Source organism: Triticum aestivum, chromosome 7D, assembly GCF_018294505.1.
Source record: "Triticum aestivum cultivar Chinese Spring chromosome 7D, IWGSC CS RefSeq v2.1, whole genome shotgun sequence".
Lineage (NCBI taxonomy): Eukaryota > Viridiplantae > Streptophyta > Magnoliopsida > Poales > Poaceae > Triticum > Triticum aestivum.
The window spans coordinates 5,756,098-5,900,276 of record NC_057814.1 but is presented as its reverse complement, the minus strand read 5'-3'; the positions used below and the strand labels follow the sequence as shown (position 1 = coordinate 5,900,276).

The window sequence follows — 144,179 nt, the reverse complement described above, 5'->3', positions numbered from 1 at the left end:
AAACGCAAATTCTAGGGAAGCAACAAGAACGTCGGGTAACAGATTTCATCTGTCACCCGCATAAATAATTTTCAGCAATAGATCTCATCTACTACCTAATTATATTATGCAATACCCATACATCTCCATGTATTCTAGATCGAAACCTGCATCTACGCATAGCACGGCTCTTGATGCCACTGTAGGGGAACGCGACAGAAAACAAAAAATTTCCGACCTACGCACCAGCCCAGGACCACTATGGAGACTGCATACATGGTTTGATCTTTTTCGTTACCGACTCGTAGCGCAGCGGGAAGTAGAGTCGATGACGATCGGCGGTGCAGATCCCCGCAGCTAGGATTTACAACCTCCCAACCGCGAGGATGTATACCCTCATCTGCTCCTCAGACAGCCCTCCGGGAGGCGGTCGAACAGCCCCCCGGACGGTGTCGCGGACAGCCCTTCGGGAGGACCTTCGAAACTCGAACGGTCACTCGGACAGCCCTTCGGGAGGACCTTCGAAACTCGGACGGTCACACGGACAGCCCTTCGGGAGGCACTCACGAACTAAGACCGAAACTACGATCTCTCTACAGAGTTGCACACATACGGTGTCATCTATCCGGCAGGGCTTCGCCGTCCAGAACTAGTTCCTGCCGGAACCCAGACAGCCTTACGGCTCTACGAAACTCTTTTCGTGGGAGGGAGAGAAGAAGCCAGATAATGCATGGCATGTGTATGAGAGCAAGGGATGAGTGTGGAGGGCTGCCCCTCCACCTCTATTTATAGGAAATCCCAAGGGGGTAGGGTAGTTTCACAAAAAACCCAAAATGCACATGAATGAAGTCCTTCCACAAGGACCTAGGAGTGAAACCAAGGAACAAGAGGGTCCCCAAGGGGGGATACCCCATGTGGCCGGCCACACCCCCATGAGGGGCCCAAAAAATGGCTCCTATCCATCCATGTCATCCCCAAGATCTTTTGGAGCAAAGCCCCAAAAGGTGGCTTTCCATAAAGTAACCATAAAGCTGATTTTCACTATTCACGACGACATTTTTCAGCGTCTGATCGAACTGAAAATATTTATGTGGGCTAAGAACATTTCCAGTACCCACTAAAATGATTTTCAACGCGTTCCGAAACAATTCCGGTTTTAGTGATTTTCATCTGCGAAACGCATCTGAAGTGGCTCCGGCAGCTCCGGAACATTTCCGGTTTTTATCTCAGAAAATTCCAAAAAGCTTCCAGAATGATTCTGGCATCCTCCAAGAATTATCAGGCATGTGCCGAAACCAATTTGACTTAATGGTGTATCCCGAAACAACTTTTCGGTATCATCGAAACTTATCCGATGACCTCTCTCTGCGGTACGATTCCGCTGTCCGAAACTTTTCGGTGTCCGAAACTTTTTCGGTGATTTTCTCTCAGACTCCCTGTCTAGTATTCAGCAGATAGATGACCCTTAAGCGTGTGACCCTATAGGTTCGGTGAAGTATAGACATGACCCGGAACCCCTTCCGATCAATGATCAACATCGGAGCCGTGGACACCCATATTGACCCCTATACCCACACGAATAAATATTCGAGTGAACCTCCAGTTGCCGTGTGCTATTCCTGTTGCTTCGCGATATGTTACAAATACCCGAGGTGAGACATGTTGGCATTCCCGTGGATCAACAACTTGTCCACTATGCTAGTTACCTCGTTACCGGTATTGTTCTCTTTTCTCGTTATCGTGTTCCGGCATCCCCGTGATCAAATCACAAAGTGTCTGGCCAGACGATGATGGATACCGTAACACCGAGAGGGCCCAGAGATATCTCTCCATCGTCGGAGGAGCAAATCCCAATCTTGAGCTATCAAGTTACTTGACACACTTTTCCATGAACCCGTAAGCCGCCGTAATAGCCACCCATTTACGGATGACGTTTAACAAACCCCAAAGTTCATGAAGCAAGCATGAAGAAACTCGATACTCTCATGGTCTAAGGAATCATGCAAACGTTAACCATCTCTGTGTTATGTACCAATAAACTTGTGACGAATGTATCTCATAGCATAACATCAATTCGGGTCGATTCAACACAAATGTCCTTCCTGACATTGTGCCCTCAAAGTTGCTTGGCATAGACATGCCCATGATTGGGAAAACATAATCATCATGCAACACTTGAGCTAGTCTTAGAGGCATGACTAGGAATACATTTTATCGTTTATTATTCCACACGTGCATATGGGTTCTCCCCAGAGCCTTTATGGATATACGGGCTCGGGAACCACAGCAGTTATAGCATGGAACATAAACATAATTATGAACAGGGAGATAATCAATAACATTTAGTATTGCCTCTAGGGCATATCTCCTACATTGGAGATGGATGCGGTCGAGCAAAACGGCACCTGGGAGCTCGCTGACCTCCCTCGTGGTCACCGCGCAATCACCCTTAAGTGGGTGTTCAAGCTGAAGAGGGATGGAGCCGGCGCCATCATCAAGCACAAGGCTCGCTTGGTGTGTTGGAAATATGCCCTAGAGGCAATAATAAATTGGTTATTATTATATTTCCTTGTTCATGATAATCGTTTATTATCCATGCTAGAATTGTATTGATAGGAAACTCAGATACATGTGTGGATACATAGACAACACCATGTCCCTAGTAAGCCTGTAGTTGACTAGCTCGTTGATCAATAGATAGTTACGGTTTCCTGACCATGGACATTGGATGTCGTTGATAACGGGATCACATCATTACGAGAATGATGTGATGGACAAGACCCAATCCTAAGCCTAGCACAAGATCGTGTAGTTCGTTTGCTCAAAGCTTTTCTAATGTCAAGTGTCATTTCCTTAGACCATGAGATTGTGCAACTCCCGGATACCGTAGGAATGCTTTGGGTGTACCAAACGTCACAACGTAACTGGGTGGCTATAAAGGTGCACTACAGGTATCTCCGAAAGTGTCTGTTGGGTTGGCACGAATCGAGACTGGGATTTGTCACTCCGTGTAAACGGAGAGGTATCTCTGGGCCCACTCGGTAGGACATCATCATAATGTGCACAATGTGATCAAGGAGTTGATCACGGGATGATGTGAGTTACGGAACGAGTAAAGAGACTTGCCGGTAACGAGATTGAACAAGGTATCGGGATACCGACGATCGAATCTCGGGCAAGTAACATACCGGTAGACAAAGGGAATTGTATACGGGATTGATTGAATCCCCGACATCGTGGTTCATCCGATGAGATCATCGTGGAACATGTGGGAGCCAACATGGGTATCCAGATCCCACTGGTGGTTATCGACCGGAGAACGTCTCGGTCATGTCTGCATGGTTCCCGAACCCGTAGGGTCTACACACTTAAGGTTCGATGACGCTAGGGTTATAGGGAATAGATATACGTGGTTACCGAATGTTGTTTGGAGTCCCGGATGAGATCCCGGACGTCACGAGGAGTTCCGGAATGGTCCGGAGGTAAAGATTTATATATGGGAAGTCCTGTTTTGGTCACCGGAAAAGTTTCGGGTGATATCGGTAATGTACCGGGACCACCGGGAGGGTCCAGGGGGTCCACCAAGTGGGGCCACCAGCCCCAGAAGGCTGCGTGGGCCAAGTGTGGGAGGGGACCAGCCCCAGGTGGGCTAGTGCGCCGCCCCCCCCCCCCCACCAAGGCCCAAGGCGCATGGGAGAGTGGGAGGGGGCAAACCCTAGGTCCAGATGGGCCTTAAGGCCCACCCTAGTGGCGCCCCCTCTCCTCCCCTTGGCCTCCACCCTAGATGGGTTCTAGGCTGCCGCACCTCTTGGGGTGGAAACCCTAGAGGGGGCGCAGCCCCCTCCCCTCCCCCTATATATAGTTGAGGTCTAGGGGCTGCACAATATACGAAGTTCTCCTTCTCTTGGCGCAGCTCTACTCCTCTTCCTCCTCCTCTCCCGCGGTGCTTGGCGAAGCCCTGCAGGATTGCCACGCTCCTCCACCACCACCACGCCGTCGTGCTGCTGCTGGACGGAGTCTTCCCCAACCTCTCCCTCTCTCCTTGCTGGGTCAAGGTGTGGGAGACGTCACCGGGCTGCACGTGTGTTGAACGCGGAGGCACCGTTCTTCGGTGCTTAGATCGGAATCAACCGCGATCTGAATCGCTACGAGTACGACTCCCTCATCCGCGTTCTTGCAACGCTTCCGCATCGCGATCTAAAATGGTATGTAGATGCACTCCCCTATCCCCTCGTTGCTAGTATACTCCATAGATGGATCTTGGTGAGCGTAGGAAAATTTTAAAATTATGCTACGATCTCCAACAGTGGCATCATGAGCCAAGCCTATGCGTAGTTACTATGCACGAGTAGAACACAAAGCAGTTGTGGGCGTTGATGTTGCCAATTCTTCTTGCCGCTACTAGTCGTATCTTGTTTCGGCGGTATTGTGGGATGAAGCGGCCCGGACCGACCTTACATGTATGCTTACGTGAGACAGGTTCCACCGACTGACATGCACTAGTTGCATAAGGTGGCTAGCGGGTGTCTGTCTCTCCTACTTTAGTCGGAACGGATTCGATGAAAAGGGTCCTTATGAAGGGTAAATAGAAATTGGCAAATCACGTTGTGGTTTTACGTAGGTAAGAAACGTTCTTGCTAGAAACCTATTCAAGCCACGTAAAAACTTGCAACAACAATTAGAGGACGTCTAACTTGTTTTTGCAGCATGTGCTATGTGATGTGATAGGGCCAGAAGATGTGATGAATGATATATGTGATGTATGAGATTGATCATATTCTTGTAATAGGAATCACGACTTGCATGTCGATGAGTATGACAACCGGCAGGAGCCATAGGAGTTGTCTTTATTATTTTGTATGACCTGTGTGTCATTGAATAACGCCATGTAAATTACTTTACTTTATTGCTAAACGTGTTAGCCATAGAAGTAGAAGTAATCGTTGGCGTGACAACTTCATGAAGACACAATGATGGAGATCATGATGATGGAGATCATGGTGTCATGCCGGTGACGAAGATGATCATGGTGCCCCGAAGATGGAGATCAAAGGAGCAAATGATATTGGCCATATCATGTCACTATTTGATTGCATGTGATGTTTATCATGTTTTGCATCTTATTTGCTTAGAACGACGGTAGTAAGTAAGATGATCCCTTATAATAATTTCAAGAAAGTGTTCACCCTAACTGTGCACCGTTGCGAAGGTTCGTTGTTTCAAAGCACCACGTGATGATCGGGTGTGATAGATTCTAACGTTCGCATACAACGGGTGTTGACGAGCCTAGCATGTACAGACATGGCCTCGGAACACACTCAATACACTTAGGTTGACTTGACGAGCCTAGCATGTATAGACATTACCTCGGAACACGGAGGACCAAAAAGGTCGAGCATGAGTCGTATAGAAGATACGATCAACATGGAGATGTTCACCGATCTTGACTAGTCCGTCTCACGTGATGATCGGACACGGCCTAGTTAACTCGGATCATGTTTCACTTAGATGACTAGAGGGATGTCTATCTGAGTGGGAGTTCATTGAGTAATTTGATTAGATGAACTTAATTATCATGAACTTAGTCTAAAATCTTTACACTATGTCTTGTAGATCAAATGGCCCATGTTGTCCTCAACTTCAACGCGTTCCTAGAGAAAACCAAGCTGAAAGATGATGGCAGTAATTATACGGACTGGGTCCGGAACCTGAGGACCATCCTCATAGCTGCCAAGAAAGATTATGTCCTAGAAGCACCGCTAGGTGAAGCACCAATCCCAGAGAACCAAGACATTATGAACGCTTGGCAATCACGTGCTGATGATTACTCCCTCGTTCAGTGCGGCATGCTTTACAGCTTAGAACCGGGTCTCCAAAAGCGTTTTGAGAAACATGGAGCATATGAGATGTTCGAGGAGCTGAAACTGGTTTTTCAAGCTCATGCCCGGGTCGAGAGATATGAAGTCTCCGACAAGTTCTTCAGCTGTAAAATGGAGGAAAACAGTTCTGTTAGTGAGCACATACTTAGAATGTCTGGGTTGCACAACCGCTTGTCTCAGCTGGGAGTTAATCTCCCGGATGACGCGGTCATTGACAGAATCCTTCAGTCGCTTCCACCAAGCTACAAGAGCTTTGTGATGAACTTCAATATGCAAGGGATGGAAAAGACCATTCCTGAGGTATATTCGATGCTGAAATCAGCGGAGGTGGAGGTCAGAAAGGAACATCAAGTGTTGATGGTGAATAAAACAACTAAGTTCAAGAAGGGCAAGGGTAAGAAGAACTTCAAGAAGGACGGCAAGGGAGTTGCCGCGCCCGATAAGCCAGTTGCCGGGAAGAAGCCAAGGAATGGACCCAAGCCCGAGACTGAGTGTTTTTATTGCAAGGGAAGTGGTCACTGGAAGCGGAACTGCCCCAAATACTTAGCGGACAAGAAGGCCGGCAACACCAAAGGTATATGTGATATACATGTAATAGATGTGTACCTTACCAGTACTCGTAGTAGCTCCTGGGTATTTGATACCGGTGCAGTTGCTCATATTTGTAACTCAAAACAGGAACTACGGAATAAATGGAGACTGGCAAAGGACGAGGTGACGATGCGCGTCGGGAATGGTTCCAAGGTCGATGTGATCGCCGTCGGCACGCTACCTCTGCATCTACCCACGGGATTAGTTTTAAACCTCAATAATTGTTATTTAGTGCCAGCTTTGAGCATGAACATTGTATCTGGATCTCGTTTAATTCGAGATGGCTACTCATTAAATCCGAGAATAATGGTTGTTCTATTTATTTGAGAGATATGTTTTATGGTCATGCCCCGCTGGTCAATGGTTTATTCTTGATGAATCTCGAACGTGATGTTACACATATTCATAGTGTGAATACCAAAAGATGTAAAGTTGATAACGATAGTCCCACATACTTGTGGCACTGCCGCCTTGGTCACATTGGTGTCAAGCGCATGAAGAAGCTCCATGCAGATGGACTTTTGGAGTCTCTTGATTACGAATCATTTGACACGTGCGAACCATGCCTCATGGGTAAGATGACCAAGACTCCGTTCTCCGGAACAATGGAGCGAGCAACCAACTTATTGGAAATCATACATACCGATGTGTGCGGTCCAATGAGTGTTGAGGCTCGCGGAGGATATCGTTATGTTCTCACTCTCACTGATGACTTAAGTAGATATGGGTATGTCTACCTAATGAAACACAAGTCTGAAACCTTTGAAAAGTTCAAGGAATTTTAGAGTGAGGTTGAGAATCAACGTGACAGGAAAATAAAATTCTTACGCTCTGATACCACTGTTGGGGATCGTAGCAGAATTTTAAAATTTTCCTACACTCACCAAGATCCATCTATGGAGTATACTAGCAACGAGGGGAAAGGAGTGCATCTACATACCCTTGTAGATCGCGAGCGGAAGCGTTCCAATGAACGAGGTTGACGGAGTCGTACTCGCCGTGATTCAAATCACCGATGACCGAGTGCCGAACGGACGGCACCTCCGCGTTCAACACACGTACGGTGCAGCGACGTCTCCTCCTTCTTGATCCAGCAAGGGGGAAGGAGAGGTTGATGGAGATCCGGCAGCACGACGGCGTGGTGGTGGATGTAGCGGGATCTCGGCAGGGCTTCGCCGAGCTTCTGCGAGAGGGAGAGGTGTTGCAGGGGAGGAGGGAGGCGCCCAAGGCTGTTGTGTTGCTGCCCTCCCTCCCCCCCTTTATATAGGCCCCCTGGGAGGGGGGCGCCGGCCAAGTCCCATCTAGATGGGGGGCGGCGGCCAAGGGGGGAGACTTCCCCCCAAGGCAAGTGGGGCGCCCCCCCACCCTAGGGTTTCCAACCCTAGGCGCAGGGGGGAGGCACATGGGGGGCGCCCCAGCCCACTAAGGGCAGGTTCCCTTCCCACTTCAGCCCATGGGGCCCTCCGGGACAGGTGGCCCCACCCGGTGGACCCCCGGGACCCTTCCAGAGGTCTCGGTACAATACCGATAACCCCCGAAACTTTCCTGGTGGCCGAAACTGGACTTCCTATATATAATTCTTCACCTCCGGACCATTCCGGAACTCCTCGTGACGTCCGGGATCTCATCCGGGACTCCGAACAACTTTTGGGTTTCCGCATACACATATCTCTACAACCCTAGCGTCACCGAACCTTAAGTGTGTAGACCCTACGGGTTCGGGAGACATGCAGACATGACCGAGACGCCTCTCCGGTCAATAACCAACAGCGGGATCTGGATACCCATGTTGGCTCCCACATGTTCCACGATGATCTCATCGGATGAACCACGATGTCGAGGATTCAAGCAATCCCGTATGCAATTCCCTTTGTCAATCGGTATGTTACTTGCCCGAGATTCGATCGTCGGTATCCCAATACCTTGTTCAATCTCGTTACCGGCAAGTCTCTTTACTCGTACCGCAATGCATGATCCCGTGACTAACGCCTTAGTCACATTGAGCTCATTATGATGATGCATTACCGAGTGGGCCCAGAGATACCTCTCCGTCATACGGAGTGACAAATCCCAGTCTCGATCCGTGCCAACCCAACAGATACTTTCGGAGATACCCGTAGTGCACCTTTATAGTCACCCAGTTACGTTGTGACGTTTGGCACACCCAAAGCACTCCTACGGTATCCGGGAGTTGCACGATCTCATGGTCAAGATACTTGACATTGGAAAAGCTCTAGCAAACGAAACTACACGATCTTTTATGCTATGCTTAGGATTGGGTCTTGTCCATCACATCATTAGATGTGATCCCGTTATCAATGACATCCAATGTCCATAGTCAGGAAACCATGACTATCTGTTGATCAACGAGCTAGTCAACTAGAGGCTTACTAGGGACACGTTGTGGTCTATGTATTCACACATGCATTACGATTTTCGGATAACACAATTATAGCATGAACAATAGACAATTACCATGATCAAAGAAATACAATAATAACCATTTATTATTGCCTCTAGGGCATATTTCCAACAGATCCACATACCCTCCATTCACATTACCATCCGCGTCCGTCTTCTTCTTAAAGATCCATTTGTGTCTATCCGTGACAGTGGTAGCAGAAATTCAAAATTTTCAACCAATTTCTATTTGATCATGGTGTTGTCTATGCGTAGAAAATTTTAAAATTTCTCATCATGAGCTAGGTCTATGCGTAGTTTCTATGCACGAGTAGAACACAAAGCAGTTGTGGGCGTAGATGTTGCCAATTCTTCTTGCCGCTACTAGTCTTATCTTGTTTCGGCGGCATTGTGGGATGAAGCGGCCCGGACCGACCTTACACGTACGCTTACGTGAGACAGGTTCCACCGACTGACATGCACTAGTTGCATAAGGTGGCTAGCGGGTGCCTGTCTCTCCCACTTTAGTCGGAACGGATTCGATGAAAAGGGTCCTTATGAAGGGTAAATAGAAATTGGCATATCATGTTGTGGTCTTACGTAGGTAAGAAACGTTCTTGCTAGAAACCTATACAAGCCACGTAAAAACTTGCAACAACAATTAGAGGACGTCTAACTTGTTTTTGCAGCATGTGCTATGTGATGTGATATGGCCAGTACATGTGATGAATGATATATGTGATGTATGAGATTGATCATATTCTTGTAATAGGAATCACGACTTGCATGTCGATGAGTATGACAACCGGCAGGAGCCATAGGAGTTGTCTTTATTTTTTGTATGACCTGCGTGTCATTGAATAACGCCATGTAAATTACTTTACTTTATTGCTAAGCGCGTTAGCCATAGAAGTAGAAGTAATCGTTGGCGTGACAACTTCATGAAGACACAATGATGGAGATCATGATGATGGAGATCATGGTGTCATGCCGGTGACAAAGATGATCATGGTGCCCCGAAGATGGAGATCAAAGGAGCAAAATGATTTTGGCCATATCATGTCACTATTTGATTGCATGTGATGTTTATCATGTTTACATCTTATTTGCTTAGAACGACGGTAGCATAAATAAGATGATCCCTCACTAAAAATTTCAAGAGACGTGTTCCCCCTAACTGTGCACCGTTGCGAAGGTTCGTTGTTTCGAAGCACCACGTGATGATCGGGTGTGATAGATTCTAACGTTCGAATACAACGGGTGTTGACGAGCCTAGCATGTACAGACATGGCCTCGAAACACATGCGAAACACTTAGGTTGACTTGACGAGCCTAGCATGTACAGACATGGCCTCGGAACACAAGAGACCGAAAGGTCGAACATGAGTCGTATAGTAGATACGATCAACATGGAGATGTTCACCGATGATAACTAGTCCGTCTCACGTGATGATCGGACACGGCCTAGTTTGACTCGGATCATGTATCACTTAGATGACTAGAGGGATGTCTATCTGAGTGGGAGTTCATTAATCAGATGAACTTAATTATCATGAACATAGTCAAAAGGTCTTTGCAAATTATGTCATACGCTTTAGTTCTACTGGTTAAGATATGTTCCTAGAGAAAAATTTAGTTGAAAGTTGGTAGTAGCAATTATGCGGACTGGGTCCGTAAACTGAGGATTGTCCTCATTGCTGCACAGAAGGCTTATGTCCTTAATGCACCGATCGGTGTGCTGAACCTCAGCGTCGTCTGTAGATGTTGCGAAACATCTGACATACACGTTTTGATGACTACGTGATAGTTCAGTGAGTAATGCTAACGGTTTAGAATTGTGGCACCAAAGACGGTTTTTGAAACGTCGCAGAACATATGAGATGTTCCGAAGACTGAAATTGGGATTACAGACTAGTGCCCACGTCAAGAGGTATGAGACCTCTGACAAGTTTCTTAAGCCTGCAAACTAAAGGAGAAAAGCTCAATCGTTGAGCATGTGCTCAGATTGTCTGAGTACTACAATCACTTGAATCGAGTGGGAGTTAATCTTCCAGATGAGATAGTGATGGTTCTCCATAGTCACTGCCACCAAGCTATTAGAGCTTCGTGATGAACTATAACATATCAGGGATAGATGATCCTTGAGCAACTCGCGATGTTTGACACCGCGAAAGTAGAAATCAAGAAGGAGCATCAATTGTTGATGGTTAGTAAAACCACTAGTTTCTAGAAGGGCAAGGGCAAAAGGGATACTTCATGAAACAGCAAATCATTTGCTGCTCTAGTGAAGAATCCCAAGGTTGAACCCAAACCCGAGACTAAGTGCTTCTGTAATGAGGGGAACGGTCACTGAAGCAGTACTATCCTAGATACTTGGTAGATGAGAAGGCAGGCAAGGTCGACAGAAGTATATTGGATATACGTTATATGAATGTGTACTTTACTAGTACTCCTAGCAGCACCAGGGTATTAGATACCGGTTCGGTTGCTAAGTGTTAGTAACTCGAAATAAAAGCTGCGGAATAAACGGAGACTAGCTAAAGGTGAGATGACGATATGTGTTGGAAGTGTTTCCAAGGTTGATGTGATCAAGCATCGCATGCTCCCTCTACCATCGAGATTTGGTGTTTGCGTTGAACATGATTCGATTATGTTTATCGCAATATGGTTATTCATTTAAGGAGAATAATGGTTACTCTGTTTATTTGAATAATACCTTCAATGGTCTTGCACCTAAAATGAATCTTGATCGTAGTGATACACATGTTCGTGCCAAAAGATATAAAATAGTAATGATAGTTCCACATACTTGTGGCACTGCCATTTGAGTCATATTGGTATAGAACGCATGAAGAAGCTCCATGTAGATGGATCTTTGGACTCGGTCGTTTTTGAAAAGATTGAGACATGCGAACCATGTCTATTGGTATATATGCATGAAGAAAATCCATGCAGATGGATCGTTTGGACTCACTTGATTTTGAATCACTTGAGACATGCAAATCATACCACATGGGAAAAATGACTGAAAAGCCTCGTTTTCAGTAAGATGGAACAAGAGAGCAACTTGTTGGATGTAATACATTTTGATGTGTGCAGTCCAATGAGTGTTGAGGCATGCAGTGGATATCGTTAAGTTCTAACTTCACAGATGATTTGAGTAGATGCTGGGTGTATTTACTTGATGAAACACAAGTCTGAATTATTGAAAGGTTCAAGTAATTTCAGAGTGAAGTTGAAGATCGTCGTGACAAGAGGATAAAATGTCTATGATATGATCATAGAGATATCTGAGTTACGAGTTTGGCACACAATTAAGACATAGTGGAAAGTGTTTCACAATTAATACCGCCTGGAACACCACAGTGTGATGGTTTGTCCGAACATCATAACTGCACCCTATTGGATATGGTGCATAACATGATGTCTCTTATCAAATTACAACTATCGTTTATGGGTTAGGCATTAGAGACAACCGCATTCACTTTAAAAGGGCACCACACAATTCCGTTGAGACGACACCGTTTAGAGAAACCTAAGTTGTCGTTTCTTAAAAGTTTGGGGCTGCGATGCTTATGTGGAAAAAGTTTCAGGATGATAAGCTAGAACCCAAAGCGGATAAATGGATCTTCATAAGAATGCCCAAAATCAGTTGGGTATACCTCCTATTTCAGATCTGGAAGCAAAAGTAATTGCTTCTAGAAACGGATCCTTTCTCGAGGAAAAGTTTCTCTCGAAAGAATTGAGTGGGAGGATGGTGGAAACTTGATAAGGTTATTGAACCATAACTTCAACTAGTGTGTAGCAGGGCACAGGAAGTTGTTCCTGTGGCACCTACACCAATTGAAGTGGAAGCTTATGATAGTAATCATGAAACTTCGAATCAAGTCACTACCAAACCTCGTAGGACGACGAGGATGCGTACTACTTCAGAGTAATGCGTGATCCTGTCTTGGAAGTCATGTTGCTAGACAACAATGAACCTACGAGCTATGGAGAAGCGATGGTGGGCCCATATTCCGATAAATGGTTAAAAGCCATGAAATCCGAGATAAATGGATCTTTAAGAAGAAGACGGACGTGGACGGTAATGTTACCATCTATTAAGCTCGACTTGTGGCTAAGAGTATTTCCACAAGTTCAAGGAGTTGACTATGATGAGATTTTCTCATCCGTAGCGATGCTTAAGTCCGTCGGAATCATGTTAGGATTAGCTGCATTTATGAAATCTGGCAGATGGATGTCAAAGCAAGTTTCCTTACCAGTTTTCGTAAGGAAAGGTTGTATGTGATACAATCAGAAAGGTTTTGTCGATCCTAAGGATGCTAAAAGGTATGCTAGCTCCAGCGATCCTTCCATGGACTAGAGCAAGCATCTTGGAGTCAGAATATACGCTTTGATGGAGTGATCAAAGTTTTTGGGTTTATACAAAGTTTGTTAGAAACTTGTATTTACAATAAAGTGAGTGGGAGCACTACAACATTTCTGATAAGTATATGTGTATGACATATTGTTGATCCGAAATGATGTAGAATTTCTGGAAAGCATAAAGGGTTGTTTGAAAGGAGTTTTTCAAAGGAAGACCTGGATAAAGCTGCTTACATATTGGGCATCAAGATCCATAGAGATAGATCAAGACGCCCGATGATACTTTCAAAGAACGCACATCTTGACATGATTTTGAAAGAGTTCAAAATAGATCAGCAAAGAAGGAGTTCTTGGCTGTGTTACAAGGTGTGAGTATTGAGTAAGACTCAAGACCTGACCACAGCAGAAGAGAGAGAAAGGACGAAGGTCGTCCCCTATGCTTTAGACGTAGGCTCTATAGTATGCTATGCTGTGTACCGCACATGAAGTGTGCCTTGCCATGAGTTGGTCAAGGGGTACAATAGTGATCCGGGAATGGATCACATGACAGCGGTCGAACTTATCCTTAGTATCTAGTGGACTAAGGAATTTTCTCGATTATGGAGGTGAAAAGGAGTTCGTCGTAAAGGGTTATGTCGATGCGAACTTTGACACTAATCCGGATGGCTTTGAGTAGTAAACCGGATTCGTATAGTAGAGCAGTTATTTGAAATGGCTCCAAATAGCGCGTGGTAGCATCCACAAGATGACATAGATATTCGTAAAGCACACACGGATCTGAAAGGTTCAGACCCGTTGACTAATAACCTCTCTCACAAGCATAACATGATCAAACCAGAACTCACTGAGTGTTAATCACATGGTGATGTGAACTAGATTGTTGACTCTAGTAAACTCTTTGGATGTTGGTCACATGGTGATGTGACCTGTGAGTGTTAATCACATGGTGATGTGAACTAGATTATTGACTCTAGTGCAAGTGGGAGACTGTTGGAAATATGCCCTAGAGGCAATAATAAATTGGTTATTATTATATTTCCTTGTTCATGATAATCGTTTATTATCCATGTTAGAATTGTATTGATAGGAAACTCAGATACATGTGTCGATACATAGACAACACCATGTCCCTAGTAAGCCTCTAGTTGACTAGCTCGTTGATCAATAGATGGTTACGGTTTCCTGACCATGGACATTGGATGTCGTTGATAACGGGATCACATCATTAGGAGAATGATGTGATGGACAAGACCCAATCCTAAGCCTAGCACAAGATCGTGTAGTTCGTTTGCTCAAAGCTTTTCTAATGTCAAGTGTCATTTCCTTAGACCATGAGATTGTGCAACTCCCGGATACCGTAGGAATGCTTTGGGTGTACCAAACGTCACAACGTAACTGGGTGGCTATAAAGGTGCACTACAGGTATCTTCGAAAGTGTCTGTTGGGTTGGCACGAATCGAGACTGGGATTTGTCACTCCGTGTAAACGGAGAGGTATCTCTAGGCCCACTCGATAGGACATCATCATAATGTGCACAATGTGATCAAGGAGTTGATCACGGGATGATGTGAGTTACGGAACGAGTAAAGAGACTTGCCGGTAACGAGATTGAACAAGGTATCGGGATACCGACGATCGAATCTCGGGCAAGTAACATACCGGTAGACAAAGGGAATTGTATACGGGATTGATTGAATCCCCGACATCGTGGTTCATCCGATGAGATCATCGTGGAAAATGTGGGAGCCAACATGGGTATCCAGATCCCGCTATTGGTTATTGACCGGAGAACGTCTCGGTCATGTCTGCATGGTTCCCGAACCCGTAGGGTCTACACACTTAAGGTTCGATGACGCTAGGGTTATAGGGAATAGATATATGTGGTTACCGAATGTTGTTCGGAGTCCCGGATGAGATCCCGGACGTCACGAGGAGTTCCGGAATGGTCCGGAGGTAAAGATTTATATATGGGAAGTCCTGTTTTGGTCACCGGAAAAGTTTCGGGTGATATCGGTAATGTACCGGGACCACCGGGAGGGTCCAGGGGGTCCACCAAGTGGGGCCACCAGCCCCAGAAGGCTGCGTGGGCCAAGTGTGGGAGGGGACCAGCCCCAGGTGGGCTGGTGCGCCGCCCCCCCCCCCACCAAGGCCCAAGGCGCATGGGAGAGTGGGAGGGGGCAAACCCTAGGTCCAGATGGGCCTTAAGGCCCACCCTAGTGGCGCCCCCCCCCCTCTCCGCCCCTTGGCCGCCACCCTAGATGGGTTCTAGGCTGCCGCACCTCTTGGGGTGGAAACCCTAGAGGGGGCGCAGCCCCCTCCCCTCCCCCTATATATAGTTGAGGTCTAGGGGTTGCACAATATACGAAGTTCTCCTTCTCTTGGCGCAGCTCTACTCCTCTTCCTCCTCCTCTCCCGCGGTGCTTGGCGAAGCCCTGCAGGATTGCCACGCTCCTCCACCACCACCACGCCGTCGTGCTGCTGCTGGACGGAGTCTTCCCCAACCTCTCCCTCTCTCCTTGCTGGATCAAGGCGTGGGAGACGTCACCGGGCTGCACGTGTGTTGAACGCGGAGGCACCGTTCTTCGGTGCTTAGATCGGAATCAACCGCGATCTGAATCGCTACGAGTACGACTCCCTCATCCGCGTTCTTGCAACGCTTCCGCATCGCGATCTACAATGGTATGTAGATGCACTCCCCTTCCCCTCGTTGCTAGATTACTCCATAGATTGATCTTGGTGATGCGTAGAAAATTTTGAATTTCTGCTACGTTCCCCAACATGGTGGCCCGAGGCTTCTTGCAACAGGAAGGAGTCGACTTCGACGACGTTTTCGCTCCCGTGGCACGGATGGAGTCCGTGCGACTTCTCCTCGCGCTGGCTGCCCAGGCGGGCTGGCATGTCCATCACATGGATGTCAAGTCGGCATTCCTCAACGGCGACTTGAAGGAGGAAGTCTACGTGCATCAGCCACCGGGATTTGCGATCCCTGGCCAGGAGGGCAAGGTACTCCGCCTGCGCAAGGCTCTCTATGGCCTACGGCAGGCACCTAGGGCGTGGAACGCCAAGCTGGACTCCACGCTAAAGAAGATGGGCTTCGAGCAAAGCCCGCATGAGGCGGCCGTCTACCGACGGGGCAGTGGAGGAAACGCCCTGGTGGTGGGCGTCTATGTTGACGACTTGGTGATTACCGGCACCAAAGATGCAGAGGTGGCAGCGTTCAAGGAAGACATGAAGGCCACCTTCCAGATGAGTGATCTGGGGCTCCTCTCCTTCTATCTTGGGATTGAGGTGCACCAGGATCACTCCGGGATCGCGCTTCGACAGTCCGCCTACGCCAAGCGCATCGTTGAGCTAGCTGGGCTCACCGACTGTCACCCAACTCTCACTCCGATGGAGGAGAGGCTGAAACTGAGCCGCGACAGCAAGGCGGAGGAAGTGGATGCTACGCAGTACCGACGCCTTGTGGGGAGCCTTCGCTACCTCGCCCACACACGGCCGGACTTGGCATTCTCCGTCGGCTATGTCAGTCGGTTCATGGAGCGACCGACGTCGGAACACCAGCAGGCAGTGAAGAGGATCGTCCGCTACGTAGCAGGGACCCTCGACCGCGGCCTCCACTACCCTAGGTGTCCGGGGGCGGCACACTTCGTCGGGTACAGCGACAGCGATCACGTCGGCGACATCGACACCAACAAGAGCACGAGCGGGATCCTCTTCTTCCTCGGCAAGTGTCTCGTGAGCTGGCAATCAGTCAAGCAGCAGGTGGTGGCCCTGTCCAGCTGTGAGGCTGAGTACATAGCGGCCTCCACCGCCTGCACTCGGGCGCTCTGGCTCGCTCGACTGCTTGGTGATCTTCTTGTTCAAGACACCAGAACGGTGCAGCTCCTGGTGGACAGCAAGTCCGCCCTGGCCCTGGCAAAGAACCCCGTTTTCCACGAACGGAGCAAGCACATCCGATTGAGGTACCACTTCATCCGCAGCTGTGTGGAAGAAGGGAGCATCGAGGCGAGCTACATCAACACCACGGACCAGCTCGCAGACCTGCTCACCAAGCCTCTTGGGAGGATCAAGTTCCTCGAACTCTGCTCCAGGATCGGGATGATTCAACCCTCCCACAAAACGACGTACAAGACTTAGGGGGAGAATGATGGATAAGTCTATGTACTAAGGTCTTTGTGGGGCTGCAGCACATGGTCCTTTGGCTGCAGCACATGGTCCTCGTGGCAGTTAGGATAGAATCCCTAGCCATCAAGGACTGGCAGTTAGGATAGCATCTCAGACTAGCATCTTAGACTGGCATCTTAGCAGCATCTTAGACTAGCATCTTAGCATATGCTTGGCTGGCTAGCAGCCTATAAGTATGTATCCCCAACTCCTGAGGTTGGCATGGCATTGTGTGAGAAATAAACCAACGAAAATTGTCCCAACTCTCCTAGTGTCATCCACAACTATGAAATGCTCAGGCTGAAAGGTCTAACATGCTTCAAGGAGATGATCTCTGTTTCTTTCTTTCAACCAGTTAATGAGAAATACACGGGCTTTGTTATGCATGATCTCCTTCATGATCTGGCAGAATCACTCTCTAAAGAAGACTACTTCAGATTGGATGATGATAAGGTGACAGACATACCATACACAGTTCGACATATATCTGTTCGTGTTGATAGTCTGAAGCAACACAAGCAAAGTATCTGCAACCTGCATAATTTACGCACTATAATCTGCATAGACCCCCTGATGGATGATGTAAGTGACCTTTTCAACCAGATAGTACAGAATTTGAAGAAGTTGCGCATACTATATTTGTCATCTTACAGCAGCAGTAAGTTGCCAGAATCTGTTGGTGAGTTGAAGCACCTTCGGTATTTGAACATCATCAGAACACTGATTTCTGAACTGCCAAGATCACTGTGTACTCTTTACCACTTGCAGTTCCTTCTGTTTAATGACAAAGTTGAGAGTTTGCCTGAAAAATTCTGCAATTTAAGGAAGTTACGAAAACTTGAACGGAATGGGGATGCCATATACACGTCAAGCAGCAGAGAACTACCTCAAATTCCTTACATTGGCAAACTAACTTCGCTTCAAAATTTTGAGAAATTTTCGGTGCAAAAGAAAAAGTAGTCCCGCTTCGATACAACCCCCCACACAAAACGTATAAAGGGCAATATGGACTTTTGACATGGAATACCCACTTGTACTTGTATACGCTCTGCATACCCCTGACTGGGCTGGCCCAAGAAGGTGGCCGCATTAGCGCTCGCACATACGGCAGCGATATGATCGCTAAAAAAATAATTGAGTGACCTCGCATAGATTCGAACACTGAACCTACACCTTAGGAGGTGCACCTACTAACCAGTCAACCTATGAGACATTCGTGACTAAAAAGGAGCGTACAGCTTTAAGAACTAACTACAACACAGAATCCGGGCAGTTTTTGGATTTTATATCTTATCTTGGAAATTATGAATAATTTTTTAAAAGCGAGTAATATTTGAAAATCCAGCAATTATTTTAACAACTCTAACAAATTTGAAAATATTTTTTCTTAAAACCTTGCCTTTTTTGACAGGAACCATTTTCAAAATCCTAAATATTTTATGAAAAAATGCGGACATTTTTGGACATTTTAGAGAAGAAAACTTGTTAATGGGAACATTTAGGAAATTCTGAACAATTTTTCAAAAGCGCGAACATTTTAAGTAATTCCCAAACATTTTTTTAGTTTTGAGAAAACTTTGAAAACAGGAACATTTTTAACATTCTGAACAGTTTACATAAAACAATAACCTTTTTCTGAAATTCTCGTATATTTTTGGAAGTTACAAAAAAATATGAAAGCACGAGTATTTTCTAAAAAACTCAAACATTTTGGGAAACCGCAAACACTTTTTAAAAAACCTGATTTTTTTTACAAGTTCCAAACATTACGGGAAAACATAAAAATTATTAGAGTTTTGAGAAAAATATTGTAAACAACAGGAATTTTAACATTCAGAACAATTTCTAGAAAGCAAAAAACATTTTTTGAAAATCCTGTACATTTTTTGAATTTATAAAAACAATTGAAAATGCATTTTTTAAAATGCTGAATAAAATTTTAAAACCATGAACCAATTTTGAATTTTCCAAAAAAAATTGAAAGCACAAACATTTGTGAAAAAGGTAAATAAATTTGAAAAGAAAACAAGAAATGGAAAAGGAAACATGAATCAATGAAAAAGTCATAAGGGTCGATATGAGAGCATGTGTTTCGACATCGTCAGATAACCTCAATTTTTTCGTGAGCTTATATGACCAGTTATTTGAGTTTTCGACATTTTTTGCATTTTCTGGAGTTTTCTGAGTGAACAATGCCCGATAAATGGCCAACATGACACGACTTGCATACGATGTCAGAAATTCGTTCAAATCTGACATGGATGACTACCATGAGCATGCCCACGTGCTGGCAAAAGTTAGGTCATTTCATGCATGTCCAAATATGAAAATGCTGGCAAATTGGAAAAAGTGTTCACATCTTCACCATGTGCATGCCCACCAGTTAAACAAAGTTGATGCCCTTTTTTGAATGTCCACAAAAATACCATGTTCAACCTAGGTGTCCAAATAGGCGAGAAGGCTCCGTTGAGAGCACGTTGTTTCTCAACATCCGTTAAATGACCTCATTTTTTTCATTGACTTGTATGACCAAATCAAGGCACCATGCCAAGTTGTTTTGGTTTTCTACAAATTTTACAATCTCTGGAGTTTCCTTAGTAAAAAAAGGGCGATAAATGGACGGATGTGACGCAACTTGCATATAGTGTTGGAAATAATTCAAACCTGGCATGGATGCCTACCATGAGCATGCCCACCTGCTTGTAAAAGTTGGGGTCATTTCATGCATGTCCGAAAATAGACCATATTCAATGGAGGTGCTCGGGTAGTCCAGAAGGGTCCGTATGAGAGCATGTTTTTTTCAACGTCTTCAAACGACTCCAATTTTTCCACATAAGCTTAAATGACCAATCCAAGGCACCATGCCAAGTTGTTTAAGATTTTAATAATTATTGCACTTTTTGAAGTTTTCTCGATGAAAAATAGCTGATACATGTTCAGACGTGACGCAACTTGCGTATAGTGTCAAAATTCGTTCAAACCATGGGCATGCCCGCGTACTGGCAATAGTTGGATCATTTCATCATGTCCAAAAAATACACCACCTTCAATGGGGGTTGTTCGGGTAGGCGAGATGGGTCCATATGAAAGCTCGTTTTTATCGGCATCATGAAATGACCCAAAAATTTCCATGAGTTTATATAACCAATTCAAGGCACCATGCCAAGTTGTTTGAGTTTTTTCTTTTGCAATTTATGGAGTTTTCTCGATGAAAAAGGAAAGGAAGTTCTTGAAAAAAAAATGTTCAAAATGTTAGTTCTGAAGTTTGCACGCTCCTCATATTTCTTTAAAAGTGTTCAAAATGTTGCTCAGAAAAATGTTCTTAACATTTTGAACTAACATATTTCCTTACTTTTTTTGAAATGTTCATGCTTGTAAAAAATGTTATTCTATTTTATTTGAAAAATGTTCATGCTTTTATGAAAATTTGCTTTTTCAAAATGTGTTCAAGTGGTTAAAAAAAGTTGGATTATGCAACATTATTCGATTTTTAAAAGTTCATTCAGAATTTCCTTGGTGTTACACCCTCCATTCAGGTTTATTGGGTCCGAAAGCCACTAAAACTTGTGTACCAATGTTTACTAGGCTGCTGCATAGCTTATCAAAAAAAATTAGGCTGCTGCATTTAAGCACGTCACTTTATTCCCTCGTCTCTCCACGAAGCTAATGCATGGGTCTCCTTGATTGGATCAGGCAGTAGCCATCGCATGCACAGGTTAGTTAATAGGCCTAATTAATAGCGGCGATTAGCTGAGATTTATTTCCGATTTCCTCTGTGCGTTTTTCGTGGTCTTCCCGTTTCGGCTGATGGGCCCAATAAATCCGGTCGAAAGGATTCTTAAATTTGCACACTCCTAATTATTAACAAAAACTAGTCAGAGCAATTGGTGAGCGACTCCTCTTCGTATGTAAGAGGTATGCAGTTCGATTCTTAGCAGGGGCGGTTTATTTAGTGAATTTTTACATCTCGCGTCGCCCTCCCCTGCAGCCTTCATCAATGGGCCGGCCCAGCCCAGCCCATCCGAGGGTGTCTCCCACGCCATATATGTTCGGGACGTATTTCAAAAAAAGACCATCCTACCCTTTATTATGTATTGATGTGTTTAGGTGGGTTGTACCGAAGAAGAAGTGTTTTTTCATTTGTTTACTTCAAATTTATAGCCGGCCATAAAGTCTTCGCTCCAGGATCCAGCAACCTGTTACAAGGTTGAGTACTCCAGGCTGGCTCATCGTACAGTTCAACTCTGTCTCCTACTTCACCAGCCGGTTCTGATCCCCTTGGATAGTCCTCCCGCTTTGCTGATTGGCTTATTCATTGCCCTCTCGCACTCTACCACCTACTGCCCTCTGGTGCCACAATCACTGATGGTGGTTTTTCTAGTTGTGTTGTTAGTTATGTTCTTCTTCAGGCTTTTATCCATTAACTGGACAATTGCCCAAAGTAGTGTCTAATATGCATCTGGTCATTACTGTCCTGTTCTGCTAGAGTCTGCTGGAGTATATTGTATTTTTGGTTTGTACTGGATTGCAATCGTTATCTCTTGTGCGCTGTCACATCACATCCCATGTAACTGAAGATCTCTTTTATCATTCACTTCCGTTATGAGTACTAGTTATGTATTTGCAATACTTTGGTTTCATACCTGGCAGGCATAGTTTGCCATGTGCCATGACCATTTTTCTTGCATGATGAAACTTTTCTTGCTCCAGCAAGCCTGCGGCTTCAGATCTGCAGGGCATGTGCTCTAGAAGGTCTTTTTAGTTGCTCCTTCCCTGCTCTGTTTGTTTACCTCATGAAGTATGAATGAGCAGTTGCATATATAGATAGAAAGCCTGCTGCTTCAGATCTACAGATTTATGTTTTTGACTGAGGCACGTCTGAATTAATGCTGACCGGCGAAAAGGTAAGAAGAGGTTCATACTGATACTGTTGATGCCCCCATTTGCTTCAGTAGCGACTGGCTGGCTGGGTAAGGGGTATGCCTACTCTGTTTATTCATCGCATGTATTCTGAACAAGCACCTTAATTTTATAGATATGGTTGTCTCATCTATATAGGTCGACGGTTTGGAAAGGCCTGTGTTATGTGATACTCCCTCCGTCCGGAAATACTTGTCGGAGAAATGAATGTACCTAGATGTATTTTGGTTCTAGATACATCCATTTTGGCGACAAGTATTTCCGGACGGAGGGAGTACATGATCACCAGTTTATGGCATGGCTGTTGGTCTGCTGTTTTCCCTTTTATGAGTGAGTGCTCTGTTTTGCTGGTGCTATCATTGAAATGTGTACACGAATAATGCGGACATGGTGCGTTAATGCTATCAAGACTGCAAGGTAATCTCGAATTACCTGGAGAATGAATGCTCTGTTCCTGTTGGAAGAAGAGGTGTACAGGAGCATGAGTTGTTAGCCTAATTAGGCGCTTCGTTACGGTCCGGAAGGCACTGACTGTGCTGGGATTACTCGCTAATACGGACAATTTTGATGGTATCTCAGTTTGAAGAAGTTGCAGCCTAGCCCATTTTTGGCGTGCTGAGCTTGAATATTTTCAATTTCATAAATAGTTTTTAAATTTGTATACATTATTCCAAATCTGTTAACATCTTATCTCAAAAACATTTTATTGATATAATTTATTTTTCAAATTTGTGAATATTTTACAATTTTATTGAAATGAATGCATTTTTTAAAATTCAAGAACATTTTTAAAATTCGTTTTTAAAAAAATCATAAAAATAGAATTTGTGAACTTTTTTCAAATTAATTAATATTTTGAAAAAATACACAAACATTTTCCAATTCTATAACATTCTAAAAATTCATCCACATCTTTAAATTAACGATTCTAATATATGAACTTTCTAAATCTATTAATAACCATTAGTTCGCAAATCTGTTATGGTTATGGTTGCTGCTATAACGTGGGTTTACAAATTTCTCAAGAGTACTACTAGTGCTTCCACTGCCTTGATAAGCCCAGTTGATGAGTTGGCGATGGTTGACATAGATGAAGAGCAAAAAAAACTAATGGGAATTTGGAATCTAGTCCAAAAGAAGAAAATGTCGACATCAACATAGGCGATAATAGTGTAAGGTGCTCAGAGAATGTAGATAATCCATTGGATGCAAAGGCACAGTTTGCTAGTTTTGATGAACAACCGGTTTATATTCATGATATTTATGGTCCAAGAAATTGGGATAATCTTGATAATAAACCAGGAGATGATGCAAGAAGACAATTAACAATGGAAAGGAACATGATACAAAATGGGTAGTTTATTTAGAAGACGTTGAGAAAGTTTGCTTCTGTTATAAGAACTTCAAGTTGAGCACTAGCAGGAGTCTGAGGTCCTTAGCACATGATGGATTAGGACATTGGATGCATATTGGTGAGAATCTTAGAGAACATGAACATATGAGGTTTAGACTATGAAAAGAGGAAACTATTGCTAAGGAATTGCAGCATCAAATAACAAAGAAGAAAGAACGTGACAGTCAAGTTTTGTTAAGAATAATAGCCATTGTGAAATATCACACAACTGGCTTTCCGAGGAAACAATGAGCATCCTCACAAGGATGATAATGGTAATTTCTTAGCTTGTGTTGAGATGGTTGCATAATTTGACTTTGGTAATGCGAGAACACCTTAGACGTATTCATAAAAAAATAAATTCATTATCATTATCTCAGTCATAAAATTCCGAATGAGTTGATATCCCTTTTGGCTTCTCACATCACAAGTTCTACCATAAAGGTTGTTAAAGAGGCCAAGTATTTTTCTCAGGTATCCCGGATTGTGCCCCTGATGTCAGTCATCAATAACAAATGACTTTATTAGTTTGATGTGTTAATTTGCCTGATGGCAGATGAGTACTTTCTGGGTTCTTGAAGGTGGATGACACTTTTGCCTTAGGGATTTTTAAAGTACTTCTTGAATCTATGGAGTCCTTTGGCCTAAATATTAAAGATATAAGGGGTCAAAGCTATGAAAATGGTTCTAATATGAAAGGTAACGAGGAGTATAATGTAGGTAACTTGATATGAATCGAACAACATCATATATGCCATGTGCTTGCCATAGTCTCAAGCTCACTCCTTGTAATATGGCAATATCATGTGAGTAAGTTGTTTTATTTTGGAATTGTTGGTCAGGATGAGGCCACGTCCTTAATGGGTATCGGATCCATACCCTGCACCTGTTAGCTCAACGATGACCCATTATGGCGGCTTCCACGTGTCGGTGGTGTCGTTGTTGAGCTGTTCACCCACGGTGAAAATCACTTCCACGGCGCGTCATTTTCTGTCATGGAAGAGCACACTTTCATGATAGAAAATAGTGTTTTATCGTGGAGTGATCTATCACATCACATATATGACCATCTTGATTCTGTCATAAAAATGTCATGCATGTACATCGTTGCGAACCTACTATGACAAACACGTATTATCAGAAAGAAGTCCACATAGCCCCCCAAGGTTCCAAAAGACGATCACACAACCCCCTGAGCTTTAAAACCGGGTATTTGACCCCCTGGAGTTTATATATGTGTCTTTTTTTTGTTGTAGTGAAGGCTTCACCAATAAGCTCGGAGGATTATCGAATTGGGCAGATTTGAGGCCATCTTCATTCCTTCACATTTGTGGTTGTGGCTGGGGAGTGAGTGGCGGATCCAAGCTCTACCATCGCCGTCCTAGCATGTTTTAGGGTACGCAAGCTGGCTTAAAGCATCATGGTCCTCCTTCTGCCACCGCATCAACCTCGGCTACGGAAGCTGAAATTGAGATATGCAACGCCATGGTTTAACCTCCAAGGAGCTGGTTTAGGTGCCGAGTTGGATTAGACATCACAGGTTTTACATGCATAGAAGATGGTGGCAATCAGTCCTTGTGCTTGATATATAGGAACCATTTGCGTTCTTGGTGTGGTGCCTGGGGTGCTATTTGCAGAAGAGAAGGACCAGGTTGAAATTTCCTTTTCTTTCAGAGTCCTTTTTGCAATGTTGTAACAACTTCTGGGACTCTGAAAGTCCAGTCTTTGTTAATGAGAAGATGAGAGACTAACTTTAGTTAAATTATTATTAACAATAATGAGGACAAAAGATCCCATGCACAGCCCCCTTCAACGCCCCCTCCCTCGAGCTGCTAATTGATCTTGAGAGGAGGGCTCACCAATCACAATAATTCTGCTACAGCACCCGAATCATCAGCACTAGTAGTGCACAACAGTCTGCTACAGCACCGGAATCCACACATATCTTGGCCGGTCGAAAAGCTATCCGATTCTCTCACTTTTTCCCCACTCCTATCTCGCCGCCGCCGCCGCCGTCGCCGTCGCCGCCGACGCCGAGCAGCGCAGGTTGCGGCTACCTGTCTTTCGTTTCGCCTAGGTGCCGACGTCGTCCCTTCCTCTTCCCCCCTTTGCTTGCCACTCAACACAGCCACCTCGCAGCAGTGCGCTGGAGTCAACCAAGCCTTCTGCTTCTGCTTCTGCAATGGGGATGGTGCTCTGGTGTGGTGCCTAGGCCTATGCAAAGGTATCCCCTCATCTCTGACAACAGTAACAGTAAGAGATGTGTTCCTGCTCTGTGCAGGCAGCGACTTGGTTTCCTCTCTGCTCCCTATACACATTAATAGATTATATTTCCGAAGAACCATCTGTGCATCTTCTTTAATGTGCCGAAATTGCTTGGTGATATCACACATACAGGGCTAAATCTCCAGCAGGTACACATTTCCTTACTACCAATTTCTGCAACCCTGTCTGCCTGTCTCAAGCAAACTTACTTTTACCATTATCTAGTTCTGAATGCGGGACCAAAGTGTGCTGGAGCGTATACTCAACGGAGACGAGGAGCCCAAGGATCTGCCATTAGCACTCTTACAGGACATCACCAATGATTTCTGTGAGGAGAACAAAATCGGCCAGGGTGGATTTGGAGAGGTCTACAAGGTACAGTTTACCATTCACAAACTACTTACAGATCTCAGAGCCCACTAAAACACCGCCGGTTTGATTAAAAAAGCAAAACTCTTGGTATTGTAATAAGGGTGAGCATCACTGACGCACTCACCAACAGGGCGTACTCCAGAACGGGGCTCTTGTTGCTGTGAAGAGGATCCATATAAACGTAAACACAGTTGATGACAAGCTTTTTCGCCGTGAGTTTAATAGCCTCTGGAAGGCTAATAATCATCAAAATGTAGTCCGGTTTCTTGGCTTCTGTTCTAATATGTATCAGACGAGAATAGCGGAGGCTGGGTCCGATGATTTTAAATTGGTCAACGTCAGAGAAAGATTGCTCTGTTTCGAGTACATCAGCAATGGAAGCCTTGATAAGCATATTACTGGTACGATCCTATTGCATTTGATGCAGCTCTTCTCTTCTTTGCCTTATTGCCTTGACTAGTGATGAGTTTTCAAGTCATCACCACCAGTTTGGTATAGGCTTGAATTAAAATTGTTCTATCATTGCTCAGTATGTAGATTAACGAAACTCCTCACCTTCTTATGTATATATTCTTCTACAGATGAACTAAGGGGACTTCAATGGGAAAAACGCTATGACATAATCACCGGAATTTGCAATGGTCTGCGTCATCTCGAGGAGAAAGAAATTATTCATATGGACCTTAAACCGGCTAACATATTACTAGATGATCATATGGTTCCAAAAATTACCGATTTTGGTTTGTCAAGACCAAATGAAAATTCACATACTATGGGTCCACGTTTTGGAACACGGTAAGATATGCATCACAAGAGCCACCACTAGATAATTGACATTTCTCCATCATACAGCTCTACATTTACTTTGTTCATTTATTGCAGAGGATATGTCGCTCCGGAATATGACAACGCTGGCAAAACTTCTGTCAAGTCTGACATATATAGTTTTGGTGCCATAATCATTGAATTAGTAACAGGGTTTATGGGCATCCCTGATAAAAACAATGTATGGCTGATTTCTCTCACTTATTAGAACGAGGATGATGTTTTACATGCATCTTTTAATTGATCGCACTTCAATATGGATACTATCCTACTGAATTACATATCTAATTGAAACAACATGTTTATGGATATATATTATGCATGGATGGATTTATTTTTTCAGTTCTGGTAAAGTGACACACTTTGTTTGGACGATACACACACCATGAGGCTAATATATGGCTTTGAACTAAAAAAATTGCCATACACACCATGACATGAACATATAGTTTGGACTATAAGATTCTGGAATTTTCACAAAAAGTTAACGTTTTCTAAATGTAGGTACTTCGAAGATGGAGACACAGGTGGAGTAAGTCACCGACGTTGCTACAATACCAGCAACTAACTAGATGCATGGAAATAGCAGTACGCTGCAGGCAACAAGAACCGGAAGCTAGACCTTCCATAATGGATATAATTAACTATTTGAGTAAATCTGAAAGTACGGATGTGCACACTGGCCAGGTGAGCTAGCTAGTTTAAGATACCTTGTAATCAAACTGCAGTTGAGATGAGAGAGCTAATTAAGTGTAAAACAGCCAACTAACATTGTGTTTATTTGGTTCTAGATTCAAATACATTGGTTAGCTAATCATAAACCTTCTAGGTTAGCATAATCCAGGATGTGGTCCTGCGTGGTGGTTTTTTCCTTTGATTTTCAGGCGAGAATGTAAACTAAGAACTTTACCGTGGTGTGCGTGGGCATTGTATGGGTTCTTGTCCCATTTAAAATTTGCCTTAAATAATGATACGCAGATCTCCTGCGTGTTCGAGAAAAAAAAATAGTATAAACGCAGAAATTTAGTTTAAGTACATTTAGAACGTTTTTCTTTGTAATGAAACTGTTTCATTAAGAAGTTGAGATCAGAGAACTAATGAATTTTGAGTCAGTTATTCAACTCTAAGGTTTTGTTACTTTGGTTCTAGATTCAAATACATAGGTTAGCTAATCTTAACCCGCTAGGTTAGCATAATCCCAGATTTGTGTTTGAAAACTATCCTAGTAGCCTAAATTATCTATGCATCCTTTCTGAAAATAGTGCACTTTCTGATAATGCATGTCTCTCTTTTCTCGCAGCAAAGCACTTATATGGATGATGACATGCTTGGTATTGAACCGCTCGAGCTACATTTTACATTGGACGATAACAAGGAGATGTCATGCTCAGTTAATCTAACCAACAGGACAAAGGCCTGTTTTGCCTACAACATTGAAAGACCAAGCCAGCAGTACACGACACGGCCAGGGAAAGGCATTATGCCACCAGGATGCAACGAGCATCTTGTTCAGATAACAGTGCAGGCGCAGCGACAGGATAGGGCACCACAAGTTACACAGAATGGTGACAAGTTCATCATCCAGAGCACAAAAGTGAGTAATCTTAGAGATGAGGATATCACTGAACATATATTCCATGAAGAGGCCGGTAAAATGGTTGATGAGGTGAATTTGATGGTCAAATATGAGCCTGTTAGTCGACAAGACCCCAGTTTGCCAGCCGAGGCAGTCTCCCTCATGGTGAGCTTCATCAAATAATCTCAATGTACATAGCACCATTACTGAAATAATTTTATTATTCAATGTTATTACTTCGTTGTTTATGGTGCCAGGACATCAATTCCAGCATCTATAAAGACGGCGTGCAAGGACAATGTCACAAAGAACTAGATAGCCGTGATTTCCACCTACCAGAAGAATTTTCACAGAGTCAACCTACGAACATGACTTACCTACTGAGAGTCAGCGACCGAGCCGTGGATGTCACAAGGGGGGCCATGGGCAGCCTACTCCACAAGCTGGGCGAGCTCATCAAGGAGGACTTCAATCTGGAGGCAAGCGTCAAAAAAGATGTCCAGTCACTCTCGGAAGAGCTGGTGACGATGCAGCTCGTACTCCGCAAGGTGTCAGAGGTGCAGCGGGGCAACCTCGATGACCTGGTCAAGCGTTGGGCCAGCAATGTCAGGGAGATGTCATATGACCTAGAGGATTTTGTTGACGGCTTCTTGGTGCAAAGCCAGCCTGAATCTAGTACAAGTGGCTTCAGGGAACTCACACACGAGATATGCTTCCACTTAGAGAAGGGCAAGAGTCACCATACAATAGGCAACTTGATCAAAGACAAAAGCAAACAAGTCCAAGATGCGGCCAAAAAGTGTAAAGAGTATAAGGTCGACAATGTGGTACCTAATGCATCTGCCAAAGCTGCCATTGATGAGCTTCGGATTTTGGCTATGTATGAAGATAAAGAACAGCTCGTTGGCATCAATAGGCCAAGAGATGAGCTAATAAGGCTATTTGAGGAGGATGGCGATGTATCAAAGGAAAATCTCAAGATAGTCTCCATTGTTGGATTGGGAGAATTGGGCAAGACCACACTTGCCAAGGCAGTATATGACGAGCTTAAAGCCCAATACGATCTTAAAACTTTTGTTTTGGTTGGTCAGAATCCTGATGTGAAGAAAGTTTTGGGAAATATCCTCCGTAAACTAGTAAGAAATTTCAATGTAGAGAACTTGGAGGCGGAGGATCTCATTGAAGAACTACAAGAATTGCTCGAGGATAAGAGGTGCACAAACCCTCCCCCCCCCCCCCCCCCCCCCCCCCCCCGGCACACACATCAACCCATGGTGATGGGAGTACATAAGCAAACTACATTAATTAAATAACTCAAATTCAATATTTTCTTGATTACTTCGCATGCGCTTCTACTTTGTCCTAATTTGCATGCATATATGGTTGTGGCAGCCACTAATCCTACTAAATTTACTAAGATTCGCCACTCCCTTGTTTCTTAACCGTGTGGCACATTTTTGCAGATACTTCATAGTAATTGATGATATATGGGATTCTACAGCATGGGGTCGTATTGCTTATGCTTTTCCAAGAAACAGTTGTGGCAGTAGAGTGATAACAACAACAAGGATTGAACGTGTTGCTCGTGACTGTTGCAAAGTTGAATGCAAAAATGTTTATAGGATGAAACCACTCGGTGAAGTAGACTCAAGAACACTATTTCTTAGAAGAACATTTGGTTCCGAAAAAGATTGCCCCGATACACACAGAAAAGAAGAGATTTTAGTTGATATTCTAAAAAAATGTGGTGGTATGCCACTTGCTATTAATAGTATTGCAAGCCTTCTAGCTGGTGAACCAGAGTCAACCTGGGAGTATGTATGGAAATCCTTGGGTGCTCTGACTGAAGGAGATAATCTTGAAAACATGAAGCAAATATTGGATCTTAGCTACATACATCTTCCTGATCATCTGAAGGCATGTCTACTTTATATTTGTATGTATCCAGAGGATCGCGAGATAGACAAAACTGAATTGTTGAGGAAATGGGTAGCCGAAGGTTTCGTGCACGTGAGTACAAATGGTCTTCTGGACGCAGTGGATGTTGCAGAAAAGTACTTCAAAGAGCTCATCAACATGTGTATGATCCAGCCTTGGAGGATAAGCTACAACAATGAAGTGTTGTCTTGCAGAGTACATGATATAATTCTTGATATGATGAGATCCAAGTCAAGTAAAGAGAATTTTATTCATGTGATTGATGGTTCTAAGGTTGAGATGGGGGAGATCCGCCGAGTCTCAGTCCACTACAATGATAAAAAGGATACAACAATTTTGGAAACAATCAACAAAGGGTCACTATCACATGTTCGGTCAGTCTTACTTTGCCGGAGCTCACTTTTGCCTTATTTTCTGGATTTCAAGTATGTCAGAGTGCTACACCTTGAACATAAGTATTCTTTGAACAACTACCTGGACCTCACAGGTATCAGTGGGCTGTTCCTTCTAAGGTATTTAAAGGTTAGTTGTGATATTTTTTCTAGATGTGAGTTGAAGCTACCTAATAAAATTGAGGAGCTACAGCAATTGGAGACAATAGATATACGTGTAGGTAAACTGAGAGAATATCCATCAGATATTGTCAGTTTGCCCCAGTTGTCGCATCTCAGTTCGATGGGAACAATGCTGCCTGACGGGATCGACAGGTTGAAGTCCTTGTGCACCCTACAAGGTGTAGATATGTTTAAAAGCTCGGTAGAGAATATCAAGGGGCTCAGCAAGCTGACCAACTTGAGGGAACTTGGGATCTCTTGGAATGGGAGTAGTGAATCGGTGGAAGAGAGCACCATGGATGCCCTGGACTCTTCTATCCGCAAGCTTTCTGCCAACCTCAGGATCTTCACTTTCAAAGGAGGATTTGCTTACAAACCAGATGTCCCAGGATGGATTACCAGACCACCATTCCATCGGGACTCTCATCTTCGGGAGCTCAATCTGGGGGGCTGCAGGTTTCAAAGGTGCCCCGAGTGGATTGGTGAGCTCCACGGCCTCTACAAGTTGGGCATTGTGGTGAGGGAGGTGGCTGATGGTGTCAGTATTGTTGCACGGCTGCCTTCACTTGCCCACTTCTATTTGATTGTTTCTGGTATGGGTGAAGAAGAAAAGGAAGAAAGTGTAGTCATCCCTGGCACTGGCAGCGGGGCATTCCGAGCACTCAAGCAGATGCTCTTCAACTGTCCAAAGGTGTCACTGAACTTTGAAGCTGGGGCTATGCCCAAGCTAGAGAAGCTTTCCTTGCGGTTCCGTCACAACATGGCTCCTCAGTTCCTACCGGTTGGCATCCAGCACTTGCCCGCTGGCACCCTTAAACAAATCTGGTTACATGTGTACAGCAATCAAACACAAAACAAAACATCTGTGAGGCACCTGTTGGAGGGAGCATTTAAGCAGCATCATCCAAGTGCCGACATCACCGTTGACTTCATTTAAGATGATGGACATGCTGAGGGTAATCTCTGCTTCATTATATTTTTCGCTTCTAGTTTGTACTTATAATTAATTCATGCCACCTCTAACTTACTTGAGAATCATATTCATATATAGTTATTTACCTACCTAGCTATTGCTCAAGTCGTCCCTATTATCTGTCTATATGCAGTATGTATTTTGTAGCTTAATGGTGCAGACTACAAAAGGCTTAATTGATGTGGTTGTTACTTAGTGTATTTCTATATTGATACAAGCAAACACGGCCTGCCCCTTTCACTGATGTGGATGAAATATATGATGTCCTGCACACAAATGCTCTTCTGGCTCGAGTGGCGAGCTACAACAATACTATTAGAACAAATGCCATGATATGTGCGAGTATGCCACCATGAAGCAAAAAGTGAGTGTCATCAAGCAGAATATGCAAAATATTAGAGCAAAAAACAGATCCAAATTAACTTTTGCACATTAATTGTCACTATATATATTTTCTTTCTTTCCTAGCCTGTGGAAGCAGAAGCACAACGGGATCAATCGAATCAATCCATCTTCTCCCTTCCTTCCTTCCTTCCAGTGAAGAAGACGAGAATTACAATACAATGCAATACACAGAGCGTTAAGCTTTCCGTGTCACCCTGATTGCCTGTTTTCGCCGGCAACCCAGTCAGCCTCATGGTTCAGAGTCAGCACCAGATTTTTCCTTCTCCTCACTGAGGCCTTGGACTGGAAAAACCCTGTGTTGGCATCCCATATTTTAGCCAGTTAATCCTCGATCGCTGTCTTGCATGTGAACTCTGCAAGGCAGCAATACCCAGCAGGTTCAGTGAAATGTTATCCATTTTACGCAAGGCAAGGCAAGTAGCCACTCTCTCTTTTGCTAGTGTTGTCACTGAAATGTCTATGAATAATCTGGGCATGGTGGCTTGTCCGGGGAACAATTGTTCATGCAAAATCTGGCTCTAGGACTCACTCGAGGCACGTGTTGTTAATACTATAAAAAGTGCAGCTAATCTTGGTAGGGGGCGAGATACCAGGACCTGAAGAATGCTCTGTTGTCCCAAAATTTGTTACAGTGTCGCGCATTAGCTGTTAGCCTAATCCGGGGGTGCTTCGTTACAGTCTGAAAAACACTTATGCTATCTTTGTGTGGCTGGATGATTTCCCTGGCTCTGTACATCCTCTGTATCCAGCGACGGTGAATTCCTCTACTGCTTCAGAACCAGTAATAGGATTTTTCTTTTGCTGCTTTGAGAGCTTTCTGCTCGTTGGTAGTCTTGTTTGTTGTCTGCTGCTGACCCTGAGTATTTGCTTGCTGCACAGGTTGAGTTTGCATGTCAGACAATGGAGAGCCCCACTCTGCTGAAGTTGACAAGGTGCGCTGTCGCTGAACTTGTAAAGGTGCAACAAGTAGAGGAGGCTGCGGAGCTGCTGGAAGTTACCTTGCGGTTGTTATCCACTCTGATGGTTGATCCACTGATTAATTTGTTGGCGGGAAGTGTGGAGGGAATCCCCACGACGACAGGCCTCCGCGTCTGCGTGACTGCGTCTGACCAGACTGATTGAACTGCGGGAAGCAGTTGTTGTGGCGTGCAGCGTGGCATTTACGTGACGTGTAATGTTTGTGAGCAACAAGTTCGAGTGTTCAATTCTGATGTTCTTAGCTTACTCTAGTTACTACTATTGGATGAGCCTTTGAGCCCATGATGTCACTCAGTCCGTTTATGGGGTATTGCATAAAATGACACACTTTTGATTGGTTTGGCAAAATGACATACCCTTGGGTCGTTTCACTGAGAGACTGACACAAGGAGTGCCATTTTTTGTGTGTCAAAGTGCTCACAAACAAAAGTGTTTATTTTTTACAAAAATTTTTGGTCTGTTTACGTTTTAGCTGTTCAACTCTGTTACTGAGCCTTCTGAATATGGTTTTTTTTTCTGTACTTCAAATTCTGCAAGTCCCCATAACGCCCTTTATTTCTTGGTGTTAACCCTTTGGTGGCCTAGCTTGATTCTACTAATCACTGATTGGCCTAGCTTGATTTGTTAATTACCATGTGCATATCCAAGACACGCAGAACACACCACGATAACGAAAGAAAGTAGCACCAGTCCTTGAACAATATTTCTCGTGTACTTGGCCATTTTTTTTGAACACGTGTACTTGGCCATTGAGAACCGGATGTATTGTGTTGTAACTGGTATCCTTATAAGTGGAACCGATGATTGTACGACTATCAAATGCTTGCTCCATGGTTCATATCGATATGAAAAGATTGTTGGCGTTAACGTCCAATTGTACTTTTGCTTCTAAAGATGCATGGCCGATACTTATCTTAAAAAAGTGTCGCCTTATCATAATGTCAAGTTTAGTGCCACCTCCAAATATTCATCGCTCATATAGATATCCAGTTTAAAGGTAGCTAAAATGCTGCTTGAAAATATTATGTTTAATGATTGGTTAGTGAATTAATATGAGTGCATATTTAGTTCATTCTCCTTTTATGTTTGTTCTTATATACCGTACTTATCTGTGTGTGAAAGAGAGGTGAATTTAAAATTTGTCAAGATTGGTTGGTTAACCTTGTTACCTTGGCCTTCTCCGTCATGCATTCTGCCACCGTAGCAAATGTCAACCATCCATTGGGCCTCTATGAGACTTATGAGTGTTTTGGTAATGTATAGCCCACAAAACTAAGTCGGGCTCAGTGAGCATATTCCATGTGGTGGGCCATAGAGGCGAGCAACCAATATTGCCATACCATACGTAAAAAAGGGCTGTGCAGCACCGCGGCTCTCATATAGTTGAAAATACAAATCAACAACATACTATACCTCCATCTTGGCGTTTTGATAGTTTCGATGACTTTCTTATTCTGGACAATATCGATGAACAACATAATACAGCCTTCTCCTACCATGCATCATCATAGTCGGTGTTTTGTCGACGCGACAATGAGAAGTAGGTTGTTGATGACCACTGGTGATTTGCATGACCATGTCGAAGTGATGGTACTGCTAGTTAGAAGGAATCAAACCTTATTTTTCTCTTGGGAGACCAACATGCTCTATTGTCAATTTTTGGCGCACATGTCTACCCTTATGTGTTACATCTCCAAGAAAGATTGTCCCAAAATATGATGAAACTAGATAAAAATTAAGGGAAGAAACTACGTGGAAAGGCCTTACTTCTTTTTACAATAGTTCCAAATTTTAAATTTCATTGAAGAATTTGAAGGGATGAAACTAGAGGAAGGACAACAAAGCTTATTGGGCATATAAACTTGGAAGGGACGGAATATATATACTTTAGCACTTACTACTTGTAAATTATTTATACTCTAGCGCGATATTTATATGAGTAGTGTACAGCATTGACGTGCCACGATCTCTAGCCAACCAAAGCCCTCCATATAAGCAGGCCTAAATCCCCCAAACTAACTCCCCTGGCTCTCTCTTCCTTACCCCTCGTACACCGCCACCACATTAGGGCAGTGTTCATGGGCTATCACTCTGCCGTCATACTAACTGAAGTGTGATTTCCCACAAAATATGTGCTAATGCACATGACATCAAGAATGGTAGTCACGTTATGTTTTAACAGTGGTACACCTTTGCAGGGTTAAATGTATTTGAATATCCATGTCCGTGGTTATGGATGACTTATAGATTTTTAACTTGATCATAGAACAGCTAGCTTCAATAAATAATAATAAAAACTGTCAACTTAGGCATGAGTGGCAAGGATATACTTCCTCGCGGGTGATGCGAGGGAGAATTCATGGCGTGTTGTTCTGTTTTGATTGGGTAGAATTCTCATATGTGGGCGCAGCTTGATCAGGCGGCCACCCGTCGAGGTGAACCTGTGGGGTTATATTTCACATCGATTAGTATAGTCGGTTCTTATATGATCTCTCACCTCCCTAAAGTTGGTACAAAGTTGAGACACTTATTTTGGGACGGAGGGGGTATTCATTTGTTAAAGTTGACTCTTCGGAGTAGTTACTGAAAATGTTGTTGCAGATTCTTTTGTGGTTTGTGTTATGATATTTACAAATTTAACTTGCATAGTGTGTATATTGCGACGTGCATGTTGTGTTGGTGGGTGTCCCAGGATTGATATTATGCGGACAATAGAAGAGCTGTGAGCTTTGCATAGTGTCTGTCCTAGGGCGCTACATGTTTTCGCTGTTAAAGGTGGCTGGAATTGAACATGAAATGGAGTGATGCTGATCGATAGTAGGATTAAATGTTATCCTTGAATAGGTTGCCATGTAGCTCCTCAAGAACCTCTCAATAATCCTTCTGGATGCCTGAGCTGGCCCGCGTGAAAACAAGCACAGCCCCAATAAAGAAAATAAATCAATTAGGATTAGGGGGCAATGGCCCCCCTCCTTCTCAAGAACTGTGTTGACACCGGATTTTTGCATGGATAAAAACACAATTAAGATGGCCTCAAATGAGAAAGGTTTCAACATGAAGGTTTTTGTCTTGTCGAAACAGATGATTTTCATATCAAAATTGTTTTAATCTGAAGTCGTATACAAAAGTTAGAGCCAAAATAGTCCATTGCAATAGCAACAGAGTTTCAGGACGGCCGAAGGATCGGGCTAAGGCCAGACGAAATCCCGGATGAGTACTCAGAGAAGAATTACATCTGGTTAAGGCTGAACATCTGGGTTTTGGTACACGGATGATCTGGGCAATTGTCCGACCATGAAATTCTTTCTATTTTTTCTCTGCCGTAGAAGTCAGAAAACAAGTGAAAACACCCCTAAGATAGCCTCGAATCAAAAAACATTCAACACGAAGGTTGTTTTTCCCCATTGTTAGCTGAAACACCTTGTATTAGTTGAAGAATAGAAAATGTGCTATTGTTCACCAACAATTTTCTTTTATTAACGAGCTAGCTAGAATAGGTTAATAGAATAATAGAAGGTCTTTCACCCCGCAAAAAAAAAATATATCCTTTTGAACAATAATTTTTTCATTTTTTGAGCTGAACAATATTTTGTCTTGCCAGACTAGAACGATATTGTTCACTAACAATAACGCAAAAAAAAAACCTGGTCTCCATCACTGTCGTCCACAGCCTCTCACCGGTCCGGCGCACGGCCACGGGCACGCCTACCTACCTGAGAGGCTCTGTCTGACACATCCCCTCCCCTTTAGGCTCCGGCGACCCACAAGCGACCGGCAACCGGCGGCGGGCGTCCCTCTCACTCCTAGTACCAGGTGATAAGATCCATCTCTCCCTCACCCACCTTATCCCTGTCTCTGTGCCGCTTAGTCCCATCCACCTTCTCCGGTTGGTTGCTTGGTCGCTGCCCCACGCACAAGCCAAATCGGTTTGCGGCTAAACACTTCCTTAATTAGCTGCCCCCAGCTATCTCTTGTTTGTTTGGGTTAACAGGGGAGTGGAGTAGGAGCAGCAACTTCATAATCCTAATGCTGGACCAGGACGAGGGCCAGATGAGGATCGTCTTGAAGGAATTACGATATATTGATTTCCCATGGTGGGCTTGAGTGCTTGACTTACAGGCAGGTTTTCCTCTTTTCTCTCTGTACGTGTACGGGGCATACAGTGATTAAGTGGGCAAAGCTGGAAAGCACATGAAGTGTGCGTCCATTAAGTAGGGTGGGTCGTGCAAGTGACAGTAATTAAGTCGGTAAAGCAGGAAAAGACATGAAAATGCCCCTCCATTAAGTGGGGTCCTGCTTAATTAAGTGGTGGGTAAATCAGGTTAATAGAATCGTGAATTTGGTTGGCTTATTCAAAGCTTCCTGGAACCATCCTGCTGCCCCAAAACCAGTTAGTGACATTCCTACTTGCATTAGTTTTATGTCTCTTTCTTGGTATTAATTCGCCTTTGATCATTTATAATTGTGCGTGCTAGCAAAGTTGACCATGACTCCTCAGAGTCGAAATCAGGATAGACTGTGCTCCTTATTTCTTGAGTAAAATGCACCCGTGGTCATTGAACTTATCGCGTACGCTCACTTTGGTCACTGTATTTAAGAATACGATCAATACGATCACTATATACATGTTGAGATGATTATACGGTCACTGCCAGATCGTATAGCCCTGTATTCCATTTATTTGACTGGTCAAACAATCCACAAGACACCATGTCAGCTCGTTTTCTCTCCCCAAACCTCGCACTTATGTGGCAGTACGCAAACCAGCTGCACCTATCCCGCCTACTCCCTGATTGGAGGAAGTAATCCTTTTATATCGTCTAGGTATTCACGTGACAGCCATTAGACTCTACGGCCGGTCGAGGCGGCCGCTGGCACCGTTCCGTACATGGCCGACTGATCCTCACCGGGCGCAAGGCGATGATGCGTGTGGGCGGCGCCGGCGGTGGCATCGGGCGAGGTGCCGGCTGTTTTGGAGATGGACGTGCACGCAGCAGCCCGTCAAGTCGGCTAGGCTACGGCGAACGATGACACGCAGGTAAACACAACAGCCGGCCAAGCTGCGACTGATGATGTCATGGATGTGCACACGGGCGCGGAGGTGGATGCGCACGCAAACGTCGTGGACGCAGAAGTAAACGCAGCAGCCAGCCATGCTACGGTGAACGACGACATGGAGATGCACGCAAAGGCAGAGGTGGACGCGCACGTGGCGGACGAAGACATGGAGGTGCATGCAAACGACGACATGCAAATGCACGCACATAAAGTCGTAAACGCACCAGCCGGCCATGCTACGGCAGACGACGAACTGGACATCGACCCCTCATATTTACTGATAAAGGGTTTTCCCCCGCTTTATATTATAAAGCACCCACCGAATCACAAGTTCAACGATACAAAAGAAAGGAAGAAAAAAAACCATAAACGACAAAGATACAAGATACCAAAGGAGCCACTAACCAGACTCGAATGCACCAAGCACAAGCTTGAACATCGAAGCCCTTGGCGAAAAGGAGCCAACACACGCCGCGACTAAGCCGAGGTAGATCCCGCTGCAGGAGGATTGTCACGCTCCGTCATCCCCCTTGAGCAAGGCCATCCGGTCCGCCATCCGTCTCTACCTCCGAAGAGAGCCCCCTGCCCTCTAGTCCTGGATCGGAGGACACTACGCCGTCGACAGGCAGAGTCGCTCACCCCTGAGCTCGCATGACCAGGACCAACAGGTTGCCGGGAGGGGACGACAAGCACGACTACTGCACCAGGCAGCCGCACCGCCGAGCATCGCCAACGCCGCGCGCCAGCGCCAACTTCAACCGCAAGTGCCCGAGCATGGACACCACTGACGATATCCGGCAGCCACCTCCCGTGCCAAAGCCTCGACCACCACTCCGCTGCTCCAAGGTGGTGTCTTCAAGAAGAAAAACTACGCCTGAGCGCCGTCACCACCCAATCCGGAGATTTGGGGCTTTCACCCGGGACGAGGAAGGGAGGGAAAGGGGGGGATTGCGAAGCCGCCTTCAAGAAGGGGAACAACGCCGGAGTGCCGCCGGCATCGTGGCCGCAGCGAACAGCCAAGGGGTTTCCCCAATCCATCCCCCGGAGAGGAAGCACCATCGCCAGATCTGCTCCAAGGGAAAACGGGGAAGCCCCAGGAGCCAGCCACGCTCACCGCCAATCCGCCGCCCACGCGGCCAGAAGCGGCGCTCCCGGCATCTGCATCAGCCACCCGCCGAAGGGGGGCCGACGCGCTCCACTAGTGGCCGCCGCCACCACTCCAGGCGCAATCGCGCGGAACCGAGCACCACCGAGCCCAACGCGCTGCCGCCAGGCACCGGCCCCGCCACCGCCGCCCGCCGCAGCGCCATCACACCCTCGGCCAGCGCCACGCCGCCGCCCGCTGACCCCGACCCGCGTCGGCCCTAGCAAGCAGGGGAAGGAAGGCCCCGCCGCCGCCAAGGCTGACCGGGCTTCGCCCGTCAGCGCGAGCCGGCGGCGGCGAGGGAGGAGTCGAGGTGGAGGAGGGCCTGCGACCGGCGGCTAGGGTTTCCCCTCCGCATCGCTCGCAGGAGCGACCGAGAAGGGAGGGGAAGGGGAAGGTCTGCTTGTTATGTTTATTCACCCCTCATATTGAGGCCGACATAGACCTGAGTAAGTGCGGTTTGCTACATGATGATCATTGCATGGTTAAAGATGATCTTTAAATTTTATTTGTACATATTTTTTTTCAAAGTTTGCATTATTTCTCTTATTTTGCATGCATAGATCGGGTTAACAAGAGAAAGAGGGGTTGGTACAACGTCGACGGCCAGTGCTCTATATACACATGATATATTCAGAAAAGGTCGCACGGGTCGTCTGAAAAATGGCTGTCACGCAAAAAAATTTACCCCAATGGCTGTCACGTGAATGCCTGAACGATATAAAAAGATTACTTCCTCCAGTCAGCCATTAGATGAGATAAGTGCTGCTGGTTAGCGTGGTCGAGTACAGAGTTTTCACTGGTAGAAAAAAGCCCTTTAGTCCCGGTTCGCAATAGCCTTTAGTCCCGGCTGTGCAACCGGGACTAAATATGCGCGCAACCGGGACTAAATATGCGCGACTAAAGACCCCCTCCCCCCTTAGTCGCGCCTCTTACGGACCGCGACTAAAGGCTTTAGTCCCGGTTCTTGTGGCTGACCGGGACTAAAGGCCCGTCCACGTGGGCGCCCGTGGTCCGTCGGGGCGGAGGACCTTTAGTCCCGGTTCTCGTGGCCAACCGGGACTAAAGGGCTCCTCCGCAGGTTTAGGGTTTTAGCCCCCCAAAACCTGGTTTCTTTTTAGTTTGGAGTGTTTTATTTCTTTTATATTATATTTTATGTTTTATTTTAATTTTGATAAAGTTTCAGTACACATATTTTACGCTACTATATACATGCATATGAAATTTCAAACAAGAAGAATTCAAGAGGAATATATAATATATATTCAATCTCGGGTGACCATATACAACTTCGAACAAGTTTCCATACACAATTAGGATGGATAACCATATACAACTTCGTACAAGTTTCAATCTCGGGTATGCATATAAATTTCTTCGTCCTCGGTATAGTGTTCTCCTTTAGGATTGATGACTTCCCTCATGAAAAATCCTGCTAATTCTTCTTGAATTGGTCGGAAGCGCGCTTCTGGACTAAGCCTCCTCCGTAAGTTATCCGTCGCGTTCCGCACGCTATCCGATGCCTTCCGCTCAGAGGTGTGTCTCCGGATGTTCTCACAAACATAGTATCCACATAGATTGGTCCCCGGTGGCTGCTTATCCACATTAACTAACCTTCTGAAATCTAGCTCATGTTTGAATTCACCGACAATTTCTTCTGAGAACCGTCTCCAAACCCTACAGGGCAAAGAAAATTAAATGAACAAGGGAGTTATTAGTTACTTGATATTAGGAAATGAACGAAAGAGACCGATCGATATAGAGCTCAAATGATTGAAAATAATTACTTTTGCAACATTTTTCTCATGTCGGCCCAACGCTTTGGATCCGAATCCATAGAGTCCATGATTAGAACTCTGGAGGTGTGAAGTTCAATATTTAGCAGAATCCAGTGGAACCCGCGGACACGTTACATGCACAGTCATGCATAACTCATCGATTAGACATACCATGCATGGAGTAAACAAAAGAGAATGGGCACAAGAGAGAAACAGTCACCCAAAATGGTAAGGAAATAGAATATGACTTTTGAGTTGATGCTTTCTAAGAAACTTGTACAAGTCTTTCTCCACGTCTTCGGGGTGATGTTGTAACACATGTCCATTAACGATATGTGGGTCAATGAACCCAACATCATGGATGTTTCTTATTTTGCATTCCCAAATCTTCAATCTGCATAATAGCGTACGCAACAATATAGTTAGGACAATATATATATATATATATATATATATATATATATATATATATATATATATATAGTGCAGGCAATGAAGAACGAGATGAGGTAGAAATAAATCACTTACAGAACGTAGCAACTCAGCATAGATTTGTCGAGGTCGCGCAGATTGAACAGCTGGAACAATTCACTCATATGAACTTCTACAGAGTACCGTTTGGTGTGATGCTCATCTGTAACATCCGCATAAATATATTCTTTGTCGGCCCATGTTATGAATTGCTTGTACCAACGTAGCAGATTTCGCATTTGTGGTGGTAGACTCTTTTCCCGCGCAGGCTCGACGAGAGGCCCATTCCGCACATATTGTAATGCTATCTCACATACTGGCGCATCCTCAAGGCCTAAGAAGGCACGAAGAGTCAAACCCATCTCGGACGCTTGTTTCATGGCACCCGCTACAGTCAATCCAAGTGCTGCCGCAGCTGCTATGATCTCGGGGTCCTCTTCCGGACCGGCTTTCACTATGAGCGGGGGGATCGATTGTTTCTTCTGCATCCCGAGCTGGTCAACTTGTTTCCCGCTTTTTTTACTTTCTTCTTTCTCCTCCTTCAATATTTTTGCTTGCCTACGAAGTTCATGTCCATAGTCGTCAGGCATATTCAGCTCGGCTTGGGACGGTGTCGTTAAAAAATCCTTAGCCCACTTCTTTTGCTTCTCAGTGAATACTTGCTTGGGCTCAGGCTCTTTTTTCGCCTTCATATCCGCCTTCCATTTCTCATAATCAGCAGACGCGGCCAATTTGGTTTCAGCTTCACTAAGTTCCCCAGGCCTTGGGAGGAGAGGCTTCAGTGATGGCTCCGGTACCCTTGTGGTCTTAGGTACATAAGGGTCCGGGTTAATAGTCCAGGAGCGGGTTTCCTTGCTGTCCGCCTGCTTCTGCTTCTTCGCCGGAGGTGGATTGGGGGGCGTCGTACCCGCCGGAGGAGGATTGGGGGGCGTCGTACCCGCCGGAGGTTGTGGATCGGGGGACGGCGTCGAATGGCGTGAAGGAGGTGTAGGTGAACCACCACGACCACCACGACCGCCACCACCGCCACCACCACCACCACCACCATCGGAGGGGGGTGGACTTGCTAGCCTTGGCGCCTCGCCTGGAAACACTATGTACTTCTTTTTCCATAGAATGAACTGGCGCTTGACATCTCCAAGTCTTCTCTCCCCTTCGGGTGTAGGTTTGTCAATCTCCAGGTCCTCAAACCCTTGGACTATGTCTTCCACCGTGACACGAGCATAGCCATATGCAATGGGGTTGTTGTGGTGGAGTGCTCTACGTGTACAGGGTAAAGCACTGCCGCTAGCTACCTTCGTGGAAACGTTCCCCACGGGATAATGCAGATCACATTCTTTCATCTCCTTTACATCATCCACGGGGTAGTGAGGCTCCGGTGCACGAATCTCGATCATCGGTGCACTAGCACCAGGCAGGGCATCCGTGGAAGCCACGCTGCTTCTCCGCTGCTGGCTTCCGCGATCCGCTTCATGATCTTCATGCGGCCCTGCAGCCGATTTTTCTTTCACTAGTTCATGCACGGTCTGCTTCAACTCATGGAGTTCCGATGCAAACTTCGTCATAAGATCTGCATCCCGGTCCGTCTTTCTCTTACGGCTTCTGTAACAGTACGGGTCATTGTCCTGAGAAAACCCTACTTTCCACGGAACTTTGCCTTTGCCTCGTACACGTCCTCCGTGTTCATCATTCCCGAGGGCTGTTGTCAGTGCGTCTTTCTCTCTGTTGAACTTGATCAAGCCCTCTTGAGCTTGGGTCATTGCGTCAATAAGGGCTTGGGTGGGAGCAAACTGTCTCTGCCGGTGAACACACACCCCTGTCTCCGGGTCTAGCGATCCCCCATGCCCGTACCACCAGCTTTTGGCCCTTGGGTCCCATCCCTCTGTACCTAGAGGGATTCCTCGCACCCTCAGGTCCTCCTCCATCTTCTGCCACCTAGGCTCCGAAAGGCGGTATCCTCCTGGCCCCATAATATGATGGAACTTTTCTTACTCGCATTATCCTTATTTTTTTCGATATTTCCTTGAAATGCTCCGATTGCTTTTGCCTCACAAATTCTGGCCAATCATCTTTCAGTTTCTCATGTTGTCCATTGAAATCCGGAGTCTTGCCCTTGTTGACATAGTCACGGGTTAAATTTTTCTTGAAGTTCTGGAATGCTTCGCCCACCTTCTGAAGAGCGAACTCTTTAACTAGCCTCCTCCTCTGACGTCCACCCGGAACCTCGTTACCGAATTCATCGACTTTGTTGTATTCCGGAGGTAGAACGAAATGTTCCATAAGCTTTCTCCAGCAATCCTTTTTCGTTCTCTTGTCGACAAAACTGAAACCAAGACGTGCCTTCTTTGGCTCCTTCCATTCCTGGACGGTGATCGGGACGTTGTCTCTAACAACGACTCCGCATTGGTTGATAAACTTTGAGGTGTGCTGTAGGGGCTTGCCGGTTTCACTGACAAACTCAATGGCATATGTTTCTCCTGTTTTCATCGCCTTGGATTTGCCACGCTTTGTCGTACTCGATCCGGAGGGCTAAAAAAAGAAAGAGAGTCGCGCGCGTTAATACATATGTATTCACATTTCAGTAAGTTTGTATCACGAGAGATTCAATGTATATATATACCTCGTCGGAGGTGGTTGCTACTTGCAATTCGAGATCGTCGGTTGTTGACGGTTGACCTCCGTCGACAATGTCCGTTCCTTCACCTTCTTGATCATCGACAATCTCTGTTCCACCGTCAAGGTTCAGATAAGAAGAGACTACATCCTCTTGTTGCTCATATTCTGAGCCCGGCACATAAGGAATCTCGTTGTTGATGATGCCCATTAAATAACGTTCAGCCTCCGGATCCCTAAGCGGCTCGGCTCTATCGTCTGCCATATGTCACTCCTGCATGTAGTAAAAATTCTTTAAGTATAAAGGAATTAAAAAATAAGATTAAGGGGACATAGAGGAGGAGGAATTAAAAAATAAGATTCTTTAAGTAAAAATTCTTTTTTTCTTCTTCTTCCTTTCTTCTTCCTCTTTCTTCTTTCTTTCTTCTTCTTCCTTTCTTCTTCCTCTTTCTTCTTCTTCCTTTCTTCTTCTTCCTTTTTCCTTTCTTCTTCTTTCTTTCTTCTTCTTCCTTTCTTCTTCTTCCTTTCTTCTTCTTCCTTTTTCTTTTTCTTTCTTTCTTCTTCTTCCTTTCTTCTTCTTTTTTTTTTCTTCCTTTTTCTTTCTTCTTTCTTTTGGTTTTCATTTGGTTTTCATTTTTTTCTTCTTCCTTTTTCTTTCTTGTTTTTTCTTCTTCCTTTTTCTTCTTTCTTTTTTTCTTCTTCCTTTGTTTTTCTTCTTCCTTTGTTTTTCTTGTTTTTTCTTCTTCCTTTTTCTTTCTTCTTTCTTTTTTTATTCTTCCTTTTTTTCTTCTTTCTTTCTTCCTTTTTTTTTCTTCTTTCTTTTTTCTTCTTCCTTTGTTTTTCTTCTTCCTTTGTTTTCTTCTTCCTTTTTTTTCTTCCTCCTTTGTTTTTCTTCTTTCTTTTTTTCTTCTTCCTTTTTCTTCTTTCTTTCTTCTTTCTTTTTTCTTCTTCCTTTTTTTTCTTCTTTCTTTTTTCTTCTTCCTTTGTTTTTTCTTCTGTTTGTTTTTCTTGTGTTTTCTTTTGTTTTCTTTTTCTTTCTTTTTCCTTTTTCTTTTTCTTGTGTTTGTTTTTTTGTTTTCTTTTGTTTTTTTCTTCTTCCTTTGTTTTTCTTTTGTTTTTTGTTTTCTTTTGTTTTTTTCTTCTGTTTGTTTTTCTTGTGTTTTCCTTTTTTTTCTTCTTTCTTTTTTTCTTCTTCCTTTGTTTTTCTTCTGTTGTTTTCTTCCTTTTCTTTTTTTTCTTCCTTTTTCCTTTTTTCTTTCTTTTTGTTGTTTTTCTTTTGTTTTCTTCTTCCTTCTTTCTTCTTCTTCCTTTTCCTTTTTCTTTCTTCTTCTTCTTCCTTTTTCTTCTTCCTTCTTCTTCTTCTGCCAGCGCGCGGAGGACGGCAGGCAGGGCCAGCGGGCGGCGGGCAAGGGCCGGCGCAGGGCACGGGCGGCGGGCAAGGGCAGGGCACGGGCGGAGGCGGCGCTCACTAGGGACGGGGGGGGCGGCGCGCAGGGCTTCGGCGTCGGCGTCGGCGTCGGGGCAGGGCTTCGGCGTCGGCGTCGGCATCGGGGGGCAGGGGTTCGGCGTCGATCGGCGTCGGGGCAGCGCTTCGGCGTCGAGAAAGAGGAGAATGGGAAGTGGCGAAACTGCTAAGTGCAGTATTTATAGACGAACCTTTAGTCGCGGTTGGGGAGGCGGACCGCGACTAAAGGTACCCTTTAGTCGCGGTTGGTGTGGCCAGCCGCGACTAAAGGGTACCTTTAGTCGCGGTCCACCTCCCCAACCGGGACTAAAGGGTTTTGGCGCCGCTTTCGTTCCCGCGCAGAAAGACCCTTCAGTCGCGGTTGGGGACAACAACCGCGACTAAAGGGTACCCTTTAGTCACGGTCCGCCTCCCCAACCGGGACTAAAGGGTCTGTGCTGGAACTGGCGCGGTGCGGTGGGATGTTTAGTCCCACCTCGCTAGCCGAGAGGCTTCGACAGTGGTTTATAAGCGCGGCTGCGCTCACCACTTCGAGCTCCTCTCAAATGCAGGCTTACGGGCCTATTCTGTCACTATGTGCCTGTGGGCCTACTGGGCCTTCTACGGGCCTGAATCCTGGCCCATTAATGGGTTTCTAGTCGTATTCAGGCCGTGGTGGCCCAGTAGGTGGCATATTTTTTATTTTTGCCTGTTTTTTGTTTTCTTTTTTGCTTTATTTATTTTGTTTTATTTCTACTTACAACAAAAAACTTATTTATTTTATTTTATTTTGTTTCTAATTACTTATTTATTTTACTTTATGATAATTATTTTTGCTATTAAAGTTTCTAATTACTTATTTATTTATGTTATTAAAATTTATTTTATTTTGTTTGTACTTATATATTTTATTAAAGTTTATATTATTTTGTTTCTAATTCATTTTAAAATCTTAAAAATACAATTATATATAAAAAAATCAGAAAATAAAACTAATTCATTTTAAATTCTTGTTTTTCTTCTGTTTTTCTCTTCTGTTTTTTTCTTCTGTTTGTTTCTTCCTTTTTCTTGTTTTTCTTCTTTTTTTCTTCCTTTTTTCTTCTATTTTTTCTTCTGTTTTTTTCTTATGTTTTTCTTCGGTTTGTTTTTTTCTTCTGTTTTTCCCTTTTTTTCTGTTTTTTTCTTCTTTTTTTTCTTCCTTTTTCCTTCTTTCTTCTTCTTCCTTTTTCCTTTTAAAATCAGAAAAATAAAACTAATTCATTTTAAAATCTAAAAAATACAATTATATATCAAAAAAATCAGAAAAATAAAACTAATTCATTTTACAATCCCTTGAAGGTTTGACAAAAGGTTTGATACATCATTCAGTTCATCGACCAAATACAAAGTTTGGTACAATAAATTATTACACATTAATTCTTCCCTTGTGTCCGTGCTTGCTTACGATTGTGCCGTATCCATGGAGCATCCTCATCATTTAACTTAATGCTTGGGTCAGTGTTCACTTTGAAGGGTGGAATTTCACCAAACATATTATAATCTTCTGACATGTCTGTCTTGTCCTCCACTCCCACGATGTTTCTTTTCCCTGAAAGAACAATGTGGCCCTTTGGATCATCGCATGATGTACTGATCGTTTTCTTATCTTTCCGTTTCCTCGGTTTGCTACTCATGTCCATCAAATAAAAAACCTGAGCGACATCTTTGGCAAGGACGAATGGTTCGTCAAGGTAACCAAGATTGTTGAAATCCACCATTGTCATTCCGTATTGCTCGTCCACCTTTACCCCACCTCCTGTTAGCTTGAACCATTTGCACCGGAACAAAGGGACCTTAAAGGAGGGTCCATAGTCAAGTTCCCATATCTCCTCTATGTAACCATAATATGTGACCTTTTGCCCATTCTCGGTTGCTGCATCAAAGCGGACACCACTGTTTTGGTTGGTGCTCTTTTATCTTGGGCGATGGTGTAAAATGTATTCCCATTTATCTCGTACCCTTGGAAAGTCGTTATAGTCGAAGATGGTTTCTTGGCCAACATGTACAGCTGATCTCCAACATCATTGTCATTCATTAAATGTTTTCGCAACCAACTGCCGAAAGTCTCCATGTGGGCCTTTCTAATCCAGGATTCAGGCTTCCCCGGGTTGTCCGAGCGTAAAATATTCTTGTGTTGCTCGAAGTACGGAGCCACCAAGCTGGAATTTTGCAGAACTGTGTGGTGTGCTTCAGTCATAGAATGACCGTCCATACATATCGTGGATTCCCTTCCGATCTTGCCTTTTCCACTTAGTCTCCCCTCGTGCCGCGATTGAGGAATACCAATCGGCTTAAGGTCAGGAACATAGTCAATACAGAACTCAATTACCTCCTCATTTCCATAGCCCTTGACGATGCTTCCTTCTGGCCTAGCACGGTTACGAACATATTTCTTTAATACTCCCATGAACCTCTCAAAGGGGAACATATTGTGTAGAAATACAGGACCGAGAATGGAAATCTCTTCGACTAGGTGGACCAGGAGGTGCGTCATAATATCGAAGAAGGATGGTGGGAACACCAACTCGAAACTGACAAGGCATTGGACCACATCGTTCTGTAACCGTGGTAGATCTTCTGGATTGATTACCTTCTGAGAGATTGCATTGAGGAATGCACATAGCTTCACAATGGCTACTCGAACATTTTCCGGTAGGAGCCCCCTCAAAGCAATCGGAAGCAATTGCGTCATAATCACGTGGCAGTCGTGAGACTTCAGGTTTTGGAACTTTTTCTCCGCCATGTTTATTATTCCCTTTATATTCGACGAGAAGCCAGACGGGACCTTCATACTGCTCAGGCATTCAAAAAAATGACCTTCTCTTCTTTGGTAAGAGCGTAGCTGGCACGACCTTGAAACCATTCCGGATGCCGGTCATCTGGGTCTTTCAAAAGTTGCTGGTCCTGCCGTGCTTCCTTTGTATCATTTGTCTTCCCATACACGCCCAAGAAGCTTAGCAGGTTCACGCAAATATTCTTCGTAACATGCATCACGTCGATTGCAGAGCGGACATCTAGGACTTTCCAATATTCTAGCTCCCAAAATATAGATTTCTTCTTCCACATGGGTGCGTGCCCGTCAACTCCCCGCGGAACTGATTGTCCGCCAGGACCCTTTCCAAAGATGACTTTCAAATCCTTGACCATATCAAATATCTCAGCACCAGTACGTTCCGCAGGCTTCGGCCGGTGATCTGCCTTGCCGTTGAAATGCTTGCCTTTCTTTCTTACGTTATGATTTCGGGGAAGAAATCGACGATGACCCAGGTACACGTTCTTCTTACAATTAACCAAACGTACACTTTCAGTCTCATGTAAGCAGTGCGTGCATGCATTGTATCCCTTATTTGTCTGTCCCGAAAGGTTACTGAGAGCAGGCCAATCGTTGATGGTTACAAAAAGCAACGCTCGTAGGTCAAATTCCTCTCCTTTGTGCTCATCCCAGACACGTACACCAGGTCTGGCCCACAACTGTAAAAGTTCTTCAACTAATGGCCTTAGGTACACATCGATGTCGTTGCCGGGTTGCTTAGGGCCTTGGATGAGAATTGGCATCATAATGAACTTCCGCTTCATGCACAACCAAGGAGGAAGGTTGTAGATGCATAGAGTCATGGGCCAGGTGCTATGGCTGGAGCTCTGCTCGCCAAAAGGATTAATGCCATCAGTATTTAGACCAAATCTTATGTTCCTTGCGTCAGCTGCAAAATCTTTGAACACTCTGTCGATCTTTCTCCATTGCGTTCCATCAGCGGTGTGTCTCAACTCCCCGACGGACTTACAGTCCTCTTTGTGCCATCGCAACGACTTGGCATGCTTTTTGTTCTTGAACAGACGTTTCAACCGTGGTATTATAGGAGCATACCACATCACCTTGGCGGGAACCCTCTTCCTGGGTTTCTCGCCCTCAACATCGTCATCAGGGTCATCGCCTCTGATCTTATAACGCAATGCATTGCATACAGGGCATTCATTCAAATTCTCGTATTCACCGCGGTAGAGGATGCAGTCGTTAATGCATGCATGTATCTTCAGAACCTCTAAACCTAGAGGGCAGACAACCTTCTTTGCTTCGTACGTACTGGCGGGCAACTCGTTATTCTTCGGAAACATATTCTTCAACATTTTCAGCAAATTTTCAAATGATGAGTCACCTACACCTTCCTGTGCCTTCCATTTTAGCAAATCCAGTGTGCAGCCCAGCTTTTTCAGACTATTATCGCATCCTGGATACAACGACTTTTTGTGATCCTCTAACATGCGATCCAAATTCTCCCTCTCCTTGTCAGTTTCGCAGCGTCTCCGTGCATCAGCAATGGTCCGACCAAGATCATCAGCGGGCTCATCATGTGCCTCTTCTTCACCTTCACCTAACCCTTCCCCACCTTCAGCATCATCCTCCATGAAAGTATCACCGAAATGATCATGATAGTTGTCATCGATATCATCCCCTTCTTCATCTTCTTCCATTCTAACCCCTCTTTCTCCATGCTTGGTCCAACAATTATAGCTTGGCATGAAACCGTGCCGAAGCAGGTGCATGTGAACGTCTCTTGAGGAGGAGTAACCCTTCTGATTCTTACAGACAGCACATGGACAGATAATAAAACCTTGCTGCTTGTTCGCATTTGCCAATACGAGGAAATCTTTCAAACCCGTAGTGAACTCGCCGGAGAGTCGGGGACCGTACATCCATTGCCGATTCATCTGCATTATTATTATATAAAGTATATAATTAACCATCATGCATTTGTTAAACTAACTAGCTAGAAATAATACAAATTAAACAATGAACTACACACATGCATATTTTATCAATGACACATGAAAGGTTCAAGTTGCTAACCGCGATCGCGGAGGAAAAATAAATGAGAAAGCTCAAGTGTGGCTCGGACACTTCATATCATGTTTGTTTCAGGCTCTCGGGCATTTCATCAAACACCTTGTGTGCATAGGAGGAACCAAAAGCAAACCCACCACCCCCTTCTGAAAATTGTGAAGTGAGCTGAGTGAAGTGAAGTGAGCTAAGTCCTATATATAGGGATGGGCCTTTAGTCCCGGTTGGCCTGGCCAACCGGGACTAAAGCCCCTCCCGTCCGCCAGCTGTCGACCGAGCGCGCTGGGCCCAGATAGTTGGTCGCGGGTCTCCTCCCGAACCGCGACTAAAGACCCCTTTGGTCGCGGTTCGATTGTTTTGGGGACTAATGGGGGCGTATGGAAGCCTCTTTTTCTACCAGTGTTTATTTTCCCTCTACCTCTTTTCGTCCACCCACTGACAGATGGCCCCGCATAGATAGAGGGAGAAAACAAGCTGGCGAGGTGCCATGTGGTTGTTTGACCAGTCAAATAGATGGCATACAGAGATATATAATTTGATAGTGACCGTATAATCACCTCAACACGTATATAGTGACCGTATTGATCGTATTCTGAAGTACAGTGACCAAAGTGAACATACGCGACTAGTTCAATGACCACCAGTGCATTTTACTCTTATTTCTTTATACAGAATAGGTAGGATAGTACCAACCTTTGGTTAGAAATCATTTAGCTGATTGTCATACTAATGCTAATTTGGTTAATCAGACCCCCCACCTTTGGGAAACCGTATGAACTGTTACTGTATGATGAAGCGGTCGATGTATCTCCAGAGGCATGGCAGTCTGAAGAAGGGAAAATCAGATAGGTAGGTGGTTCAGGCTGAGGCACAGGATACGGATAGCTCACCTGTCCGCCTATGCTAGTTAGTAGTTAAGAAAATTCATTGATTCTTTCCTAGGTTGTTATATCAGTGATGACTTGTACTCCCTCCGTTTCTAAATATAAGTCTTTTTAGAGGTTTCAAATGGACTACAACATATAGATGTATATAGACATATTTTAGAGTGTAGATTCACTCGTTTTGCTCCGTATGTAGTCCCTTGTTGAAATCTCTAAAAAGACTTATATTTGGGAACGGAGGGAGTATATTGCATCAGCTAGAAACTTGCCACTTCCTTTGTGGCAGACATAGAAGCAGGCGCTCTGTCAAATTCTGCACACTTTTATAGTAGTTCAGAAGCTATTCGGATGTACAATATCCCTTCCTTTTGAATATGTAATCTATGGATCAATTTGAAGGAGATCATATTACCTTTCCCTGCAGGTTGAAGATCAACAGGGTCATATGTTATTTTTGGTCATATCTTTCACATTTGTGAGGATGGTTCATGGAGATGAGCCGGTGATGGTGCTGGAGACAAAAAAGAAGTTTTTCATGGTCTAATACCATGTCCACCACACCACCACCATGATGATAGTTCTCCACTCTCGCATGCATCGTAAGGAGAAGAATCTTATATCATATATTTACTAATTGGAGGCACCAAACGAGGCTCCACGTTAATCCTGGAAACTAAGAAAATTTGTCCATCCAATCTCCAGATTACGTATCTAGAGCCGTCGGATGAGAAACATAAGGAGTCCTCCCTGTTTGTTCCACCTAATTAAGCCATGGGCTGAAGGAAAAAAACATCCATCTGTTTTCAACGTAAGGAGTCCTCCCTGTTTGTTCCACCTAATTAAGCAACAGGCTGAACGAAAAAAAACATCCATCTGTTTCTTCGGTAATCTCACGTAGAACACAATTCTCATCTTCCCTGGCTCCCTGCGTTGTAGAAGAGCCTACCTAGGGTTTCAGTATCATTGATCATCTGCGCCTGATCTAGCAATCTTTGGCGAGGCCCTCACGAGAAACAATTTATAAGTGCTCACAAACTTCTCCAACGAAACTGACCTTGGGGGGGGGGGGGGGGGGGGGGGGGGTTCATTGATGAGTGGGCAGTGGAGCTGGGAGGATGCCGGAGGTACAGTTCGTGTGCTGGGTTCATCCCGGAGGCGGATGCTCCAGCTTCTCCGCCTCAGCTTCTCTCTTGGCAAACTCATCTGACAGCATATGTAAGTATACCTAATTCTTGGCCGTCTTCGTCTTCTCTTGAGTTACTGACTCCAAGCAGGAAGAACGGATTTTCTTGCTCCATCCAGTCAGTTACCCGTATATTTATCTAATTCTTGGCTATCCCCACTTCTTTCCCCAAGCGTATTGGCTATTCAAAGGTAGCTCTCACTGCCATGGCTGAAGCTGTAGGGTGTGGTGGAGGCGCTCCAGCCCTAAGCCACTAATGCAGCTCTGACAACTCCTTCCCTTGGGATTAACCTCACGTCATCCTACAAGATGTGTAGAAATACTGAATTCATCTTTTGGATGATTGATTCCTCATGTGCGTAGCTAGGTTGATCAATTTTTTAGTACAGGTTGGTGTAGTTCTTTCGAACTATCCATGCACACAAAGGCATGTTAGTCCTGAGGCATGTCGTTTTCTTCAAGTAATTGCGTTGTGAACAAGGAAATTATAGTGTGCACTGACAGAACAAAATAGTTCAGTTTGGTATTTTTTTTCTCTACATGCTCTTGCAAGTGCTGCCTCCTCCCTTAAGTTGACTTGGTGGTACGGTATCCGAGATATGTTCTGTACATATATATGGTGATGGGAGTAAAGTGGCGGAATTCAGTAGTCAACAATTACTAGCAGAGTACTGGCCTGTTATCAGTTCAGCAACATGTGTAGTGGACATTCATACTAACAAGTAGTATCATGATTTCTTTTTGTTCAACATATACCATATTATTAGTATCATGTAGTTACATTTTTTTCATCAAGGTACAGGCTTCGTGCATGTGTTAAACTTATTTTCAAGCTAATTGAATTTTGTCCAGTTGACCAATTTTACGAATCAAAGTTCCATCTCTGTTATGTTATGTGATTTCTTTGATTTCCTTTTAGGCCTGAGCACTTCTTCTATGTAGAGATCCAATTGGTTTGTGACAAAGGTAAGTTTTTTGCTTTTATAGTTAACGACTATTTATTTAGTATTACTTCTACCTAAACTTCAGGTGATTTCCACACACAAAAAAATGGAACAAAAAAGCTAATCTTGGATATGTATACCTCCTCTCCCTATTTCCCCATGATTGGATCGAAATATAAAAAATAGAAAGCAAAAAAACCCACTCAGCGGCCATGCTGCTCATCATCATAAGAAGAGAAGACTCGGCATGTTCCTCCCGAGGACTTATCCCCATCGTACGAATCGTGCTTCTACAACACCAAGTTCTTGCTGTATGAAATGCAACACTACCTGGACTCAATGTGCTCAGCTCTTACTGAAGACACATTGTCCTTATGTAAGCGATCAAAGCTTGAGAGGCGTTCCCCCAAACAGAAGGAAATCATTGGATCAAAATAAAAGACCTAAGTTGTGGGAAAAGAATAGCAAATTATTCCCCGTGCTATCTACTCTTCTCCTTTGTACCTATCCCAATTACTCCCCTGGAATTTCATATTTTTATTGGATACTAGATGTAATCCAGATTTCTTAGTGTCTCTATAAAAATTTAGTTATTTTCTGTTCAATTAACACGAGTTTTCAGTTAACAATATTTCATATGATATTCCTCAACATTGTGGTGTCCAATTTTGATTAAATGAAGATCTTGGTCTTAACCGATTCAAAGGATTCAGACATAAGTGTTGCTTCATTTTCCATTTGTACAACGGAGTGTGTGCGCACTAATCACACACAAACTATATTCAAATATTTCAGAACTTCTCAGCGTATTTTTCCCAGTCCATATTCGTGGTAATTCTTAGTGCATGATGCACCATCATACCCAATGGATGTTGTTTTTGTTTTGTATATGCCAATATTTTGGTAGTTCACATTTTAGAACTATTTTTAAGTTTTTCTTCCAAATAGATATACTAATGAACTTAATACCTATACTTTATGTTTGTAGTATAGTACATAATGAACCTGCCGTCTACTCTTACTTGATTGATTATTCTGGGATTTGTAAGAATGATGTTCATATTATCGTCGTGCATCCAATTTTTTTTACCACACATATCATAGTCGTGTAGTAACCACTTTGTGTAACCACTTAAATCATGGGTCATATTTATTCCACAAACATTGCAGCCGTGAAATGTATCAACTAAGAAGTCGTTATAATCATACTATTTTTGGGGTTTTCCTTTTCGATGGAAATTTACCCTTTGTTTGTAGCGTCGAAGGTAAATTGTCTTATTGATGCTTCTAACATTATAGTTCGTATTATTTAATTAGAATGTACTGCATGTTATTTCCATTTAGTTCAATTTTTATTGTCTGTGTGAACTGCCTATTAGCCACTCTTTTCACTTAAGCTATTAATTTCATCACTACCACTTCTTGTCAATAGATTTTCCACAATTAAAATACTCACAAGACAAGGAATTAAATTAAGGAATATGTTTCTCCTTTTCTATATGGCAAATAAGATTACAAGGATTTCAAAATAGCCTTTGATACAATACTAATGTACAATAGAGTAATTAAACAGATGTTTGTTTTGTAAATTCTAGACCGTGCTGGTGCACGGGTTGACGACTAGTGTGATTCTAACTCGTGAAGCTTCAGGGGTAACAAACTGGTTGTTCCTATTTAGTCGCAGAATGATGTTGTATTTGCAGAGTCCTCTACAGCTGATCTGATTGCATAGAGTTATGTATCGGCTGCTGAAGGTTTTGATACAAAATGCTCCATTGTGTGATATGTCATAACCTGAAAGATGCATCTGGCCTACTTTTGGTACTTTAATTATCGATTATTGGTCACTAGTTTGTTTATTCACAAGTCCACTCCCACCTCCCTTGTCCTTGCCTACTTGGTGGGTTCATTCCTTCTCGCAGAAACTCAGAATGATGGATTCCTGCAATCGGACACTGTCCCTGCTTAGTTTATGCTACCATTTAACGATAACGTTAACAATTGTGTGATATATGATATCAGGAAAGATCCATCTAGCCTAATTTATTTACTTTAATTATCAATCAGTGAGCTGTGTCCACGTTGGTTACTGGTTAGTTTATTATCGATCAGTGAGCTAGACCTTAAAAGATAGGCAAGTTGTTGGATCGGATCTAGTATTGCCTTGTCGACCTGCTGTCGTGTGATTCCTGTTTCTCATTCTATTAGTTCCTACTATCTGCCTCTCCTGCAACCTTGCTGCATCGCTGCGTGGGCTCCTACAATGTTGCTTCTCACTTCTTCATCTGTGTAAGCCCACCACTATTCTCGTCTGTTTTCCTCTAATAAACGTTGCAGGCTTCTGTCTATTATCTTTGTAGTTGCAACAGGCTAGTTTATCTCGTGATTTCCCACTCACACAGGTTTTCATCCATTCTATACTCACTGTTGTTTCTACCTCCCATCTAGAAGCACTTTTATCCCTCGATTATCATTTATTCATGTCGTTTTCCACGCTCAAAATAGTATTCTTGGTTTTTGCCATTGTCTACAGATCTGCCAGCGGGTTTCTTTTTTGTTTTGTTTTAATCTCTGTTGCAGTTGGCTAATTTATATCGTGATTTCCAACTTCAACAGGCTTTGATCCATCCCTTTGCCCAGAAACAATTCCAGCGCTCTATGGATCAAACTTGTTCAGGCCGTTCTATGATTGGTATCTTTATGGATCAAATATATTCTCCTAGTTTCGTCTAGAAACACCACTTATACTCTCTTCCAGCCTAGTGAAACCCACCTTCTAACAGGAAAAATCTGCTTGGTTTCGCATAGTTTGTCTTTCTGCACCCAAGATCTGTGCATCCACAAAGCAAACACAACCCCCTCCGAAGGCATATACGCAAAAAAAACTGCAATACCGATGACAGAAGTGGCATTAGCTATAGCTGGCTTAAGATTAGCTGCATCGCCGGTTTTGAAGAAGCTCCTTGCTTATTCTTCAACGTACCTTGGAGTGGACATGATGCGTGAGCTCCATGAACTGGAGACCACAATCATGCCCCAACTCGAGCTGGTGATTAAAGCAGCAAACAAGGGAAACCACAGGCCCAAGTTGGACAAATGGCTTCAGGAACTCAAAGAAGCCTTCTACATGGCTGAAGAATTGCTGGAAGAGCATGAGTACAACCTTCTCAAGCGCCAAGCAAAGGGGAAGGATTCTTTGCCGCCCAATGCCTCCACCATCAGCAGTGCCGTAGCTAGGATTAGCCAACGCCCCGGGCCAGCCCTTATGGCTACAGTAATATAGTAGCTACAGTGCACTACTTTTGCTACAGTCTCCAAAGAGTTTCACTGCCACGCCCCGGGCCACAGCCAGGGCAGCCTGGGGCCTGGCTACGCCCCTGACCATCAGCAGCACTTTTATGAAGCCTCTGCGTGCTGCATCAAGCAGGCTGTCCAATCTGAGCTCTGAGAACAGAAAGCTACTTCGGCAGCTGCATGAACTGAAGGCTACCCTGGCGAAAGCCAAGGAGTTCCGTGAACTACTCTGCTTACCAGCCAGCTATAATGCAGAGAGCCCCACCATACCATCAGTTGATGTTCTTGAGGCCACATCACTACAACCTATGAAAGTGATTGGTCGTGACAAGGATAGCGATCATATAATTGACCGCCTTACCAAGATAACTGCTACTACTGAGTCTGAGTCTAGTACAGCTATGTACTCGGGTTTGGCCATTGTTGGAGTTGGAGGCATAGGAAAGTCCACATTAGCACAACTTGTTTACAATGACAAGAGGGTAAAAGAATATTTTGATGTGACAATGTGGGTAAGCATCTCACGCAAACTTGATGTCCGCCGTCATACACGGGAGATCATCGAGTCTGTCTCTCAAGGGGAATGCCCACACATTGGTAGCCTTGATACTCTGCAGCACAACTTGGCAAACATACTGCAAGAATCAAAGAAATTTCTACTCGTGTTGGATGATGTTTGGTTTGAACCTGGCAGTGAGGGGGAATGGGACCAACTATTAGCTCCTCTAGTTTCGCAACAGATGGGAAGCAAAATTTTGGTAACTTCTCGAAGGAATACATTTCCAGCTGCTCTTTGCTGTGAAGTGTGTCCTCTGGAAAACACGGAAGATGCTCAGTTCTTGGCACTCTTCAAACACTACGCATTCTCTGGACCAAAAATCATAGATCTGCAGTTGCGCGAAAGGCTTGAAGATTTTGCAGAGAAGGTTGCTAAAAGACTTGGACAATCTCCTCTGGCGGCAAAAGTTGTGGGTTCCCAGTTGAAAGGGAAAACATGTACCACTGCATGGAAGGAAGCTCTAAATATGAAGATTAACAAATTAAGTGAGCCCATGAGAGCTCTATTATGGAGCTATGAGAAGTTAGATCCATGTTTGCAGAGGTGCTACCTATATTGTAGCTTGTTTCCAAAAGGTCACAAGTATGTTACTGATGAGTTGGTTCTTCTTTGGATGGCAGAGGGCCTTATTGATTCGTACAACCAAAACAAGAGTGTGGAAGATGTCGGGAGGGACTGCTTCAAGGAGATGATATCTGTTTCCTTCTTTCAACCAGTTAATGAGAAATATCATGTTATGCATGATCTCCTTCATGATCTTGCAGAATCACTCTCCAAAGGGAACCGCTTCAGATTGGAAGATCATAAGGTGACAGATGTACCATCCAGTGTTCGACATCTATCTGTTCGTGTTGATAGTATAATGCAACACAAGCAAAGTATCTGCAAGCTACATCATTTACGCACTATTATCTGCATAGACCCCCTAATGGATGATGTAGTTGACCTTTTTAACCAGATACTACAGAATTTGAAGAAGTTGCGCGTACTATATTTGTCATCTTACAGTGGTAGTAAGTTGCCAGAATCTGTTGGTGAGTTGAAGCACTTTCGGTATTTGAATATCATCAGAACATTGATTTCTGAATTGCCAAGATCTCTGTGTACTCTTTACCACTTGCAGTTACTTCTGTTCAATCACAAAGTCGAGAGTTTGCCAGAGAAACTCTGCAATTTAAAGAAGTTACGACATCTTGAATATCGTCAGGATCTATATTACATGCCCAAGAAAGCACTGCCTCAAGTTCCTAACATCGGCAAGCTAACTTCTCTTCAACAATTTGAAGAATTTTCTGTGCAAAATAAAATGGGTTATGGGTTGCTACAGCTAAGGGACATGAACCAGATCCGTGGAAGTTTAAGTGTCACAAATCTTGAGAATGCCACTGGGAAGGATCAAGCCTTGAAATCAAAGTTGTATCAGAAAGTTCATCTTCGCAGCTTGCAACTTGTCTGGAGTTGCAAGGATGACACAAACTTTGATCATATCTTACATTTGGAGATTCTAGAAGGCATGATGCCACCGCCTCAACTTGGGGCCCTTAGTATTCACGGTTACAAATCTTCAAAATATCCAGGCTGGTTACTTGATGGTTCATATTTTGAGAATTTGGAATCCTTAAGCTTTGTTGATTGCAGCATGGTAGAAAGCCTACCATACAATACTGGACTATTTGGAAATTGCTCTTCTCTTGCCCTCCGCAATGTGCCAAACCTGCAGATGTTACCTTGTCTTCCACTAGGCCTTAAAATATTAGTAGTAGAGAAATGCCCACCGCTTATATTTATCTCCAACGATGGGCTGGGATATCTTGATCAGAGAGAGAATATCATGAGGACAGACCACTTGGCATCACAACTTGGTTTAATCTGGGGGGTGGGTTCAGGACCATATATTAGGAATGCGTTCTCATCTGAACATTCAGTTCTGTAGCAGCTGATGATATTAATGCATGCTGATGTTTCACATGTTCAGAACCTTGAAAGTGCTCTAGAAAGAGACAAAGATGAAGTGTTGGTAAAAGAGGATATCATCAAGGCATGGATATACTGTCATGAGCGGAGGATGAGGCTCATGCATGGAAGGAGCATTGGGCCGCTGCTGAATCCACCATCAGGACTTCATGAACTTACTTTTTCTTCATGCTATATTACAGATGGAGATTTAGCTGTTTGCCTTGATGGCCTGGCTTCACTGGAAAAACTGTTCTTAGCAGAGATTATGACTTTAACTACACTTCCTTCAGAAGAGGTCTTCCAACGTTTGGCAAAACTTGACCGCTTGGACATCAAACATTGCTGGTATCTCAGGTCATTAGGGGGCTTACGAGCTGCTACCTCTCTTTCATGTCTCATATTGAGTTACTGCCCTTCTTTAGAGTTGGCACATGGAGCAGAATGCTTGCCATTATGCCTTCAGAGATTAAGTATAACCGGTTGCGTGCTTGCAGCTGACTTCCTCTGCGCTGACTGGCAGCACATGGATCGTATTTTCATATCCTACTGTAGAAGCACTGCATGCTTGTCTGTTGGTAATCTCACCTCCGTTGAATCACTCTACCTGTATTACTTGCCAGATCTATGTACACTCGAAGGATTGTCTTCCTTGCAACTTAAAGATGTACATTTGATTGACATTCCGAAACTCACCCCCGAGTGTATCTCACAGTTTCGAGTCCAGGACACACTCTATGTTAGCAGTTCTGTTATACTCAACAAAATGCTTGCGGCTGAAGATTTCACAATTCCACCATACCTCTGTTTTGAAGGATGCAAGGAACCGTTCATTTCATTAGAAGAATCTGCATATATCACTTTTGTCAAGATCCTGTGCTTCTTTAATTGCCAAATGATTTCCCTGCCAACAACTCTGAAGTGCTTCTCCAATCTGAAGGATCTACATACCTCTAACTGCCCTAACATATCATCTTTACCAGATTTGCCATCCTCCCTCCAGCGCATTTTCTTAATGGGTTGTAGTGAGCTCTTGAAGGAGAGTTGCTGACCACCTGATGGAGAAAGTTGGCCAAAGATCGCGCATATCCGCATTAAGGAAATTAGTTCAAGCGTGATTTAGATTTCCACCTACAAATAAATGGAAAGGTAAATTAGCTTTCCTCGACCACCTTTGCACTCTCAATAGATATATATCCTTTTGTAATGTGCATTTTGTTAATATTTTTTTATCTTTAAAATACTCCATTTATTTCCAAGTTCCATTCATTTGTTTACTTGAAATCAATAGCAGGCCCAAGATGTGTGCCCTCCTGCAAGAACCTGTTATGGGGTGGAGTTCCTTATGCTGGCTCATCTTACAGTTGAACTATGTTTCCTACTTCATCGGCTGGTGCTGATCGGTCCTCCTTCTTGGCCAATTGCCTCATGATGACGAGGTGCATTGGCCTTAAGAGTTGGAAGCTACTCTGGCAAGGCTGGTAATTATGCAACACGGGCACCAGTTTATTATGTATGTCAATTTATCATGACTGATGCGTGCACTTTAATGTATTCATCCTCCAGCAGATAACTGTTGTTTAGCTGTTTTCTGTTTGTATGAGAGGCAAGTAGCGGTATCCGTCTGTTTTGCTGGTGCTACCACTGAAATGCATCACTGTATGTTTTGCAAGTAGCGGTACCATGACTGAACAACGGAGCCTCCATCACTTGCTCTCAACATTTGCTCCAGCTTGTTGCTTAGCTCTGATACTACTTCTCAAGTTTTGTATGTCTTGTCATCCCGGAGTTTGTTACGACGCTGCGTACGTGTTGTTGGCCTAATTGGGAGGTTCTCTGTATATCTCTCTCTTTCTCTCTTGTTAGCCCAATGGCACGACTTGACTGAAATGCACTTACTTTGTATCCAGCGGCTGTGCCGGTCGAGTCCAATGGCTAAGTTGTGTGTGTGTGTTTTTTTCTAGAGAAAAGGCATACAACCGGCTTTATAAATAAAGTCATAAGTTGTGTTTTCTGCTCAAAAAAGAAGCAGGAGAAATGGAGCCTGCCAACTGTTCATATTGATGGTGCTATCTTGATGGTATGAAGTGATGACCCTCACTTGACTGCCTGATCGAGGGGTGTTCTAATTAGGAAGCATAAGAGCATCTCAAATAGAATATGTAGATGCAAAAATACCTAACTTTTGCATCTCCGAGGCCCAAAACCCGTCTCCAACAGACGTTGTAGATGCAATTTTTTTTTTACATCTCCACCTCCCGGAGATGTAAAATACTACACCTCGCAAAGCAAATTTGCATCTCTGGGTGCAGGAAATGTTAAACGGCCGCCAGCGCGCCAACCGCTGTTCATTTCATTCCCCCACCCCTTTCTTCTTCCTCCCACCGCCTTGCCGCAGCCCCGCGACAGATCTGCAATCTCCTACACCCCCGTCACCAATTCTGCCGCGTTTCGACCGCTGCCCGCAATCGGATGCCACGAATCGGTCGAGTTTCCACCCGCCACCGCCCCGTGATTCGGCCGCTGTCTGCCGCTCGATTCTACTCCATCGCCGTCTTGGCTGTCCCCGCAACCTCCGCCGCCGCATCCGCTATCGGCTCAACCTCCCCACGCACCACCGCCGTCGGCAACAACCATTGCGTCGCCGTCTCTGTTGTCGTAGAAGCCTCCGTTGTCGGCTCAACCTCCCCCGCACCGCCGTTGCCAACAACCATTGCGTCGCCGTCTCTGTTGTCACAGCAGACTCCGTTGTCGGCTCAACCACCCCCGCACCACCATCGCCAACAACCAATGCGTCGTCGTCTGTGCTGTCACCGCAGCCTCCACGGTCACCTCGGCTGTTGGCTCAACCTACACTGCACCGCCATCGCCAACAACCATTGTGTCGCCGCCTTCGCTGTCGTAGTAGCCTCCGCCGCCGCCACCGTTGTCGGCTCAACCTCCCCCGCACCGCAATCGCTAACAACCACTGCTCGCCATCTCTGCTGTCGCCGCAGCCTCTGTCGTTGCCTCCGCTGTCGGCTCAACCTCCCCTGCACCGTTGTCTCCGCAACCTCCGCTGTCGGCTCAACCTCCCCTGCACCGTTGTCTCCGCAGCCTCCGATGTCGGCTCAACCTCCCCCACACCGCCGTCACCAACAACCACTGCATCACTGTCTCCGCTGTCGGCTCAACCTACTCGCACCGTCATCGCCAACAACCACTACATCACCGTCTTCTCTCTCACCGCAGCCTCTACCGTCGCCTCAACCTGCCCCGCACCACCATTCCCAACAACCACAGCGTCGCCAACAACCTCCTGCATCCTTGCACCTCCTAGATCTCCACCGCAGAGGGTATTCCATCTACTGGCCCACACCGCCCCCCTTGCCCCACTCCGTTGCAGCTGGCGACCTCTCGTACCCTGTTGTCAATGTTGTACTTTAGTTGCAACGTCGCCGGTAGCTTCTCCACCAACACATAGCCGAGTCAGTGGTAATCAATCGATTCCCTTGTTTAATTTCAGCAATCACCATGTTTCAATATTCATGTTCATGTTTAATTTCAGCAATTGATTCCCTTGTTTAATTTCAGAAATCACCATGTTTGGATGTTCACATCTAAAATTAAGACAGCCTATAGTCAATGTTCATGTCTGGATCTGTTCGGTTTGCTTCTGATGCTAATGGTATTATGCAGCAGTCACTAGTTAATTTTATTTTTGATGTGTTAACTAGCATGTATACTGACGACAGATTCATGACCGTGCTATATACTGATGATATATTCTTAATGAAGTCTGCTAAAGTTAGTTTTGACCATATTTTCAAAGATGACCCATATGTTCGGATGAACTGAACTAAGCTTTGCCTTTGACTTGTTTTGATCATTTTCTGGTTGTCTTGGTGAACATGGAGACACTTAAAATGCTTTAGTTGGATTCTGGAGTGAGCTCGCTGCCCTGCTCCTTAGTGAAAGACATACTACCTCCGTCTAGGTGAATAAATCATTCACGTAGTTCTAGATCATCGATTTGAGGAACTAAATATGTGATATATGTCATGAAAAGTATATCACTAGATTTCTACACGGATGTAGTTTCTAAATATATATTTTTGTCACATATAATACATATTTAGATAGTTAAATCGTCGACCTAGAACTACGTGAATGACTTATTCACCGAGATGGAGGTAGTACCATTCTTCCAAAAGAATCAAGAATTGGACGTAAAGTGGATAACCTACTTGGTATCCCCTTTTCCTATGGTCTAAACACATGCAGAAACTGATTGACATCTTATGAGATTAGTTACCGAGTCCAACTTGCAAATTGTACTTTCACCAAGGGAGTTTTACTTGTCAGATAGATAATTTAACATCGGTGTTGAAGAATCATCGGATGAAATAGATTAGAGCATTGTGGTTTTGGTCCTTGCAGGTGGCCAGTAGGAAATTCATCATTCAGAACAATTCTGGCTGAAGTACGGGTGGAAGCTTTTTGCTAGTGTGGTTGTTTGCATGCAGCTGCAATTTTAGTTATGGTTTTAGTACGTAGTAGTTTAGGAGCACACAGTCAAAATGCTTTATTATAGTTTATGGTTGTTGTCTTTTTTCCATACTAATTCAGGGCACAACCAAAGTGTACTTGGTTGGTTATGGTACAAAACATTGGACACGGATACAATATTTTTTATACTTTGCATGTGCTTTGTGAAGATTGTATGATAGCTGCATTGACAATATTTTAGGTTGAAATTATCTCCCTGCTAAAATGCTGTCTATGTCATGGTGAAGCCATGGGGAAGAACACACAATTCAACATATGAGTGATTATTTTTGGAAGTCAGTAGTATGCTTGCACAAGAAAGGAACGAACTTAGGTAAACCTATTTTCTCTCTCGTTGATTCTTCTTCTGACCAAAGGGGACACACTATCTGTCCTGAATATTGGAGTGGAAAGACTGTAAGCAACTATAAATTCTTCTGAGGATTTTGACAATTCTCATAGTGGCATCGAGTTTGGAACCAAGACATCTTCTTCTCGCTGCAATAATTAGAAGCACATCGTGCCTAGTCCACTTTATGTACAGCCACCCTCCCCAATCTTCAGCTCCAACGCTCTACTTTCATCTCTTCATTAACCTGAACTACTCCCCCATAACTACACATGAAGCAACTGGCCAAATACAGAGATTGCTTCCCCCAATTTTACTCAAAAAAGTTGAGGATGCAACCGTGGTCCAAACATCCAGTACTCTGGTCCACTTCTAGTCTACTTCGAGAACATTGGCATGCCTCTGGCCAGGATGTACTGCTACCAATGAAGAGTGGCTGTTCGTGGTGGTACCAGGAGGATGTGCAATGGGCTTCTTTGATGACGTGGGAGGGTGAAAGGGTAGCTGCGAGGACCAGGAGTCGATCGTAGTTTCTCAAGGACGGGAGTTGCCCTATCTGCATCAAACTGCTGTTGTAGTGCTGGTAAATGGCCCATGTCGTCGTATACCTAACACTCTAACAGAAGAAAATGGAGCGGGGGGGGGGGGGGGGGGGGGCAGGGCCGGTCCTGATATTTTGGGGGCCCGGGGCGAAACTATAATTTGGGGCCCTTAAAATAAACACTATAAGAATATATGATCACATAAGTGCACAAATCCGACAGGGCATGTATATTGGTGAATATGGGTTCACTCACAACTCTTGTGAATAGTTAATTTGAAAAAATACTAGTCATATAAAAAAAATTAACAGATTATACATAGGTATTAAGTTTCACAAGGAAATTACATTCTAAGCAAAAATGCCAAAGTCGAAGTTATATTGAAAAATATTTTTTTGATGAATAGTAAGGCCCGATTGTATTTTCTTCTCTAAGAATACCACTGGTCCCATTTCTTCACATAGCTTCACAAGTGAGTAGAATGGTCGACCAAGTTTTATACCGCCAAATTTCAGAATGTTTTGAATTTTTCTAGTATTTAAAAAAAAATTATTAGTTATACGGGTGTAGATGGAACCATGTTCATCTTTGTATTTTCAAAAAGCAGCATTCATATCAAATAATTGATACATATTACCTTCAAAATTTCATCTAACAATCATCAATAAAATTCACTACTTATGATTGAGTCGATGGCACCTCTCAGTAATTCTATCAAGTTAACCACACTTTGTTTTCTTTTTCCTCTTTTTATCAAATGCATATATTCTAGGAGTAGGCGACATTATGACACACAGATCAAAAGAAATAAATTACATCAAAGCTTGAACACCGCAAAGCTATGCATCAAGCATGCATTCCAATATAAAATACTTAATTAGCAATATAGATATGGGAAATAGGTAATATTACCTCGGATCATTGGGGTCGGTGTCCATGATCATTAGCAATATATATTGATGTCTGATGGAAGGAGCTCGGCGACCTGCATCACTGTGTGTGCGTCAGTCGCGTGAAGAGCGGAACAGATCCGGTGGAGTTCGTTGACGTGGCAAGTCGTGAACTTCGTCAGCACTGCCTGCCCTACCATGGTCGTCGTCCCCTTGGAGTCTAGCATGAATGCCGCTCCCGCGTCCGCCCCACCACCGGCTTGCGGTTGTCGCCGGCGCCGACGTAGGAGGAGAAAGCTGCGACGGCGAGACCAGGCTGCCCATGGTTTGTTCTGCGATGACCAAAGGAGATCGGGGAATAGATTGAATAAGGAAAGTCATAGCGATGAGAAGGAAACCCACTAATCTGGCTAGGGCAAGGCAACCAGGCTAAGCATTTTTAGTTTGAGAGAAGCGTACAGGCTAACAGATCAAATCCCAACTATCAGCGGCTTCGTCCGCAGTCTTCCTAGGCCATGGCCTACGTGGATAGTACCTGGGTGGGGGCCCCTATACATGGGGGGCCCGGGGCGGCCGCCCCCTCTGCCCCCCCTCAGGGCCGGCCCTGGGGGGGGGGGGGGCAGCGTCCCGAGTAGGCCATGGCGTGGGCGCGGAGCAGGCAGGCCGTACCGTCATGCCCGCCGAGCAGAACCACTCGGAGGCTGAGGTCGGACGACGGCGCAGACGGATATGAAAGCGCCATGGCCGCCGTCTGACGTGCTCGCCCTCCCCCTTCCCTTATGTTTACGGGAGGGAGAGGAAGTTGCGGGCGCCGTGGTGCGAGGAAGGCGAGGAGAGAGGTCAGCACTCGGAGGCCGAGGTCGGACGACGGCGCCTACGGATCTGCGAGCGCCATGGCCGCCGTCTGATGCGCTCGCCCTCCCTCTTCTCTTTCCTTCCCTTCTGTTGATGGGAGGGAGGAGGTTTCGGGCGCCGTGGTGCGAGGAAGACAAGGAGAGAGGTCTGCGGTGGCAAGGTCCGAGGGGCGTCGGTGGCGGCAATGTGGCTGCGGTGGCGAGGTCGGGGAGAGGGCTGAGCGAGCGGAGGTGTGTGTGGGGCCGCGAGGTCTGGGAGAGGGCTGGACGAGGGGAGGTGGCCCGCCTGCAGCCCCCACGCTGCCTAGCGACCGGTGGAGCGACGGGGGAGCACCGCCATCGAGCGCCTCTAGGGTAAGTGCGGGTCGGATGCGGGGGGAAGGGGGCGCGACCGCGCAAGGGGAGGAAGCAGCTAGGTTTTCAATCGCTGCTGCTTCGTTTTTATAGGGGTACGTGAAATGTCCAAAATACCCTCGACGGCCATCCAGTTTTACAGGCAGTTGTATGAATACTTCTACACTAAGTAACGCACAGACCACGCTCGCAGGCACAGCGGCTGACAGGCGCGGCCCACCAGGGATGGACCCACACGTCAGCGAGGCAGCAAAGTAATTCTGGAGTAAGAAAAGCCAGTAAGAAAAACCGAATGAAAGCAACTATTCGTTGTAGCAGTGTCGCCTCTTGATCCGACGGTCGATATCATCTGAGGGCGTGATCGGACGGTCCAGAATGCATCAAAACACTGATCCAACGGCCAGGAGCGCCGAGTGGTGAGGAGGCTGGGTGGCTCCTGCTATGCTTGTTTCTGGATAGCGTCATTTATTTGGTTGTTCGAATTTGGGGCCTGTTTATTATGAGGTTAAATTAAAACCCAGGGTTTCTTCTGAAAAGAATCAATCGCGCGGCTCACCCAGCCTCTCCTCGCACTTGGTCACTGACATATGGGCCACCGGCATGCTGGCATGCCACATGGCAGGGTGTACGCCCGAATACGAAAGGAGGCACCGTATTTGCATGACCGAACAAGTTGTAGCACCAGTTTCGTGTATTTTGCAAGTTTAGGTACCAAATTGATCGTAATGGACAAGTTAAGGCACCTAGAGTGCATTTAACTCTTCCAGTTTACTTATGTATTGTTATCTCTGTGTTTGCATATTTTGGATACCTTTTCCTCTGTATAATTAAATATGTTTGCGCATCATTCCAGTCAAACTTACTACTTACTTGTTCCCCTTCTCTTTATTTTGTCCTGCTCCTTCCAATTCCCAATTTTTTTTTTAAATCCAATTCCCAATATTAATAGTCACTTGGGTGCTCTGACTCGGTATTCATTATTTGCCGGTACTTCGTCATCTGCCTTGCCTTTCCACTAACTCATATAGGATTTAATCAATCTTGGTCACATGGAATTGTATTACTGCATGCTACATATCCTAATTGTTACCACTTACCAGTTAAGTAAATAAAAATTGATTTTTTTGAAAGCAACCAACCGGTTAAGAGTATATATAAAATTGACCATTCCCTGGTATGTTTATTTATCTCATTAACTATGAATGAGCAAATTGATTTTATACATATGGCTTGTGTTATCTATATAGTAGGCCTGGTTGGCCTGTGTGGATGTGAGCACCATTTTATGGCAGTTTGCCATGCGAGAAATTAACAATTTTCTAATGAGTACATGATGCGTGCACTTGATTAGTCCTAGGTAGCTACAAGATAACTGTTTGTTGGGGGGGGGGGGGGGGGGGGGGGGGGGGGGGGGATGTCCGAAAGCTCGGGTCGGATAATGGCATCGTGGAAAGTTCTGTATTCTGCTTCGGTACAACCCCTAAATACATCAACAGAGGAGATCTCTCCATACCCCTTCATAACAAAGGGTACAATGGTCTTTCTTAAAAATATGTCGCCCGTGCTCTAAAAATAGAGACGCCCCAAAAAAGTCATGTGCCTACTAGGCATTGAAGTCGAGACCTCTAGTTGTTGTGAGCACATTGATAGCCACTTGTAACAAAACAACTTTCATGACACATATGTAGCGCCGTTTCCCATCAAATAAAATCAAAGTACTTAGTAGATCAAACCGGCAGTGTAGGAACGGGCAGGACACTATAAAAAATCGACTGAGGAGATGTTGTAATTAAAGCGTTTTTTCAATTTTTGAAATATTTAGTGAAAACACGAACATTTTTTAAAATACAAAATGTTTTTCAATATTTTCACTTATTTTGAGAACTCGAACAGTTTTCAAATATGAGAACATTTTTATAAAAAAATTCAAAAAACTCTGATTTTCCAAACTTGCAGACATTGTTTTCCCAAATTGTGAACATTTTTCTAAAAGTGGAAATATTTTTTCAAAAAAATAATAACTTTTAAAATGTGTAAACATTTTCTTGAAAACGTGAACAATTTCTAAAATTTTCAAACAGTTTTTAAAAAATGCGAACACTTTTTCAAATTTGGGCGCACTATTTGAAAACACAAACATTTCTTCAAATTTGCGACATTTTTTACAAAATTACGAACATTTTTTGAAACATTTTTTATTTTCTAGGACCTTAGCATTTTTTCTATATTTTTTACATTTTTCTTCGCTTTTTCGTTAATTTACCTTTCTCCTTTTTTAATTCTATTATTCTTTTTTAAACCTGTTAAAAAATTAGAATACCAGAAAATGCTCTTGTTTTCAAATATTATTTATGATTTAAAAAAATGCTCTGGAATTAATGTTCCCGTTATGACTTTTTTGTTCACAAACTTAAGTAATTTTTGTGTTTCATAAAAAGGTATGTGTTTTGGAATTTCGTTCAAAATTTTCATCAGTTTTTGGGAATTTGTTAACAATTTTGGGTAAAGTGTTCAAGCTTGTAACATTTTCATACACAATTTGAAATTGCAAACTTGTTGGCAAATTTTATGAAATGGTGAGGACATAAAAAAATGTTCATGTTGATTCATAATGAAGGAAGTTGCAAATAATATAGGCATTCAAATAAAAAAAACTACATGCCCACTGATGCACCAGTCTAGTCTACTCGGGCACACTTCTCTCAACTGATATTTTTTTGGACTATATATAAATGACCCCTAACTTCTTGAAGCAACCTGGCACATGCATATGAGGCATCCATGCTAGGTTTGAATGGTTTTTCACACTATGTGCACGTTGCGACATCTCTTACCATTTATCGGTCCCTTTTCACCGAGAAAACTCCAGAAAATGTAAATCTTGTCAAAAATCCAAAAAACTTGGCATGGTGCCTTGAATTGGTCATAGAAGCTTCTTGTTCTACGAGTGATTTTCTCACTCATGGAATTCACCGGGGTCGCTCCTCCGTCCTTCCATTTATCTCTCGTTCATTCTCGGTAGATCATGCTAATAATGTGTTGTAGAGTAAAACGAGAGACAATAGCAAAGACAAATAATGAGAATTATGTGTGATCTTTATTGATAGTCCATATATTTATAGTGTTATTACAACAGATGCAAAGAAACAGGTGCCTGCTCGGGAAGGGGTGTGGCCAAGTGGCGGCAGTTGCCAAGTTAGCAACCGTTTGACGGTTTCTTAAGCACGGATTAACCATTGATTAAGTTAACCAAAACAAAAACCACCCTGGGGAAATTTAACCGATTTGCTAGATTTCAGGGGCATAAAAAACCGGTTTCAAAGTTGAGAGGGTTTGTGATGCCAACGGCCACGTTTGAGGGGTACTTTTCTTCAGAGACAAAACACAGACACGATTCGATGATTGGGCTGTTCCTTGGAAAAAAAAACGATCATTGGGCCTGGCCCAGTACACCACGCTCGCGCGCACCGGCCACCCTCGATCCTCGCCTTCTCCGGCGTCTCCGCCGCAAATCGGCACCGGCGGCAACTCCTCTCTCTTGACTCTTGTGCGGCCCCCGAACGCCCACCGACCTCCGCCTGTGCCCTCAGTCACTGCAGCCACACCCACACTGCCTACTGCCAACTGCCAACTGGAGCAGCGCCACCATGAGGGAGGCTCCCGAGACGGCGGTGGTTGGGATGCGGGCCTCGCCAGTCCTCATGGCGGGCGGCCCCCGTCGGCTGCGGCGCCTGGGGCGCACGGCCACCGCGTGAGCCGAACTGTTCCCCACACCGAACAAGGCGTGATTTTCCCCCCTTGTACATCTCGTCTCCTTCAATTTTTCTGAAGGCAGCCAACTTAATTTAATTCAGAATGGCCTTTTGATTCTCCACAATCGGTGCGAAGCTCTGACCAGTGTGCCATAGCATTAATTTAATTCTGAATCTGAATTGCCTGCTGATCATCATTCATTGAATTTCCGTCTCTTCTTTCCTTGTTCGTTCCATGTGTGTGCAACGAACCCATTACTTCCTACCATGCTTGTACAATTATTTGCCCATGGATTGCAGACTTGCAATTTGAAGCAAGCAAGAGAGCCATGGGGCTCATTTTTTGTTTGACCAGTGAGGAGCTCCAGTTGAGCTTCCCGGATGCAACAAGCTTTTTTTGTCCAGTGATTGTTTCGGAAGAAAAAGGAAACGAATCATTCGTTCATTTGCTTAGTGAAAAGTTCAGTCTATTGTTTGGGCTTCTGGGACCTACGTTGCACGGATACTTAGATACGTATCGGATACGCGATACGGGGATACGCCCGATACGCTAATTTTCTGAAAACATGGATACGGCGATACGTTTATATGTAGATATTACATATATTAATTATTAAAAATATTGAAAACAAAATAGAGCTTCCACTAGTAGAAAAATGGTCAAATGTGAAGCATATCAGTGCCGGTTTGATTTTGAGCCGGCACTAATGTGTCCATTAGTGCCGGTTCCAACGGCTAGCCGGCCGCTCTCATTAATACCGGTTCGTGGGGAACCTTTAGCACCGGTTCGTGCCACGAACCGTTACTAAAGAGAGTGGTGGCAGGATGTTGTCAGTCTGGGGCCCCTCCAGCAACTTTAGTACCGGTTCGTGGCACGAACCGGTACTAAAGGTCGACGTACATAAACCCTTCGTCCACCCGAACTCGCTCTGTTCTTCCCCTTTCCCCTCTCCTCCTCTGCTCTTCCCCTCTCTTCCTCGAGCTCATCACACATTTTGCCCAAAATTTGTCAAGATTTGGAGGCCCCCATCCATTCAAATGATCACAAAGGTTAGCAACTTTGTCCTTTCATCTCTCATTGCTAGATAGCTCTTGCAATGCTTTGTACAGTGATTAATTTGTGAGTTTAGTAATTTGGGAGGAATTATATGTGCTAGTATTTGATTTATATGCAATTTGAGGTCAAAAATAACACTTAGTTTGCATATGTAGGTGTGGTTTACTTAGTGCCTTCTAGATCTCCGTCGTAACCACCGTCGATCGCTCGCACCGTCCCGTCACCGGCACCACCTTGTGGTGAGGCTCTTGTTCATGAATGTTTTACATTATCAAATTGATGTTTGTGTGATTTGGATATATAGTTACTCGTATAATTATCTTACCCGTACGTTGTTTGTTATACATAGTGCCATGGTTTTGATATCCGTCCCCGTCGGCCCTCATCCTTGTTATGATTCGGATGTGGTATATTCTCTTTTAAAACTAGTTGTTGCATTTCGTGTTTATGACAAATTATGCCCATCAAGTTGACATAGATATTTTTATCTAGGAGGTATGTGAACCGGAAATTCCAACCGACCCTATTGTCGAGAGGTTAAATTTAGTTGAAAGAGAAAACGAGTATTTGAAAGAAAAATTAAAAAGAATTAAGGGGGAGAAGATGGAATTGGAGTTGCATGTTGCCAATGTCGTCGATGATCACAAGATCAAGATGGAGAAAATGTGGTTGAAGATTAGAAAGATTAGAAAATATGCCATTGATAGTGTGGCTTGGTATCATTATGCTGTTGGATCAATTGTTACCTTAATTGTGATCTTGATCGCATTTGTTGTTGCATTTAAATTCTTTAGCTAGAGAGTTATTTGTATGTTGCATTTAATTAAGTGTTGTATATGAACTTTATGTTTGAACTTGTATTAATTTGGTCTATTCGGTGTTGTGTAATGAAGATGAGCCGGCAATGGATGTATGATGACCGATGCTCTCCCGAGTTCATTAATGGTGTGCATACTTTTCTGCTTGCCGCTGAGGCAAACAAGCGGGCGGATGGTTTTATGCCTTGTCCATGTGCTGGCTGTAAGAATGGTCACAATTACTCTACGTCAAGAACCATTCACATCCACCTATTTGAGTCCGGTTTCATGCCCCACTATAATGTTTGGACCAAGCACGGAGAAAGAGGGGTTATGATGGAAGAATGAAGAAAAAGAGGACGACGACAGCTATCCTGGCCATGGATTCCCTGAATACGATGATACAATAATGGGGGAAGAAGCTGAGGCAGCATTGCGGGAAAAAGCTAAAGAAGAGGCATCAGATGAGCCCGCTGATGATCTAGGTCGGGCCATTGCCGATGGAAAGAGAAACTACGCAAGTGATTTGGAGAAGAAGAAGTTGCAGCACATGTTAGAGGATCACAAGAAATTGTTGTACCCGAATTACGAAGTTGACAAAAAAAAGTTGGGCACCACACTGGAATTGCTGCAATGGAAGGCAGAGAATGGTGTATCTGACAAGAGATTTGGAAAGTTGCTGGTAATGATAAAGAATATGCTTCTAAAGGACAAGGAATTGCCCGAGAGTACGTATGAAGCAAAGAAGGTTGTCTGCCCTCTAGGGTTAGAGGTGCAGAAGATACATGCATGCCCTAATCAGAAATGTTATAGAAATTTTAGAAATGTTATAGAAATATTAGTTATATAATCAAAAATATTAGAAATTTTAGAATTAGTTTTAGTTAGATGAATTAGATTAATGTCAAATTGTTAGAATTTGCATATATATAGAATTTTAGTTATCACAACAGAGAGAACGACGAGCTTACGCGCGCCCTGGAAAATCCTTAACACCCGGGAAGAACACGAGGCAAGGGCGTTATTCCCTGGTGTGAGGGCTTTTCGGAATGGAACGCCGACTACAGGTCCCGTGCAAGAAAGAAGATGGAGGAGAAGAAGAAGAGGAAGCTAGAGGAGGAGCAGAGGAAGCATGACGCAGAACGCCTTCAAGGCCTAGAAGTAAAGCACGCGGACTTGGCACTCAAATTCCAGCAGCAGCAGCAGCAGATCGACTCACTTAGCCAGGAAAGGGGGTCTCAGCAGCGGCAGCAGCAAGCGGATGATCGTCCAGCATTGGATAGCACCGTCCCATCCATGCCGAGAAGCAGCGTTGGTTCCGCCCCGGGCGACACACTGCTGGATACATACCCTGTGGATGACATCATAGAGAACACTAACTGTGAGCTACACTCCAAAATGAAGAACATATCCATGAAGGTGGCGGATGGCGTTGCTTTTTACAATTACCCCCGAAGCAACCTTCTATTGCACCCCGATTCCAGAGGGCTATGCTCGTGCATATTCGGGGCTACAGCTTGACATTCCTGGAGGTGAAGACGAGCGCACACTGGGAGAGGCCATACATCGTATCATCCTATGGAGAAAGGATTGCATCATCTTTCGAAGTCCACCGACACCGCGTCGTCTGCCGACTCCTCCTTGAAGTCCGCCACCAAGTCAGCAGACTCCCGCTCCTCCAAGTCCACGAACGCGTGAGCCGACTCCTCCTCGAAGTCCGCCACCTCCTCCAAGTCCCCGAACGCGTGAGCAGACTCCTGCTTCAAGTCCGGCACAGCGTCAGGCCACTCCTCCGGTTTCAAGTCCGACACCGTGTCAGGCCACACCTCCTGTTTCAAGTCCGGCATAGCGTCAGGCCACTCCTCCTGCTCCAACTCAGCCACGTCAGCCGTCTCCGCCGCCTCAGCAATCGCAGAAGAGACACGCCGCAGTTATGGTGCGTAGCGGTACGAGTCGAGGTAGTTCAGGAAGTACAGGCGGAGACAAGCGATATAAATATGGTCCAAGCCTCGCTCCTCTTCCTCAGAGGCCTTACGACATGACCGAGGAGCAAAACGCAGCCATAGTGCAGGCCCAAGTGGACGCCCATTTTGCACCGAAACCGGCACCGCCGCCAAGGGAGAAAGTGCCTGAGGAAAAGATTGACCACTTCATCGTATGGCTAGAGCACCAGCTCCCAAGCCTGTTGACTCAGACTATGAGCGCCAAATCAGGAAGTCACATCGAGCACGACTACAGAAGGAAGCGAGCTCGAGCTCGAGCCAACAAGCAGCGGGAAAAAATTTTAGGAAAACCGTTCCCCAGCTGGGAGAACAGGCGGTGCAATCGACCCCCCCCCCCCCCCCCCCCCGCTTGTTGTGCCAACAACACATGAGAGGAGTACGCGTGCCCAATATTATTGTGGGCAAACCGTTAACGTTCCCCAGCTGGGCGATGTGGTAATAACGGAGGAGCATATAATGCAGGCTGAAATGCTCAAGATCTCTGTTGGACAACTCCTCAAAATCGAGCCCATGTCTCCGCTTAGAGAGGAGGAAATAAAACAGAAATATGTCCGGGGCCAACCTTTGGTCGAGCCAGACAAGGTCAAGAACCTCCCAACGAGAATGTATGAATTGCATCAATGGTACATGAACATTATCAAGATTTCCAATCGAGAGTCCCTCATGGTGAATGTCAAGGAGGAGCATTACTTCCATGAGAAAGCTCTGTCCATTGAGTATTCAGAACTATTTCAGTTATACAATCAAGACGCACTCGACAAATCTATCGTCAGTTGCTATTGTCTGTAAGTGATTTCTTTCTGTAATTTAAGTCTCAAGCTAGCTGTAGTGATTATTTTGATCAATCATTACATGTAATTATCCTCACTATATATTCTTTTGTGTGGTATTATATGTAAAATGAAGATGTATGAAATGAAAAAATCTGGACGCTATGGCATTGGGTTCATTGACCCAAATACCATTAATGAGTACACATGGAATCTTCCAACTTCTCGAGATAGTTTAGAGGAAAGCATGCTGGAGTTCTTAAAGCGCCTCAATACCAGTGAAGATATACTACTTCCTTACAACTTCCTGTGAGTCACACTGTCTTGTACTATAAATTCTGTTTTTGCTTACTAGCTAGCTAGATATTAATAATTAAGTGTATAGGGTTTACGGTAGTTGATTAGTGTTATGCACATGCCCGCTTAATTAAGACATGCAAACGTGTGCGCATGCAGTTTCCACTGGATCTGGTTAGACATTAAAGTTGACAAACGAACAGTTGAAGTACTGGACTCACTACTGAAAGAAGAAAAAGACTACACCATCGTGAAGGGGATAGTCAACAGGTAATTTCAATCATTATTAACTATATCTCGGCCTATTTAGATCGTCATTTCCTGATATGAACTATTTAATAACCCCTTTATTAATTTTCTTTGCCGGAGGGCAGGGTTTGGGAAAAGTTCATCAAGGTGACTCCAGGCAAATGGGCAAAAAAGTTGTTTTGGTATCGACCAAAGGTAATTAATTAAGTAGTACTAGCTAGCTACCATCTCTTTAATTCTTGTTTCAATACCATTAATTAATTATCATGCTTGATTAATCATTATCTGATTCAATTTCCTTCTCGTAAAGGCCCTGAAGCAGGCACCGGGGAATGATCTGTGTGCATTCTACGTTTGCGAGAACATTCACATGATGGCGTCCGAAAGGAGCAGATCTCAAAGACAGGACTGGGTACGTTTGTCAGAATACTATTCACACCATTATCAATATCTAGTCACACAACTAATACACATGCATATTGATCACCTTCTTAACAGTTCAGAGAGGTGCGGGAGCAGCTCCTACCAGCGGAGCGCATACTAGAACTTCAAGAGTAAATAGCGGGATTTTTGCTCGACCAGGTCATAGATCCCAAAGGAGAATACTATTACCCGCTACCGTCCCATGAACCACTTGTCATCGTGCTCCGAAGGCACCAAGGCAATATGTAGGAGAAATTGTATATGTATATACATGTGTATGTGTGAATAATTAATGGTGTTGGTTGTGAGACATTCGATGATATATATGCATAACGTGTACAATTTGTAGATCGTAAAATACCAGCAAACAAAAAAGAATTAAATGGAAAACACAAAATTAATGGAAAATAAAACCAAAACACCCCCAAACACCAACCGATACTAAATGTTTGGGGGTGTTTTGGTTTTATTTTCCATTAATTTTTGGTTTTGGTTTTGGTAACACCAACCGGTACTAAAGCCCTACACGCACCCGGGCCTGGCCCGTGCCACGTGGTGGCACTTTAGCGCCGGTTCGTGACGAACCGGTACTAAGGGGGGGGGGGGGCTTTAGTCTCCACACTTTAGTGCCGGTTGTAGAACCGGCACTAAAGGCTCTTACGAACCGGCGCTAAAGCCCGGTTCTGCACTAGTGTTCTAGGTCAAAGCATGCCTCAATAGGATTATTCCCTTTGTTTTCTTGCACTTGGTCCACTTTCATTAATTAGCAGTGGGATTTTCCCGGGTTTGTTGTTCCAATTAGTGCATCGACTCTCTCTTGCTCACCTTTCAATTGAACAAGAACATTGACAGTCATGTTTTGGCATGAACTCACACCCATGTTGGGTATCTTCAAAAAGTGTGCCTTTACTATTGAGGGGATTTCACGTCAAACGAGGGGTTTCGGGTATCCAAAAAATATCGTAGAAGTATCCTAGGAGTATCAAACATTATTTTCTTTTTTAAAAATCGAAAAACCGAGGGGTACTTACGGGATACGTATCGTGTTGTATCGGAGCAGTATCCGGCTGGATACGCGCGCTTTCTGAAGTATCCGCGCAATCGTAGTCTGGGACCACTTCTCCTCTGAACAATAATGTGAAATCAGCCGTTTTCTCAATGAGTGTGGAAGACAACGGCATGCCCAACCGGACACCCGGAAAACCCAGTCAAGGGGAGGCCAAGCGGACGGAAACGGTGGCCACTGGAAATGATGATCCCGCGGAGCACAGTGTGCTTGAAAAGTGAGACAGGGACAGGCAAATCACTATGGAACCGAGGAATTCCACGGGATATTTGATACTACTATTACCTTGTTGCTGTTTGCGATTTTTTGCCTCCTCTCATTCTGCAGCCTTGCCTCATCGCTGTGCCAGGGCCTACAACGCTGCTTCTCACTTGTCATCCGTGTAAGCTCACAACTAATCTCCTCTGTTTTCCTATACAAATCTGGCCTTTTACTATTATCTTCCTTGTTGCAACCGGCTAATCTATCTTGTGATTTCCCACTCCAACAGGTGTTCATCCGTTGCTATATTCGACGAAATTGGGTTCCCCCGCTTTATATTATAAAGTCTGGACCAAAGCACACAGGTAGCAACAAGGTTCAACGCGCGCACACACACCAGAGTACAATAAACACACCAGAAGTCTAGCTGGGGGAGCAGCACAATAATCCCCAAATAAGCCGTTGCTATATTCACTGGTTGTTTCTACCTCCGATCCACAAGCACTTTCATTGCTCTTCTATTATTTATTCAGGTTATTTCCCATGCTCAAAATAGTATTCTTACTTTTTGCCATTGCCTGCCAGTGGGTTTCTTTTTTCTTATCTCTGTTGCACTTTACTAATTTAACTCGTGGTTTCCTACTTCAACAGGTTTTTATCCATCAGTGCTTCCATAAATAATTCGAATCCTAGTATTTAATATATTCAGGCCATTCCAGACTAAAAAAACCCTGAAAAAGAGAGTGGAAAAATTCAATTGTGTGCTTGTTCATCTTCATACTAGCTAGGTGTTCCATCATTTAGTATCTGTTCTCTTGTTTTCCTCCTTAAACACCCCTTAACTATCTTCCAGCCTAGTGACCCTCACCTTAGAAAAGGAGAAGTCTGCTTAGGAGAAGTCTATTCTTTTACCAGTTTCCTGTAATTTGTCTTTCTACACCCAAGATCTCTTCATCCACAAAACAAACACAACTCCCTCCCTTGTCCTATACACCCAAAAAAATAAACCCTATAATCCGATGGAAGTGGCATTAGCTAGTGCTGCCTTAAGCGTAAGCTTAAAATTGGCTGCATCGCCGGCCTTAAAGAAGCTCCTTTCTAATGCTTCAACGTACCTTGGAGTCGATATGGCTCGTGAGCTCCATGAACTGGAGACCACTATCTTGCCGCAGTTCGAGCTGTTGATTGAAGCAGCAGATAAGGGAAACCAAAGGCTCAAGTTGGACAAATGGCTTCAGGAACTCAAAGAAGGCTTCTACCTGGCTAAAGACTTGCTGGACGAGCATGAATACGACCTCCTCAAGCGCCAAGCAAAGGGGAAGGATTCCTTGCCGGCCAACGCCTCCTCCATCAGCAACACATTAATGAAGCCTCTGCGTGCTGCATCAAGCAAGCTGTCCAATATGAGCTCTGAGAACAGAAAGCTAATTCAACATCTGAATGAACTGAAGACCACCCTGGCGAAAGCCAAGGACTTCCGCAAACTACTTTGCTTACCAGCTGATTATAATGCAGAGAACCCTCCCATATCATCAGCTGTTGTTCCGGAGACGACATCAATACCACCTCTGAAAGTGATTGGTCGTGAGAAGGATCGTGATCATATAATAAAGCGTCTTACCAGGACAACTGCTAGTACTGATTCTAGTATAGCTTTGTACTCAGGTTTGGCCATCGTTGGAGCTGGAGGCATGGGAAAGTCCACCTTGGCACAACTTGTTTACAATGACCAGAGGGTAAACGAATATTTTGCTGTGACAATGTGGGTAAGCATCTCACGCAAACTTGATGTCCGCCGTCATACACGGGAGATCATCGAGTCTGCCTCTCAGGGGGAATGCCCACGCATTGATAACCTTGATACTCTGCAGCGCAAGTTAACAGACATACTGCAAGGATCAGGGAAATTCCTGCTTGTGCTGGATGATGTTTGGTTTGAACCTGGTAGCGAAAGGGAATGGGACCAACTGTTAGCTCCTCTAGTTTCCCAACAGATGGGAAGCAAAGTTTTGGTAACTTCTCGACGAGATACATTTCCACCTGCTCTTTGCTGTGAAGAAGTGTGTCCTCTGGAAAAGATGGAAGATCCTCAGTTCTTGGCACTCTTCAAACAGCATGCATTCTCTGGACCAGACATCAGAAATCCACAGTTGCGTGTAAATCTGGACGTCGAACTCGAGCTTTCAGGCTCGGCCCGGGGTCGCCCAGGCTCGGCCCGAGTTTGATTCGGCCCGAGAAACAAAAAGGCCGAGCCGAGCTGCGTTATTGGGCTTGTTTCGGCCTCGGGCCGAGCCCAGCTCGGCTCGAGCCAGCCCGTGAGCTTGTCCAACTCTACAGCCCAAAGTGGCCCAGCACCAGTCACTTGACCTAGCGCTCTACCTCACCCCGAGCAGCACTCATCCTCTTTCCCCCCAGCGCTAGGTTAGCCAGCCTCCGCCGGCCGCCGCCATCGCAGTTCCTTCTGTCGCCGATGACACACACGCCGCTTGTCCAGATCGCCCAAGGAGCCATGGAGAAGAAGAAAGAGAGGTCATTGACCTCCATTCTTGGGAAGGAGCCAGCGATTGGAAAAAAGAAGAAGGGCAGAAGCAAGACCTCCAGCTCCATGGACGCCGGCATCGAGCCGTCCGTTCGCTCCAAGGCCAATCCAAGCATCGTCCTTGTTGACCCGCTTGTGAGGGCAAAGCAGCAGGCGCGAGCACTGCCACCCCCGCCTCCGCCTCGGCGTCTACCTGACAACAAAGGTATCGGCGCGCGGGCGGCAGCTGTTGTTGCATCCGGCTGGACCGGCTCCGCGAACACCTCCGTCACGCCTACTTCTCCGGCTGAAGCTGAGTCCTGGGTAAGCACAAAGCAGTGGCCTGCTCTTCTTTCCTCTGGATATAAATAAAGCTTGTGAGCTTGTTGTGTGATGCATAGGGATAAGCCAGAGAACAACAAAAGAAGTAGTAAATTTCCTATTGTTTCCACTTGATTTATGCCGATCTGCTATTGTCCATTATAATCAGTTGTGCTTAAGTAATTGATTGTTTCCTGAAGATTTGCATATGACTAAGTCTAACCCAATATTTTGTAGGAGGAATCAAGTTATTATTTGGCTGTTCGTTGGGCGCGTTTGAATGTATATGTTGTACAACATTGGGTGCATTTGAGTGTATATACTGTCTAAAAAGTGAGTATTTATGCCCATGTAATGCCCCTGTTTATTGAGGGCTCAATTGTTTTGTTGTAGAAACTATAGATGGATGCATATGTTTAACTTCATTCTTGCTGTCCTAATCTCAGTATACTTGCCATACAAATATTTAGTGGATTTTCCTTCAAAATATCATTGTTTGAACAGGAACATGAGCCGGAAGAGGATCATGTCCAGGAGCAGGATGAGGAAGAGAAGGATGAGAATGTGTATGTGCCTGCTGATGAGTCCGAGTCTGAGGAAGAAGAGAACTCGTATGATCTTAGAGATGACATGTCAGAGGATGAAATGGATATTTTTCAGTCCCCTGGAGGTGAGACTGATGTGTTTGTTGTTAGTTCAGAAGAAGACAATGCAAGAACAGGAGAGAAACACAAGAAAGGGGTGAAAGTCAAGCGCAAGGTCACTACCAAGGGCAGTAGCAAGTCCAGTACTAGCAGGGAGAGTTCAGATTGTTGGACTTTTTTTGAGAAGGTGAAGGTGAAATCAGAAAAGGATCCTAAGGTTGAAGAGTTGAAGGCAAAGTGCATGCATTGCCACAATTTATACATATATGTTCAAGGTTCAAGCACCACAACACTTAATAGGCATACGAAGAAGTGTAAGATCTTCAAGAACAAGGTTGCGATGAAACTTATACAATCACGGCTTGGGTACAAGCCGTCCAATGTTAGAGGTGAATCCGGTCTTCCTCTAGGTGTGCCATCCAATGGGTATGAGCACACAACTATGAAGGAGTTGATTGCAAAAATGGTGGCTGTCCATAACTACTCATTCAGGATGGTGGAACATGAGTGGTTCAATATTGTGATGAAGTACTCGAACCCGCTATATCAAGAAATTGGTAGGAAGGCAATAAGAGCTGAGTGTTTGAGGGTTTTCAATAAAGAGAAGGAAATCCTTAAGGCAGCCCTGAAGAATGTGGACCACATTAGTCTCACTACAGATATGTGGACAAGTAACCAAACCATTTCTTATATGTGTGTAGTGGCACACTATATAGATAAACATTGGAGGATGCAGACTCGTGTGCTTGCGTTCATGGAGTTGGACCCCCCTCACAGCGGAAACGTCATGGCTGTTGCGTTGTTTGAATGTGTGACTGAATGGAAGATAGAAAACAAGATAGTGTCCATCACACTAGACAATGCATCAAACAATGATTCAGCTGTTAGAGATTTGAAGGCAATGTTTTCTGTTCGAAGAGGGACAGACTTTGAAGCCAAATATTTCCATGTCCGGTGTTGTGCTCACATTGTCAACTTGGTAGTGCAGGATGGGACAGCCTGCATGAGCACTTTGGTAGCGAACCTAAGGGAGACAGTGAAGTACTTCAAGAAGTCCCCTTCCCGGCTGCACAAATTTGTTGAGATTTGCAGGAGTTTAGGCCTTAAAATTGGAGCGCATTTGACCCTAGATGTTTGCACGAGGTGGAGTTCTACATACAATGGTTCATAAGGACAAAACCTACAATGCTATGGGACATGCTATGATGGACAAGTTCAACAAATATTGGGAAGAACCAAACAATGTCATGGTTCTTGCCACTTTCCTGGATCCAAGGTACAAAATGAAGTACGTGGATTGGTGCTTTGGGCAGATCTATGATGAGGATAAGGCTGAAACTGAGTTGTCTGCATTCAAGAAAGATTTGGACAAGTTGTATGAGAAATTTGATTCTCAAAAGAGGCAAGCTGAACCTCAATGCAAGAATACTTGCAATACAAGTACCTCAATGCCACCTGCAGATTCTGAGTTTCTCTCATTCTTATCATCCACTTCTACAAAACGATCTAAGAGTGAATTGAGAAACTATATGGATGATGCAAATGAGGGTATGGTTGCCACTTTCAATCTGCTAGAGTGGTGGAAGGTGAATGCACTTAGGTATCCTGTGTTGGCAAACATGGCAAGAAGATTCTTAACTATCCCTGCTAGCTCGGTGTCTTCTGAATCCAGTTTTAGCACCGGTGGAAGAATTCTGGATGATTATCGAAGCTCTCTAAAACCATACATGGTGGAGGCATTGGTGTGTGGCGGAAGCTATATCAAGGGTGCGCACAAAGACTTAAATGTGTTGGTATGATTTCGATCTATGTTTTATGTCGTATGATTTCAATATGCGTCATGTTATTGCCATAAACTAAAAATCTAATGGCTAACTTGCACAAAACTAGGATGTGGAAGAAGATGATGACGAGGAGGATGTGGAGAAGGTCAAATTGCCTAAAAGTGTGGCAGATTGCAACTACTAGTAAGTATGTTACCTGTAAGATTTTTTTAGTTTACTTCTGTTACTTGTAGGCTTTTCTTATTTACAATAACCATTGTTACATGTAGGATACATTGTAGGGAGAAGACCATCAAGATGCATTTGTTAAATTTGCACATGGAAGTAAATCAAGCAATGGATCTATATTGGTCGTCACCCTTGAATGATGGAGTTCTTGCATGGCTTATGTTGCCTGAACTTTAGATGTGACATATGTCAACTTCTCAACCTTGGACTATTAAGTTTATGTTGTCATTAAACTTTGAACTATGGATGTGACATATGTCATCTTATTTTGCTAAACTCATGAATGGTTTATCAATTTCTTCAGTGCTGCCCAAACTTGGGTGCATTTGATGTCCAAATTTCAGTGTACTTGCTGTCCAAACCTGTGTGTATTTTTCTGTCAATAGTTTCAGACATTCAGTGTTAATGCTGTCCAAACTTGGGTGTATATGCTATCAAAGTTTCAGGCTTTCAGTGTTGATGCTGACCAAAGTTAGCACTTGGGTGTATTTGCTTGAGTATTTGCTGTCAAAGTTAGCACTTAGTACATATAAATACTACTATAATAGAAAGAAAGGGAGTAGTCTGCACGCTGATGTGCAGTGCACACGAGCTGCCGAGTTGGACCGAGCCAGCACACAGCTCGGGTCGAGCCTGCTACTTAGGCTCGCCTGAGCAGTTAGCTCGGGCTGGCTCGGCTCGTGCTGGGCGAGCTAATGGCTGGCTCGGCCCGAGCTCGGCTCGGCTCGGCTCGCGTCCAGGTATAGTTGCGTGAAAGGCTAGAAGGTTTTGCAGAGAAGATTGCTAAAAGGCTTGGACAATCTCCTTTGGCAGCAAAAGTTGTGGGTTCTCAGTTGAAAGGGAAAACAGATATATCTTCATGGAAGGATGCTCTAACTTTAATGATTGACAAATTAAGTGAGCCCATGACAGCTTTGTTGTGGAGTTATAAGAAGTTAGATCCATGTCTGCAAAGGTGCTTCCTATATTGTAGCCTGTTTCCAAAAGGCTACAGGTATGTCATTGATGATTTGGTTTATGTTTGGATGGGTGAGGGTCTTTTTGATTCGTGCAACCAAAACAAGAGAGTGAAAGATATTGGGAGGGATTGCTTCAACGAGTTTGGAAGATTCATCTCCTTTCAACCATACATTGGCCCGTATTATGTTATGCATGATCTCCTTCATGATCTGGCAGAATCACACTCCAAAGAAGACTACTTCAGATTGGAAGATGATAACGTGACAGAAATATCTTATATTGTTCGACACCTATCGGTTCGTGTTGATAGTATGACGCAACTATTATCTGCAAAGTATCTGCAAGCTACATAATTTACGCACTATTATCTGCATAGGCCCCGTAGTGGATGATGTAAGTGACCTTTTTAATCAGATAATACAGAATTTGAAGAAGTTGCGCGTGCTATGCTTGTCATCTTATAGCAGTAGTAAGTTGCCAGAATCTGCTGGTGAGTTGAAGCACCTTCGGTATTTGAACCTTAAAGAAACACTGATTTCTGAATTGCCAAGATCATTGTGTACCCTTTACCACTTACAATTACTTCTGTTAAATAACAAAGTTAAGAGTTTCCCTGAGAAACTCAGCAATTTGGTGAAGTTACAACATCTTGAATCGAGTTGCAAAGAAGCAATTCCTAACATTGGCAAGCTAACTTTGCTTCAACAATTAGGGGAATTTTCTGTGCAAAAGAAAAAGGGATATGAGTTACAACAGCTCAGGGACATGAACAAGATTCGTGGCAGTTTAAGGGTCACAAATCTTGAGAATGTTGCTGGGAAGGATCAAGCCTTAGAATCAAAGCTGCACCAGAAAAGTCATCTTGGCAGCTTAGGACTTGTATGGAGTTATGAAAATAACACAAATGCAGAGGATAGTTTACATTTGGAGGTTCTAAAAGGCCTGATGCCACCGCCTCAGCTTGGGGATCTTACAATTGACGGTTACAGATCTTCAGAATATCCAGGCTGGTTACTTGATGGTTCATATTTTGAGAATTTGGAATCTTTAAGCTTTAATAATTGCAGCGCATTACAAAGCCTACCGTCCAATAGTAAGCTATTTGAGAACTGCTCTTCACTTTTCCTCAGCAATGTGCCAAACCTAAAGTCATTACCTTTTCTTCCAGTAGGCCTTGAATTTTTACATGTGGACAATTGCCCACTGCTTATATTTATTTCCAACGATGAGATGGAACATCATGATCAGAGAGAGAATATCATGAGGACAGATCACTTGGAATCACAGCTTCATTTAATCTGGGAGGTGGATTCAAGATCACTTATTAGGTCTATACTCCCGAGGGAACATTCATTTCTGAAGCAGTTGTTGACAGTGATGCATAGTGATGTGACACATGTTCAAAACCTTGAGAGTGCTCTACCAAGAGAGAAGGATAAAGTATTTGTGAAGGAGGATGTCATCAAGGCATGGATATATTGCCACGAGCAAAGGATACGACTCACGTATGGAAGTAGCATTGGGCTGCCACTTGTTCCACCATCAGGACTTCGTCAACTTTATCTTTCTTCATGCTGTATTACAGATGGAGCTTTAGCTGTTTGCCTTGCTGGCCTAGCTTCACTGAAAACTTTGTTCTTAAAAGAGATTATGACTCTAACTACACTTCCTTCAGAAGAGGTCCTCTGACATTTGACAGCACTTTCCAGCTTGTCCATCTATGATTGCTGGTGTCTCAGGTCGTTAAGGGGATTACGAGCTGCTACCTCTCTTTCATATGTTGATTTGATTTCCTGCCCTTCTTTAGAGTTGGCATGTGGAGCAGAATGTTTGCCATTATCACTTGAGAGGCTCAGTATACAGAATTGTGTGTTTGCAGCTGACTTCCTCTGTACTGACTGGCCACACATGAATCATATTCTCATACGGAATTGCAGAAGTGTCGGATGCTTGTCTGTTGGTAGTTTCACATCTGTTAAATGTTTGTCGCTGGAGTGCTTGCCAGACTTATGTGTGCTCGAAGGATTGTCTTCCCTGCAACTTGACCATTTAAGTTTGATTGATGTTCCAAAGCTCACCCCCGAGTGTATCTCACAGTTTCGAGTCCAGGACTCACTTCATGTTAGCAGTCCTGTAATACTCAACGACATGCTCTTGGCTGAAGCTCCCACAGTTCCAGCACATCTCACTCTTGAAGGAAGCAAGGAACCATTCATTTCATTCAAAGAACCCGCAAATTTCTCATCCGTGAGGACACTGACGTTCCAGGATTGTCAAATGATTTCCCTGCCAACAAATCTGAAGTGCTTCTCCAATCTGAAGAGTCTCGACATCTGGGACTGCCCCAACATATCATCTTTACCAGACCTGCCATCCTCCCTCCAGCGGATACGTGTATCGGGTTGTTCTGAGCTATTGGTGGAGAGCTGTCGAGCACCTGATGGAGAAAGTTGGCCAAAGATCGCGCATATCCGCCGGAAGGAATTTGAATAAAGTGTGATTTGAATTCTTGCCTACAGATAAATAGAAAGGTAAGTTAGCTCCCATCGGCCACCTTTGCACTCTGAAACATATAGCTGTGTATGTATACTTTTTTTATCTTTTAAATACTCCATTTTTTCCCTTCATTTGTTTACTTCAAACTAACTGCAGGCCCAAGAGATGTGCCTCCAGCAACCTGCTACGAGCTGGAGTGCTTCAGGCTGGCTCATCTTACAGTTAAAACTCTGTTTCCTACTTTACTGGCCAGTGCTGATCCCCTCGGTGTTTCCATCTCACACTCCACCACCTCATGTCCTCTGGTGCCACTGTTGCCAATCCCAATATTCCCACATTTAATTCTGGTCCAGTGTCCATTCCTGAATGAAAGAAATGAGCTTTTCTCGGTGCCCCTTCACTCACTTCTGAATGTGGATGTTGGATATCTGTTTCTTCATGTTGTTATTCATCCACTGGACAAGTGCCAAAAGTAGCGACTAATTTGCGTCTTGTTATTGTCGTGTTCTTGTGTGACCTTTTCCTGGAGTATGTCGTACTTTTGGTTTGTACGGATTGTAATCGCTCTCTCTTGTATGCTCTTACATACCATGCAACTGAAGGTCTCATTTATCGTTCATTCCGTAACGAGTTATGTGATACTTGGGTTTCATACTTGATACAGTTTGCCATGACCATTTTTCTTGCGGGCTGCTTCAGATATTCAGGCATTGTCATCACATACAGTTTTTAACCTTGAATATCGTAGAGACATTTAACTATCTTCTGGAGGTACATATGGATGAAGTGACCATTGCATTCTGACTGAGCACTTTTGATTGTATACATGTGGCTTGTCTAATTTATATATGATGCTGGTTTATGTGATATGAGCGCCAGTTTATTCATGGCAATTGCCATGTGAGACATCAATTTATTTGCCATGTGGTATGCTCGCGCGTCTAGCTAGCACATAACTGTTATTTTACTGGGAAACAAACTGGGAAAATGGATGATGGCAGCTCCAGGACTAATTTCAGGCATGTATGGGCCGAATTACGATTACCTGGAGTAGGCTCTCTGGTCTGTTGCTTACATAGCTTTGATTCTTTTCAAGTTTCGTACCATCCTAGAGTTTGTTAGCCAAATTTGGAGGGAAACTGCCGCTGGTTTTCCCTTCTGCTGGAAAACTGCTCTGCATATTTATTCTTGTGCGTAATTTTGGAAGTAAGAAATGATGAGATGGCTACCTTAATTAGGGATTTTCTACTACTAATCAAGAATAAACTCATATCCCATCAACGCTGCTATTATGCATCAATTCAGCTCTGGCCGCCAGCATAGAAGCCTCTGTCTGTGTACTAAAAATAAGCCTTTATCTATCGGGTGACGATAGTGAGTTTATTTCTTTGTTGAAAAAGAGAGCTTTTAAATTGAGCTCTGAGAAAGAAAACAAATGCACAGAGGTAATGTGGTGAAAATGATGGGTTTATTTATTTATATTTTCTTGATATGATAATAATTGTTCTTTATGGAATAAAAATCTTGAAACAACAAAATTTTGAATTTGGGAGAACAATGAAAACATCCAAATATGGGAAAACAAGATGCGTGCAATTTTTTTCCAAGATCTTAAATATGTTGATGGCAATTGCACATCAAGGGGTGTTCAAAAATAAAATAAAGAAAGCCAAGCGCATGTGTCATGCGTGGAGGTAATCTGATGACAATGATTTTTAACCTTGATCATTTTTGTTTGGTTGCTAATTGTGCAGTGCGGCACAATGGGTCACCATCTCACCGAGTGGTGTGCTCCGTTAAGAGCACGACTGGATCCTCATGTTCAACCCTTATAAACAAGTTCGGCTATCCTTAACTTGTCGATGTGGGACTAAAACAACTTCTCGGGTGCACACAGAACCGCATATATACGTTCAGGTTCGGAGTTGAAAACTCACCGGTGCACATGTTCAGAGACCAGAGTCTCTGTTTTCTGCTTTATGCTCATCTGGAAGCATCACTTTAGATGCTGTTGCTGCTGCTGCTGCTGTGGGAGAGTAAATGAAAACAAGCTGGGGTAGACCGTTGATCAGTTGATCTTATCCAAAGGAAATTATACTCCACTTCACGATCTCCGGCCGTGCCGCTCACCCTAGCCGGCGACATCACGGCCTGCCACATTGTCCTTGTCCCTAACGTAATCTATGTACAAAATCGACTGAGACGCCTTATATTTTGAGGCAACAGAAGGATGCTAGATTCATTGTTTGTTCGTCAAAAAAAATCTTTTGAACAATATTTTCTCCTAGTACTTGATTTTCTTTAAATCACCAACAATTATGCAGCGGAGCAACGGAGGATGAGGCAGGAACTTGACAAACACGACATCTGATCCCATCTCGGCCGTCCATACCCACACAAACGGCGGTGGATTGATCCTGTTAGGCCTTCCACAGTGTGTTCGGTGCCACAACTATGAAAAGTATGCCACGCACACGAGGATGCCAGATGAAATATATTTAGCACCGCCCGCACACTGTGAAAGAATTGGGCATCGGCTGGAGATCAGACTCATACATATAAACTAGTATATATATCAGCGACAGTTGCCCCACTACCAGCGACTTGTTCCTGGCTCACAGCCGGTTCTTCCCATGAGTGACAGGCTTAGTTTATTGCTTTGTTGGTTGTGGCATCAGAGCAAGTAGATGCTCCGGTTCCTGAAAAAATTTATGGCACTAGCTGGACAATGGAGGGCACCGGTGCCAAATGAAGCAAAAGTGAATTTGGCACCGCTTTTGGCCTACATAGTGGAGGGCCTTAGCCTCCCACCGGTCCGGTCCACGCGGACGCCAGACTGACCCATTCCCCCCTCCCAGTCCGACCCCCTAGGTCCCACCCACCTTATCCTTGTTTTGTGCTGGTTAGATCCCTTCACGTTCTCGGGTTCGGCGGCTTTATGGAGTCCAAGCCATGTAGCGACACAGACTCTCCCCTCAATTCATCCCGGAGCTCACAAAATTAGTTCTGCCCCTTCCTGAAAAATCAACGGAAAACGCCCACACGTGTGGCATCTTGCACATCACCCACACGCCTCCATCACCACACATTTTGCCACGTAAGACCAGATGACATCAGTAGGAATCTTTTTGGTTTTCAGCTTAAAAATGTTTTATCTCCTAATTAAAAAATTGAATTAAAAATCCGTTTTCACTATTAAATCCGTCTCGACGAGATCTTCAAAACTAGACCTCACGTTGATATGTTTCGACGAAATTTTTTTTCCCAAAACTTGCCAAGATGTGTACACTGTAGTTGCCATAGTGCTTAAACTAAAGTTGTCATGTGACAATTTTAGTTTGTCGAGCATGGCAATTTTAGTTTTTTGATGATGACAATTCCAGTACTTTGACCATAAAAATTATTTTTTGTATGAAACATGGCAATTTTAAGTCCATGTATCATGGCAATTTTAGTTTATGGTTCATGGCAAGTCTAGTTTCTTAATTTCCTGTTTTATAATATGTCAAAATTGCTTTTAAACATAGAAGAAAATAGCTGAAACATATCATGGCAACTTCAGTTTATCTATGATCCGATGAATTGTGGGTTTATGATCAAGTTTATCTATGAGAAATATTTGAATCTCCTCTGAATTCTTTTATGTGTGATCAAGTTATCTTTGCAAGTCTCTTCGAATTATCAGTTTGGTTTGGCCTACTAGATTGATCTTTCTTGCAATGGGAGAAATTCTTAGCTTTGGGTTCGATCTTGCGGTGTCCTTTCGCATTGACAGCAGGGGCAGCAAAACACGTATTGTATTGTTGCCATCAAGGATAAAAAGATGGGGTTTATATCATATTGCATGAGTTTATCCCTCTACATTATGTCATCTTTCTTAATGCGTTACTCTGTTCTTATGAACTTAATACTCTAGATGCATGCTGGATAGCGGTCGATGTGTGGAGTAATAGTAGTAGATGCAGGCAGGAGTCGGTCTACTTGTCACAGACGTGATGCCTATATACATGATCATGCCTAGATAATCTCATAATTATTCGCTTTTCTATCAATTGCTCGACAATAATTTGTTCACCCACCGTAATACTTATGCTATCTTGAGAGAAGCCACTAGTGAAACCTATGGCCCCAGGTCTATCTTTTATTATATAAGTTTGCCATCTACTTTTATTTGCATCTTTACTTTTCCAATCTATATTATAAAATACCAAAAATATATTTATCTTATCATATTATCTCTATCAGATTTCACTTTCGCAAGTGACCGTGAAGGGATTGACAACCCCTTTATTGCGTTGGTTGCGAGTTCTTTGTTTGTTTGTGTAGGTGCGTGGGACTTTTGAGGAGCCTCCTACTGGATTGATACCTTGGTTCTCAAATACTGAGGAAATACTTACGCTACTATTGCTGCATCACCCTTTCCTTTTCAAGGAAACCAACGCAAGCTCAAGACGTAGCAGTGACGTGGTGCAGTCTGTGTGTTATAGGGCGTGTGGGCGGGTTTGGCTCCCACCACACGTGTGGGCGTTAGCATTGTCCAAAATCAATGATTGTTATGCTGTTTTGTGGATAGTCATTTTTTTGGGATATGTACAGGACATGAGATGAGCTTCAGTGATAAGCACCAAAATATTTTTGATTCTTAAACAACCCAAGTGTAAAAGGATTAGTCTCGACGAAGGATTTTGAAGTCAAATTGGATGGTGGCTAAGCACTTCCTTAGTTGGCCACTCCAGCTCTTGTTTCTTTGGGTCAGTAGAGGAGTAGGAGCAGCAACTGTATATTCCTAATCTAGGACCAGGACCAGGGCCAAATTCGAAACCTACCTAGTGTCAAGTTTCTGTTTGTAGCGAAATGGTTTCAGGCTTCGCTATGCTGAGACTGTATTCTCCCTGTCCAGTATTTATGGGGATTGCATTTCTGGGTGGGTTCTTGTATGTTTTTGCAGGGCTTTTGTACAGTACTGCTGAATGAACTCGATCTCATTCCTTGCCACCAACGCTTTATTTGTATGGATGATTGATATCTGAATTTGCTTCCTGGCATATTCAAGCCGTGTTTTGTTCTTTTTGTTTATGCCCTCAAGAGGATCCTTTTAAAGGAATTCTGATATCTTGATTTCCCACGGTGTGCTTGACTTACAGAGGCATGCTTTCCTGCTTGTTTGTGCATGCTGTTCTGTTTTCTGCTTGTAGGTGTGCAGGACAGCTAGTAAATTAAGTGGGTAAAGCAGGAAAAGACAGGAAATTGCGCGTCAATTAAGTAGCGTCCTGCTTAATTGAGTGGGTAAAGCAGGGCCAGGGGAAAGTACATGAAAGTGCACGTATATTTTAATGGCTTATTCAAAGCTTCAAGCCTGCTGGAACCATGGTGCTGGCCCCAACCCAAGTTAGTGACATTCATACTCGCATTAGTTTTATGGCTCTTTCTTGGTACTTGCCTCTGATTACTTATAATTGTGCGCACTAGCAACATTGATAGTGACCCCTTAGAGTCGACATCAGGGTAAACTATGATCCTTTATTTTTACAAAATAGTTAGGATACTAACAACCTTTGATTAGAGATCATTTATCTGATTATTGGACTAATGCTAATTTTGTTAATCAGGCTTGTTTTTGAAAAAACAAAATCACCGGTTTACCCGCGTGACAGGCGGGAATACTTACCACTATACTACAACGACTTGCTTTTGGGAAACTGTGTGAACTGTTACAGTATGATGAAGGGATTGATGTATCTCCAGGGGCAAGGCAGTCTGAAGAAGGGGAAATCAGATAGGCAGGTGGTTCAGGCTGAGGAAGGAGAGCATATTACCTTTCCCTGCAGGTTGAGCATCAACGAGGTCATGTCTTTCAGATCTGTGAGGATGATTCATGGGAAGCATGAGAGCCAGTGATGGACTGATGACGATGGAGAGAACAGAAGAAGATTCACTACTGATTTGATTGCATATATAATAGTAACGTAACCGCTGCTAAAGCTTTATGTGATTTTGTGATAACGTGAAAGACGCGTCTAGTCTATTTTATGTACTTTATTTAATTATCGACCAAAGAGCCGTCTCCACATTGGTTACTGCTTAGCATATTAGCAAGTCCAGCTCATCTTAACTTAAAAAAGGGCAAGTAGCAACTCTCGCAAGTGATAGATAATACCGGCTGCTCACGCGCCTTGTCTTTTGCCCCAGTGGCTTCATTCGTTCTGGCCTGCGTTAATTGCATAGTCGGATCGATTGATTTCTGGAAGCATACGCTGTCCCTGCTTAGTTTATACCACCAATTAATGATACCCAAATTTTCTTCTGGTATATCATATTCTCGCTGTAAAGGAATTTCTGATATCTTAATTATATACGGTGGACTTGACTTACAGAGGCATGCTTTCCTGTTTTCTGCTTCTAGCTAGTTGTGCAGGACAGACAGTAATTTCCTTGAACATCTGTAAGGATGGTTCCTGGAAAGCATGAAGAGCCAACGATGGTGATGGATACCAACTACCAACTGGTTGTTTGTATTTAGTCGCACAATGTTGTCCTCTGCTACTTTATACTTCAATTATCATCGGTGAGCTGTGTCCACGTTGGTTACTGGTTAGTTTATTAGCAAGTCCATCTCAGCTATAAACTTAAAGAAAGGGCAAGTAGTTGGATCAGATCTGCTATTGCCTTGTTGACCTGCTGTTTGGGGATTTGAGCATCTCATTCTCTTGCAACACAACATTGTTAGCTCCTACTATCTGCGTCTCCTGCAACTTTGCCTCGTCTCTGCGCCGGCTCCTACAACTCTCCTTCTGTGTAAGCTCACCACTATATTCTGATCTGCTATCCTCTACAAATCTGGCTGTAGGGTTCTTTTTATTATCTTTGTTGTTGCAACCGGCTAATTTATTTTGTGATTTTTCAGTCCAACACGTGTTCATCCATTGTTATATTGACTGGTTATTTCCACCTCTGATCCCGAAGCACTTTCAATTGCTCATCTATTGATATTCAGGTCGTTCCGCACTCTGAAAATAGTATTCTTAGTCTTTGCCATCGTCTACTGATCTACCAGTAGGTTTCTGTTTTCATATCACCGTTGCAGCTGGCTAATTTATATTCTGATTTACTGCTTCAACAGATTTTTCATCCATCAAAGAGTCAAGAAACAGTTCATGTTCTATCTTCAGATTATTCGGACCAAAAAATAAAACCCCACAACTCAATGGAAGTTGCATTAGCTAGCGCTGCCGTAAGTGTTAGCTTAAAAGTGGCCGCATCTCCAGCCTTGAAGAAGCTGCTTGCTAATGCTTCAAAGTACCTTGGAGTGGACATGGTGCGTGAGCTCCATGAACTGGAGACCACTATCATGCCGCAACTCGAGCTGGTGATTGAAGCAGCGAACAAGGGAAACCACAGGCCCAAGTTGGACAAATGGCTTCAGGAACTCAAAGAAGGCTTCTACATGGCTGAAGACTTGCTGGACAAGCATGAATACAACCTTCTCAAGCTCGAAGCAAAGGGCAAGGATTCCTTATCGGCCAATGCTTCCTCCATCAGCAGCACTTTTATGAAGCCTGTGCGTGCTGCATCGAGCAGGCTGTCCAATTTGAGCTCTGAGAACAGAAAGCTAATTCACCAGCTGAATGAACTCAAGGCTACCCTGGCGAAAGCCAAGGAATTTTGTGAGGTGCTCTGCTTGCCAACTGGTTATAATGCAGAGAGCCCCGCCATACCATCAGCTGATGTTCCTGAGACCACATCAATATCACCTCTGAAAGTGATTGGTCGTGACAAGGACCGCGATCGCATAATAGATAGACTCACCAAGACCACTGCTACTACTGAGTCTAGTACAGCCATTTACTCGGGTTTGGCCATTGTTGGAGCTGGAGGCATGGGAAAGTCCACCTTGGCACAACTTGTTTACAATGATACAAGGGTAAAAGATTATTTTGATGTCAGAATGTGGGTATGTATCTCACGCAAACTTGATGTCCGTCGTCACACACGCGAGATCATCGAGTCTGCCTCTCAGCGGGAATGCCCACGCATTGATAACCTTGATACTCTACAACGTATCTTGTCAGACATACTGCAAGAATCAGGGAAATTCCTGCTTGTGTTGGATGATGTATGGTTTGAACCTGGCAGCGAGAGGGAATGGGACCAGCTGCTAGCTCCTCTAGTCTCCCAACATATAGGAAGCAAAGTTTTAGTAACTTCTCGACGGAATACATTTCCAACTGCTCTTTACTGTGCCGAAGTGTGTCCCTTGAAAAACATGAAAGATTCTCACTTCTTGGCACTCTTCAAACACCATGCTTTCTCTGGACCAGAAATCAGAAATCATGCAAAACACGGAAGATTGCGTGAAAAGCTGGAAAACTTTGCAGAGAAGATTGCTAAAAGGCTTGGACAATCTCCTTTGGCGGCCAAAGTTGTGGGTTCCCAGTTGAAAGGGAAAACCGATATATCTACATGGAAGGATGCTCTAACTTTAATGATTGACAAATTAAGTGAACCTATGACAGCACTGTTGTGGAGTTATGAGAAGTTAGATCCATGTCTACAGAGGTGCTTCCTATATTGCAGCTTGTTTCCAAAAGGCCACAAGTATGTCATTGATGAGTTGGTTCATCTTTGGATGGCAGAGGGCCTTCTTGATTCGTGCGATCGAAACAAGAGAGTTGAAGATGTTGGGAGGGATTGCTTCAAGGAGATGATCTCTGTTTCATTTTTTCAACCTGGCAAAGATCGCAAATACTATGTTATGCATGATTTCCTTCATGATCTGGCAGAATCACTCTCCAAAGAAGACTACTTCAGGTTGGACGATGATAAGGTGATAGAAATACCATCCACTGTTCGACATCTATCTATCTGTGTTGATAGTAAATGCATCACAAGCAAAGTATCTGCAAGCTACATCATTTACGCACTATTATCTGCATAGACCCCCTCACAGATGATGTATGTGACCTTTTTAATCAGATACTACAGAATTTGAAGAAGTTGCGCGTATTATTTTTGTCATCTTACAGTAGTAGCAAGTTGCCAGAATCTGTTGGTGAGTTGAAGCACCTTCGGTATTTAAACATCATCAGAACACTGATTTCAGAATTGCCAAGATCATTGTGTACTCTTTACCACTTGCAGTTACTCCTGATAAATGATAAAGTTGTGAGTTTGCCTGAGAAACTCTGTAATTTAAGGAAGTTACGGCATCTTGACTGGCATGATTATAGAATGTGCGATCCAGGGAGAAAAGCACTGCCTCAAATTCCTAACATTGGCAAGCTAACTTCACTTCAACAGTTTCAGAAACTTTCTGTGCAAAAGAAAATGGGATATGAATTGCAACAGCTGAGGGATATGAACGAGATTCGTGGCAGTTTAAGTGTAACAAATCTTGAGAATGTCACTGGGAAGGATCAAGCCTTAGAATCGAAGCTGAATCAGAAAATTCATCTTGGCAGCTTGCGACTTGGATGGTGTTGCAAGAATAACACCAATGGAGAGGATAGTTCACATTTGGAGATTATAGAAGGCCTGATGCCGCCACCTCAACTTAAGAATCTTACAATTGACGGTTACAATTCTTCAAAATATCCAGGTTGGTTACTTGATGGTTCGTATTTTGAGAATTTAGAATCTTTGAGGTTCGAAAATTGCAGCGCGTTACAAGGCCTACCATCCAACACTGAGCTATTTGGGAATTGCTCTTCACTTGCCCTCTTCAATGTGCCAAACCTGAAGACATTACCTTGTCTTCCACTGGGCCTTACATGGTTAGGAATATCCAATTGCCCACTGCTTATATTTGTTTCCAATGATGAGCGAGAATATCAAGAACATCAAGAACAGAGCGAGAATATCATGAGTATAGACCACTTGGCGTCACAACTTGGTTTACTCTGGGAGGTGGATTCAGGATCAGATATTAGGAGAATACTCTCATCGGAACATTCATTTCTGAAGCAGCTGATGATATTGATGCATGCTGATGTCTCACGTGTTCATAACCTTGGAAGTGTCCTTGGAAGAAAGAAAAAGAAAGTGGTTAAAGAGGATATCATCAACGCATGGATACACTGTCACGAGCAGATGATGAGTCTCGTGCATGGAAGGAGCATTAGGCTGCCACTGGTTCCACCATCGGGACTTCGTGGGCTTTCTCTTTCTTCATGCAGTATTACAAATGAAGCTCTAGCTGTTTGCCTTGATGGCCTGACTTCACTGAAAAGTTTATCCTTACACAAAATTATGACTTTAACCACACTTCCTTCAGAAGAGGTCCTCCAACATTTGACAAAACTTCACCGCTTGGGCATTGTAAGTTGCTGGTGTCTCAGGTCATTAGGAGGTTTACGAGCTGCTACCTCTCTTTCAGATGTTCACTTGAGTTCTTGCCCTTCTTTGGAGTTGTCACATGGAGCAAAATGTTTACCATTGTCCCTTGAGAGCCTCACTATACATTATTGCGTGCTTCAAGCTAACTTCTTCTGTACTGACTGGCCACACGTGAATCGTATTTCCATATACAACTGCAGAAGCAGCGCATGCTTATCTGTTGGTAGTCTCATATCTGTTAAATCACTCTCACTGAATGGCTTGCCAGATTTATGTATGCTCGAAGGATTATCTTCCCTGCAACTTCACCACGTACATTTCACTAGTCTCCCAAAACTCTATCCCAACTGTATCTCACAGTTTCGAGTCCAGAAGTCACTGTATGTTGACAGTCTTGTATTACTCAAGAACATGCTCTCAGATGAAGGTTTCACAGTTCCAGCATTTCTCTGTCTTGAAGGATGCAATGAACCATTCGTTTTCGAAGAATCCGCAAATTTCACATCAGTCAAGACCCTGAGATTCTATGATTGTCAAATGACTTCCCTGCCAACAAATCTGATGTGCTTCTCCAATCTGAAGAAGCTCGACCTCTATAGCTGCTTCAAGATATCATCTTTACCAGATCTGCCATCCTCCGTCGAGCACATATGTGTATGGGGTTGTAAGCTATTGAAGGAGAGCTGCCGAGCACCTGATGGAGAAAGTTGGCCAAAGATCGCGCATATCCGCTGGAAGGAATTTAGAGTGTGATCTAGATTCCCCACCTACAAATAAACGGAAAGGTAAATTAGCTACCGTCGGCCATCTTTGCATTGTCAAAGATATGTAGTCTTTCATAATATATATGCACTTCATTAAACTTTCCAATCTTTGAAAAATTCCATTGATTACAAACTTTTCTTAATAGCAGGCCCTCCAGCAAGCTGTTACGAGGTGGAGTGCTTCAGCCTGGCTCATCCTGCAGCCCAAACTGTCTTCGACTTCACGGGCCGGTGTTGATCTCCTCAGTCTCTTTCCTGCTTTGCTGATTGCTTCACGCATTGCCCTCTCACTCGACTCGACCACCTCCTGCCCTCTGGTGAGGTTTTTGTAGTCGTGGTGTTGGTTATCTTATCTTCTTATTCATGCTATTATCATCCATTGACTGAACAATTTCCGAAACCGTAGTCTAATTGGCACGTTATTCCATCACTTAGTTTTGTCCTGTTTTGTTTTGATTCGTACGACTGTAATCTTTATGTCTTGTGTGATCTTACGTACCATGTAACTGGAGGTCTCTTTTATCATTCACCCCCGTAATGAGGTATTTGATGTACTGCATTACTTGAGTTTCATACTTGATACAATGTGCCTGCTTCTTCAGAGTTCAGACCATTTTCCTTGCATGATTGTCTAGAAAGCATGCTGCTTCAGACCTTCGGGGCATGGTAGCTGGTCTTTCTGGTTGCTCATTTCATGCTGTTTGAGATCTACAGGCATTATCATTATATGTACAAATTTTCTGTTGTACAGCATAGAGACATTTAACTACGTAGTATCTTCTGGAGGTAAGTCTGAATAAATGTGCCCTGTAGAAGGCAAGAATGAGTGTTGTAGTTTAATTATCATGACTTGGATTTTATGATCTACACCATGTAGATGACGACGGTTTGGAAAGGCTTGTACAGTTTATGTCAGTTGCTAAGTTAATTTATAATCTGTGATCTATCATATCCGTGCTGGTACTGCCATATTTTGCTTGTGCTATCAAATCAGTCCTATGGACAATTCTGGACATGCTGGGAGGGAGCAAATTGTGAGAGAAAGTGATGAATGACTAGTATGGTGGGCAGCAGCTGTTGGAAATGTTTGGGTGTTTCTTTAGCCCGTGCCTTTTTGGTCTTCTTCGTCGATTCAAGGGGAAACACCGAGATGCAAAACTAGATGGAAGACGGATCTCCAAAGTAGTACTTGCTATTCTTTGTTTGGTGAATGACCATGTTGTTAATTTTGCTCTGCACCGAGATGCAAAAACCAACGCATGCATCATCAAGCATCAGGCTGACCAGGTTGTTAATTTTGCTCTGCACCTGTCTGCTTGTAGCTTGGTGGCCTGTTCATAGTTCATACCGTGCATTTACGCCCTGATGCACAAGTCTAGACAACTCTACCACAAGATGCAGTCGAGTGCCCAGCAGACGGTGACAAGGAGCATCTCGGGGGGGGGGGGGGGGGGGGGGGGGCCCGACGTCAGCTAGACCTGATGAATACAATGAGGGGGAACGAGACTGTAAATTTTAAGTGTTCATGTTCGTCCACGTCGGTTGGGCGTCCCGGTGTTGCTGACATGTTTAGAGTTCAAAGAAAATGACTCGGACAGAACTGCAGGAGCAACCCCAAAGTGTTCCCGGACTGCATGCATACATCCGTAAGTAACTTAGTTCGACTGGGGTGATGCAGGAGGTTCCCCTCTTGCCACCGTGCTAGAGCAGGGTCACCGACAATGACAAGGCTTCTAGATGGACCGGAAGGGGGCCATGGGCCAACTCGTCAAGGCACCGCCGACCATATCTGCAGTACGTCATTGCAAGAAAAAAAAGGGGGGTTTTGACTGAATTTGGTGTTAACTGTATCCTCCTGGCTGATAATTGGAATTATTTTCTGGCTAGTGCCATGGCATAAGTCACTCGCATCGCCTCATCTGCGAAGGTGCCCCTTAGAGTCATCGAGGATTCTCTCGAATTGATGGGGTAAGATAAGAATCCACTGATCTCTGTCTTTTTACCTGTCAACATAATTTCTGGTGTCCTGCGTTTCTGACAGAGATTTTCGGTCCTAATTCAGCCACACTCAGTGTTCTGTGTTTGAGATCTTTATATTGCAGCAATGGAAAGACACCCCTGCACTACAGGAAAAGAAATTAAAGCCGTGTACCCAAAAAACTCGGCTTTATATCGATATAAACTCAGTTTATATATAAGCCGAATAAAACTCCCGGCTTATATGACACGGTTTACACTCGATCGGCTTATACGCTATAAGCCGAGTGCCAGTGGAAAAACTCTCGGTTTATGTATAAGCCGTGTGTTGATATGAGGCTCTCGGCTTACTAAAGTAACATGACGGCAGCCGGGAGATAACGGCCACGTGTTACCGTCAGTATAAACCGAGTGGTACACGTTTTATCTATAAACTGAGTGCCCTCGAGCACTACACGGTTTAAATATAAATCGAGTGCCTGCATGAGCCACACGGTTTATATATAAACCGAGTGCCCACGAGCGCTACGTGGTTTGAATATAAACCGAGTGCCTAAGCAAGCCGCACGGTTTAAATATAAAACTAGTGTCTGCACGAGCTGCACGATTTAAATATAAGCCGGGTGCCTTTGTACGCGGCTTATAGGCCATCTGTTGTTTCACATAGCCTATAAGCCGGGTGCCTGGCATCTGGAACACTCGGCTTATACAGCTCCCCGTGGCATAATATAAGCTGCTCTATGACGGCACCGTCAACCACTTCTATTGCAGACACGTGGCAGATGTCTTTGTCGAGTGTGTGCTGTAAGCCGTGTGCTTTTTCTCGTAGATACCGTGTGGTTCACATAAGCCGTGAGCTTTTTTGTGGTTCACATAAGCTTCGGGTGGTCGACGGCGGGCCACCATTTGAATCTGTGCGAGAACGACGCCTTGGCTGTTCTCCAGTTGTCCCTAGCAATCACAGCGAAAAAGGTTGGCATTTCTTCTTTCACCTCTCCTCTCCAATAATGTGGATCTAGCTAGGCAGCAAAATTAGTTCACGGATGCAGAAACTCACCTTGGTAGCTTTAATCTGAAACGGCCATGGTACATCAAAACTCGGCTTGGTAGCAGGACCATTTTTTTATTGCAGAGCTGAAAAATTGTTCACCGATGCGGAAACTTGATCGATGCATTCACATTTCACACTATATATGTTTGTCTGATCTGTATATGTGCGTTTTCTTAGGGCAGCAGGGCTCATCAACCCGGTTCTATTTGCTTGCTGAAACCTGTGAGACAGGGCTGAACGGCTGATACAACAACAATGTTGGGTCCATTTGGATGCTGCCCTTAATTTTACCTGATGATACAAGAAAAGGAGTTTAACTTAATTTTTACATTGGGTATCAATGTGTCGTGTGCCCAACGGCTGTGTACTAAGTACTAACCATGTTGATTGGGTCAACAGAGGAGTGGAGTAGGAGCAGCAACTGTATAATCCTAATGCTGGAGGAGGACAGGTCCAGATGCAAACCCTGAGGTTGCGTTGTACTGTATGACTCGGACCACAGTGAGAAGGTTTCACTATGTTAAGATTGTGTTCACTGTGTCCAGTATTTATTTGTGGGGACTGTATTTTTGGGTGGGTTCTTGCATGTTTAGGCAGGGCTTTCCTATAGTTTTCTTTTGGATAATCATTATGTTCTATTTAATGAAGCTTGCGCAACGTGTAGTACTAATTCATTAGCTTTCTAGGTTCCCTCCTGTAACTGGTCTAAAGTGCATCTACACAGACTGTTCGAGTACATGCTGCACAGTAGCTGAGTCTACGTCTTCTTAGCAAGCTTTCTCTGCTACTGTTATGTAAACTACTAAATGGTAAGGATGGCAATAGGTAGGGTACGGTGTGGGTACAATAATCACATACTTAGGGTTAGTGGTTGCCCGGTGACGCTACTGTCGCGAGGCACATGGCCTCGAGTTTTATTTCCTGGGTCGGATTTGTTCGGCTGCGGGATTTTGTTTCTTGAATAGTATATGGTTGTGTGCATCTAAGGATGCAGAGGCCGCGGTTATCCTCCTTTTCAAAAAAAAGTTCTATTATGTTTCGTTGGTCCTGGAAACAGACTCCTGCAAAAATGTAGGAAAAGACTGCATACCATAGACCAAAAGTGGCCAAACCCTTTCCCGAACCCTGTACAAGTGGGAGCTACATGCACCGGGCTGCCCTTTTTATCTGTTTCGCTGGCCGGGCTGCCCTGTCAGTGAAATGTGTATGAGCAATCTAGAACAAAATATGAGATACACTGATGGATGATGGTAGGTGGGAAACGGCAGAAGCTGGCTCCAGGACTCATTCGAGGCATGTGTTAATGCTATGAAGAGAGCAACTAATCGTGGTATGTGCCGAATTACCAATACCTGAAGAATGCTCTGTTGTTGCTTATACAACTTTGGTTCTTTTCAAGTTATGTTTGTACTATTTATTCCAGAGTTTTTTATGGTGTCGTGAAGGCGCTTCAAAGAAGTCTGAAAGGCATATTCTATGTTCACGTGGCTGAACAATTTCCCTGGCTTTGTACAGCCTTTGTATCCAGCGACCTTGAATTCCTCTATAGCTTCAGAACCAGTAATAGGAATTTTTTGTTGTTGTTGCTTTGAGAGCTTTCTTGTTGGTAGTCTTGTTTGTTGTCTGCTGCTGACCCTGAGTATTTAAATGCTGCACAGATTGAGTTTGCATGTCAGACACTGGGGCACCCCCTGCTGAACTTAAGAGGGTGCAGTTGCTGAACTTGTAAAGGTGCAACAAGACTGATCTGAGGGTTGATCTACTGATTAATTTGTTGGCAGGAAGTGTGGAGGGAAGTGCAGTGGCGGCATCTGCGCCTGACCAGACTGATCGAACTGCTGGAGGAGTTGTTTTGCCAGAAGGCGTTTACGTGACGTGTAATGTCTGTGATGTGACTAGCAAGTTCGAGTCCGTTCGATTCTGTTTCGGCTAGAAGGCCAGCCTACGGGTCCATCTTCTTAGCTAACTCTAGTTACTACTATCGGATGAGCTTTAAGCCCGTGGTGTCACTCAGTCGGTTTTGGGGGTATTTGATAAAATGATGCGCTTTTGATTGGTTTGGCAAAATGAACCAGTAAATGAGAAGGATAATTTGAGGACAACCCCATTCTAGATATTTTGTATGTTCTAGAATATTTTCTATCTTGTAGATTAATAATTATCTCATCTGTGTAGTTACACATAAAGTAGACAACCGTGCATTTCAGAAATCTTGGTTAACACCAGATTTATTTGTAGTGTTATTTAAGGAAACTTAAAATAAACAAAATGCATACATAAATTTGCATTTCATCTAGTTAGTAAAGCTTTATTTATGAAAAACTGTCATTTTATATTTCTATGATCTATAGTTTAAGAGGCCATGTCTCTCAAAGGAAACACACCTAAATCCTTTCCTTTGCATTTTCTAGTATTGACACTACAATTATATAATAAAATCAGTATTTAATTTTTATTGTTGCATTAATGAATGATTATTTTTTATTAAACTTTTTGTGATTAAGATCTTATGAAATAATTATTTTTGTAATCATAAATAAGTAAAAATGTTTTGTATAAAGTTTCTTTCACATGACGCAGCAAAATGCACGAGATTTTATATTCTTTATGTCCTTGTCGGCACGATCAAACCTCTTCATTATGCTACTACAATAACTTAAGGGATGGCGGTGTGAGACATGAGACGATATTCATCGGAACGATCAACGACTTCGACGAGGAAGAGCATCAAAGTGGTGATAGCTTCACTATGATGTATTTTTATGTAATAAATGTATACGTGTGCATTGCTGCGTTGTTTTTTTTTTTCATTAGTGAAAAATTTGTACATATTGAACTAGTGTCGGTCATTGGCATTGGCAGCCTCATCCATTATAATATTTTGAGGTTTGTGCCGCTACGTGTCATCATGTTATAACGGTTCAATATCAATATTTTAGCTTTCAACTTTACCTCTGCCTTCAAAGGATCAAGAATGATACCGTCTATGTCATCTATCAATGAGGTGCGTGAGACTTTCCTCTCATCAATAACCTTCTCCATGTTCAGAACCAAAGTTTTTTTTAACAATTCAGAATAGGCGGGAAGAGGCTTATACTTTTTGGTGCACCATTTGGTTCCATGCTCAGTTTTCTATTTTACGAAAGGGAAGTGGCGTTTTGTTGGTGCAATTAGTGAAGATGTGCATGAAAAATGTGGATATGGTGGCTTGGCTGGGGAGCAATTGTGATGGATGATGGGCTGATGGCAGATGGGAAACCAACTACAGAACCTGGATGGCTCCAGGTCTCACTTATTCCAGGCATGTGTGGTTAATTCTACGAAGACTGTAGCTAATCTTGGTGCCTTGGTTCCATGCAAGACATTAATTGATCCTGCCATTGAATTCTCCATGTTTTCTGTTTTATGAACAATCTGGACAATTGTCATAGAAGACGGTGATGGATGTCCAGACGAGTGTACATGCCTAATGTTATGAAGATTGCCAGGTAATCTCGAAGTACAAAGACCCGACGGATGCTCTCTCTATTACTGGTAAACACGGACAATTTTGTTTTGCAACCCAAAAAGGGAAAGGAGAAATGGAGCGAACAACTGATGGTTTCCCTTTTGGTGTGATGGCAAACTGCTCTGCATCTTAATTGATAATACCATCTTGATTCTATCTCAGTTCGGAAACAGTGGGGTGTCAATCCCATTTTTGTTGTGATTAGTTTGAATATTTTTTCAAATTCAAAAAAAGTACTTCATAAATTTGTATTCATTCTTCCAAATTTGTGTTTTAAATTTAAAAACATTTAAAAGATACCTGAGTTTTTCTAAAATGTGACACTTTTCAAATCTGCGAATAATTTCTGAAAACTCATGAAGATTTTCAAATTTGAAAACATTTATCAAGCTCGTGATTATTTTCAAATACAAAATCAAAAAATATTTTTATAAATTATGAATATTTTATAGAATTATTACATTTACAAAATTCCTGTTTTCCCCCAAATTCTAAACATTTTCCCAATCATGACATTTTTTAAATATGAACGTATTTTTAAATTTCGTGAACATTTTCCTAATGTAATTTTCTAAATCAGTTATTAATTATTAGTAGCCAATAGTGTTCTTTTTGTCAAACCAAGAGGCTGTTTTTTTAGGAGTATACCAGGAGGTTGTTGGTTTTCTCTACTGATTGTTTTCTCATAATGGTGAACGGTAGGGGGTAAAAAGTGAGCAGAGAGGACTGAGCAACCGACATGATAGGACCGCACCTAGCTCTTGTGAGCCCGAGCACCGAATCGCCACTTCCCCTTTTCTAGTTTTTTCTTACAATCCCAGAGTTTGTTATGGTGTTGCGGATGACTTGTTAGCCAAATTAGGAGGCACTTCGTAAAAGTCTGGATGCTTTCCCTGGCTTTGTATCCAGTGACTGTTTATTTCTCTACTGCTTCAAAACCAATAATGGGATTATTTTTTTTCTTTCAGAGCTTTCTTGTTGGCAATGTTGTTTATTGTCTGCTGCTGACTCTGAGTATTTGCTTGCTGCCTTGTAAGAGCATCTCTAGCAGACCCATTAATAACGTCAAACTTATAAAATTTCGGCGGATCCACGGTTTTGGATCAATCTTGTGTCCAGAACAAACCCTGTAAAAGTTTGCGGAACCGTAAACATTTTACAGGCCATTGAAAACGCGAGCCTCACACATATATCTATACCGTTTGGAGGGCAGTATACATGCCACAAACTGGCCGGAATTCTCCGCTCTCCACGCGCGCCGCCATCCATACCAGAGGGCTCCAGCCATCGATTTCTTGCGGCTCCGGCGAAGTCCGGCCTTCTCTTTACGTTTCCTCGCCTCAATCAACCAGCTCGAGAGTGCCCCGTCCTATTTCTCACAGCGGCGGCCCGCGTGCGTCTGGCGGGCGCGGGCGAGCAGTGCGCGACGCCAGCGAGCGCGAGGAGCGGGCGAGCAATCTGAGCGGCACAGCGCAGGCGAGCGGGTGGATGAGCTGCACGGCGAGGATCTCGGGAGATATTCTCTTTCATTGCCCGGGTTTGCGGGCTGTGTTCGGCCGCAACCGATTTCGGCCTTTAAACCATGGTTTTCTCGGCCCTTATCCAGGGTTTAAGAGTCGCGGTTTTAAAAGGTCTGCTAGTGATGCTTTAACAGCGAGGGAATTACAGGCCCAAGATGTGTGCGTTCCATCAACCTATTAGAGGCGGAGTCCTTAGGCCGGCTCATCTTACAGTTGAACTATTTCTCTCCTACTTCACCTGCTGGTGCCTGGTGGACGCCTCCTGTTCTCTAATGTCACCATAACTGACAGGTCTGTTTATTTGTCTACAAGGTCGCACATTCCGATTCTCGAGTGGATTACAAATGATCGTTCCCTATGCACTTGGTCAGTATAGCTGTTATTTTTCTGCTTTCTATTTTACGGAAGACAACGCAAGTAGCCGTAGTCTATTTTGCTAGTGTTATCAGCGAAGAGAATGGTTTTTCAGAACCCGGGTGCCTAGACACCCTATTATCTATACCGTCCGTCCAGAATACGGTGCATAGAGATCTGTGAAACACACTCTAGGGACCGAATCAATTAGCAGGTATGCTGCTTCATTAAGCGCACGAACACGAACTGCTTTCTCTGACCTGGCACTGTAGCAGAGAATTGACTATATTTCAAGGAATCTGGGCCTAGTCTAGCCCTGTTCCTCCTAAACTGATTTCACCTTTTCAGATATGCGTGAAGTGTACAGACTCTCTCCCTCTTTTGTCTTTTCTACTCTTTTCTTCCTTCACATGTGAGTTGTCACTCATGTCGGGATAGGTCACGGGCCTAGTACCTACTGCCACCGATATCAGCTTTGTCCTGGATAAGCATGCTGCTGCTGTTAATTGTCTGCGGCACCACACTAAGAAGCACGGATCTCAGCGGGCCTCAACAGATAGGATAAGGGGGTGTCGGGACACCCAGGACCTGTCACACCTTTTCGTATCAGCGAAATGTCTGTGGACTCATCCGAGGCATGTGTTGTTAACGCTACGAAGAGTGCAGCTAATCCTGGTAGGGGCCGAGCTACCAACACCTGAAGAATGCTTTGTTGTTGCTTATATAGCTAGGTACAACTTTGATTCTTTTCAAATTTTGTTTGTACCATCCCTGCAGAGTTTATTAAGTTGTTAGCCAAGTTAGGAGGCGCTCTACAACTCCGTTACAGTTGAAAGACATTTATGATGTTCGCGTGTCTGGACGGTTTCCCTGACTTTGTACAGCTGGCGACTGTGAATTCTTCTACTGCTGCAGAATCACTAATAGGATTTTGTTTCTGTTTTGAGATCTTTAATTTCTGCTTGTTGGTAGTCTTGTTTGTCGTCTTTAGTTTTTTCTCGGGAAACTCTTGTTTGTTGACAGCTGCTGACAATGAGTATTTTCTTCTTGCAGAGGTTGAGTTTGCATGTGAAAGAGTATAGGTTCACTCTGCTGAACCTGAGGGTCAGATGCAGTCATGCAGAGGAGGCCATCCACTCTCAAGGTTGATCCACCGATATGTTGGAAGTGTGGAGGGAATACTCACGATGACGGTAACATCTTTCTTTACGTGTTTGTCAGAGTATGGCTCCGGATCAGAACCCTCCACAGAAGGTGACGTATATAGGTACGGGGTGTTGCTATTAGAAATATTTACTGGAAGGATGGTGTGAGATAAGCCATGAAGCGTTACGATCATCTTTAGGGCCCTGCGGTTGCCCGTTGTTATCCTGTGGCCTGTGATATTGTGGTCTGGCAAGCCTGTTTGTGGCTTTGGGGTGATTCTGAAGTCAGCATTTCCATTTTTCATCCATTATTATATGTTTGTCCAGTATACATGTATTTGTTTCTATAACATGGAGTATCCATTGTCCCTAAAGTTGTATTGTCTTTACTCTTTAGCCTGAAAGAAGTGCTGCTCTGCTTCGGAGCGCTAAAACTGAAAGTGCTATTCTGTGTCACAATCTGGTTGCTTCTCAGATTCTTGTCATCAAAATTCAGCTCTTCGGTTCTCATAGTATATATACTGATGGCTTTGGCTGCTCAAATGGTATGGTTCTTGTGATCTTGTCATCTCCAGGCCTTTATTAAAGTTAGTCATATCTTGCTGCTGCTTTGATTTCGGACCCAAGTGCGTGAAATTTGGTGGCATTTTTGCATCCGTTGGTGCTGCATGAATATTGTCAATGCAATTTGTGTCTCTGTCTTTGTTAATATATTCTCCAGCCTCTCAATTACAAAATTTAGGGCTTTTTTACCATTCAACATTAAAAATCTGATTATAAATGCTTTGGATAATATTGTATTGATAATTATGAACACAATATTTTTTTGTATATGAATCCAATGTTATCAAGTTTATGTGACAAACATTTTATAGCGCCGAAATAGCAACTTTTTGCACGCAGCAGAGCGCTGGCTCCAGCGGCCGCTGCAAAATATTGCGCGCGCGAGCAGCTCCAGCAGGCACGGTAAATTTACAGCACTCACACCTAGCACAAACAACATTTGACACTCAAATAGAACCAAGAAGATCAAACACAAAAAAAATTCAACAATAAATAGTTCAATTTATTACACCTCAAACAAATAGTTTATCTTCCAATACAACAAATAGTTCAACAATACAACATCAAACATACAAATCACTAGTTTGTCAAACATTCCATGCCCACCACTCCTCGGTTATATCCTTTTGAAGATCATCATGCGTTTCGGCACGTCGAATGGCATGATTTAGAGGCAACAAATCCGGCCACCCTCTCAACCCTCCTCCGCACTCGCACGGGGTGTCCCAGCAACTCATACTGAGAGTAGTCTAAATCTTGCCCTTGCTGATACTCGATGATCATGTTATGCATGATCACACAAGCGTTAATGATGTACCAAAGGATCTTTTGATCCCAAAATCTAGCCGGTCCTCTCATAATAGCAAATTGGGTTTGTAAAATCCCGAAAGCTCTCCCCACATCTTTCGTAGCCGCCGCCTGAGCATTTTGGAAACTCAGATTTTTCTTACCTTCCGGTTTTTTTCAACGGCTTGACAAATGTTTGCCACTCTGGGTAGATGCCATCCGTAAGATAGTAGCCATGCATAGTTGTATGTATGGCCATTTGCTACAAACTGCACCTGTGGCAGTTCACCATTTGCAATCCTATTCATGAGTGGTGACGGTTGAATAACATTGATGTCATTCAAAGATCCTGGATTTTAAAAAAAGCATGCCAAATCCAAGTCTCCTGATTGGCCACCGCTTTATGGATTATAGTGGAACCTTTTTTCTGGCCATGAAATTATCCATGTCATGCCTTAGGACAGTTCTTTCAACTCCAATGCATGCAATCTATTGAGCCAAGCATACCTGGGAATCCGTGAGCTTTATTCATCTTCAAAAGCCTTGCAGCGTCTTCAATATTGGGAGCTCTCAAATATTCCGGACCAAACACTTGCACGATTCCAACCGCGAAGCGCTTGACACACATGATGGCTTGGCTCTCACCCATGGCCAAGTGGTCATCAACTAGAACAGGCGGAATACCGTATGCCAACATATGCAAAGCGGCTGTCACCTTTTGAAAGGTGCTATGCCCGAGTTCTCCAGCGGCATTCCTCCTTCGTTGAAAAAAATGATCATGACTCGCCAGTTTCTCTGCAATGCGTTTGAACAACTCGATGCTCATCCTAAAACAGCGTCGAAAGTACGACTTGGGGTATATGGGATTATCCACAAAATAGTGCCTCATCAATTTGTTGTCGGCATCGATCTTATCCCTCCAAATTTTCTGACAACCCATAATCGAATCACCGTTCTTTGGCTTTTTATTGACGTGCATAGCTAAGATCATTGCAAGGTCCCCATCCTCTTGAATATCAAATTCTTCGTCAGAAGAATCATAGGACTAACTCATCTACAATATTGAATTTAAACTTGTCTATATAAAACTACAAACATCATGCACCAAATTCATCTACAAAATATGAAGTATAAGCAATACATACCTTGCAAGTGTTTTGTCAAACACCTTGTGGGCACCGAGCGGCAGTGGGCGGCCGGACTCTGTTCGTCGGAGGAATGGTGCGCTTGAGGGGCGTCGGCGACGAGAGAAGGTGGAGGAAGCAACTGCGGCGCGCGAGGATAGGCTGGGGAAGCGCCGTCGGGTCGCCGGAGCAAATGGCGAGGTGCGGGCGATGGCGCCAGCGCCTGGATCTGGCGGTTGGTGGAAGTCGCGCGCGGGAACAGGCACACGTAATAAGCGGTGCGTGATGCCGTTTTGCTCCGCGCGCTGAACGAACTATACCGCGGGCACGGTTTTTGTGCGTCCGCCGGAGCGCCCGTTCCGGCTGAGCGCGCGCAAAAAGGCAGTTTTTCCCGCGCGACGCTAAAATCGTGCGCCTGTTGGAGATGCTCTTAGTCTGAAGAAAAAACAGATCACCCATTTGAACCACCATCATTGCCTTCTTGCCTCCTCAATCCGACCCAACACCAATGTGCACTAGAGCTACCGCTCCGCCGACCATTCCACCCCCGCGCGTGAAATCTCTTCTTTTTTATCTACCTCGTATCAATCATGTCGCCGAGACAAGAATGCACACGAGGTGCACGACAAAATGCACGAGAGAGAGAGAGAGCATCTCAAAAATGAAAAAAGAGGAGAGGAGAGAGAGGTTGATTGCCTTTTTTTTAAATAGGGAAATTTTTGTTTTTAGTCCAAGCACTAGAGAAACTTTTTTCTGAAAATAACAAGGGACGCAACACGGTTGGGCCATCCACTTGGGCTTAGCCCACTCACGCACCGGTTTACTCTCCCATTCTCCGCCGTCTCCACCGCGATTCTCCGCCGTCTCTCTCTTGTGCCCCACCGACCTCCGACTGCGTTTTCAGCCAGCGCCGCCAGGCCATGTACACGTCGTTCTCATCTGCGTCCCCAATCGACGATGGTGGTGGTCGGGATGCAGTCCTCGCCGGCGCTCATGCTGGGTGGCCTCCGGCGGTTGCGGGGCCTGGAGCTGCGCGTGGTCTTTGAAGGCGGGCCACCATTTGAGCCTGTGCGAGCCTGAGCCACCCCGTGAGCCGAGCTGTTCCCCACGGCGAACAAGGTGAACATTTTTTCATTGCACATGTGTAGATCTTAGGCAGCAAACATTACTGGAAGCTCAGTCCGGCATAGCAGTAGTTTTTTGATAAAGGGTCCTTTTATTAACTCAGAATGTAGCATCAAGTGGATACAAAGCATAATGAATGTCACCCGACCTCTGCATAGCTAAGATGCACACAGCCTTAAACGAACAGTCTAGCAGTAGTTTAGTTCTGAATCTGAATTGCCTGCTCTGCTTCCTTGTTCGTTCAATGTATGTGTATGCAGTATGCTCAGTGTTGTTGTTACTGAACCTCAGTCATTTATTTACTCGACCTCAGTCCACAATAGTTTTTTGTTAGGTCCTTGAGTCGCCACTGAATCTACGAAATCCACTATGTATACATGGGTCGACAGTCACACATGTTTTTTTTACTGACAACTTATGCAGTGGAGACATCCAAAGGCATAACAGAGAAGGCAAACACTTTCATTCGACCATCAGTTTCCAGAAATTGTTTGTGGTTTTTGAAATGTTTGAGTTTTTTCAAATATACACAATTTAGAAATGTGTTCGCAGTTTCATACATAATTCACTTTTTCTCCATAATAATATTTCGCGGTCAAAATTTGAAAAACGTTCGTATCCGCGCTTGGTTTTGTTCTTAAGTATTTGTGCTGCCATTTTTACCCCTAGCTTGCTAGCTCAAGTGGTAGGAGTACTACTTGTGAAGCACTTGGTCTTGTGTTCGAATCCCTCGACATTTTGCCGCAGTTAGCGGCAGATAGGAGCTCCCCGATCCGGCTGCCCAGTAGATTGGCACTTACCCCTAAAAACAACACAAAAGCAGACTCGCGCTTGAGCCAATACAGCGCATAGGTCGCGCTAGAGCGACGTAGCGCGCACCCCTCGAGCCCATGATCCAGCGTACTGGCCGACCCATTTATGGTTTATTCCCTACCATCTTTTTTGTTTTTTATGTTTTCTCTACCGGTTTTTCTTTCTTTCTTCTTTTTCTTTCCTTTTCCTTTGTTTTTTTACTTTCTTTTTTCCTTTTCCTTCTTCTTTTCTGTTTTGCTTTTCTTTTTATATTTTTTCTCTTCTTGACCTTTTCACTTTTTTTGCATTTTTCTTTTTGTGAACATTTTTTTGTTCACCAAATTCAAAGCATATTCAAGCATGTAAAAATATGTTAAATAATTCAGAAAATATTCATCAAATTCCATTCTTTTTGTTCATCAGATATAAACATGTTCATTTAAATTCAAAAAAATTCATCAGAGTTAAAAATGTTCGTCAAATTCTATTATTTTCATTGTTTTCAAAACATCTTCTTCAAATTCAAAATGTGTTCATGAATTTTTCAAAAAACAAATAATCAAAACAAAAAAATCGTTGAACTAAAAATATGTTCATCATTTTTTTAAATGTTCTTGAATACAAAATTTGTTCACCAAGTTAAAAAACTGTTGCTGTAATTCAAAAATTTGTTCATCAAATACACAAAAATGTTCTTCATTATTAAAACATACTCATAAATATCTATCATAAAACTAAAAAATGTTCATTAAAATTAAAAAATGTTCATTCTTTTCTAGCTCACAAACATTTTTTGAATTCAAGAACTGTTTGTAACAGTTCACAATTTTTTGGAATTTTTAGAGCTTGTTGTAATCCCGAATTATTCTAACATAATAAAAAAAATCATAAAATGAAAAAGTAAAAGTGAAAACAAAAACGAAATACAAGCTGTCATGAGTGGGGCCGCTTCACGCGCCAAATAAGGGCTCACGACGAATAGCACCAGTGGGAGGAGAACCGGACTCCTACTTGACGCCTTATGCGCCAGTTTTTGTTGTTTTGCCAAACCGGCGCACAATATTCGATCAGGTTGGACCGGCCGATCAAATAGTTTTTGCAGGAACTTCTCCCGGGTTTGTGAAGTTCTAGAAGCTTACTAGGCCTTGTTTGTCTTTTTGCTTTTTCTGGACTGGTTGTTTTCTGTTTTATTTCAGTTTTTTCTTTTCTTTTCTTTTCTATATTCTTTTTAGTTTTTCATTTTTTGATCCTTTTCCGCTCCTTTTCTTTTCTTTTTCTTTTTTATTTGCGTGAGATTTTTTTAAATTGAACCTTTCCAAATTAATGAACTTTTTTCAAATTCATTAATATATTTAAATTGCGAATGTTTTTCTAAAATAATTTTTTCACAAACCTTGTAATATTTTAAAATTATTAATTTTTGAAAAAATATAGTGAACATTTTTCAAATCCAACAAGTAAATCGATGAACTAGTTTCAAATCCGTGATTTTTCCAAATTTATGATTTTTTAAATCAATGATCTTTTTTTAAAATCATAAATTTTTAAAAATTCCTGAATGTTTTTTTTGTAAATTCGTGATTATTTTTGAAGAATAACCAACCAACTTTTTCTATTTCATGATTTTTTCGAATTTGCATAAAAAATTCAAGTTCGTGAATTTTTTATTTCAAGAAGTTTCTTTTTGTTTTTTCCGTTAATTAGTTTTTGGAATTTTTATTTCATTTTGCTTTTTGTCCATTAGCCAACGGTTGACCGGCCGACTAGTCAACCATTGACCAAATGAACCAGGTGCACCCCGTATGATCGGTCGGCTCATATCTGTGGACGCGTGGATTCCAGAACCCCTAACCAGCACAAAAGGGGACGATTAGGGAGGTCTGGAGCAGAAGGATACTTTCAAGGTTATTTGACGGTAGGTCACCAAATAGGGCAAAAAATAGGGCCATATAATAGGGCACAATTGCTCCAACAGCCGCTCGAAAATAACGTAACTGCAAGGAAGCCGCATCAACAATTTTTTGCCCATATTTTACATAGGACAAAAAAAAAGAACAACAACATATTAAACCAATGTTCAAAATATCGTCTTATTCACCGATTTATCATCTACTCGCTTATCAATGGGTGACCGCTAAGTTTATACCTTACCTTTTCTATTTATCATTTGAGCCAATTTATCGCTCCCACAAGCGATTAATCAGGAATCTAGGGATTAATTGGGCTGGTCCTTTGTGTTTAGACACCCAAAAAGGGCCTCCCCTTTCGTAGACTGTCGTACATTACACTTCATCCCCCATTCCGTAGGCCATGCATTGTAGTGTTGTCCCATTTTATTTGTCATTACTCATTGTTTGACATGTAATATGTACTTATATATTGATATAGTGTTGTCATATTTAAATGCTTACAACACACTGATGGTTATTTCCATTTTTACCTTATTAGTGCTCAGAACCTAGGAATTACAAGCAAAACCGGACCGATTAATAGTCGGCCGATAAAATTTATTACTAGTATTTGAAAAAGTAGATGCGACGGAGACGTATCAGATATCCCCTATGTGGCATGGGTCAAAATCCCTCTTGAGGGAACCGAATATCCGTCCACGCAGACTTAGTTCCATAGAAAGGGTTCCAGGAGGCCCATGATCGAGCCCAGGTACCTTGTATAGCCACTCGGAATTTGATGATACGCCCACATTCGCGGCTGCGAGACGTCCTCTCCAGAAGAGATTGAAAAATGGGTATCACCGAGTCTTCTTCCTAGCTGCTCAATGTTTGTCCCTTCGCAGGCATGAACAAACGGAGTCCGCTGAGGTCTCTTGCTCGAACCTCAGATCCGTTGATCAGTCGGACGTCTTGTCGGAAGAAAGCACACAACAACTCTCCAGCGAGACCTCGGCCGACTCGGGGGCTACTGTCGAGTTTATATATACGGGGTAGGCCCAAGTATACGAATGGCCCATCGGAGGCCCATGATCGTATAATATACGGTCCAAAAGGCAATGGGCTAAGGGGCTTCATCATCAGCCCATCGGCGACAAGGTGGCCCAAATCCGCACTAAACCCCAACAGTCGGTCTGCGGCTCAGCCGACTATCGGGTACCAGCACTCGGACGAAGATGAAGGGAGCTGTCAGCTAGACCATTAGTCAGCTGTCGGCTAGACCATCTATTGGCCACGATGTCTTGATGACGGTCGTTACCCAACGGCAATATAACCCAGTTAAATACGGCAGTTACCAGTAGTAAATGTCATGGAACAGTCGGACACACCTGAGGCTATGAATAGCATTAATACCAGCCCTTTATGTACCCCTACCTGGCGCACTCTGTATAAGCTAGGAGGGAAGCCCCGGGCTCAAGGTTGGACTTCCACACATTGTACCTCCACCGCATAGGGCCTCAACTTGTATAAATCCTTGAGCGTACTCTCAACCACGCCGTTCACCAGATACCATTGCCTCTACATTCCTACCCCTAGTATTGTCAGGATTATATCCACGACAGACATAATAGCTTCTACAACAACCAAATTGATTTCATTAGATGCATCACAAAATATGTATTCATATGTAACTTATTTGTCTTTAAAAAATGTAACTTATTTGGTTTTATAGATGGTGAAGCGCTTTTCTACAAACGTAATGTGGAATGAAGTGGAAAAATCAATGTTTTTTAGTACGATGGATCCTTTTTATTTTTAGTACAAACAAATTACAACAAATCGGGGGCCAACTTATTGTACCTCTTACATTGTGGGGATATCCAGAAATACTCTAAAACTTTACATTACGTGCACCCATGCATCTGCAAGGAAGAGCGCATACTTATAAACTTAGAATCGATAAAAGAAGCTTAGACAAATTACACGGTACTGCTGGGTTGGTATTGTCATTCATTCGATCTGCCGTTTGAGGATCTTGGCCCACAACCCATTCTTCATCTTGAGCACAACTGATGGCTTTGGCTCTACAACGTACCCTCCCACCATTTCAAAATCGAAGTTCCACACCATGGCGGCAACGACACTCTTCATCTGCAATACCGAGATGTGCTTGCCCAAGCATGATCTCGGCCCGGCGTTGAATGCTAGGAACTTGTAGGACGGCACGTACAGAAGCTTGCCATCCTCTTTGACCCACCTTTCTGGGCGGTACTCCCTGCAATCCTTGCCCCACACACCTTCCATCCTGCCCATTGAGTAGAGTGAAATCAGGATGGTTTCACCCCTTTGCACCTTGTGACCGCTCGGCAGTACGTCGTTAGTCATCACCGTCTTGCGCTCGATGGGGCCCGGTGGGTACAGCCTCATGGATTCGAACAATGCCGCGTGTAGATAGATGAGAGGTTCTGTCTCCTCTGGCTCAAAGGTTACCATGGTGGTGGAATTGTTTGCTTTGTGCATGGCAATGGGAGCTAGTTCTCTTCTAATGCTCGACACGATGTGCGGGTGTTTGATGAGGTTGTAGAAGAGCCAGGTGAGGGTCGTGCCGACCGTGTCACGCCCGGCAAACATGTAATTGATCAGGGTGGCGTACATGAAGCCATTAGGTTTTCCATGGTCGTCAATATACTCCGGGTCATGGATGTAGGAAGAAACAATTTCTACATTACGGTTCTCTTGCTCTTCATCCATGTGGACTGACCCATCTCCCCTTTCCTCCATCATCTCCGTGACAAACCTGCACAGCTCCGATTGCGCTGCGGCGAGCTTCCGCTCTGGGCCGATTTTTAGACGCTTCATCAACTTCCAGCAAGATGCTGGCACCATGTTCCGGAAGAAGCCTACATCCATGACAGCTTCCATGGCGTCCGGCACAATTACAGGTGGCATATCCGTGGTCAGAAGGCCAGGGTCGACCCCGAAGACCGACATGGCCGTCATGTCGAATGTGAACCTGGTAAACAGGTCCTGCATATCGAACGGGGTTAGGCTGTCCATGCGCGCCAAGAAGGGGAGGAGGCCGTTCTTCAGCTTATCGCGGCAGCAGCAGGCCATGTGAGCCAGCAGCTGTGGGCTCGACATGAGGTGTTGCACTCTGCTACGCTGGCGGCGCCATGACTCGCCGTCCGCGTTGAAGAAGCTGTTCCCCATGGCGTCGAAGATGGCAGCGAACTCCTCGCCCTTGGGGTAATTTGTGAAGTTGGAGACGAAGATGTGGCGGACGTTGGCTGGGTCGCAGGTGACGAAGAAGTGCATGGCAGGCCCACGAAACACGAAGCTACTGCCGGAAGCGGCGAGGAAGGCGGTGGTGTAGTCATGGAAGTGATGGAGGTTGGCGACAACGGAAGGGAGCATGCCAACCAGGGGCCATTCAGTTGGAAGCGTTGGGACACTCTTTGAACTCCTCAACTTGATGAAGCAGAAGAGCAAGGAGAGAAGCAAGACAAGAAAGGAGACGAGGAGGTGGTGTGGCTCTGGCGACGATAAGAGTGCCATTGTTTTTCTTCTTGCTACTCAATGATAAATGCTCGAGAATTACGTACAATTTATAGATTCTTGACGTGCATCTATAATGCATGTTTGTGCATGCAATATAATACCTGTTGCAGGAAGGCCTTATAGATTATTAATGAAGGTCGTCGGAAGGAACATGACGCTGAGAAGCCTCCGGCCGGGGGCCGGGCGTCCTGTCCTTTTCTACTAGTCTGGTGTGTATGTGCTTCATGGGCGTGTATATCGACCATTCAGCCAACTCTCGACGCCCAGCTCCCTAACCGTACCGTGCGAACATTAATTTATGGATAGGCTGCACCTCCACCTCGCTCCACTTCTTCTCCACTGATGCCGAGAAGAACGATAACAAAGCATTTCTATAAATGGGAGCATAACCATTGCCTCAAAGCATCAACTAAATCATTGTTGCATATAATGACCATTAACTGAATGTCATGGGACTCCATGATTGCCATGCTGGAGAGAAAGAGAAATGAAGAGACAGAGACTGACTTGTAGGTTGATGCTCTTGGAAACTAGGCAGCACATGGACCCATGCACGATTGACGCGTTGGCACATGCATGCACAAAACCATGGCAGAAATACTCAGGCAATTAGCTGGTATGTGGAGCTGTTTATATCGGTTTTCTTTCTGAATTATTTTTTCCTTTTGAAGGTGACTATGTTTAGTAAATCAGTAAACATATTCTATGTTATGGTTGCTTTCCCTATAAATAATATATGTCACCTGTGATAGCAATGTCATTGCTATTTTATTCTTTTTGGAAGATAAACCATCAACATCAGTTCCGATAATCGAATTGATTACACATGTTAAGGAAAATCAAGCAAATGAGCATGTTCATTGATATCGACCAAGAGAGGGACTGCCGCATGTTTCATTTACTTATTTCCTACCAAAAATAGAAATATAGTACGGTCCACAAATCGACTAGTTATTTTTTTACCGAAACACATGCCTCTATGGCGCTCCACAAATCGATTGTGTTTGCCAAAACACAAGCAACCGTTTTGAAGTATGTAAAAAGATGACGCAAGTGCGTACAAAAGAAGGTGTAGTTGCACAAAAAATACTTTTTGTGCCTAATAAACAAAAAAACTACATGCATAAGAAATAAATAATCCAAACGCTTGTAAAAATATAAATACAAATCCAAAATAAGCATATAGACAACAAACACAAATAATCAAAACTCTTTCAAATAAAATAAGCAAAATGTTATATATACCTACCCAAAACAATGTCTAGTGGCTGATGATAGTTTATCTTCCCGAATGAGTAAAATAACGATAATATTGTTATTAGAGGTTCCATCAGTTATTACAAAGAAAGCAACCATAAGATAGAATATGTTTGTTGATTTACTAAACATTGTCTCCTGCAAAAGGAAGAAAAATAGACGATTATTTGTGCCATGGCTCTGTGCATGAATGCGTCGACACGTCAATCATGCATGGGTTCATGTGCCATCTCTTTCAGGCCAGTCGTTCCAGGGTCATCTCTCCCCTCTCTGTTTCCAAGAGCATTAACTAACCTACAATCAGTCTCTCTCTCTCTCTCTCTCCTTATCCAGCAGGCACAATCATGGAGTACCCATCCAACCCATGTGTGGCAGCCCATGATGTTCAATCCTGACCATTAATTACTTATGTGAGTGCCTAGATTTTGATGATTTTGTTGATGCTTTGATGCAATGCAACTTTGATGACTATGTAACTTACCTAGTAGTTGCTCACATTTATATAAATGCTTGTTGAAAGAACATGCGGTGCCCCCATGTTTGGTTTTGGTAATTGATGACAATCTCTATGGACTTTTCTTGGAGTCCATTTGTTGGTTTCAAGGAGAGTTCGTGATGACCAAGGTGCTATTAAGGAATTATCCAAAGTTTGGTCTTGTGAGGGTTGAGCTTATTGCAAGCATGTCTTGAAGAAGAAGAGTGTGTGATCATTCATGTTTACCCTCAAGACATCATCCAAATGAAGAGAGTTGGAAAGATGCAAGGTTGATCAAGACTAAGTCAAGAGTGAATCAAGTTGATCAACTCACAAAGCATAGAAGATGTACCGAGAGGGATCAAGTGATCCCATGGTATGGTAAGCATTGTCCATCATGTTTTGTGTACTAACCCATGGTCTATGTGAGAGTTCTTTGTGGGGTTAGGTTGCGGTGTGCAAGTTCAAGTGGAGCATCACTAAGAGATCAAATGCTTGAAGCTTGTCGTCCATTGTGGTGACAATGGACTTGTAAAGATGTGCGGAAGAGTGGCTCACCCATAGTGGAGTATGGGGGAGCAATCAACTAGTCTTCATCGAGCCAATGCAATCAAGAAAGGTGGTCCATCTTGAGGAGGAGAAGATCGTCATCATCTAGCTCAAGTGGATCATGTGCAAGGCAAAGGTTTGCCCTTGATAGGTTTTCTATTTTACCGGTCTCATGGTGGTAGTTGGGAGACCGGGTTATAGGATTATTTGCCGTACTATCAAGGGGGGCTCTCGATGAGTAGCTTGATCATATCATTCGTAGAGAGCTCAAACCGTTGCATCCTTGCATCATCTTTTTGGTTCTTGTTTGGTTCTTCTCTTTGTGAGTTTTGGAGCTTATGGTCATTTTGCTGACAAGCTCGAGTTCATCGAAAACGGAGTTCACATGCATCTTCTATGATGTTTTCGATGTTGGAGGTTCTGCCGGTTCTTCTCTGTTGGAGGTGTCACTCCTCTTTTTGTTAGGCATTCCTCCCCTGCCTCTTCTTACTATTCGTCGTCTTGTATCCAACAAGCTTGAGTTTGCTCAATTCGGAGCTCATATGAAGAAGTTATGGCAGTTCTGTTTTCTCCCTGCGGTAGTACCGCGGTGGCAGCGGTAGTACCGCTTGTAGCGTCAAGCGGTAGTACCGCTCCAGTACCGCTCTACTACCGCCTCGTTTTTGGGTCTTGCACTTTTCGTGTCGGGTTTAGCAGTAGTTGCACGGCAGTAAGGCACGGCAGTTCCGCCTATAAGCGGTAGTACCGCTCCGATTGGGTGGTAGTACCGCCTATAAGCGGTAGTACCGCTCCGGTCGGGCGGTAGTACCGCTACTGCATTACTGCCGCCGTAATCTGCTCTGCCCTGCATCATTTGGTCCCGTGTTCTGCTCCTCCAGCGGTAGTACCGCTGGGGTGAGCGGTAGTACCGCTTATAAGTGGTACTACCGCCCCAAGGTTCATGTTTTGTTGCTCCATTTCCATGCTTCTTCCGCCCGAGCGGTAGTACCGCTCGTGGAGCGGTAGTACCGCTCGTGTGCGGGCTGAGCACATAACGGTTGGATTTCCCCCCTCCTATTTAAGGGGGTCTTCTTCCCCAATGAACCTTATCTCTAGAGCTCGTGTTCTTCCCCCATTGTTGACCTTCTTAGAGCTTGCTAACTCTCAATCCCTCCATGGATTCTTGCTAGTTTTGGGGGGAAAAGAGAGAGGAGATCTAGATCCACATTTCCACCAATCGCTTTCTCCTCTATGTGAGGGGAACCCTTTGGATCTAGATCTTGGAGTTCTTTGTGTTCTCTTCTTCGTTCTTCCTCTCATTTTCCTCCCTAGCATTAGTTACTTCGGTGGGATTTGGGAGAGAAGGACTTGGGCACTCCGTGTGCCCTTGCCATTGCATTTGGTGCATCGGTTTGAGTTCTCCACGGTGGTACGTGGAAGTTACAAGTTGAGAAGCTTATTACTCTTGGATGCTTGGTACCCTTGAGCTTGTTCCTCTTGGTTGCTTGGGCGCCCTAGACAGTTGGTGGTGTTCGGAGCTCAATCATTGTGGTGTAAAGCTCCGGGCAAGCATCGGGGTCTCCAATTAGGTTGTGGAGATCGCCCCGAGCAATTTGACGGGTACCGGTGACCGCCCCCTAGGGTTGCCAAAGTGTACGGGTTCGGTGACCGCCCCCAAGGGTTGCCATTTGTACGGGTTCGGTGACCGCCCTCAAGGGTTCCTTAGTGGAATCACGGCATCTTGCATTGTGCGAGGGCGTGAGGAGATTACGGTGGCCCTAGTGGCTTCTTGGGGAGCATTGTGCCTCCACACCGCTCCAAACGGAGATTAGCATCCGCAAGGGTGTGAACTTCAGGATACATCATCATCTCCGCGTGCCTCGGTTATCTCTTACCCGAGCCCTTTACTTATGCACTTTACTTTGTGATAGCCATATTATTTCTTGTCATATATCTTGCTATCACCTAGTTATTTATCTTGCTTATCATAAGTTGTTGGTGCACATAGGTGAGCCTAGTTGTTGTAGGTTTTGTGCTTGACAAATTAACCGCTAGGTTTATTCCGCATTTGTTCAAGCCTAAACCGTAATTATTTTAAAGCGGCTATTCACCCCCCCCCCCTCTAGGCAACATCCACGATCTTTCACTTGTCATCGTGCTTCCCAGCACCATAGGACGGTGCCACTGTTGCAGTACAACGTAGGATCATTGTTCAGTACAACATAGGAATATAGGATGAGTGGCCTACTCTTCAAGACATGTGTGGCAAAATAAACGAACGGTTGCGGGATTCGGAGAAGAAGAACGTTGGCGGTGGGCGGATGCGTGGTGGGGTTGTAGCATGTCCATAAATGTTATTATAGTTAGGGATTTGTCTGTTGTGAGTTGAGAGATGGAAATTGAACGCCCTTGATCGGCGACAAAGGTGTAATCAGTCCGATAACAACGTTGAACCTCACTTCGGATGAAGAGTAGTCAAAGGATTAGTAGGTGCGACTTTGAAGACTTAGGGGGATACAGGCAATGTCATGCCCCCGAGGTGTAGCTACGGTGTACATAAGAGGCCCAACCACTATAGAGTTGTCCAAGCCTGCTACTCGAAGTTCACTGGCAATATAGGGCGCATGGCCACTTCGGGGTACAAGACATGCACTCTGTTACGTAAATAGCTAGGTCTTCTGTATTTTATGCATCTACCAACCGACTCCGAACCAATAAACCTAGCCATAGTTGACATACTACACCATAGATATAATCATCCGAGGCAAACATCCCACTTAATCAGAGGGCTTGAATGTGGATAAATCTTTATTTGTATGGATGGATATAGCTTAAGAATGTAAACAATAGACCATTGCCATCTATCTTGACTATTGTTTTAGATTCATGAAAGGTACTGTAGATGACCAAGTTCTCCCATAGCTTCATTGTATGGCTCATCAACTTAATTCCACGGTAATTAGTACAACTCTGAACATCCCCCTTGTTCTTGAAGATTGGTACTGATATAGTCCGTCTCCATTCTTCTGGAATCTTGTTTGCCCGAAAAATGAGGTTGAAAAGGTTGGTTAGCCATACTATCGCTATGTCCCCGAGGCCTTTCCACACCTCAATGGGGATACAATCAGGGCCCATCGCCTTGCCTCCTTTCATCCTTTTTAAAGCCTCCTTGACCTCAGACTCCTGGATTCGCCGCACAAATCGCATGCTGGTCTCATCAAAGGAGTCGTCCAGTTCAAAGGTAGAACTCTCATTCTCCCCATTGAACAGCTTGTCAAAGTACTCCCGCCATCTATGATTAATCTCCTTGTCTTTCACCAAGAGTTGGCCTGCTCCATCCTTGATGCATTTGACTTGGCCAATATCCCCCGTCTTTCTCTCTCGGATCTTGGCCATCTTATAGATGTCCCTTTCGACTTCCTTCGTGCCTAACCATTGGTAGAGGTCCTCATATGCCCGACCCCTTGCTTCACTGGCAGCTCGCTTTGCGGCCTTCTTCGGCATCTTGTACTTATCTATGTTGTCTGCACTCCTATCCAGTTACAGGCGTCTGAAGCAATCTTTCTTCTCTTTAATCATCTTCTGAACATCATCATTCCACCACCAGGTATCCTTATATTTGCTTCTCCTTCCCCTCGACACTCCAAACTCCTCCGAGGCCACCTTACGAATGCAAGTCGCCATCTTCATCCACACATTGTCCCCATCCCCTCCTTCCTCCCAGGGGCCCTCCTTAATGACCCTCTCCTTGAACGCCTGAGCTACCTCCCCCTTGAGCTTCCACCACTTCGTTCTAGCGACTTTGGCATGCTTATCCCGCTGGACACAAATCCAAAAGCGGAAGTCAGCAACCACCAGCTTATGCTGGGGTACAACACTCTCTCCAGGTATCACCTTACAGTCTAGGCACGCACGCCTATCTTCTCTTCTCGAGAGGATGAAATCGATCTAGCTAGAGTGTTGGCCACTACTAAAAGTTACCAGATGTGATTCTCTCTTTATAAAGAGGGTGTTAGCTACAATCATGTCATTGGCTACAACAAAGGTTAAGACATCTTCTCCTTCTTGATTGCTGATGCCATAGCCAAAGGCCCATGCGCCCTTCAAAACATGTGTTAGATGTACCCACGTGGCCATTGAGGTCTCCTCCTATGAAGAGCTTCTCGCCAATCGGTACACTCCTAACCATGTCTTCCAGGCCTTCCCAGAACTCCCTCTTGGTGTTCTCATTATGGCCTACTTGCGGGGCATACGCGCTGATAACATTGAGAACTAAGTCCCCAACTACCAGCGTGATCAGGATAATGCGGTCCCCATGTCTCTTGACGTCTACCACTCCATCCTTGAGGCTCTTGTTGATCAAGATGCCTATGCCATTTCTGTTTGCAGCCGTCCCTGTGTACCGCAGCTTGAAGCCGGTATCCTCCACCTCCTTCGCCTTCTGTCCCCTCCATTTGGTTTCTTGGATGCAAAGGATATCAACACCTCACCTTACCGCTGCATCAACTAGCTCCCGAAGCTTCCCTGTCAGAGACCCTACGTTCTAGCTACCTAAGCGAATCCTCCTACGCTCGGCTAGCTTCTTTACCCTTCGCACTCGTCGAGTCAAATGCGAAGACCCTTGCTCATTTTCCACTACATCCAGGCGCCGATGCAGCGCGCCACTAAGGATGCAACGACCCGATCCCCGCTCACTTGCCACCGCATCTGGATCAAGATACGGCGCGCCACAAGGGGGGTAACGGCCCGGCCCTTGCCCATTTGCCACCACACCCGGGTTCCGATGTGGCACGTCGCTGAGAGGGTTACGCCCCAACAAAAATCTTTTGGGTTTCATCTCCATAAGAGTGGCTGAGTTTTTACGTTGGCTCGCCAAGCCTATCACAACCCTCCTCCTTTACCCGGGCTTGGGACCGGCTATGTTGAGACAACATAGGCGGAGTTGGATGGAATATATGATAAAGAAATAAAATTATTTTTATGCGCACGTTGTCACCCAACAACAAACATAACTTGATAATGAAATAGCATTACAATGTTCTCCACAATATACCACCATAGTCCATACGCCGACTGAAGACACATGATTTTGTCGAGATACACTGCCACTGAATTTCTACGAGCTAGAAACTGACTAGAACCACGACACAGATTAACCACAGATAATCAACAAAACGATCACAGATGATTGTTATTTGACCACCAATAATTCCGAATGAAACTACGGACACTACCACCAAAATCAAAACCAGATGAGCAGCTTGTCACTTGACAGAACTATAGACCCCACAGAAGCAAACAACTGCAGGCCATATATGCTAAATTGAGCATGTTGTACGACATCAAACACAATGTGCAATCAGAACATGCCGCTCCTGCTTTATTGCTCCGGTCTACAGCTTAGGACATGCTGCTGCAGCTGTATTTGAAAATAAGATAACACATTAGTTTCACTAACCACGAACTTACTCAGAAGGAGGACCCAAAGGGTTAAACACAAAATAATTGTAAAGATTATGGCCATCATCCACAAAAAAGCAAATTATGAATTCCATTAAATATCAATGTTGTGACCTGTGATAAGTTTTGAGGCGACAGGTGACCATTTCGAGGTACATGAGGCAAGATTCAGATGTCATATATACCAAAAACAGTTATCTATGAACGAAGATATTCAACTGAGATTCTGGTAGTCCTAGACACCAAGTAGTACCTCTAGGTACAAACTTGCCACAGAAAAAAATTGTCCCTGCTTGTTTGTTTTCCACAATTAGCACAAGTAATTTAATGTCTGACATGCAAACTAGTCGCATTCATTTCATTAACATGTCTATCTTCTATTGTAATGCAGTACACTAACTGAATCCATAGCCTCATATCTACTGTTTAGTTCTACGTTTTGCATTTCAAGCAAACTTTAGAATAAAAAGAAAATTGTTTGGAGATTGCTATTCTATTTTACTGTACCGTTACTTAGATTTCACTCACAAAAAAAACCTCTACTTAGATTTCAAGACGAGATAAATAAATAAATACCTGAAGCTTATGGTATGAACATGCTGCACAGATCATAGAAATCATTTCTCAAAGAATCCAGTGTCTTCAGGCACCTGACAATCAGTAAGTTGTGAAGCTCGTTTTGAAATGCTCATGGCAATGTTATTAATTAGTAACTACTACAAATGCTAATGGCCATTACAATTTACATCAATAAAAACAAAACTATGCACTGGTAGGATTATCTTAACAATCCTAAAGGATACAGTCAACTAAATTATAATGGAGAAGATATATTCCTAACCCAAGAAAATCAGTGGAGTTAGCCAAATATGTCTATCCATAATGGCTGAATACATTCAGCCGATTACAAAAGCGATGAACATGCAATTCCGTCAATATATACTCTAATAACACTAATAGTAAGGAAATATGTTCCAGTAAATGACTAGAGCACACTAGGATATCATATTCAATACGAAGATTTCAATAGCAAAATGATTGAAAAAACAATAGTATGACATGATGGCACAAGTTACTAACCCAACTTTGCTCTTCTCCTGACAACACACATGGAATTGAATACAAGTGTTCTTCACTCTCTGAGCACCAACACTGCAACATGCAATAGCATACAATGAGGAAAGACCCATAAAAGCGCTTTAATGAAAGAAAATTAGCATGGTAGTTCTTTCCCTTCACTTCCGCCTCCTAAGCAAATAGATGTACCACCGAATTATGAAATTAACTAAATACAACTATGAAAGCCCAGTGTAAGCAAAGTGATATATCAATAGAGCAGATGCAATATGTAACATTGATCTACTAGGAGTTAATATTTTCAGTAACGGAGGTTTTAGTTTGTAATAACTGACATATAAGTTAAAAATGTGACACTACATAGAGTAGTGTTGACTGAATGGTTTCAAACTGTGATTCCATAAAAGTCATATGCATGTACCAAAACTATACCTAAACCTAGATTCATTAGGCAAGGGATCTATGTCATGCAAAGTTGTGATGATAAAGGAGAGGGTGATAATCCTGCGCAAATTAATTGTAAGAGACCACTTTAAGAAGGTAAATGTGAAGTGCTACTCTTTGAGCCATCTAATCTCTGCAGGGCAAATGATATTTGTTGGATTTAAATCATTAAGCACCACAACAGCTGAATGGATGTCAACCTCCGAATAATTAATTGGACGAACCACTTAGCAAGGTGGATCCGGAGTACTACTCATGGAGCTATATGATTTATACGAAGTAGGTCATATTTATAGGATCTAATTTATAGAATGATACAACTGCCAAGGTTTTATGGATCCAAATCATAAAGTACTACAATAGCCAAACTATATGTCCAATTTACATCATAGAACAGTACAATGGTCAAATGGTTTGTCAGATCTTAATCATACATCAGATCTAAATAATAAAATAGTACTATGAATGAACAGTTTGTCAGATGTAAATTATAAAACAGTAAAAACACCGAAGGATTTTTTTCATAGATATAATAAAACAATATAACGACAAAACGGATTGTCGGATCTAAATCATACAGCAGTACAAGGACCAAATGAATGTCAACAACTCCCCAAATTAATTGGAAGATCTCAAGTGCTAAATGTTAAGCTAGCCGGGGTGTATGAAATGGATAATTTTTGTCGGATCTATGAAAAATCACTACAACTTGCCAAACTGATATCAACGCTCCCCATATTTATCTCAATCCATACTCGTTGAGCCGCCCGGTCAATTCAGGAAATTGACCACCCTTGCTATAAAACACTATAATGATGAGAACACACAATAATTCTCCCCCAACATTATAGGATGCCCTACGATGGATACAGTTGGGATCTAAATACCTACTTTTCATGCCAGGACACAAAAAACTACTATAGTCCTGATACATACTACTGCACAAACACATACGAAGAGGACGTGGAAGAAGAAGAAAAGCGGCCTCACCAAGCACTGTTTCCCCGGAGTTGATCCACAAATGTGTCCACCTTGCCATAGTCCACACATGGTTGGTCCCTGCACAAACATAAACCGAATGCCCAAGTAAGAAGCCAAATCAAACCACCCTACACTAATGATCAGATCACATGACATGGCAACGTACAATTGCTTGGCGAGCTCGCCAATGATATGCTCACCCTCCTCGCAGAAAAGCATGACAACCTTGGCAACGGTCTGGGTTGCCCTCGTCTTGGAGCATCTCAAGCTGCCGGAACTGATCGTCCAGCAAACCCTAACCCACCAAAGAAAAACAAAAGAAAAAATCGTAATCCGGCAATTAATATTTTGTTACACATCCACCTTGGGAGAAACTAGAATCCACACAAATCTCATCGGAATTGTACATAGCTCACCACAGTGAACATGTTGGCCACAAGGGTGCTGAGTTGGTTCAACTTCGCCGCCGCCATGGCTACCCACGGCAAGTTTCAGTTAGCAGGGAGGAGAAAAGCTAAGCGATGAGAGGAAAAATGAGGGTGTTGTGGTAATGGATGGAGATTGGGGTTGAGTTGGTGTGGTATATATAGGAGAATTTGATTACCAAGTCATTGGCCGTAGCTAGAAACGGAGGGCTGCCATTCCATATTTTTATGGCCTTCATTTATTTCTTCTTTTGTCCTTTCACTGGCTGTAGCTGGAAATGGACGACTACCCTTCCTTCTCTTTATTACTCTCATGTATTTCCTTTTTTTACCTTTCTTATGTGGAAATGCCATCTTTTGATTAATTTTAGTTAATATTTTATATCAATCAAATGCCTTACTTGATTTGACTGGTTAGATACAGGCATAGTTTCATTGGATACCTTTCCTTTGCCTCTCACTTTCCAGGATGTTGAATATTAAATTGTTTCTTTTTTTGTGGGAAAATATTAAATTGTTTCGATTATTGTGAGATCATTAAGTTTTACGTGATATGATTGATGGGATGTAGGAATAGTTCATTAGATACCTTTTATTTCCTTTTCTCATTTGGAGCAAGTCATTAATTTGACTGGCTAGATCCATTGCTATTTTCATTGGATGCCTTTTATGCTCCAGCTTTTACTTATCTGTTTACATCTCATCCTCATTAACATAATCATATAATTATATATAGTAGTCAATGTGGATTACGACGATATAGGGATAATGGTGGCAATGCTATGTGCTAAATATTTGTGGGTTGTGTTCTCCCTTGTAGCTCCCTTAAGAAATCAAAGTTTAGTGTAGATGACAAGCGTAAATAATATACGTCGAAGTGACAACTGCATCTATCTAAACTAGTTATATGTCTCCTAATGTTTTCCGAACTGTTGTAACTAGCCATCGATGGCATAACATGTGAGGGACGACCAATGTTCGGTTACAAAGGTAGCTAGATCATGACAACTTGATGATATTGGTTACTATCGCGAAAATGACAATAGACATAAAATGTAAGTGGTGAGTTGAAGCAACCATACAATATCTACCATGTCCGAGAGGACTTTTATTTATTCATGCCAATTAAATTTAATTCAAAAATAGCACATGTGCCATTACATTGAATCACTATGCATAAAAAGTTTTCTTCATGATGTAAGTACTTTTTAGTGTCATGGTCCATTTATCATTATGTACATATTATGTTCGGTATCATGGTGACCAAACAAGGTTTTATCTTGATGCACGCAATACATTCCTAGATGTCTCTGTGTAATTATATACTAGACCATGATGGCGCGCATTGCCGCGCCCGTATATTTTTTCAATAGAATGATAGGAACATTTGCAAGTATAGAGGCCCAAAACATGCAGGATAAGTCTGTAAAGATGATATATGTATTAGAGATTAATAGAAGAGGCGAATTCTAGTTTTTTGAGAGTAAAGAAGTGCAGAGTCAGCATAGCACCACCGCTCCGCAGATAACCATACAATTCATACTTGACAATTATTTTGATCAGCTAATACTATGTGTCTCAATAAAACGGGGATATATACAACAAAAGCAGTCTTTGTAAGTCAAGACCCCAACATATACTGTGTTACTCTGAAATAGGATGAAATGAACTCACAATTCTAATTGATATGTAATGCACAATAGGCATCTGATTGATAGGTAATGCACACCAACCATCTGTTTTGCACCTGTGGGCAAAATTTTGTTGACTGTCACCCTACGGTTGAATGGACAACATCAGATTGTAAGCAAGTTCCCACTTCGTACATCAAGGTCATGAAAATTGAATATTGCATATATGGCATAATTTCATCCATTACCTCCAATAAAAAAATAGAACAAGGTGTTTCTCAAATTGGAAACTTGCATAACATCAGTATGTCGTGGAGAGAATGGCAAGGCTTCCACCAAGATGGACCATGTTGCCTTGCCCATACTTCTCAACGATACAATAATCAGTAGGCTTATAAATAAATGGAAATGAAAGCCAAGCATAACTGGAAGATAAACTATAGAGATATAAAATGGACTAAAACAAGTTACTTCATAGATGTTTTCCCATTCCTTCCGAAATACCAGGTATTCCAACCAGTAGTAAGTAATAACACAAAAGAGAAAAATACTGGATAGAAAACTATGGTTTGGTGTAGTAAACTACTTCATGACAAGTCACAGAATTGCTGAATCTTAATTCCAAGCGTACATTTGATTATAAGATGTATGTATATACCTCCATTCAATGATCATCATACTAATTTCCACATAGAAGTAAAGTTTTGCTAATTCTACATGTACTGAGATTTTGTTCAGTCGAGATCGATCTCCGAAAGGTGCAAATCGATCGAGGCATATACAAAGATATATAGCAAGGATATATAGAAAGTCAAATATATATAGAAATTGTTTCACAAGCGCCAAGACAAACCTAAGTTATGCTCATGCCATAATCAAGCCAGGAGTGTCCAAAGAAAGCAGATTACATAGCAAGGATATTCATGTTAATGTTTACATGTTTGTTGGTTTGTGGTCTTCCATTCCAACTTTGGAACAAAAAATATAGAGGGGCATAAAGTTTCAAATGAGTTAAACATTACAACATTCCTAATCCACCCAAGAATCTGTAGACAGATAGGAGATGTTCAGCAATTCATACAGCCAGCACAGATCGCCCCAATAGGTGATAAGGATAGATAAAAGTAAGATAGCTTATTTGAAAGATAGGGAGATCACATCTCAAAAAAAAAATAAGATAGCTTACTTGAAAGATTGGGAGATCCTTTCATCTCAAACAAACCATCTCCCTGCTGATGGCTAGAATCTCGTCTCACAATCCAACAATCTGAAATTATCACGGAGGCTGACGGCAAGGAAGAAGGGCTAGTTGTCAGCCGAGACGGATGGAGGTGGAGCTGAATGTGCAGCGGTGCCATGGATCGAACTACCACCCCTTGTTGAATGGACACCATCATGTACCTTCAGCTGTCGATCCAAGAGCTCTGCATGAGAAGGAACAACAGGTCAGATGAGACTATATGGACGTGCGTGGAGTAAATAAAGAGCACCAGATGTGCCTGCAATTATTCGTGGCCGGCAAGTGGCACACGTTGATCAGTTGCCATTAAAATCTGGTAACATCGGTTATTTACCTCCTCGATTTCCAGCGACTATTTGCTGCAAATGAGGTGACCTTCTCGCCCGTATCAAATGGAAAAGGCATAGAATCCCCAGGCCAGCGAGGCATACATGGAACAGTTGACCCATACGCCTAAATAACAGACTGCGGATTTTGTTATGCGAGCATCGGCCCAGCTTGCATAGCACTCGGTGCTCAGCACCGAAGCCCATACGGGATTGGAAGTACATCCAAGGATCAGAAACGTATAGAAGTTCAGATAGAATGGTTGAAAACGTTGACAGCCCGAGAATGACAGATTAAGCAAGTTTTATGGGAGAGGAAATTATTTGTATACCTCGGAGAAGCTGCTGCAGTGTAATTGCACTTTGGCTAAATGGGAAACAAATTCGGTTTATGTTGGGCTGTAATTCTTGTGGCACTTGAGATAACATGAACAACCTCTTGTCTCATGCCGCCTCTAAAACAAAAAAAAGTTAAGCAATTAGTCCAGGGCGTTTCTGCGGGGATGAGTTGGGTAAGAAATCACAAACTCAACAGAACTTGAAGGATTCTCATTCATTTAGCAAGTGCTCACTGTCAATTCACACTGATAAGACCTGACAACTGTGTTGGAACCGCCAGTCCCTCCCCGCGCTCCTCCTTGCTTGCTCTGTCGCCGTCGCTTGAGCTCACCGAAGAAGAAAGGGAAGGAGGAAGATGAACACGAGGACACGGTGGTTTTTCCTGGCGCACGAACGCCAACTCCACGAGCTCGTACTCGCAAAACCCGCACCGTTACAACGATCAGCCGCTGCGGCTTTATACCCGGAGCCAGCGACTGGGCACGCACCCACGCTCCCTCCCCCCTCGCGCCCGCGATCCGCTCGCCTCGCTCGTGCCCACGACGCGCTCCGACGCGCACGGGTCACGGCGGGCCACCAGCAGATCGCATGCGATCACCCCGCGCAGCTTGCCAACGGCCTGCGGTCACACACACTGCGCACGTCCGCACGGACACGCCCGTGCTGGACCTACACGCACGCACGCACTACTCGCCACAGTCCGGACGCGTCCAAGTCGCCCGGCGCGCGCCCATACACGCGCCCGACGCGATGAACTCGTCGCCGCGGCTTATTTGCCCTAAAATGGGAGCAGTACTGGACAGACCTCAGCTTGGCAAACACAGGCAGATAGTTAGTTAATACTACTCAGCTAGCTGGTTTTATCTTGATACAACGACCGGACAGCAGAGCTTTGGCTTTGATATCTGGATCATATATCTGCCCAGGTGGATGTCAGTCATACCTTTTTTTTATTTGCATGAGGATGCCAGTAATACAAACAGAAAGGAAATTGTAAGTTTTATCCTTGCCTTCTAAACAATTTATCCAAACCACATCTTAAGTTTTTAATATAGGCTGAACCCTTCTTCTATATACACTGATCTTTTTTTAATGTACGGTGAAACAAATTAACTCGTGAACCTTTTTTATACAAACTGACCTTTTCTTTAATGTGTGAAGTAAGATGACTATGTTATTAGTATACATTTAATATTTTTCTAATACACACGATTTTTTTTTTTTGAAAAAACAAACCAACCTAATACGCACAAGCAATTTTAAATTCTTGAACTTATTCCAAAATTTGCGTTTTTTGAAATCACGAACAATTTTTGACACCATGAACATTTTTTTAATTCACAAATATTTTTAAAATGCGAACACTTTTTAAAATTCAAAAACAGTGTTATGAAAGTCTTGAATTTTATTAAATTTAAGAGCAAGCACTCGAAATAAAAAAACAAAGTGAAAACGTCGAAAGAAGAAAAATGTAGCAAACTTACCGTGCGCTCGCATATGTGTGCAATTACACGTTGGGCCAGCTCCTATTTCTCGCCTGGGTCAGAGAATACCTCCCGTCGCAGCGTGCTGGTTAAAATCAGCCGGCCGATTCCTGGCTTTTCCACCGCACTGATCGGTTTTCCCATATTCTCTTCTTTTCTCTTACGGTTTTCCTTTCTTTTTAACTTTTTTTAATTTATTTCCTTTTTCTATGTTTTTCCTTATTATACATATACAATTTTCGTATCCTTTTTTATTTCTCTGAAAATGAAGAATATTTTTTGAAATTCGCAAGCATTTTTTGAGTGTGGGAAAAATTTAAAAGTCACGACCACTAGTTTAACTCGTTCTTATTTTCTGATACAATTTTTTTAAGTTAGTGAACTTTTTACAAATTTGTAAACTGTTTTTAAAATTTGAGAACTTTTTCTCAAATCGACAAAAACTTTTGAAATTTGGGAAGAAAATTTGAAATCAGCGGATATTTTTAATTCATGGATATCATTTGAATTGCCAAACATTTGTAAATTGATGAATATTTTTTCAAATTTGGGAACTTTATTTGACATTCACATGAATTTCAGAGAACAAAACAATTTTTGAAGTTCAATAAACAACTTTTGAAATTAGATTTTTATAATTCAAACATTATTTAGAAATTCTTAAACATGTTATGTATTCGTCAAAACGTTATTAATCCGGAACATTTTTTAAATTCATGAACAGGTTCTGAAATTTCAAATAATTTTGCAAATTCATGAACATCTTTTGTAATAAAGAAATTTTTTAAAATCTTGAAACCTTTTTAATTGAGATTTGTGAACAATTTTTGAAGTAAAAAAGCAAGAAGAAAAACAAAAAAACAGGAGCGCCTAGCCCGCACACGGATTGCCAAAAATGACGTGTGAAAAGGTGGGGTGCGCGATAGTTCACTTTTCTAGCGCGCGTCATGAGATAGGAAGACTCTTGAAGGGATATGGCCCGGTTAGCACGGGGCGGACGCACGTTGACCTCTACGGAGACAGTTGCCCCCACTGAGCACACTTTTATTGTTTCTTTTCGAATGCCCATATATTGTAAATCTGTAAGAGCAGCCAGCCACTAAGAAACATCCCAGCAAGAGGAAACGAGAGCTCCTATTCGACGCTTATAGCACCCGCTAAGGAAGCTGGCGCCCAAGGGCAAGCTGAATGGGCCATAATCCATGAAGCCACATGACCTTTGATTTATTTTTTTCCGCGAACCATTCTTAATTGACCTTTGACTTTGACTATTCACCTTTGAATATTCACCATTCGAAAAGTTCTTCAATTTGAAAAAATTAGCGAAAGTCTAAAAAGTTCACTAATTTAAATAAAAAATCACATATTTTGATATTTTTTTTCGTAATTTCAAAATAATTCAGAAATTTTAGAAACTTTTGTGAATTTGGTAAAGTTCGTGAATTTGAAGAGTTTGGGAATTTGAGAAAAAATTCACCAATTTAAAAATAATCATAATTTTTGAGAAGTTCATGAATTTGAGAAAATTTCACGCACTTGACAAAAAATGTAAAAGAAAGTAAAAAAAAGGAGAAAGGAAAAGGAAGTAAAAATGAAAAAAAAAATTAACAAAACTAACCTAAATAAACCACATAAAACCATCCCAGAAAATACGAGAGGAACTGGTGCAGAAAAAAAATGGGTTGGCCCACTACGGAAGGGGTCATGAAAGCTCTCTATAGGCGTTTGGTGTTATTTGCGCCTTAACAGATGGAAAGGAATTATTTTAGTGAGTCAATTTTAAATCTTCATTATAAATTATGTTAACTTCTCTTTTGTAGTCTCTCATCAATTCCCATAAACTAAACAAGGGAATATAGTTTCTCTTCAAATTCACACAAAATTCCAATCATGCGCTAAATAGAGGATTGGGAACAAAACGAGTCATCTTATGTATAATCTTAATACAACATTGTACTCTAAACTACCATTCCCCTTCCCACATATTGCCAAAGTAGTAATAAGATTAACGAGGCCTCCAGGAGGGTTGCTGCAAGGGGGCTTCCTAGTTGGCCGGCCATTGCATGACCGTAGAAGGAAGAACCGGGAGTGGGATGTGTATTATAACTAACTGGGAAAGTGCTATTCCGTGCTTGAGCACATATGCCCTCGGTATCTTTGCCCTTGTTTCCCCTCGAGATTCCCAAAGCACAGAGGATAGGCCCAGGTGAGGGTGTCCCGGACTAAGGGGTCCTCGGGCTGCCAGCCTATCTCTCATGTGAAGGAAATATGCTCTAGAGGCAATAATAAAGTTGTTATTTATATTTTCTTATATCATGATAAATTTTTATTATTCATGCTAGAATTGTATAACCGGAAACTTAGTACAAGTGTGAATACATAGACAAACGGAGTGTCACTAGTATGCCTCTACTTGACTAGCTCGTTGAATCAAAGATGGTTAAGTTTCCTAGCCATAGACATGAGTTGTCATAAGATTAACGGGATCACATCATTAGAGAATGATGTGATTGACTTGACCCATCTGTTAGCTTAGCACGATGATCGTTTAGTTTGTTGCTATTGCTTTCTTCATAACTTATACATGTTCCTATGACTATGAGATTATGCAACTCCCGAATACCGGAGGAACACTTAGTGTGCTATCAAACGTCACAACGTAACTGGGTGATTATAAAGATGCTCTACAGGTGTCTCCGATGGTGTTTGTTGAGTTGGCATAGATCGAGATTAGGATTTGTCACTCCGATTGTCGGAGAGGTATCTCTGGGCCCTCTCGGTAATGCACATCACTATAAACCTTGCCAGCAATGTGACTAATGAGTTAGTTTCGGGATGATGCATTACGGAACGAGTAAAGAGACTTGCCGGTAACGAGATTGAACTAGGTATTGAGATACCGACGATCGGATCTCGGGCAAGTAACATACCGATGACAAAGGGAACAACGTATGTTGTTATGCGGTTTGACCGATAAAGATCTTCATAGAATATGTAGGAACCAATATGAGCATCTAGGTTCCGCTGTTGGTTATTGACCGGAGACGAGTCTCGGTCATGTCTACATAGTTCTCGAACCCGTAGGGTCCGCACGCTTAACGTTCGATGACGATCGGTATTATGAGTTTATGTGTTTTGATGTACCGAAGGTAGTTCGGAGTCCGTAATGTGATCACAGACATGACGAGGAGTCTCGAAATGGTTGAGACATAAAGATTGATATATTGGACGACTATATTCGGACACCGGAAGTGTTGCGGAGAAGTTTCGGATAAAACCGGAGTGCCGGAGGGTTACGGGAACACCCCGGGGGAACTAATGGGCCACATGGGCCTTAGTGGAGAGAGAGAGGGGCAGCTAGGGCATGCCGCGCGCCCCCTCCCCCTTGGGTTCGAATTGGACTAGGAAGGGGGGACGGCGTCCCCCCTTTTTCCTTCTCCCTCTCCACCTTCCTTCCCCCCTCCTAGTAGGACTAGGAAAGGAGGAGTCCTACTCCTACTAGGAGGAGGACTCCTCCCCTCCTTGGCGCGCCCAAGGGCCGGCCGGCCTCCCCCCTTGCTCCTTTATATACGGGGGCAGGGGGCACCCTAGAACACACAAGTTGATTGTTTTAGCCGTATGCGGTGCCCCACTCCACAGATTTCCACCTCGGTCATATCGTTGCAGTGCTTAGGCGAAGCCCTGCGCCGGTAGCTTCATCATCACCATCATCACGCCGTCGTGCTGACGAAACTCTCCCTCGACACTGTGACGCCCGGGTAATCAAGCTACAGTAACCCTCGAGTAATGATGCCATGTCACCTCGATTTCTGTTGATAATCTCGCGTTAGTTTAGAACCGATCCAAATTCAAGTTTGAATCAAAGTCAAAACAATTAAAGTTTTCAAAAGTCTAAACTAAATTGTTCCTAATGTGTCGAATAATCCATAATAAATGTTGGTGAAGAAATCATCTTTTAATAAAATACTTAAATGCACTAAATAAACTAAAACAACGAGAAAACAATTATCTAAAGTGCTTTTAAAGTAATAAGCAAATGCAAAATACTTTATTAAAAGTGCCAAAGTATTTGGGGCTGTGACCTATTTAATAACACCAAATTAGTTGTCGCTTTTAAATTTTATAAAACAAAAATAAAAGAAAACAGAAAAGAAATAGAATAAAAAAAGGCAGAACAAACAAAAAGAAGAAGAAAAGGAAACCCCCTCCCCCCACTGGGCCACGGCCCAGCAGGCCATCGGGCCGCCAGGCCGGCCCAGCCGCACCCCCACACCCTCCCCCTTATCCACCCCACTGGGGGAAAACCCTAACCACACCCCCCCACTCACCCCACGTCTCTCCCTCTCCCCCCGATCCAGATCGGATCGGGGCTGGCCCCATGGCCGTCGCCTGGAGTCGCCTCGCCGGCCCCGCCCTCGTCCTCGTTCACCTGACGACGTCGCCGGCGCCGCCCCGTCGCACGCCTCGCTCCTCCCTCGTCTGGATCGGATCGGGGCTTGGGGGCTCGACCCTGCCGGCTGCCGCCGCGGCCACCTCGCCGAACCTTCCCCGCCGGACTGCCTCCTCGTCGCCCGGTCGCCTTCGTCCTCCTCCTCAACCCCCACTGCCCCGAACCCTACGGACCCGCGGTGAGGCCCTCGGCCACTTCTTCTCTCCCAACTCGTGGCCTCACCAGCGCGCGACGCGCCCGCACACCCGTCGCCGTGTTCGCCTGGCCCAGTGCTCGCGCTCACCGCGACCTCGCCCCGCCCGGCGTGCCTCTGCACGCACACCAGGCCGCGCCCCTACCTCGCGCGCACCCTGCGGGCTGCCCCCCGCTGCCCTGACCCCGCCGTGCCCGCCCGCGCCGGCCTTGGCCTCCTGCGACCAAGCACCGACCGCGCCCAGCCCCTACCGCCGCCCGGCCACCACCGCCTCCATCCCGCGACGCCTGGCCGCACCCGCCAGGGCCGCCGCCGTCCGGGCCCGCCCCTGCTCCCTGCCTCCTGCCGCTGTCGAGCGAGGCCGTCGGCGTAGCTGGGCCTCGTGCCCTCGCTGCGGTGGCCTCGGGCACGGGCACCCATCGCCCGAAACTGCAGCGCCCCTACGCCCGAATCGCCCGGCGCCCGTTGGCCCGACCCGCTATGGCCTTTGGGCCACTGCGAAACGGGGCCCGCGCCCCTGGAACGTTTTAAAAAAAGTTAAATAAGCAAATAAATGATTAATTAGTTAAATAATTAATTAACTTAATTAATCTAGTTAATTAAACCTAATTAACCTGCTAATAAATCTAACTACTGTTAATTAGATAACAACCTATGACATGCGGGACCCACCCATTTAGTTGACTGGTCAACGGTCAACTTTGACCGCTTGCATCACGCTGATGTCATGATGACGTCATAAATGCCTTTTGATTTAATTAATTCTGCTAATCCTAAAAATGATTTAAATCTTTTAAAATTAATATTAAATAATCCGTAGCTCGGATGGAAATACTTTGTACATGAAAGTTGCTCAGAACGATGAGACGAATCCGAATACGCAGTCCGTTTGTCAGCCACACGTCCCTAGCATAGCGAACATGGAACTTTCCCCCTCCGGTCCGTCTGTCCGAAAATGCCAAACACTGGGAAGACTTTCCCGGATGTTCCCCCCCTTCGCCGGTATCACCTATCCCTGCGATAGGTCACCCCTAGCACAACATATTGCCGCGTCTTGTTTTGTGTTACATTTGATTGCTCTGTTATTTACTGTGTTCCCCCTCCGTTACTTCTTTCCGGTAGGCTCCGAGACCGTTGCCGATACCCTTGTGATCGACTACATCGACGACGACCCCTCCTTCTCGGCTGAGCTTCCAGGCAAGCCCCCCCCCCCTTGATCACCAGATATCGCCTATTCTTCTCTATACTGCTTGCATTAGAGTAGTGTAGCATGTTACTGCTTTCGGTTAATCCTATTCTGCTGCATAGCCTATCATTGTTGCTACAGTTGTTACCCTTACCTGCTATCCTACTGCTTAGTATAGGATGCTAGTGTTCTATCAGTGGCCCTACACTCTTGTCCGTCTGCCATGCTATACTACTGGGCCGTGATCACTTCGGGAGGTGATCACAGGTATATACTATATACTTTATATACATGACACATGTGGTGACTAAAGTCGGGTCAGCTCGTTGAGTACCCGCAAGTGGTTCTGATGAGGGGGCTGAAAGGACAGGTGGCTCCATCCTAGTAGAGGTGGGCCTGGGTTCCTGACGGCCCCCGACTGTTACTTTGTGGCGGAGCGATAGGGCAGGTTGAGACCACCTAGGAGAGAGGTGGGCCTGGCCCTGGTCGGCGTCCGCGGATACTTAAAAATAACACGCTTAACGAGATCTTGGTATTTGATCTGAGTCTGGCCACTGGCCTATACGCACTAACCAACTACGCGGAACAGTTATGGGCACTCGACGTCGTGGTATCAGCCGAAGCCTTCGTGACGTCAGCGACGGAGCGGCGCGCGCCGGATTTTGGACTGGAACGCCTGCTAGGCTAGGTCTGCTTCCGGCCGCCCTCGCAACATGCAGGTGTGCAATGGGCGATGGGCCCAGACCCCTGCGCCATAGGATTTAGACCGGCGTGCTGACCTCTCTGTTGTGCCTAGGTGGGGCTGCGACGTGTTGATCTTCCGAGGCCGGGCATGACCCAGGAAAGTGTGCCCAGCCAAATGGGATCGAGCGTGTTGGGTTATGTGGTGCACCCCTGCAGGGAAGTTTATCTATTCGAATAGCCGTGTCCCTCGGTAAAAGGACGACCCGGAGTTGTACCTTGACCTTATGACAACTAGAACCGGATACTTAATAAAACACACCCTTCCAAGTGCCAGATATAACCCGGTGATCGCTCTCTAACAGGGCGATGAGGAGGGGATCTCCGGGTAGGATTATGCTATGCGATGCTACTTGGTGAACTTACCATCTACTCTCTTCTACATGCTGCAAGATGGAGGTGGCCAGAAGCGTAGTCTTCGACAGGATTAGCTATCCCCCTCTTATTCTGGCATTCCGCAGTTTAGTCCACCGATATGGCCCTTTTCACATATACCCATGCATATGTAGTGTAGCTCCTTGCTTGCGAGTACTTTGGATGAGTACTCACGGTTGCTTTTCTCCCTCTTTTCCCCCTTTCCTTTCTACCTGGTTGTCGCAACCAGATGCTGGAACCCAGGAGCCAGACGCTACCGCCGACGACGACTCCTACTACACCGGAGGTGCCTACTACTACGTGCAGCCCGCTGACGACGACCAGGAGTAGTTTAGGAGGATCCCAGGCAGGAGGCCTGCGCCTCTTTCGATCTGTATCCCAGTTTGGGCTAGCCTTCTTAAGGCAAACTTGTTTAACTTATGTCTGTACTCAGATATTGTTGCTTCCGTTGACTCGTCTATGATCGAGCACTTGTATTCAAGCCCTCGAGGCCCCTGGCTTGTATTATGATGCTTGTATGACTTATTTATGTTTTAGAGTTGTGTTGTGATATCTTCCCGTGAGTCCTGATCTTGATCGTACACGTTTGCGTGCATGATTAGTGTACGATTGAATCGGGGGCGTCACAGACACTCAGCTGGATCTAGAGTTCGTGGGACGTCACCGAGCTAAACGTGTGCAGATCGCAGAGGTGCTGTACCTTCGGTCCTAGGATCGGTCGGATCGTGAAGACGTACGACTACATCAACCGCGTTGTCATAACGCTTCCGCTTACGGTCCACGAGGGTACGTGGACGACACTCTTCCCTCTCGTTGCTATGCATCACCTAGATGGATCTTGCGTGTGCGTAGGAAATTTTTTGAAATTACTGCGTTCCCCAACATCATGGGTCGGGCCGGTGGGCTGCTCTTGATTCATCAAAGGAAGGCCGGACTACAAGCGACCCCGTGCTCTAGAAGGAAACCTTTGAACACTTGGCATATCCTCCAAGCTTGGTTGATGTAACCGGCATAGTTATCCCCTGATGGTAACCGAGCATGTGTGACCCTAGGGACCCCTGGTGCCTATATAAACCAGAGGGATAGTCTGTAAACAGGGAGAACCATCATTGTCATACCTACCTAGGGTTTAGTTCATCCGACCTCATGGTAGATCAACTCTGTAATCGTCATACCTACACATTAATACATCAAGCAAGATGTAGAGTTTTACCGCTTTGAGAGGGCCCGGACCTGGGTAAACGTTGTCTCTACGTTCCTATTACCCATCGATCCAAGATCCATAGATTGTGAACCCCCCCCCTACCCGAGATCTACCGGTTTTGGCACCGACATTGGTGCTTTCATTGAGAGTTTCATTGGAGGATCATCAAGGATCAATGGCCTGCCTAATCATCAGCAGTAGCATCTGCAGCGGGGACGTCTTCGTCCCCGGCCAGCTCTTCACATTCGGTAGCGTCATGCTACACGCTGACCCGACCGGCCATCTCGGTTGGATCGATGGTTTCACCCCCGGTCAGGAGATTAGGTTTGGAAACCTATAGTTCTTTACCAACTCCCGGGGAGATCTTTTCCTCGCAGGGTTCTCGGCTCCACCCGAAGGACCCACAAACCCTGAGGCTTCGGCTTCAGTTTCGGCTTACCCCGCTGCCGGGTTGGCCATTACTCTGGATCCGGCCTTGTGCTCGGACCCACCCTCTACCCTCGACCGCCCAGGGTCCGCCTAGGCCGAGAATGGCCCCAGGGCGATTTCCAATGCTCCCGGCACATCAACGCTGCAAATTAACCTCGAGCATTGCCAGAATATGGATCCGATAGATCTCTCCCTATTAAACGGGATACTAGCTCGAATCCAAGCCATGGGGATCACCGATAACCAGTCCTCGGTTTACGATCAGATCGGACTTAAAGCCACCGACAGGGAAATTTACGTCCGCCTATCACTCACTTCGTCACCACTATCGAAGACTTGGCCGAGGGCTCGCCCCCACTATCTCCGGAGCCAAGAGCGGATGGGGTACAAATATTCGATTATCGAGCTCCGTCCCCTAGCTCAGAATCTGACGTCCACTCCGGAGAGAGTCCAAAACCAAAGCCCGATTCAGCACACGACCTCGAGTCTACGCAACTGTGCCCAACTGAAAATCCGGACCCAGAGCTCAACATGTCAAATTCCATGTCGGCCAGGGCTCAGCCACTAATACTTCAGACTCACATCCTGCTGGGATTAAAAAATTTGCCCCCCCCCCCCATGTCGATCACTCCCCAGCTAACTTGGGGCGGCCCGGCATATGGGATCTAATGTACATGAAACTACAGCCCGGAGAAACAGTTTGGCAATTCTGGACTAGATTCCTCCTTGTCAAAAAACAAGATAGCAGACTGTGGTAGCCAGGAAATTCTGGCAACTTTTTGGCATAACTTCCAAGACGAAGGCATCCTAAATGCCCTCGCACGCTGTCACATTCAAAACTTCTCTGAGTTATCAGACTTGGTGTGCAAATATTGTGCCATGGAGGATGCTTGGCAGGCTTAGCAAGGGCAATTGGAGTCAATCCATGACGAGGAATCCATATGAGCTCGGGTGAAGCGCGCATACTCCCATCGGTCAGCTAAATATGAGCCGTCCGAGAAAAAGAAGAAACTACTAGCAGGATCCAGAACGGTCCTTGACAAACTACTGGACAAACCATGCCCTATACACTCCATCCTGCTCAATACAAATTCAACCCACAACCTTTGAGCTTGCTGGGTGGTCAGGCAAGTTGCCAAGAGCAGAGAAGCCATCCTTGAAGGCTCACACTTAAACAGACGTCCAACAACGCCCTTAGATGATGACGCCGAGATCCTAACGATCTACGAGGCGTATGCCTCAAAAAATTAGAGGAAAAGAGCCCTTCGAGAGCTCGGTAAAGTTCACCATGTGGCAGCGACAGACTCATGGACAGACACACTCATGACCTCGATCGGAGAAGATCAGCCAAAACCCTGCCCTATCCGAGCACCTGCCGCACTTCTCCTCGATCCCATAGTGGACAGATTCCGGCTCAATAAGGTGCTAATGGACAGCGGCAACGGGTTAAGCCTCATTTATGAGGACACCCTGGACAAAATGCAGTTTGATAGATCTCGCATCGAGCAAAGTCACACCACCTTTCGAGGGATCATCCCCAGAAAAGAGGAACACTGCACTAGCCGCGTCACTCTCGATGTAGTATTCGGAACTCCCGAGAACTACCGATCCGAGGAATTACTCTTCCACATTGTGCCCTTCCGCAATGGTTACCACACCTTATTGGGGCATGATGCATTCGCACGATTCCATGCTATTCCACATTACGGGTATATGAAACTCAAGATGCCAGGGCCTAATGGTGTCATCATGGCAACAAGTGATCCAGATAGAGCCTTTCGGGCCGAGAACAAAACAGCATCGCTCGCCCTCGAAGCGCTATCTGAGGCCCTCACTGTCGAGGAATTAACCGTGCTCCGTTCAACGGTAGATAAGGACGACGTAATCCTTGACAAAAGGCCCAAATCCACATGTTTTAAGCCAGCAGACGAAATCATCCAATTTCAAGTGCACCCAATGGACCCTAGCAAGATAGCATCCAGTGGAGCTTAGCTAGATCCCGCGATTGATGAGGCATTGCGCGGATTTTTGCGCGAAAACTGGGACATCTTCGCTTGGCACCCTTCGGATATGCCCGGGATCCCACGAAATCTAGCCGAGCATAACCTGGATATAATCAAAGGCTTCAAGCCAGTCAAACAGGCGCTTCGCCGATTTTCTAAACCCAAGCGTCAGGCCATGGGTGAAGAACTAGCAAAATTGCTCGAAGTCGGATTCATCGGAGACATCAAACATCCCGAGTGGCTGGCCAATTTGGTCATGGCGCCTAAGAAGGACAAATCCTGGCGGTTGTGCGTCGATTTTAAGGACCTAAATAAAGCCTACCCCAAGGATCCTTTTCCCTTGCCCGTATCGACCAGATCATAGACGCCATCTCTGGACACGATTCACTGTTTCCTCGATGCCTACTCCGGATACCATCAAATCAAAAATGAAGGAGTCTGACCAAGTGGCCACAACCTTCATAACCCCGTTATGGGCCGTTCTGCTTCAACACAATGACCTTTGGATTAAAAAACATAGGTGCTACCTACCAGCGCATGATCCAGACATGTCTGGAAAAGAAAATTGGCAAAACAGTC

The 144,179-nt window shown here is 44.1% G+C and overlaps 4 protein-coding genes and 3 pseudogenes across 6 annotated transcripts; 5 read left to right on the top strand and 2 right to left on the bottom strand.

The window, feature by feature from the left end:
- Positions 1 to 25,558: 25,558 nt before the first annotated feature.
- On the top strand, positions 25,559 to 33,905 carry LOC123167593 (disease resistance protein RGA5). 3 transcript variants are annotated; one of them, XM_044585430.1, is made up of 11 exons: positions 25,559 to 25,893; positions 25,976 to 26,108; positions 26,185 to 26,334; positions 26,462 to 26,732; positions 26,913 to 27,126; positions 27,214 to 27,337; positions 27,661 to 27,843; positions 28,457 to 28,897; positions 28,990 to 29,945; positions 30,196 to 32,180; positions 33,482 to 33,905. In XM_044585430.1, exons 3-10 carry the CDS (start codon positions 26,191 to 26,193, stop codon positions 32,159 to 32,161), a joined length of 4,299 nt encoding a protein of 1,432 aa, XP_044441365.1. In that variant the 5' UTR covers positions 25,559 to 25,893; positions 25,976 to 26,108; positions 26,185 to 26,190; the 3' UTR covers positions 32,162 to 32,180; positions 33,482 to 33,905. The 3 variants fall into 3 exon arrangements, with proteins under 3 accessions (XP_044441365.1, XP_044441366.1, XP_044441364.1); XM_044585431.1 differs by having other exon boundaries at positions 25,559 to 25,918; positions 26,092 to 26,108; XM_044585429.1 differs by having other exon boundaries at positions 25,559 to 25,918.
- Positions 33,906 to 56,871: 22,966 nt separating this feature from the next.
- LOC123170564 (putative disease resistance RPP13-like protein 1) lies at positions 56,872 to 61,544 on the top strand (annotated as a pseudogene).
- A 16,473-nt stretch (positions 61,545 to 78,017) lies between these two features.
- LOC123169094 (putative disease resistance RPP13-like protein 1) lies at positions 78,018 to 86,860 on the top strand (annotated as a pseudogene).
- LOC123169092 (zinc finger BED domain-containing protein RICESLEEPER 2) lies at positions 80,140 to 83,732 on the top strand. The gene is made up of 4 exons (XM_044586938.1): positions 80,140 to 80,754; positions 81,256 to 83,188; positions 83,286 to 83,362; positions 83,449 to 83,732. The coding sequence occupies exons 1-2, from the start codon at positions 80,383 to 80,385 to the stop codon at positions 82,564 to 82,566; spliced, it is 1,683 nt and encodes a 560-aa protein (XP_044442873.1). The 5' UTR covers positions 80,140 to 80,382; the 3' UTR covers positions 82,567 to 83,188; positions 83,286 to 83,362; positions 83,449 to 83,732.
- Positions 86,861 to 93,191: 6,331 nt separating the features above from the next.
- On the top strand, positions 93,192 to 98,518 carry LOC123169483 (disease resistance protein RGA2). Its single transcript, XM_044587358.1, has 5 exons — positions 93,192 to 93,658; positions 93,768 to 93,857; positions 93,984 to 95,687; positions 95,837 to 97,980; positions 98,109 to 98,518. The coding sequence occupies exons 3-4, from the start codon at positions 94,068 to 94,070 to the stop codon at positions 97,946 to 97,948; spliced, it is 3,732 nt and encodes a 1,243-aa protein (XP_044443293.1). The 5' UTR covers positions 93,192 to 93,658; positions 93,768 to 93,857; positions 93,984 to 94,067; the 3' UTR covers positions 97,949 to 97,980; positions 98,109 to 98,518.
- A 17,062-nt stretch (positions 98,519 to 115,580) lies between these two features.
- Positions 115,581 to 117,391, bottom strand: LOC123167635 (noroxomaritidine synthase 2). The gene has a single exon (XM_044585468.1). The coding sequence runs from the start codon at positions 117,347 to 117,349 to the stop codon at positions 115,805 to 115,807; it is 1,545 nt and encodes a 514-aa protein (XP_044441403.1). The 5' UTR covers positions 117,350 to 117,391; the 3' UTR covers positions 115,581 to 115,804.
- A 7,575-nt stretch (positions 117,392 to 124,966) lies between these two features.
- LOC123163974 (histidine-containing phosphotransfer protein 1-like) lies at positions 124,967 to 128,047 on the bottom strand (annotated as a pseudogene).
- Between the last annotated feature and the right edge of the window lie 16,132 nt (positions 128,048 to 144,179).

Excerpts from the sequence above, each read along its gene's own strand:
- LOC123167635 (XM_044585468.1), bottom strand. The coding sequence starts at position 117,349 with ATGGCACTCTTATCGTCGCCAGAGCCACACCACCTCCTCGTCTCCTTT.
- LOC123169483 (XM_044587358.1), top strand. The coding sequence starts at position 94,068 with ATGGAAGTTGCATTAGCTAGCGCTGCCGTAAGTGTTAGCTTAAAAGTG. Across the intron at positions 95,688-95,836 it reads TCAGGTTGGACGATGATAAG|ATACTACAGAATTTGAAGAA; the intron begins GTGATAGAAATA and ends CTTTTTAATCAG.
- LOC123169092 (XM_044586938.1), top strand. The coding sequence starts at position 80,383 with ATGACACACACGCCGCTTGTCCAGATCGCCCAAGGAGCCATGGAGAAG. Across the intron at positions 80,755-81,255 it reads CGGCTGAAGCTGAGTCCTGG|GAACATGAGCCGGAAGAGGA; the intron begins GTAAGCACAAAG and ends TTGTTTGAACAG.
- LOC123167593 (XM_044585430.1), top strand. The coding sequence starts at position 26,191 with ATGCGGGACCAAAGTGTGCTGGAGCGTATACTCAACGGAGACGAGGAG. Across the intron at positions 26,733-26,912 it reads CCTTGATAAGCATATTACTG|ATGAACTAAGGGGACTTCAA; the intron begins GTACGATCCTAT and ends ATTCTTCTACAG. Across the intron at positions 29,946-30,195 it reads GAATTGCTCGAGGATAAGAG|ATACTTCATAGTAATTGATG; the intron begins GTGCACAAACCC and ends ACATTTTTGCAG.